This window comes from Coffea arabica, chromosome 1e (assembly GCF_036785885.1).
Source record: "Coffea arabica cultivar ET-39 chromosome 1e, Coffea Arabica ET-39 HiFi, whole genome shotgun sequence".
In the NCBI taxonomy this organism is placed as follows: Eukaryota; Viridiplantae; Streptophyta; class Magnoliopsida; order Gentianales; family Rubiaceae; genus Coffea; species Coffea arabica.
This window is the reverse complement of record NC_092311.1, coordinates 45198002-45313256: the sequence shown is the minus strand read 5'-3', so window position 1 is coordinate 45313256 and position 115255 is coordinate 45198002. Positions and strand designations below refer to the sequence as shown.

Here is a 115255-nt window from a genome sequence, read left to right as displayed (position 1 = left end):
GGTTATCTCCCTGCTACTGAACCATAGGCACGTTTTGCAAAAAGTCCAGGAAGAGATTGACTCTTCTGTTGGTAAAGAGAGATGGGTAGAAGAATCTGATATCAAGAATTTAGTCTACCTACAGGCCATTGTCAAAGAGACAATGCGACTACATCCACCAGCACCTGTACCTATGCCACGCCAAGCCGACGAAGACTGTAACGTAGCCTTGTCTTGGCGCCAGCTCTCAGTGAGCGCTCCAATTCGAGCTCGCATTTCCGGAATGCGAGCTCACTGAGCTCGCATTTTCGGAATGCGAAGACCCCTATTTGCAGAACACACTCCAAGAACCGCCCTCGTTGTGGAATTCTTTTTTTTTTCCATCATAAACTAAGAATTCACCCAAGAGGTGTCCTTGTATGAAAGAATTGATAGCCTCAGTTACTTAGCTGTTTTCTGCCTGGTTAGCATGGCTGTATATTTTCAGCTTCTGTCCAACTACCAAATGTCTGTCTTGGAAAAGCCTTCTTCAGCGTTGAACAGCAGACAACCGTACAATGGAGCACCGGAGTTAAGGACCAAGTCTCATCTAGAAGGGCTTTTTGGTGGACTCCCTAAATAGTACTCGTACATACTTTTCACGCCAATGATCCTAGGGTTTCCCACGATGCAAGGGCAGCATGACATGACTAATTAGTAGTTTTAGCAGAAATTTCTAAGATAGATCCTTTGGATAAAGTATTCTGCGGCAAAGGGACATGTAAAATAGTAAGGGAAATTTGAAGCATGATATTTGAATAAGCCAACCACGTTCCCATCATTATGGGCTTTGTCCCCCTGGCAGATTATCTATTACACTATTTTTCCTTGATCAGTAATTTCCGCACCGTTTTCTCTCAACAATTAAGAGGTGATTGGTCTCAAAAGTGATATTTATAAGTTCTAAAGGAAATTGCCCACCATCCACAAATTCCAAGTGTGTTATTAATAGAGAAGAAGTCAAAGCACAAAACATGAAGCCAAAGGATCCCACGCATATGCCACTATTCTTCTGAAACATTCAGAGGAGTAGAAATCTTGGCTGTATTTTGAGGTAAAAGATAACGAAGGATGCTGGAGGATTAAGCAGTGAAAAGAAACAATTGCTCGATTTCATAGGCATGCATGCAATATATTGATTTTACCGGAGGAGGAACTGGGAATATCGTAGAAGTCATTTGTGAAAAAAGCAAGGCAAATTGGCTAAAGGACATTAGTTTGTGGTCAAGTTTATAGAACCTGTGAAGCTACAATTCAGATAAGCACAGGACAGTAGTATTATCTCCCCATGTCTAAAATGTGTTACCGAATTATTGAACCATCAATTTCAAAGGTCGGCCCAAACCACCAAATTCATCCGTCCCCACTAGAGATGGTACTTTGATAAATTCAACATGGAGGGGCTTTTGATTTTAATGAGTCCACCTGACCACATACACTTGCCTTGCCTATGGACCATAATTGCATTGAAACTTCAGTTTTATGGTGGTAAACAAGGTGATTCTTGACTGCAATCTTAATATCCAGGCATTTTTCTTCTCATGTTGAGCGGCAGAGCCTCCAAGGAGTTTCCATATGACTTTCAGCCTTCAGGCTCTCAGCTTCATGTTGAATTTTAAAGCACCAGTACAGACGATGGCACTATATTGATCGTAGACTTTTTAGTACCTCTCTAAGTCTCAGCTCCAAAACCCTAACTTCAGTTTTCGACAGAAGTCATGAAAAATAGGTCATTGCTGCAGTCTTCTTCCAAACCTGCTGGTTTTTCCCAGCTACATGTCATACTTGAAGGCTTAACTATGTTGGCAATCGATACAGAAGGTGTTGATTTTTATGCATTTGTTTGACAAAGTAGCACAGCCTTAAAGATTATTCTATGTACATAATAATGGCCATGGCGGTGGAACTGCAGTCCTTTGAAGAATCATGAACCATTCATAGGATAATTAACAATCGAGATGATCAAAGATTAATTAAGCTAAACATGTTGTTACCTCATTATCAGCACTAACCTCGGAAGAGTAATCCCCATTGAAGCTTTAAACATTTGGAAAAGAAAATGCAAAAAAAAAAAAAATCTTTATTTTTTTTCTTGGTAGTAAGATCATGACCGACCAAATACAAAATAAATGTTATGGTAGACTATTCGTAATCTGCAGTCTTGGCGTAACGTATCAGCAAGAGAGTACGCTGGGACTGCAACAACATTTGGTCCTATTTTCTTGGATTAAGATTGATCATCTTCTTAGATTAAGATTGATGGCCTCAGATTCCGGACGTATTTACTCTAACGTTACGTGGGCTCAAATTATACGATACAATTCTTTAAATGGTCATCGGTAAGAAGCGGCCAAGCGCCTTGATGGCTAAGGATATCCACCACTGCTTGTGCTCTTTATACTTTGTAGTTTATACCAGCAGAAACCATTGATCCCACTGTCTAGGCATGTTCTATTTATGAAGTTTCATCAAAATCAATAGGGATAATTTCAGAAACCTCCCCTAAGGTTTCTGACAATTTCACTAAGCTTCCCTAAGGTTTGAAAAATTACACATACCGCCCTTGTCATTTAAAATAACAATACTACCCTTAAATATTTTAATGAATTCCCTTGTTTGGTATGCTTATACTTAGAATGTTTTTAAAATTATCTTTTCATTCTTTTTCCTTCTTATTCCTTTTTATTTTAATTTTTTGCCAATAAAATTGTAAAATTACCATTATTATTTCTAATTTCTATTGTAACCAAATGTCAAATTAATGATTTTTTTGATAAGTTAATTTTATACGTAATCTGATTTTTTTGCTAATCTTTGTTTTTTTTTATTTTTTGGTATTAAAATTAACAATAAATCAAAAAGAAATTGCCCAAAATCACTACTAAATTATGATAATCCCACTACTCAAAAAATTCATAAACACTGAATCAATTATTTTAATATTTTATTTTCTATCTTATAAATCTAAATCCATAAAAAAAAATCCTATCATAATGATAAAATTATTATTATAGTTGTTTATCAAATAGTAAGTATGAACATGAAAAATTCAGCATCTTTTCCTTAAAATTACATTAGATAATCTTATAATTCTATAGGGAAATAAATTGAAACTCATTACACAAGGGCATTTTTGGGTATTCATTTAAAAATTTGACCAAGTCAATATTATTTTAAGGTTTTACAACTAAAACTATCAAATCAAGGGAGATATGTGTAAACATTTTTGGGTATTCATTTAAAAATTTGACCAAGTCAATATTATTTTAAGGTTTTACAACTAAAACTATCAAATCAAGGGAGATATGTGTAATTTTTCGAACCTCACGGGAGCTCAGTGAAATTGTCAGAAACCTCATGGGAAGGTTTCTGAAATTATCCCAAATCAATATGCTTCTTTTATTCCATGTCCAGTTTTGTCAGTTTTCCTAACTAAGCACATAAAATCACAATTTTCGTCTTCGGCCTAACACATGCAAGACTGCCAAGGAGAAGTGGATGCAGCTGACTGAGAGAGGCCGAAAGAAGAGAAAGGGGGGTTGGAAGCAAATAGCCATATCTGTCGAATGTGCAGAGCTAGCTTGCACCTTGAAACTGATTAACTCAAAGTTCTTAGGTCATGACTCCGGAGACAAAACACTACGTCTTCGGCATTGTTTTTCTCTAGTGTACAAACAGGAAAGCTTCTCCACACTTAAGTTCTGATTAATTATTTAAAGTATTCCACAGTAGCAAGTGGAAGAGGTAAACTACACAATACAGATTCGATAACAGGGGAAGAAACAACAAAAACCTCGAATGAAATTTTATCTTCTCTTTTTTGTTGGACTTAACCACAAACTCCTCCAATTCAGCAGGGTACTCTCTTCTTGGGCCAACCTAAATGTATGTGCCACTAGTACTCATTTCCCCAAACAAGATAAACATAGGGATTTTTTCAAGGAAATCTAAAAAGAAGGCTAGTAGTACATAAGGTAAGTTGCATTGGAACCAACAAAAGAAAGGTAGTATTATATTAGAAAAATTAGAATACATATCCAAATATAATACAAACAAATTTGCATAGCATCAGTGTTATATTTCTTTATCAAACAAATCGTGTTGAATGATTTTCAATTAATTTATTTATAATACTGACTTCTGTCTTATCAAAATATGTGTGCCTAGCTCGAACAAGTCAACGATAAAAAAAACAAGGCCTTATTTGATTAATTTGATGACTCAATAAGCCTCTAATTTCTAAACAAATAATAAATCTCTTAGTAAGTTTGGGCCCATTAGCTTGATTGGGTCCAGTAGCAAAGCCACTCAAACTACGGACAAACTAAACATGGGTTTCTCAGATCTTGAACGACAGGCCCATTTCCAGTTCAACACCCGTCAGATCCGGCCGGCAGAAACAAACTTCGCCAATCTTCCACCCTTTCACTCATTTTAGTATTTTAGTCTTCGCCACAACGCAGCTGTCTAATCACTTCTCTACCCTCCCTCCCGGCCGGCGGCTGCTCCTCCCCTCCCTCGTCTTCACCGGAGTTTTCTACTTTCCCCACTTTCTCTCAAGTAAGCCCTTTTAAAAACCCCTTATTTCAATGCCTCAACTCATCGGATTTTCATTAATTTACCTTCTCATTTGTCTTTTAATTCTCCTTTCGCTGATCTGTTATTGCATCTTCCGATGACAAATTTTTCTCCCTGACTAATTGGTTGTTCTGCTTTTAGTTAAATGGATCTGGTTTTATAGTGAATACGATTATTATAGTTTTTATTTCCTGTTATTGAATTATAAATTTACATTCTCTGATATTGGTGCAGAATTTTTGTAGCTGTTGTAATAAGGTTCTATTTGTTTTCATCTAATTCTGTGAGAAATATTACTAATAAGCTTATTGAGGGATGATTTTAGTGAAATTGCATTTAGTGGACATCAATTAGTGCTTTTTTTTTTTGGGTAAGTGCTATTGATGATAACTGTAACGTCGGCAATACTGCCATCAGTCTACGGTTTCTCTTCATTCAACTATTTTGCTTGAAAATTTTGATTATCTCTGTCATATATGCAACCATTTTCTTCTTTATCTTCAATTTTGATAAGAACTCTTTGACCAAGCAGATACTGCCTACCAGTGTAGTGGATAAAGCTCAATCAAAATGTGTTGGGTGCCATCAAGGGAGTTTAAATTTTAAAAGTGAATAATCATATCTGCGTTTAGTAAGGATGCAAGCTTCTTTATCTTCTACCTGATGTCCACTCTTTAAAATAAGTTGCATTCCAAGGACATTGTAATTCTGTGTTAGTGTCCTTGTTTTGGTAGCCTGTGATTCTTCAAGGCAGGTTAATATTGAAGGTGCTTATCTCGTACAAGAATTTGATCAAGTGACAGAGAGCGTGCGACTAGAATTTATAGTGGATGGTACTTTGACCAATAGTTCTATGGAAGAATATTTTGTCTGTGTGGCACTATAGGTCGGGTAGGTGTACACTTAAGTTGATCCTCGGTTATCCCAACCTCAATTGTCAGAAGGTTAGGCTGTTACCTTTAAGCATAGAAGTTCAGAAAACTTCTTGACTCAAATACCTTAAAGCTAAATTTAGTTGAAAAAAATTCAAATAATATATATTAGGCAAATAATTCTAACAACATCAAGGCTGAAACTATTAGCCGGAAATAACTTTCACCTTAATGGCTATCTTGAGTATACTGTCCATTGGGTTGATTAGCATTGAAATATTTTCTTTTGTCCTTTGTTTGAGGAGATAAATTGGTCGCCTAGATATTTGGCATTTTTAACAATTAGAACGTTTAAGAATTTTGTATCATGACTAATGTAGGTAGCATTTGTTTGTTAATAATGGAGCAGGGGTGTATTCACCATGAATGATTCGACTAGTCTTTAAATTCAGTTCCAGGAATATCATAGGTGCATACACTTTGTGGCATCTAAATGAAACAGTGCGGTGTTGCTAAGGTTAGCAAGTTGGGCATAATTTGGGTGGTTGCCATGTCAGGCTATATGTAATCTGTTGTTTGAAGCGGCATATTCCAGTCATTTCTGACTTGGGAGATAAATGTTAACTTGGCAGGAAACATGTACTGGTGGTTTATATTGACATATTGGATGGGAAGATTCAATGTTTATAATACCCTTATGTCAGACCTGCTATGGTCAAGCATAAAAATCTGGTGAAAGCAATTTTACAGTTATGTGATCCCATTCATTTTGGATGATCTCTCAGTTGGAGATTTTCTGTCCTGAATTGTCACTGATGGTCCTTGTAACTTTCCAAATTGTTAAGGAAGTAGGTTGATCGAACTAAACCTTTGAGTGTCAGATTCACTGGCACATTAAATTTTGAACAGTTTTAAGATTTCATGGTCCAAGCTACAAAAAGATTTTCTGATGGCGGCTTGTTGATGTATGTCATAGTGGTTACTTGGGCTGTGCCTTTATTTTGCTCCTGTTATTTGTGTCGGAGAACTTGAATATGCAGATGACTTTGACAAGTTTCATCAAAATGTTATAGCATTGCATTACCAATATTGATCTATTTCCATGAGTACGTCATTGAACATTCCTTTCCACAGTTTTTCACTTGTCTACCTTATTTAATTATGCAGGATGAGTGAAGCACCTTTTAGGCCAAGAGAAAAGCTTATTGAGAAGCAAAAGTATTTCCAAAGTATTCACAAGCACACATATCTCAAACACCCTATGGATAAGATCACTTCTGTTGCCATTCCTCTCGCTTTGGCGGCGACCTGTTCATTTATGATTGTAAGTTAACTCTGTACCGCGAGATTTTTTTCCATTTTCTGGATTATGAGTACTAACAGGCCTTGCATTCCTTTCTCCTCCATGTGTTGTCCAGGCAAGAGGTATCTACAATATGTCTCATGGGATTGGAAAGAAGGAATAAACATGCCTCTTCTGATAATGGGCCCCTTATGATAGTGGCTGTCCTTCAAATTAAAACTTGAGTTGGACCTTGTTACTCGTTCTTGAAGTATTTAGCTTTCAAATGCTAATAATTTGTTGAGTTGCAAACTTGTTTGAGTGTATTTCTTCTTCTTTTAAAGATTCAGTGCAATTTTCTGTGGTTTTCTTTGAATACATGGTTAACTTTAAGTAATCAAGCTTGCTGTGGCATTCAGTTATGGCACTATTATATCACAGCATCGCAATGATACGGCTCATTTTTCTTATGAGGCCTATCACTCGTATCGTGCATGGCGAAATGCCAAACTCGTATTGCGTGACCCCTTCAGTAAAATCCTCAGCCTCAGGAGATACTGCAAGTGCAAATTATGCCTTGTCAGGTAAAGCGAGTGCCGGCTTGGTAATGCAAGGGCATGATAGTTTCCAATGAGGTTACTCATTTATCTTCTGGTAATTTTAGCTTGATGTGGTTGGTTGATAGATGCTTTTGTATAGCGGAGAGGAGCAAACTGCAAGCAATTCTCACTTTTCCGAAATAGGATGCTACCACATATTTGCCATTTTAGTTTTCATAAACTTGTAGCAAAATCTGAAAAAGATGTAGTGCAGTAACAGGGGCTGCTTCTTTTTTTCTTTTTTTTTTTGGGGTATATGGGAGGTCTTGAGTTCAGATCTCTTATTTTCAATCCCTCTCACCTTGTCGTTCAATTTAGTCCTTACCTGTAGTAGTAAGGGGGTTGTGTTCCTACCAAAGAGTAACGACAGACTTTGTTAATATTGGAGATCTGCAGGTCAATGCTAATGCTATGGGTGTAAAATTGTAAGATAAGCGGGATCATATTGAACAGAACAATAAGCTTCGTTTGAATTTGTTTTTGTTTTTGTCTTAACAAGCTGAAACGTTAATGGCACTTTATAATTTGTCAATTGCGCTTCTTGGGCCCGTTGATCATGTGAATTCGGGAGAAGGAGAGGGAAGGGAGAAGAGAGGAGGAGGGAGGGGTGGTGATGACGGGTGGAAGAAGATGATGTAGAATTTATTTTTTCTTAATTTTTTATATATTTATGAGTTGTTTTGGATATATTATGTGGATGAAATGTTTTTGAAGATGTTTTTATTTGTAATATTGTATTTGAAAAGTTAATTTTTTAAAAATATGTCAATCCAAACGGGGATTAAACTTAACAATCATCCTTCTTGTCGAAAGTGAGCCGTGGCAACGTTTTTATTCTTTCCTCCTGACATTTTCTTACGAAAGTAAGAAGTTCGACAAATAAACTTAGATTCCCGGGCAATTTTCAAAAGCCGGCAACTTTTGAAGACGCCTAGGGGACTTATCTACCCAAACCCATCCCCCCAAGACCGATGTGGGATTGAAGCCCCGACAAGGGCCAAGCCTCCACGGGCTGTTGCTGCTAAGAAGTAACTACCCCCACAAACCCAAGCTAGACGATCCCAGTGGTATGTTTTTTCTTGACATTTTCTTACGAAAGTAAGAAGTTCGGCAAATAAACCTAGATCCCGAGCAATCTTCAAAAGCCGGCAACGTTTTTATTCTTTCATTAAAGCAAAAACTGGGGGCAAATTTAACTTTTCTCAAGCGAATAAAAAGTGCAAGTACCGTCATTTACAAATAGGAGAGTAATATCCCAAGCTTAAATTTACCAACATTTTTAGCCAAATCAAATAAAGCTTGAACGGAAGCGCTTCGTTAGTGTCTTTAAGGCGGGATCAGGGTGTGGAGGCATCCCCTCAAACAGTTTGTGAGGCTGACACGCTTTTTTCACCCATTTGAAAAAAGGCGTGAGAAATCTGAGCTATCAAAGAAATTACTGCTGCTTTTACTACTAACTAATTCGACGGTCCCAGGAAGCTTCTTCAATGGCTGATAGCCTCGTGATGATGAAAACCTGCTGAGGAATAATCCTCTGTTTCTCCCCTCCTTCTCTCTCTCCGTCTCCGCCATCAAAATGCGCTCCAAGGACAGAATCTCCTACTTTTATGACGGTAAGAAAAAGATTCACCATAAACCCTAGCCTTCAGTATGCTTAGAAAGTTAGAGCACCCATTTTTATGCAAAAAGTTTTCATATTTTTCAGTATAATTTTTTGATACAGGGGATGTGGGAAACGTATACTTTGGGCCGAACCATCCGATGAAGCCGCATCGCTTATGTATGACCCATCATTTAGTTCTCGCCTATCAACTCCACAAGAAGATGGAAGTTTATGTTAGTTTTTTGTTTTTCCCCTTCTTCTTGTTCTTTTTTTTCCCTTTTTTTTGTTGATCTTTTGAATTAAGTTTATTTTTTTGGAGTGAAATGCAGAGGCCGCACAAAGCGTATCCTGTGGAGCTAGCGCAGTTTCATTCGGCTGATTATGTGGAGTTTCTGCATAGGATTACTCCCAGCACTGAGCATTTGTTCCCTAATGAATTGGCGAAGTGTAAGACTTGTGATGATTCACGCAAAATTTTGTAGGATTTTGTTTGCAAGTTCATATTTTTATGGATATTTGTGGTCTATAGTATGCTGGTGGAGTACCAAAATTGGAACTTTTTGGCTTTAATCTGAGGGTTTAGTGTTATTTGGGCTGAACTGCAGTTGATTGCTTGATCATAGTTTTGATTTTTTCCCCCTATAGGCTAATGAAAGGGCGATTATAGCTGTCCATTATCTTGTGCAATTGGTTAAAGCTTAAAACTTTTTCTATCTTTATAGGTCAACTGAAATTACAATTCTGATAGCTCTTCAGAGTGTTCAGATATGATTCTTTCTCATTTATTTGTTTCATGTACCATGTATTGTGTGAGGATTTTTATTTTACGAGGCTCATTTATTATTTGTTTCAGATAATCTCGGCGAAGATTGCCCTGTGTTCGAAAACTTGTTTGAGTTTTGCCAAATTTATGCTGGAGGAACAATAGGTAATCTGGTTATAATTTAGGATTGTTCCTTACTTGAGCTTAGTTGTTGTACAGTTGCTGACTCTAAATTATTGTTGATTTGCAGATGCAGCACACAGATTGAATAATGAGCTTTGTGACATTGCCATAAACTGGGCTGGTGGATTGCACCATGCCAAGAAGTGTGAGGCATCTGGATTTTGTTACATTAATGATCTAGTTCTTGGAATCTTGGAGCTTCTTAAGCATCATGCCAGAGTGCTGTACATTGATATTGATGTGCATCATGGGGATGGTGTAGAAGAGGCCTTTTACTTCACTAATAGGTAATAAAATTTTTTATTGTGTCTAAAGATTGTTATTTGCCTTCCCCTCTTTTGGAGCTCTGAGGAAAGTTTATATCTTATCTACTTCAGGAAGGAATTCAGCATAATACCATAGGAAGGTTTAGATATTTAGTTTTTCCATTTTGATATTTTGTTTGAGTGGGGGTTTTTTCTATTATTTTAATATGTATTAATTTGTTAATGAATTGGTTTAGTTAATGGTAATTAGATCAAATTAACTCTGAGAATCTACTATTAGGGTTGTTGCTGAATCCTATACATATGTCTTCAGGGGATAAAAATGAATTTCACTTTTCCCTGTTTTTGGATTGCTCAATATTATTCAGCTAATAAGAGCTAGTTGAATGCCCTATCCTTATTTGTTTGTACACATTCTATTACCAGAATGAGTCCTTGGATTTGGTTCTTGTGTCTATCTATCACTGAAACTGGCTGTGTTACCATGGACCAGAATGTAAGTTGCTATTGCAGTATATGTTGCAATGGATAAGATAGCATCTTACCTTCATCATCCATGTATAGTTTACTTCAGATTGCACTGCTAAGGGATAACATCTGTGTATTTCATATTATGATCTTAGGTATAGATATCTGCTACCTCTGCTGGTTGCCATTAGTTTCTGGAATTGTTGTCTACCCTTTAAGCCCACGATATCGGTTAACCTATACATTTGAATACACTTCGGTTTTGTAGAGAGATGGCTGCTAATGATGGAACATGTGACATGACTCATTACTTGTTTATTCAAGTGATTTAGAATACTTTTACTTGGCAGGGTTATGACTGTTAGTTTCCACAAGTATGGCGATATGTTTTTTCCTGGAACTGGTGATGTCAAGGTAATTGCTTTTAACTATCTTTTGCTTTTCAGGAACAGTTGATGAGCTATTAAAATTCATAGATTCATGTAACATCATTAGTTTCTATCTGTGAGCACGTTTTGGTTAACATGCAAAGGTTTTCTCTTAAACATGCACATCTCAGGAAAATCTTTTTCTGTAACCATTGAGTTCCTGCAATAAATCTAAGTCTTTACTATCATAGATGTTACATGTATTTTAGCTCTTGATTCTGGGGCCTTTGTGCGTTTAACCTTTATGTGGGTCTTCTTGTCTTTAGATAACTAAGAAATTAATGATGTAGCTGATAGATTGTTTTACTATGAGAAACTGGTTTTTTCCCCCTTTTCTGTATTGCTTTCTTCTACCTTGGGCACTGACGAGAAGAATAAATCCCATAAGAGGACAAAACCGACTTTTGAGAGAAGTAGTTCCTGAGATGGCAGATGCATGCAAGTATCCATTGTGTAATGTTCTTCTGTGACTGGTTTGCTTTACCTTGTCTGTGCATGACTTACTTCAGGACTTCCTCTGAAGGCAGAACCCCAGTCAGTATTTCAATCCACTTGTCTATAGCTATGGAGTGCTTATGTGCAGTTTAAGATGGAACTTTTCTGTATAAAAACATTAAGTCTATTAGCATTATACCAGTTTCTTCTTCTGGAAGAATTTTGGGGAATGACCTACCTTGTACTCGGGCACAATGAGAGATTTGTGCCATTCTGCTGTTCAGTTCTTTTAGATTGCTTTCTGTTCCTTTTTTAAAATAATGATTGTTTATTCATGCCTGAATCCTCCAATTTTAATATGCAAAGCTGTTCTAATTTCATGTACTTTCTTAACTTAATCTAATGTAGTGAACTCCTTGCAATTTGGTATAGTAGAATGGTTTTGGAGATCATGATACTGCATTCAAATAACTAGAAGATAGTTATAGTCATATATGTTCAAAATGTCAAGGTATTCCAATTTCATTTTATACTTTTAGCTGTCTTTTTGCTTGTCATCTATATAGTACCACCAGCTATGCCACTCTTTCATTAAATTTGACTTTCACCAATTTAAGTCTTGCTGTTTTATTTTGGATGGGCTTATTGGGTTTTTTTTTTACCAATTTATTTATCATTCATATATTTATTAATGAGTGATATTCACATTTTGCATGTATTCTGAAGGAAATTGGAGAAAGAGAAGGAAAATTTTATGCCATCAATGTCCCTCTCAAGGATGGAATAGATGATAACAGCTTTACTCGACTCTTCAAAACCGTGAGTGACGAAAATGTTGTATTTATACTTTCTTGTTGTTTCAATGACTCTGCACTGGTGGACTGCTTAAAAATTGTGATTTATTGTAATGACTCTGCATTGCTGGACTACTTCAAAATTGTGGTATATTGTTAAGATGGACCTCTCTCCTGCGCTATGTTCTGTAGATTATTTCGAAGGTTGTTGAAACATACTTACCTGGGGCAATTGTTCTCCAATGTGGGGCAGATTCTCTCGCAGGGGATCGTTTGGGCTGCTTCAACCTTTCTATAGATGGTGCTATTCTACTTGTAATTGAAATAGTTTTTTCCCTACCAGTCTTGTCTGCAGTTTAGAATCCTATTGCATCTTCTCTTTTTGTAAGCTAAGTGCTGCAATCTTAATTTTAGTATATCTATGCATGTAATAGGGCATGCTGAATGCGTTCGTTTTGTGAAGAAATTCAATTTGCCCCTTCTGGTAAGTTTGTCTCTGGATAGTTAAATTGAAATTAAATAATAATGCAGTCCCATAGACTACACTTATAGGGAGAAATCCTTCCTGCAGATAACTGGGGGTGGAGGATACACCAAAGAGAATGTTGCTAGATGCTGGGCTTTTGAAACTGGAGTTCTTTTAGACATGGAGCTTCCTAATGGTATGCGTGCAATTATGGTTTCCTCACAATTCTGCTAGTTTGTGCTGTTCCTTTGGCATTTATTCTGATTGGCTTATCCTAGAATTGGAAGACTTCTGATGCTATTTATTTATGACATGGTCCATCTACGGATTGGAATTTACTTTATTCTGGGGGTTTAGATTTCTTCTCTGGGGTAGCTATTCATATCCTCCAGCATACACTGGAGGTAGTGAGATTACTGATAGGGGAAGCACTCCTTATATTGCATGTTACCGCATGGCAAAGTGACTCGAATTTTCCCTATTCTTGCAGAGATCCCAGAAAATGATTACATCAAATTTTTTGAACCAGACTATTCGCTGAAGATTCCTGGTGGACACATAGTACGTGAAGTTTTTCATTGGTTGCTGGTGCCTGAGATTGGTTGTTGTTTAATGGGCATCTTTCCAATTGTTATTTGAAAAAGCCTAAGACTGTTTTCAGTCACATTTGACCTTCCGATTTGAAAGTTTGATTGATCAGTTTTACTGATTGATATGGTGCAGTTCACATTACAATTATTTGACAAGTGTTCCTCAATGGTCATTAATTTTTTTTTCCTATGTTCTTAATTGAGCAGGAAAACCTTAATAGCAAGTCCTATCTTGGCACAATAAAGATGAATGTACTGGAAAATCTTCGTTACATACAACATGCTCCTAGTGTACAGATGCAAGAGGTAACTTGATAGGACACTTCAAAATTTTGGATACCATCTTGTCAAGAAAATATGAGCCATTTGTGTTGTATATAAATGCTCGAGTTTATTGAAACAAGAATAGTGAGTAGGTAGTTATGCCTTTTGGGATTGATGGTTGAACCATAGATTGTACAAATACATTCTGTAGATCTATGGTTCCACAGACCCTTGAGGTTGTGGGTTCTGACTGCCATCTGATTGGTGATGTAAAGCTTTGATTGTAGTTTTTAATGATCTGTTACCTCCTTCACTCAATATAGTTGTTGGTTGATGAGAAAGACTGTACGCTGTATCCAGTACATGATTGTGCCATTGAAGGACGAAACTTGTCTTCCATTTTGCAGGTACCTCCAGATTTTTACCTGCCTGATTTTGATGAAGATGAGCAGAATCCTGATGAACGCATGGATCGTAAGTGGAACTGCCAAGCTAAACAAATCACTAAAGAATGCAATTACTTTTTATCTGCGCATGGTTTTGCGATCTCGTCTTAATAAAAGATGATTTTAACTCTGCTAGTTTTTCTATTGTACTTGCTTTGCAGAACATACCCAAGACAAGCAAATCCAGCGTGATGATGAATATTATGACGGTGACAATGACAATGATCATAACATGGAGGATATGTGATGTGTAAATTGTAGAATTAACTGTAGGAACTTTCTATTCTTTTGGGAGGATTAGGTGTCAGCTCGGGAAGAGGCATGCACAGAAGATAGATGTTAGGTTCCTCAGACGTGCTAGGGATGGTGGAGCATTCCACCTGTTCTTTTGTTTGTTCTGTGCGCAACGTTCTGTAAATTATCCATGCCTTTGTAATTCTTATGCTGCAAGTATTGACAGGTTTGAGATGGGTAGGTAATTCTCATGCCTTTGCTGTAATTGGAGGAAGCAGTTAATAGTGACACAATATGTTAATGCAGTAGTACTAAAGCTTGGTGATCTTGAACACAGAATGTGAATCTATATGTTGATGTCCATAAGACCAATATCTCTACAATATTTCATAATTTTGCCAAAGTGGTTAGACAACTCGAATGTGAGGATAATCGTCTTTTTTTTTTTTTTTATCAGATGGCAACATCTAGTCTAATTTACTTCTATTCTAGCTTACACTAGGGAGAGAGGTCCGACAGGACCTAGAGATTGAAATTTTATGTGAGGATAATCATCTGCCAAAATTTTATGTAGCGAAAATTTTAATCAAATCTGTAATTATTGGTGTAGGACTATAAACTTGCTTGTGAAAAACGCATGCTAATTTGACAGAGAATTAAACTTAAGGTAAAGCGCTAATAAGCAAACATATTTTATGCTTTATATACAAATTGATGAAACTTCGAGAAAAGCAAGCATGTTTAGGCTAATATATTAACTCGTTTTTTATATGTTTTTATTAGCACTTTGACTCTATGCTATGTACAGATTTAATAAAATATTTGTATAAAAATTATTTTTTTAGTATCAATTTATATCAAACCGTGTTATTATAAAATAAAAGAAAAGAAAAAATATAATTAAAAAATGTTATTTAAATCTAGGCTACATTTTTTTCCAATAAAAAAGAAGAAAAAGCTGTAGCCTAATTTTCTAAGGCCGATATATTCTAGGAATCTCCACCTTAATGTGGCTATATACCAAAAAACTGAAAAAGGAAATAAATGTGAATTCAAAGACAAGACGACAATGGGGATAGCTCAGAGCCTGCTGAATCAAGCAATTTAGCAGGCAATAAGTGCCTGCCGTGAATTCCACGGAAGAACAAATTAGACCCACAACTGCAAACACAAGCTCGACTCCATTAGTTGCTGTAGAATCTTCGCCTTGGCTTCTTTTTGGCCCCAGCGTACCGCCTACTGGCCCCTGGAGTTTTGTCTGAAAGAAACCCCATCAAACCATCATCCCCGCTGCTTAATCTACACCCTCACTTAAACCCTGAAATTATCTCCAGCAGAAGAGCATTCAGAACAGTGTCTGCTTATTCAAAAACTCGAACTTTTTGTATTCAAGTAAGTAAAGCCTTTCACTCCATTTACCAGTCCAGATTTTTGTTAAATAACCCTCTGTACTCATTTCTTGTTCTTCCCTTTTGACAATTTTGATATGTATAATGGGATTTACTCTGTTTTGCCACTGCGCTTGTGTACTGCTTCTTGTGTTTTTACTAAGTTGGCTGATTAGAGTAGGCTGATAATTTCTATTGCCTATTCCCAGACTTGTGCTTATGTCCAGAGGAACAATATTCTGAAATTGGTAGCGCAAATGGGAAGTTCGATACAGTTGGTCTTTGGGGCGGTGCCCTGCCACTATACTACTACAAAGTCATATTTTACAAGATCAAGTTCATATTTTTCAGTCAAGAACTATGTGAAAGGCAAATGGGATAAGGATATTCTGTGTGAACAGCTAAAGGGTCCTGTAGATTTTCAAGGATGCTTGAGGGTCCAAGGACGTGGTGCCATCAGCAGATTATACAGTGTGGGGAAACTTAATAGGCGTTTGGAGACTTTAAGTTGTAAATGCCAGAGGACTGAGAGTGTTAGTCAGGCAATCGTTGAGGTTGGAAGCGGGAAATCAGTGAATGGCATGTCGGAGCCTTCGAGTTTGCAAAGTTTGGAAGGGCCTAAACTGCTGAATAATGAGAAGACAGTGATTACTTCTGATGATGAAATTGCTGCAGCTTCGGAAATGAGTGACACGTTGCAGGGTTTTGGAATTAATTCTATTGAGGATGAAGCATGGAACTTGTTGCGAGCATCCATTGTGTATTATTGTGGTAATCCTATAGGAACAATTGCTGCAAATGATCCGAGTGCTGCTAACATTCTCAACTATGATCAGATATTTATCAGGGACTTCATACCTTCTGGGATGGCTTTTCTGCTTAAAGGAGAGTATGATATTGTTCGGAATTTCATTCTTCACACCCTTCAGTTGCAGGTAAACTACAAACACTTTGAGACTTCTCACACTTTATGTATCTGCACCAGTTAATGTATGAGATATTTTGAGCATGTAATTGTATTGGCGAAGTCAACAACGTGCATAGTCTATGAAGAACAGTTTCTCGACTCTCAGACTAACTGATGAGGAATATAGAATGAGAAAAGAGGGGAAAGTGTTGATTCTGATTGTTGAAAATTGCTCCTTTCTGTCTTGGAGGAATAAATTCTTAGGTACATGGTGATCCTTGAGCAATAGCACGTGTATGCCTTCCGTTTCTCATATCATCACTGCCTCTTCTCATGTTGCGAACTTAAGTATTTGATAGTACTCCTAGTGTTCTTCTTGCGAGCAAATTTTGTATGCATGTTCTTTTCCTTCGTTTGGCGTGATTTATAGAAGCCTATTATGATTGCCACTAGCATCGTTATGCATAAGACGATTTTGGTAGAAAACTGTACAATTTTACATAAAATGGTATCATGTATTTTTGGTGTAGTAGGAATAATGGCTGAGTTTGTGATAACAGAGGAGAAGTTCAATAGTGATTAATAAAGGTTTAAGAGGGAGAAGTCTTATGCACACCCTAAAAATCATATGAAATTGATATAGTTGGATATGTGAAGTTTGTTTCTTCATCTGCAAACACCTTTGCTAGGATGCTACAAGCTGAATTGGTTATGTTGGTTCTTCACAAAGTTTAGACTGGAATACAGCATCATGCTTTCAAAGTCTAAGCTGTTAACACATTGACTTATTGGCTGAGACCGTATCATGATAATAGTAGCTATTGTTCCTTGAATCGGTTGGCACTTTTTCTTGGGTTTGCATTATTGCTGTGGTTCTTGGTTATACATCAAGGTCTGCTTTGCCAAGGCTTCCACAGCTTTCATGTCACTGTTGGACAAGTGCTTTTACTTGCAAAACTAGGTCCCCTCATTCTCTAAAAGGTTTCTTGAATCAAAAAGTAACTCCAGGTCTAGCTGTACACAGCTTGCAACATCCTTCCTATTTTGGGGGTTTTTTGGAGGGGAGGGGAGGGGGGATGTGGGAAGCTTCAAATCTGGGATTTGCCACCATTTTTCAGCCAGCCCGATTGCGCATTTTTTTCAATGTCATTTACACAAGTACCTGAAATGAATATGGTGCCAGTCTATATGTTCTTTCTTAAGTCAGATCTTGGTACGTATTATTCGTGAAATAATATAGGTATAAAGCTAGAGGAATGATTATGAATCCAGTAGGTTAAAGAACTGTTTAAATTTTGTTATTATCTCTGACAGAGAAACTGTGTTTGACAATTTAAGTAACTTATCTCTCCTGTTATAAATAGAGTTGGGAGAAAACTATGGATTGTCATAGTCCAGGTCAAGGATTGATGCCTGCCAGCTTTAAAGTGCGTACTGTTCCACTTGATGGTGATGATTCTGCAACAGAAGAGGTCTTGGACCCAGATTTTGGAGAGGCAGCAATTGGTCGGGTAGCACCAGTTGACTCTGGTAACTAGTTTCTCTTGCATGACATGTAGAAAATAAAGATTCTTTTAGATTAAGTAATCTGTATTAACATTGATTTTCTTTTGTTTTCCTCTTTTGTCCCTGAAGGACTGTGGTGGATCATATTGCTACGAGCTTATGGGAAGTTTTCTGGTGATCTTTCAGTTCAGGAGCGAGTTGATGTTCAAACAGGGATTAAGATGATTTTGAAGCTATGTCTTGCAGATGGTTTTGACATGTTTCCTACTTTGTTAGTTACTGATGGTTCTTGCATGATAGATCGCCGCATGGGAATTCATGGCCATCCTCTGGAAATTCAGGTTTTCATTTTTATATCCATTTCTGGATCCACACTTATTGTCTTTATATCATCTGCAACACCTTTATCTACCGTCAGTCAGTTACAGTTGCTTATGAGTGCATTCTTTTGGGGTGTGATTATTGGTGTTAAGGAACGTAGATACTTGTGCGACTATTAAGCAATGTAGATACTTCTGAAACTATCACAAAAATTAGGACTCAACGTTGTTTTTCTTTTTTTATTTAAATCACTTTGTATGTAGTTGAATATCCTTCTTTCAGAGCTTTAGCATAATTCGACATGTGATATTTATTGATTTCTTCAGGCATTGTTCTATTCTGCCTTACTTTGTGCTCGTGAGATGCTTGTTCCTGAGGAAGCATCAGCTGACCTTATTAGAGCACTCAATAATCGTCTCGTAGCATTATCGTTTCACATCAGAGAGTATTATTGGATCGATATGAGGAAACTCAATGAAATATATCGCTATACGACTGAAGAATACTCTTATGATGCAGTTAACAAGTTCAACATATACCCTGATCAGATACCTCCATGGTTGGTGGAATGGATGCCCACCACAGGAGGCTATTTCATTGGAAACCTGCAGCCAGCTCACATGGATTTTCGTTTCTTCTCTCTTGGAAATTTGTGGTCTATTATTAGTAGTCTCGCCACCACTGACCAGTCGCATGCCATACTAGATCTTATTGAAGCCAAATGGGAAGATATTGTAGCTAATATGCCATTAAAGATATGTTACCCAGCTCTTGAGGGCGAGGAGTGGCAAATAATTACGGGCTATGATCCAAAGAACACGTAATTATCCATGTCGTTTGTGATACTATTTTCTTCTTTATTAATTGTCGAATTTTTCTCAAAGCAGAAATTTCTGATGCAGGCCTTGGTCTTACCACAATGCAGGCGCATGGCCGACACTGCTCTGGCAGGTTGGTATTATGTTCATTATTGTTTTAATACTCGTGCCACTTTTCTTCATACCACTTGTCCTGCAGCAGTCCACCAGTGCTTTTTTGTGTTCTGGAGCTTAATAAAATTAATTCATGATTTTGCCTCAAAGTTTGTCAGACATTAGATAGCATCTTGCTTGTCTTGAGATGCAGCTATATCAAATTTGAGTTAGTGTTGATGACACATGCATTTCCTACTTTTGAAAACAATCCACTCAGATTTGAGCTTTTCAGATGGATAAACCATTAAGAAGATGTAGCATTATGAAATTTGTGTCTTCTTAGGAGCTCTACATACTTGATTGATATTGAAGAGAGGTAAGATTCCTCTTCAATGGTACTGGAACCTTTTGGATGACAAGTCATGTGTTTATCTTTTACAAGGAATTGGAGAAAGGAAGGGGGTCTAAACAAGTTTGTTAGCTCAAGCTTGCAATATGCTGAGCAAGCTTAACCACGTACTACCGTGTATTTTCTCTATTAGTCATGCATTAGTTCAGAAACTTTCTTCAATTGATTTCAGTGGGACAAAGAGAGGGTTTTGGATTATGGTTTTCTCATTTAGCAGATGACAATGAATATCAGGAATCTCCTTGTACAAGTTTGTCGTTAGATGGATACCTTGTGCCCCTCACTAAAGGAAGAACTGCTGCTTTTTCTAAATCTCATGCCTCGTAGCATGTAATAGATGTTGGGTTGCCTGTCCAATAACGTTACTGATAGTTGAGTCGGCATTTGGCCATTTAACAATTGAATCTGGCATTTGAAGATTTTCTTAACCATCTCATCTCGAATGCTTTTCGTAATTTATATGTTGATGGCATGAAAATTACTGTTTTTTTTTTCAGTTGACCGTTGCATGCATAAAGATGAATCGGCCAGAGATTGCTGAAAATGCTATCAAAGTTGCCGAGAGACGGATAGCAAGAGACAAGTGGCCCGAATATTATGACACCAAGGGAGCAAGATTTATTGGTAAACAGGCACGACTCTTTCAAACCTGGTCCATTGCTGGATATCTCGTCGCAAAGCTCCTTATTTCCAATCCGAAGGCAGCAAAGAAGCTGATCAACGTAGAAGATTCGGAATTGGTAAATGCACTCTCAAATGCGCTTAGTGCTAATCCAAAGAAGCGTCCAAGGAGAAAATTGAAGCAGAGTTACATCATATGAATTAGCTCCCCAAGGACCATACAACTTCGTAATTTGAGAAGAGTTTTGATATGCCGAAAGCTTAGCCCCCTTTGGCGACAACGAATCTGTGGCACTCGAGCAAAGCTTTTATCCTGTGTTATTACGTATTCATGTACATAACAGTCTTAACAAGTAAAAATCACGGGTCTATTTGTCCCGCTTGTATATAGATCTCATCTTTGTGACCAAACCAGTTCAGTTGATGAAGTGTTTGCTGTATGACAGAAAAGAAGTCAGCTGATGCCACATTAGAGCCATCCCTACCACGAAGCATCCAATTCCCGCATCCATTAAGATGAGCCACATGAGATCATTTAAAGTGGATTCACAATTGCAGTTATTGTTATAGTTTCCTCATTTCTTTCTTGGCACAAATGCTTTCTGTGGCATTTCCCTGATACAGGTTGATTGGAATTCTACAGAAAATGACCAAGCATTGAAGCGTCGCCTTTGTTTCTTTCCTCTTTTACAGTCATTATTGAGGATTTAGGGGCTCAAATGTAGCATCCCTGTTTTGTAAAACCAAGAGGGGTACAAAGAACCCTTTTCATCAACAATCCAGCATCGTCAAACAGGAAGGTTCACCATCAAAAGTTTTACAATTCCAGAAATGTTTAAGCCAAGTAAAAGAAGAGCATCAGAGGGAAAAAACTTCCCATTCCAGACTGCAGCTTTCGATAATGTTGGTTTGGCTTGACAACCAACTTCATACACGCAAATTTATGAATTTACTTCATCAAGCTTTGACCGTAATCAGTGTCTCATCTACCCCGTGATGAAAGTAAGCAAATTTGTAATAAATAATTCATGTCGATTAGTTGGCGAAGCATCTTTGGACTAGCAATGATGCTCAGAAATCTCATCTTCTGACGAATCGGCTTGCAGTATGCATCTAAGAATCAGCTAATTCTGTATTTTCTGATAAAATGCTTTCCAACAGTGACTCACAGGCATCGTCAAGTAAATCCAAAACCTGCCATAAAAGAAGAAAATTAAAAAGAATCCGTTTTAGAAAAAATACACTCCGAAGTCTTATGCTTAATATTCAAGCATTTGCAGAAAGTAGCAAGAGGGCTGTATGTATGAGACACTGTGTCATCTCATAACTGGAGTGCCACAACCAAGATAGAGAAATGAAATCCAGAATCATCTAACAACTACTTAGGTAACTCAAAATCTCTTGAACTAATGATGGACTGCAATGACCAAAATATTCGTGGACAAAGATTAGGATGTGAGCAACTAGGACTACCACTAAACAACGTAAAGGAAGTACACATCTTTTTATAAAAAGAAAAAATAAATAAAAGGTATCCATATAGCAAAAAGAAAGACACTCAGAAGCATTAAGAGCGGGCACTACAAAAACAATGAGGAAAGCAGAATTCCCAAAAAGAACCTTTGGATGAGGCATTCAGAAAAGTCTAAACATACTCCTGATAAATGCATTCTACAGCAGCCGTAAAACAGGCGGATCCAGGTTCAGTTGTCCTAGCTTGTGAAACATCAATTACTCTTGCACTCAATAAAAGCAGCACGTCATACTTTATAAGGCCAGTTTAAATACAAGGGGTTATCAGCTAGTAATTCTCCAACGTCAGGCTTCATGAATGATTTATCAATAACAGGATTCAACCTAATGCATGTATAAAACACACAACATTTTTAATTTTCACTGCTTCTGGCTTTCCTCTCACTTTCATGATTCTCCAAAATCCAACCGAGACAGATACAAGGAAGCTAATTAGGAAAGTAGGAACCATAGATATCAATATGCTAGTAACCTCATTGTCAGCTTCCTACATTTCATCCATTAGGGAATGTAAAGATCCATGTGCCTTCAAGGACATCCTAGTGTTTACATGGCTGATTGTGTATTCATAGTGATTCGATTTGGTCCATCATACCAATGGGGATAAAGTGAAATTTGTATGAAGGTGTGACACTAGTCAACAGAAGTTGTAACAGTGTAGAAGTAGGTAATGAATATGTACCAATCTAGTACATAAAAGCTCTTATATGGCAACATCAAAATAGTATTGCAGCATCTGATCTCAGTTCACCTTTCAACAAAAACAAAAACACACAAAAATATTTAAAAAAATGACAACAATAACAAAGTCATCATTGCACCTTCAGCAAAAGATTTTATATCTATTACCTTCTCAAAACCCTGTGGTCCACCATAGTAGGGGTCTGGGACTTCATCTTCTTCATGCTTCTTACAATAAGAGCACATTAGTCGGACCTGCAGAATCAACCTAAATTATCAAATAATTACAAAACCCTTGTCTATTTTTTGAACACACGTCCTCAACCAACCTTCTTAGCAGCATCAGCAGGCAAAGGTTCTCTATGCCTCCACCTCTCAAATGCTGAAAGTATAGCCTCTACATATAATACAGCATAGATATCAGATAAACAAATTTCATTTCATATTAGCATAAGTGCAACCAGTTGTAAAGAATTTTCACAGGTTGACTGTACTCTACTAAATTCATTTCTTTTTTCTGCAGGATGTAGACTATATCATCAGCCTAAACCATGGGCATATTACCGAAGCACTGATGATCCAATAACTAAAATAAAAGAATGACAACAGATAAGTCATAGTGGTGTATATTAACCTCTATTTTCTCTGTCCATTGCCAAAATAAGATCAAATTCTATAAAATCAGAGGGCCTAATTGGCCTTGATATTGAAGTTATCTCAATTCCACGCCTTTTAGAGGCAGCCCTCATTCTTGGATCAGCTTGATCACCCTTAAAATACACAACAACAACAACAATTTCAACAATAGCACAAAAAAGAAATGCATTTATATAAGTTAAAAACAGAAAGGAGGAAAACACCAACCAACATCACTATATTAGACAAATATGAAAAGGGTAATTTTTTTCCCTACCTCATGGTAATTGATGGTGCCAGCAGAATCAATATTGAACTTAGAATCAAGACCTCTTTTTTTCACCAAGTCTCTGAAAACACCTTCAGCAGCTGGACTTCTGCATATGTTGCCAAGGCAAACAAAAAGAACTGAAAAAGGCTTCGTCCTTGAGTCAGTTGCTGCAGCTGACGGTGTGGAGGCCATTGTTGCTTTGATTATTAGATTCAAGGGTTTCTTCTTGTTTTGTACACTGTTTCTGGGGCTTTTAAGAAATGGGAATTTTTTTGGAACGGGTGGAAATAACTGGGATTTTGGTGGGGGCAGAAGAAGAGTGGGAGAGGAGTGGCAATATGGTAACTTTGGAGTTGTTGAAGCTGCAGCCAATGATGTGTAGTAGTACAAGGCCCTCATTAGCTTTTTCCTGTGATTTTGGAATGGTGAATTGGTGATGAGATTCTTGCTGTCCTTCTGTAGTTCTGTCTGGAGGGAGAGGCATTCAGTTTCTCTTTTTCTTGCTAGTAATTGTGGGCCATTTCAAGATTTGAAAATTTATTGAGGTCATGTCAAAAATTGCCAAAATTTTGAAAGAAAAATTGCCAATTGTCATATAAAAAGTACACAATGAAAGGAAGAGAGAGGACTAGAGAGAAAACCCAAAAAAGAAAGGGTTTAGCCATGCTAGATTTTTGGCAATGGGAGTTGATTTGGTTGGCTGAGAGCCTCCCATTAAAAGCTCTGGCACGTTTGAGATCAAGCTCTTGTTTCGATTGCCTTTATTTTTCAGAAAATTTTTATGAATAAATTTTTAAATCATCATTTTATCACACGTACATCAAATTGAGATAGTAAATTCTTTTTTACAATAGCAATTCAAATGGGCTCTTAGTATTTTTCTAATTCTATCTTTCTAAATGAATATATAATTTCAAGAAGGTCTCCTGAGGTGATTGCTTCCATGAGAATGCTTCAAGACAAGAAGACGTTTTGTCCTCTACCAAGAGCATTTATAACACAATCACAATTTTTGTAGCAACAGAAACACGGCAAAATGAAGGTATTGATCTTTTTGTTTGGATAGTGTGAATACAAGGTAGACTTCTGTTTTCCCCTCTGCATGTTTATACGAAGACAGAATTTATATGATGCTTGTGATGAAATTTATTTGCTTAAACGATCATTTATATGTTCCTGATCTTTAGCTTTAGTTAGGTAGTTCTCCAATTTAAAATCCAATAGAGATGGTACAAGAACCACAGGGACAACAGTTTTGGAAGATGTATCATACTTCAATATGCCTGAAAACAATCCTTTTGCATATGAATGTACAGTATATGCTATATGTCAGTTATAACAAAGATGAGAAAGCCCCGTTAAGAAGAAAAAACCATCGCTATTGCTTCCCAAACCTATAAATATGTATGTGCTAAAACATATCAAACACTATATCCTCTCCTATCGTCCTACATCCTTTTTCTTTCACAAACTTGCTAATCTCCTTATCATGTGATGCCATGTCAGGAGTCAAACTTCCGAACTCACAAAATTTTGGCACCTCAGGAGGTGTAGTACAGCGTATTAAAGCCCAGTTCAGGCCTTCAAAAAACGGATGCTGCTTTATCTCAGCTGCCCCTTTCTCAGAACCCAACCTGTTCTCCGGCTCCTTCTGTAATAGCCGTCTGATTAAATCTCTAGCATGATAACTGACCATGGGACCTGCTGGAAACTTGAGACACTCAGATACCACATTGGACAATGTTTCATCATTGCTTGCCCCTTTGAAAGGCGTCTTGCCATATAAAAGCTCATAAACAAAAATTCCTAAGGTCCACCAATCTACTGCACTCCCATGACCTTCACCCTTTATGATCTCTGGAGCCAAGTATTCATGTGTTCCAACAAAGGAGTTCGATCGTGCACTAGTAGGCTCCACTATGAGCTGTGGTAGAGGACTCACCTGGGCAGCTAGCTCAGATTTTAGCTTACGAGTTTTCGATGCAGCAGATAGAAATCTGGGATTGAAACAGGACATTTGCCAGGATGGATGAAGGCAGAAAGGATCTATGCAGCTGGATTCTGAGGGAGGACTTGGCATCCTCTTTGGAGGCTCCACAACAGGTGACGATGCTTTAAGCAATGTGAGATTTACTGCACATCTTAGCGATAAGTCAAAATCTGTGAGCATAATGTGACCATCTTCTCGGACCAAAACATTCTCAGGTTTCAAGTCACGGAACACAACTCCAAGCATGTGAAGATACTCCAATGCAAGAAGAACTTCAGCAATGTAAAACCTGCATCATGCACCACGAGAAAACTTACTGTTAAATAATATATGAAGCTTTTTGCATGTGCTTCTTTCTAAACGAGGACACCACACAAGGAGTAAAAGGAACAGTAAGACTTGATAAGATTTTAGTCATGTCCTTCAGAAGCTAAAATTTCCTGTAGGTTCATACTGAGAAGTGCATGTTAACTGCATCAGTTAGCCATTTTAAATCCTTCCCTTCTTTTGATTTTGAATTTAATGAAAATTGGAGCAGATCTCCAAAAATTAAGAAGCATATTGGTCTTATATTAAAATAATCATGCTCTATGTCAAAAAAGTCATGGTTTTTTTCAATAAAAGCTTACTACTAGCTAGTATCCCTAAATACTTCATGTAAACACAAGAAACAGCAAAATCATTCACATGGATGACAATTTAATGTATTTGTCGGGTTATCGAAGTTGGTAAACATCCTTTTCAAAGGTCCTGAGACAGCAAATATTGAGTATTTGTTGATTTTGGTACCACATAATCCATTGTGTCTATTGCTTCCTGAACATTTTGCTAATTCCTAATGAGGTACTCATACTTCTTTTGGTCATTATATCTCGAAAGGAAATCAATGGCTTAGTTAGTCCTCCACATTCCAGAAACTAATGCTCCCAAATTGATTTGGATGCAAAGTTAACATACTTGTAGGAGCATTACTCAGATTCATACAGTTTCATATCTTCCAGAGCTGAAAGAGACATAAGAATCAATGACTCCTGATCAAATCCTAAAGCTGTTAATCCCTGCAGTGAGATTGGTTGAATCACTGAGTGGAGAATTTTGAATGTTATCAAAAACAACTCGTCCCCCATATAATAGGCAAAAGTCTTCTTGGTAGTATTATTTTTCATCAACTAGATCCGACACAAAGTATACCAAACTTGATTCTGAAGCAAAATATTGCTGGAGACAAAGTTTCAAAACTGGCCTGTTAACACAGATTGCTCCATGACAAGTGAAATGACTTCATTTATCCCCATTCATGAGAATTATAAAGTGAGGGATATGGCTTGAAGTACGAATGGGGACGTAAACCAACATTTCAGAGCATCAAGTTAGTAAGCATTCAGCCAGGAAAACACTCTCAAAACCATGGTTCCCATTAACATATACACTTACAGTCAAAAAGTTATGTAGATTGACACAGTACCTGGCTGCTTGTTCAGCAAAACTCTTGCTGGATTGCTTTTGCCTGAGCACATGCAGATCTCCACCTGGACAGTACTCCATAACTAGGCAAGAGAATTTATCTGTTCTAAAATTGGCATAGAGGGAAGGGAGAAATGGGTGATCAAGCATTTGCAATATCTCTTTTTCAGTTTGAGCTCTATTCGTCTTCTTACGGCTGGCAAGAAAATCATTATCCATAACCTTCACAGCAAATAGGCAGTTTGTGCCAATTAGTTCAGAAAGGTAGACATTCCCAATGTCCCCCCCACCAAGCTTCTTCAGCAGCTTGAAATGTTTGAGGCCTAGGTATCCATGCTGCTTCTGAATACAATGAATAGCTTTCCATCTCAAGTCCTTTGACATGTGAGGCCGATAGCCACTTCGGCTTGATCTACTGAGATAGCTTTCTTCACTAGAGCTCGTGGTACTGCTGTAGTCTCCAATGCTACTTTTCGAGCTTTGTGATATCTCTCCCTTCTCCCTTGACCCTGATCTTTCATCAGCCTGCCTAAATTGACTTTTAGTTCTTTTAGTATTGTTTGGAGCGAGACCTGAATTTGTAGGATTGGAGTCCACGTACTTTGAGCTCACCTCTGCACTCGTACTACATATTTCTAGGGAAACCATATTTTCTTCAGGCCCATTTCTAAAGGCAGAGTCAGGGGTCCGGCAAACTTCTTCACTATTACATTGAGAGGAACCACTGGACAGAGTGGATGAGTTGGACATAAGTTTCTTCATAACAAAATTTTTGCCCCTAAAAAGTGGTTTAATTAAGCGTGGACTATTGGCTGCTGATTTGATTGCCTTGTTTGCGCTTGAAACTGATGAACAAGAAGCAGAGTGGAACTTTTCTTCCTGCTCCTTGTCTGGACAAAACGGTGCATCTGGAACTCCAATTGATACAGGAACAAGCTCATCAAGCATCTGAAGTTTTTTGTTACCAGAAGGGCCAATTGGTGAAGGCTCCACTTTCAATTTCTTATTCTCTTCTAATTCTGCATTAGAAAGGTCACTGCAAATTGACAAAGGAACCATCTCACCTTTAGCTGGTGTTTCAGTCGACTCTTCTTTTCGTCTCAATTCATCTGCTGAAAGAGTAGAGGAGCTAGCATGATAATTTGAAAGTTCAATATTGTTCATATGCTCAGATGTGTGTGCGTTGCCAACAAGATTCAATGATGTGCTGCTTTCTGGAACAAGAGATATCTCCACCAAATTTCCTCGACCCTGGTTAAGTGGATAACCAGATTCACCGGCCTCAACAACTACAGCCCTGTAAAGTCTCTTTATATTTCCTGCTTCTGAGTGCCTAGACATACCAGTTTTTGCCAGCCGTTTTTTCAAAGCAGCCATCTCTGATGCCTGAGAGATGCATAATCCTCTTAGTGCCTGCTTCAAACTTGTGGACTCCGAAATTCCAATACCAGATGCCTGAGCAGAACCAACTCGCATTGGTCTTTTCATGGCACTCTTATCTAATCCATCTCTAAAATGGCCTTCCGATTGACCTGAAGCCCTACGAGAATTCTTAATATCTATTGCCTCAAAAAGCTTGCTGATATCATCCTCTATAGAATACTTGTGCCCAGTTCTCAATACCTTGTCCTTAAAACCATTCTCATCTAATCTGTTTTCACAATCAACTTCTTCCACGGACTGAACAATTTCACTCGTGCCAGCCATCATACTTCTCACTCCTATCTCCTCCCAAACAAACTCAAGAAAGATATGGTGTCAAAAGTTAACATTAACCCATCTCAGACAAAGCATTCGAGAAAGGACCACCGCATTCAACCAGGTACGCTTCAAAGCCTCTGATGGAATCCTCAGCCATATTGAAGTCCAAATTCACTTATTGATCAAGATCTTCTACCAATGGCACAATCAGCAGAATCCAACTTCTGTACACAATCAATCCAAGGAAAATGCAAATGAAAAGCACTCAGGAAAGTAATTGCTCAGAAATATCATCAATCAAAATATTCTCCCCATTCCCAGATGTTTTCTTTAAGCATCATTTTATTTCCTGAATTGCTGCTAAAAGGTAAATATCAATGAGTGCTAATATGATGTGATCCTACACAACCACCGCATTAACTTAATTTTAAAGCCAGGTAACATCCAATTGGCTTTCGACAATGGAACAACTACCACTTTAACTTCGACAATCAATGACTAATTAACTTTTGTTGATGAACATAAACTCTATCTTATTTTACCATATTACAATTTCCAAACTACAATAACCCAATTTCATTTAAACTTCTACTATACACTGTATATCTACTTTACCTCTTCTTTTAAGGCAAAATAAATGATAATAACTGCACCTTATCAACGAGAACGGATATTCAAAAACTAATACTAAGAAAAGGATTGCAAAATTTTCAGGTAAGGAGAAACTACAACTATGTTTATTATCAGTGGATCTATAAACTAATTTCGAAAGAAGATATCATTCAACAAAAGAAGCAAAACAGATATTACTAATCAACAAAAAGGGGCATATGGGCTACGAAAACTAAAACAACAGGAAAGCTAGAAAAATAAGATCATAACAAAAAAGTAGTATCAAAGAAAATAACCAAAAACCCAACTATAAATTTTTTTTTTAACAGAAAACTAAACGATTTAAGAAAACACAATAAAAATTCTGTGGTGAGGGTGATTACTAAACTTAATAACAGAAAACAAAATAAGAACTCGATTGGAGAAAGAAAAGCAAACCTGATGAAAGTAGGCAGAGAAGTTATGTGGGATGAGAGCACTATTGAGCTAAAATATATTCAAAACTTGTTTGAAAGTACTCAAAACAACATAGGCAGGGGAAGGAGAAAATCAGAAAATGATGAAGAGGATGATTTTTTGACTAGTGAAAGTTGAAAAGGCGAAAATACTCTACAAAAGTACAAAGTATTCAGTACTACTGTATTTGAAATAAAAAGCAAGAGAAAAGTTTTGTGCTGGAAAACAGCTAAGTTATGGAGAAAAGAGATTTTCAGAGAACAAAAAGGACACAGGAGAAAGAAGAAATGGTTGTTGGGCTTGGTCTTCGCGAACTTATCCCATGTCTGGGTGGATATTGAATAGCCATTTTAGCTTGAGAATTGAATGCTGTGAAGGGGATTAAGATTTTTTTTTTTTTGCAGTTTTTCTCTCTTCTTCTACTATTGGTTTCTAGTTTCTACTACCAACTGGCGGAAACAGAGAAAAGAAGAAACTGGGTAGAGAGAGAGAGAGAGAGAGAGAGGGAGGGAAGGGGGCTGTAGCGTAGGGGGTTGCGGGGGAAGAACCCCGGGGGGGGGGGGGGGGTGGGGTGGCCGCTACAGTGTACACGCGAAACTTGAGAGGTCTTGGTGATTTGGTGGCTGGCCTGCCTGCATTGACTGCACTCTCTTTTCTTTTGTGAACATTGAATTGAATGACCAACATTTGACAAAAAAAAAAAAAAAAGAATTGAATGAACAACAACTTTCATCTATTTGATACGAGGATACAAGATGAATTCACCTATTTAATACTCGAATCCAACTTTCAATTAGTCGAACTGAATTTGAATAGCAATTTATATTGATAAATTCTTTAAATTTGATTTGAACTCGATTCGATTAGTATATCATTAAAATTTTTATATATAAAAATTCAATTTACTCGAGTTCGAGTTGAACTCGATAAAAGTTTGTTGGAACTCGGTTCCAGAATTGAAAAAGTCAAACACAAACCAAATTTCAAATTCGTCAAAATATTAGGGATATTCGATTTATTTAGGTTGTTTACACCTGTAATTTGATATATTTTTTTATATTATTTGATATGTAAAAAATATAATATTGTTGCATGGTTGAAAAAATTAGTGCATGTAAATATAATATGATTGTACGTCACATGCAGCACCAGATACAACAATAGGACAGAACGTAATTAACCAGACAAAATATACCCAAATTAAATAACACCATCCAATTCTAATATTTATCTTGCAGATATGTTCATGCATCATTTTTTATTCGGCTCCAAAGTAATTCTCATTTGCATTGCTATTTTTTGAAATGTTTGTCAATAGATATACTGTAGTAATTTGATATATTTGAAGTAAAAAAAATGACTAAAAAATATGTTCACCGAAAATGTAAATTTTTTGTTAAACTACAATCCAAACAAGGGTTTTACTTTACAAGAGTTAATCCTCTTTCCGTCTCTTTTTTTTTTTTTTTTTTTGACGTCTTCTTCAACCAGTATTAGATTTTGCATTTTGAAACGTTTTTAAGCACATTTGGAAGAAAGAGATAGCTAAAATAAGCATACAAGACAAAATAAATTGAATCTATAATAGTACGCCAATTCTTTTGATTGCAGGTTCTTTTCTTTTTTTTTTTTTTTAAAGCTAACATTCGGACAATCCAAGAGATGTGTAGTAGCGTAATATGAACACTTGAAAAATACATAATTACCAAAAATTATTTCTTGACATATCTGAGGATTCGTTGCCATGTTTTATTCTCTTAAAACGAATTTTAAATGGTTATGGGTGGATTAAAGCAATTACAAATTTAAGAGGGTCATGTGAAACCCGAGAGCAGTTGGAGTTGGCATTTCGAGTTTCTTATTGCATATTTTTCAAGGTATATTTCCCTTATATTTGTCAATTCATAATTCATTTGTTCAACATTCAATCTTTTCTTTCTTCTTACTATTCCTTTAGTACTTTGGTTAATTTTTTTTTTTTCTTTCTTCTTACTCTTCCTTATATTTTGTGTACATGTAATTTTTCCTCTTAAGATCATGGAATTGAAAAACCCAAATCAAGGTGATTTTCTTGGAAAATGAATATAAAATTTTCTCGTCACTGAACTTGTGAAATTTTTAAATCACCAATACTGAATACTCGCAAAATAAATCAGCTATTGATTTTCATGCTCATAAAACAAAGTATAGTAAATGTTGTCCAAGCATTAGAAGTCTTTTATTTCAAAATTTCCCTTAAACATTTTGAACTTTATTGTTTATTTATTTATTTGGAAGGAGGATTTGAGATTAGTTTGTTGCATACAAAGGCGTGAACATTTCATTAAAACTAGTTTATTTTTTAGTAAATTTTATATACACTGACAGTATATACACTATTATCGTTTGATTCATGACATGTGCATAAAAATTAAATTTTAAATTTAAATTTTGTATAATTATCATTCATACAATGCTAACAATATATACATTGTCTGAAAAGATTAATCATTTATTTTTTTAAGGTATATACTTCTCGACCACGAATGCAGGAAAGTCAAAAGGAGTCAAAAGTTTTTCGGCTAAGCTAAAAAGATAGACAGATTGGGTGCGGCCGTTCTTATCGGCATTCAACTAAACTAAACAAAAACGGGCCAAATTAATGGTAGATGTTGAATTGTCTACTTAGAATTCAGTAAACAATGAACCTTTTTTTTTTCGATGAAAACAAGATGAATTGCTCATTTGAATTTGTATGAATATATATTATACGTTACTTTGAGATTTTTTCTTCATTTATTTGCTTTTTCTCTTTCTCAAATATATGTGCATTTTATTTTAGCTATTGACTTTTATTAAACTAAAAGAGAAAAAACTAAAATAAGAAGTTACAAGAAACTTGCTTTTTTTTGAATAAGTAGAGAACATGCCACAAAGCTTTGACAAAGTTTGTGTGTATTTGGATACAAATATTTTCTCAAATATTATTTTTCTTATATCATAAACATATTTTTAAAGCATTTTTTTATATTTCAAGTTCTTTTTTTTATTTCACATACATCACATCATAAAAAGTGTAATAATAATTATTTCAAATAATATTACATTCAAACGCGTTGGAAATATGTAGACAATTGCAAAGTGAAACAATTAATGCAGTTTTTTAGGTAGATTTTAACTACTCTCTGTACTATCTCCTAAAAAAAATTGGGAAGTAACTCTAGCAATTTATTTTGGTACTTTTGTTGTATAAATAATAACTATTACTAAGATTTATGAAAACACAACCCTTAATAATATTGACCTAGCGAAGGTCATCGTTGCATGAAAAACAAAAAATTCAAAGTTTAACATTCCAAACCCAATAAAATTATATCTTAGGGAAAGGTATTTTTTTTTCAGCCTAGCCAAGGATCAAGTTCTCAATGCTACCATTCTCTTCTCCTTTGTCTTCCACTTCTCAAAAATGAATTAAGAAAAATATTGTGAATTATTTCATTATGAAAAGAACAAATAGCCAATCATGGATGTTTGATTTTTTTTAATAGATGACAAAAGGAGAGGAAAAAAAAAGGTCAGACCTACATAGCTTGAGCGTAAAGGTTTTCTTCTCACCGACAATAACAGGATTGCATGAAAAACATTACAGTAAAGCTTCGTACATGTACTTAAGACGGTTCATGTCCTGAATGTTTCTCTACATAGGGTTTCCTCCTCTCCTAAAGATAACAATACAGTCTAAAAAATGCCATTCTGTAACCATAAAACGTTCACACAAAAAACTATGGTTTGGTCGGACCTCGAATTCTAGACATTTGGTGCATGGCTGCGACGGTGTCAGCCTCAAGATAATAAACCCAAGTTAGACACAGAACGACAGCATGAACATGATCAAACGACAGCTCTTCATGCTGTCTCCCTCCCTCCCCATTATTCGAGATATGCAATATTGCAGCTCTTATGTCAAAACGAGTTGGTCGAAATGTTTCAAGTCTTTATTCTTTGTATGTATATTTCGGCTGTTCTCATTATTAATGGATTTGTTTGATTACCTAATTAAGCTGTTAACTGAAGCTCTTGGTACAAAAGAATGAAAACAAAAAAAAAAGTTGATGGTACCGTACGATGATAGAATTCAGTTTAATTGCTAGTATAGTCAATATAAATTGATTCAGTTGGTAAGAAACGAACCATCATCAAATTGGTGGGCGATTTGTATTCTCGGATGCATGTTTTAACCTATAATAGTCATTAGACCGGAGCTCATCCAAACTTTTTTCTTAAAAAAAAAAAGAACTCGCTAGTATTGGTCCATTGGAGACTGATCTTATTGCTTTCGATATTAAGGTTACTAACTGTGCCAGAAGCCATTCAAATTTTACATTTTCCAACTCTTCTATGGAAAAAAAAATGAAAATCATTTGCACAGAGATATCAGTCCATCAATGTAGGACCACTTTTTTTTCTCTCATGTGTCATAATGCAGAAAAGATTACCCTAGTTGGTCTTCTAGTCCCTAAACAGAACAAAATGTAATGATAGTTAAGCATTACAAGATGGTATTTACAGTCAAAAGAGACCAGTAAAAGAGTTCTTTTACTCTGGTTGTTGGAGCCCCTGTTGACTTTCTCATTGCATATACACTCTCCATTGTCACCTTTTGTCTTTTGGGAGGGGTCATACTATTTATGATGGACTTTAAACGCCCCCAAACAATTCAGTTGCAAAGTTGCAATTCACAAGTGTTTGTCTTTCAATCAGCAATATTCTAGTGTTAAAGATCACAAAGAAAGATTATGGCTCTAAGCACTATGGATCGATGACAAAATTAAAAAAAAATATATATATATAGTTTTATACTTCTCCTTAGTAAAAAGGATCTAGTAATTCTTTATTCTCTTTGTTTAGAATGTAAGAACAGGAGTAAAAGGTTGGGCTAGAAAAGGGGTAATTGGAAAGCTTGTCTACCTAAAAATATCAGCACTATTACTTTGCTCTATAGTTTGGTTTCTGTAGCTTATTATTATGATTGATCAAAGGAGAAAAGGCTAATGATTACAACTCCAGCAGAGCTTTCATGCATGAATACAAATAGTTTTCTTTTCCGATTCAAATTCAATTGGTTGCCCAGTAACAAATGCTCCTTTGGTGGTTTGAGTTTTGACCATAAAATGTTCTAATTCTTTGGCCTTAATTTGAGACGATTTGATGCTAATTTGGTTGCCACTGTCCTCTTCGAGGATTGCCATGATATGAATCTATGTATAATAACTGGCTGCCTGCCAATAAGTACCGCGTAGTTGAATGGTGGTGCATTCAGGCTAGACAGAAGCTCGAAAACGCAGAAAATTGTTGAAGTGGGAATACAAATCAGGAGAAAGAAATAAAGATCTGACGATTGATGAAGAATTTACTGTGCCAGTTTAGCAGATTATGATCATGTAAAGATTTGTTTCCCTATTTCTAATCATTCAATAGTCACGTGTAATATCCAAATTAAATTAAACATTCAATAATCGTTTGGATGATAAGGTGGGAGATATTACAAGTAAAATGTCCTAAATTCAAGACCTCCCACCTATACGAAAAAAAAAGCCTATGGACTTTACGGAAAGAGAATAAACAAAACCTATAGGTTAGTGCAGACTGGAGCACTAATTAATGTCGTTGTTGTTGATCTCTTTCTTAAGGTTATGCTTTTAAATTCTTAAGAGAAACGAGAGCCTCCTTTGCAGGTACTGTCTGTGGATCCCTAGTTACCAAAATTGTATATGGAATTTATAAGGCAAGTCATAAAATTATTATTAAGTCACATGTAATGGGATAATAGGACTTCTTCAACTTTTGCTAGCAGGCGTCCCAAAAGTGAAGTTAAAAGGAACTTATACAATCAATTGCTCTTGAGTACTTTATTTAAGGAAATAATGGATGTTTACTGTTGCATGAGGAGGATTAATTTTTAGTGCTTGTCAAACAAAAGACGCTAGGATTTGGAAGCAATCAAATCAGAGAAAAGAACTTTCATAGGGATCCCTCTTTTATTAGCAATAGTAAACTTTGAGAGTCTAAAGTTTAAGCTGGCAAGACTTTCTTGTCTATGCTTAGTTTATCCTTTTTGATAAAAACATCGTAATTTTATTAAAATTTGTATTAATGGGCGAAGTTATCTTGTTTCATATTTTTCTGGAAGGCCGAGGACAAAGAGAGCTTGGAATGCTAGAAGCCATTAGGGGTGTATTCAAGTCGAGTCGATATCAAATTGTGCACTGCTCGAGCTGGACTAGAGGTAAAATAACTAAACTCGAGTTCGAACTCGACTTCAGTTTATGTTACTCGATTTCGAGTTTAATTAAATCTAATCGAGTCAAAGTAAGTTCAATCGAGCCTATTCGAGTGTAATTGAACTTAATCGAGTCTATTCGAGTCAAATCAACCTCACGTAATAAAAATTAATATTATACATATAATTTTAAATAATGGACATAATTGATATTTCATAATAATAAATACAAAAATTTAAAAATATATTTATTATAAAAAGCTCGATTAGGCTCGTCGAGCCTTCTGAGTATAAAATATTGGGATTCAAGCTCAACTCGTGAGATCAAATGAGTGGAGCTCGAGCTCGATCAAAATGAGCTCAAGTCGAGCTGTTGACCGAGCAACTTACAAGATCGAGTCAAACTATTTGGTTCAGCATCACCCCTAGAAGCCATACCAACGATCCTTCATTCATTCTAAGATGGGATAAAAAGCCATACCAATTGGCTACATCTGGTCTTGAATATTTATCCTTCTCATTTTCTTGAATTGCAAAAAAAAAAAAAAAAAAATTTAAAGTGCCAACTTATTGTTATATCAACCAAAATTTTTTTCTTTGATAGAATTGCATGTCCTGCCTGCCATCATGAATTCTTGTTAATGCGTTCACATGTTTTCTCAACCATAAGCTATACAAGAGTTCGACTTTTTGTCCTAATGTCCTTGACAGATTGTATATTATACCACCACCTTCCAATTGCTTCAAGAAGCAAATCAAGTTCCTTGCAGGCCATAGGACAGCAATTTGTTTTACCTGTCTTGGGTTTTCTTGTCCAAACAGTGAAACAGATTAGACCATAAAGTACCATAAAGATCAATTACAAACGTTTTGGGCCAATATTGTGATAACTTGAACAGAGAAAAGAACATAGAAGTACTATCCGTGGCAAAAAAGCAATCAGTAGTATCTGTTGGCAAGTGCATGTTATCTATTTTGCTCCTCTCAACTGATGCAAGAAACTGTACTACACATCAACAAACTGTCTTTGTTCCAATGCAATATGTGATTGAAGAAATTTCAGCTGTTGGAACAAGAATGTTATTATACTGTTCAATTGGGCATTGCCAAAAATACCAATTAGCACTCACCACATCAGTGTTTCACCATTAAGGAACGTATAGTTATTGATAATTATCCCTTTTGGACACTCATTCTCCATATTTCATTAGTTTTTCAACATTGCAGTAAACTACTTGCCGACACTTGAAAAAATTGCCTTCAAACAATTTGCCATTGGTATGATTTTATCTCAGTTTTAAAACATGTTAACCATAACAGGAAAGATGTGTGTTGTCAATGAGAAAGAATCCCTTTTTTATGGATAAAATAAAAGCCGATATTATTAATAAATTAGTTGAAAATCATCCAACACGATGATTTGTTTGACAAAGAAAATTGTACTAATGACAGAAGATACATAGATCATGTCACATAATGAGAAAGGATCGTTCATATGCTCAAAAACAGTGGAGTATTCAATCCAAGTAAAATGCAGTTGAAGTCTCTAATGAAGTACTAGACATAGCAATAAAAGATTACTTGGTCCTCAAATATAACTTGACTGGAGATATAATTAAGAGTTATGACATGAGCATTTATAGTAGTAACTCAAAGCTTACGGTTAATTCAATAGAAAGGGTCCAGAGTAAATGAAGGCACCCTTCAAGTAATGCACTGACTAGAGTGGCAAATCCTTCTGCAATATCAGAATGCAATAACATTTTTGGTGAAACTCTATAAACTACACAGAATAATTATATTGGCAACAAGAAAGAAAGAAAGAATGCAGAACAAAGAGAGCAATTTTGTGTTGTTAGAAAGAAAAAGACAGTGGTTAAACCCCGTAACCACTCTAATATTCCTCAACTTGTCAGGTAATTTTGAGTGATTTCCCCCTTAGAACTCGTGAGATTTAATAGTTTCTATTGTTATTCTCGTTGTTCGTATGATGGTGTAGAATGAAGGACAAGAATGAAATAGGTTCTGACATTCGAGGAGGCAAGCTAGAGAAGGTAATAAATTGGGGCTCAAATAACATCAATTATGATTTGGAGGGCTATTGCAAAAAATCTAAAGTGCTCAACTCACTGACGGATAATTTTATCTCAATACAGAGCAACTATTAAGCATGTAGTTGTTCCAAAACCAATGAAAAGTTTTATATGAACATATGGGAATCACCGCTTGATTTCATTTAACATGTCAAATGAACTCCATTTAACTTATGAATTAGCAAATGAGGTCCTTATATATCCAAATGGAACTTTTTTATTGGTCTTAAATCAACTACTGGGCATGCCTAATAGTTGTTTCGCACTCTGACATAAAATTTGAAAGGGGAAATTGCAACTTGCCCAATGCATTTTGGATAGCACGATAACAGGGTTTATTGAGTCAAGGATCAGGGGAGAAATTTAAGCGAAAATTTCTAGAGTTCGAAATCTCTTACTTGTACTAAAAAAAAAAGAAAAATCAAGAATACAATATTGTCTAAAATCTTTTAGTTCATAACAAATGCATTGTATCAAAAACAAAAGTAAAATGCTTCTTTTTTTTATCTAAAAGAAAAAATCTTATTGTTCCCAATGCCATATTATTTACTTAACTTGTTAGATGAATGCAAAAAAATCTAGAACATGCATGAAAGTTTATGTAATTTATGGATAAATCATCAAGGAATATTTATTAAAATGTTTTTTTGAAACTTTTGGAAACATATATAGATCGTAATTTGGAAATTTTAAGACGCGTAGTCGATGGTTTATTTTTCTCCGTTCAACCAAATAAGATATGAATGATGAGTATTCGTGAAGCAATTATGCAAAATTAAAGTGACAATATAACCGCCCAATCAATATGACCTCAAATGCAAATTCAATAAGAAGACACATGCACACAACATACTCATATAACATGTATAATTACTTGCACATTAACAATCAAACGATTCAAATCTTAAAAACTTTTACATTTTTTTTTCCAAATCTCGGTTACTGCGTGTTTACAATCGGTCTTATACTAGGAAGAGAGAGGAAAAGAGATGGAGATGGACGCAACTAAATTATTGAGAATTCAAAAGGAAGTAAATTACCTCAAAAAATGTTCCAAAAATTTTTTGAATGGGAAATGCAAGCAAAGGGTTTCGAAATCCTTACCTACACCAAGGAGATACTTTTGTCCTTCCGAAAGCTTTCACGTGAAACAAACAGAATGCAAGAAAAAATGAAACACGATTTCCAAATGCTAGAGTCTTATTCTAAATTTTTTTTTCAGATAATCCTCTGTCCAAACAGACTCAGTAGTAATGGACATAGTAACACTACTACTTTTCCTCTTAACTTGTACCATCATTAAATTATTACCCATAGTAATTTTTCACATCAACTCGTTTTCAGTCTTCGTAATTTACATTATTGACAACATCCCAAGATCAAAAAATGTAGCAACACTTGGTCACATCCATCCACATTAAGGGCTTAATCTCAACACGTAAGCACCAAATTCCATCAATTTGATGAAACCATAAAGTTCAAGGGGGCAAACTACAATTTTTGTTCTCCCTCGCATAAAATAAAAACGAACCCAATTTTCCAAGCTAAGGACGCCCAGTCCCAGGTCCCATCCCAACATATAGATACACAAGAAGACGTCTAACTCGGGGCCCAATGAAGAGCCAATTTGTCCACTAAATCCGGTTCCCTAAAACCACGTCTTCCCTTCTCACTACATTTCATTGCCCAAAGTCCCCACATTTCCCGGCCCATTTAGAGCTCCTTGCCCCGATATCCAGCCCCCCATCGCCCCCTTCAAAATCCCCACAACCCCCATTTTCCACATCCACTCCCACCATTTCAGTGTTCTTCCACTGGAATAGCCAACTAGCGACCGGAAAAACTAACCAGCCAAGCCAAGCAATGGAGCCATGGCTTGACGACTTAGCCGACGACCTCCAAAGCATGAGTTTCAACTCCACCACTACAGCCACCACCACCACCACCACCGCCACCGACATCCACCGTTCCACGAGTTCCGGTTCGGAGACCACCTGGACTGCAACCTCCTCCTCTTCCTCCTCCGCCCACCACGTTTTCCCTCTTCCCCCTACAGCCCACCAAAAGCCTCACTCCTCCACTCCCTCCGGTGACCCTTGCTGGGACGCCATCCGTCGCGCCCGCTCCTCTTCCCCTTCCTCCACTCTCTCCCTCTCCGACCTCCGCTTCCTCCACCGCCTCGGCTCCGGCGACATCGGGTCCGTCTACCTCTCCGAGATCAAATCTCCCGAGCCCCCTCCTCCTCCTCCTCCTCCTGCTCAGCATTCTTCCTCTACTCAACCGGCGCTTTTCGCCGCTAAAGTAATGGACAAGAGAGAGCTGGCGGGCCGTAATAAAGAAGGAAGAGCGAGGACGGAGAAGGAAATTCTCGAAATGCTAGACCATCCATTTCTGCCCACGCTCTACTCCTCCATTGACTCTCCGAAATGGTCGTGTCTGTTAACGGAGTTCTGCCCCGGCGGCGACCTCCACGTCCTCCGCCAGCGCCAGCCGTTAAAACGATTCCCTGAATCCGCCGTCAGGTACGCAACATTCTGGGCTAATGAGTACATACTTTTTTTGGATTTTGAACATTTGAATATTGGATATGGTGATGATGACGGTGGTGATGACTCCACAAAAGAGAGAGCAGAGAAAGTGATGGATCATGAACAGGGGGTGGTGGTGCGGTCCCCACCACCTGGTCCTGGCGGAGGAGGTGATGGGGAGTCAGTTATATTATGAGGATCACCCCAACTAAATTTTACTGCTAGCAACAGTTGCAGTAGATAGTAAACTATTTCTGGTGTTTTTACCGGGGGCCGGTGATTCTGATGAAGTGGGAATTTTCGTTTTACCCACACTGGTTCAGAATTCAGAGTTCAGAGCTTTCTTTCTGTTCAGTGCAGTCATCAGTGGGGTTGTTTGCTTTTGGCTGCAAAAATTTTTTTTTCCCCTTTGTCTGTTTGTGGGTGAAATGGCTTTTTTTATTCTGATTTGATCAGAATAGCTTTTATTGTTCTTTGTTTTTTTTTTTATTTTGATAAAAAAAAATGTAGCTAAAAAGTTGTTTTATTCTAAATTATTACTAGTATATTTAATGATAGAAAGTTAAAATTTTAGGTAGCCATAGATTGTAGTAGAAACAAAAAGTTTAGAGAGCAGTAGTAGAGGGGTTTTTAATATTATGTTAGATACTATATGCAATAGTAACTGCTCTTTTAGCTAAAAATTTAAGAAATGTTTGGATTACAATTTTTCAAAAAAAATTGCTACGTTCTTTCTTTTTCGTGAACATATTTTTAAATTATCTTTTTCCGTCACATATATCCAATCACTACAATAATTTTTCTACCAAAAAAATCTAGAAAAATTCAATTCAAACAAAGCTAATTTTTCTGTGACAAAATTATCAAGATCAAGAACGTCCTTTGACAAACAAAAATGTTGGTTTAGCTCTAATTTTATTTTTTTGCATACTATCCAAATTATAATGGTTAGTCCGGATAATACTTGAAGCCATTTTTCCCTCTATGATCTAACAAGTATCTGAAAGGTATCCTGTTTTTTTTTTGTGCATATTTGGATCGTACAAAAGTACCAGTAGTAATTTAGGAACTTAATATGAAAATGAAAGTCCAGCTCAAAGAGACGGGGCTTTGTTAAATGCTGTATTTGGGATCACCGTTGGTTGGCTTTGATCACTGACACATGGAGTTGAGGTTGGGATGGAAGACAAAGAATACTTTAAAGTCTTTAGTTTGGGGGTTGGGGAGAAGAGGAAGGGCAGTGTTTATGGTTGACCTTGCTAAGGACATGTGACAGCGGAAGAGTTGGTCACGTGGGCCTCTTGTTCTTTCTAGTTCATTGATTTACTCTCAATTTTCTCACTTGGAAAATGACAAAGCTTCTTCGATCCCAGTTTTTATCTGAGTTAAAATTTTTCTCTTGGGAATTTTCTATTTTGTTTGCTATTGGTCAAGAACCCTAGAGGGTTAATCCAATTTTGTTTGTTCCCCTAGGACCCCCTGGCTTCTCAAATCTCAGCTACGTTAACTTCTCCGGAATTTCGGGGGCTTGAAAATTTTGGGGTTTTGAATGATATTTATTTACTGTGCTGGTCAATCAAGCATCCAGTTCTTACTAGGAATTGCATGTATAGTGTTCCTGATTTGCCTCTAATCTGTCTAGCTAAATTTGGAATACTGCTTGTGGGTTGTGATTGATTTAACACAAAGTTAGGAATATTTTTTGTAATTATTTTTTCTGATTTGACATTCCTCTGCAAGCTGCATGCATAATTGTTGTGGACAGTTATTTTGAATTTGCTATTTTTAATAGTTTTTATAAAAAAAATTACTGTAGCGATTTGACGTAGTATATGAGATAAAAAGATAATTGAAAAATGTATACATAAAAAATAGCGTAAAATTTTTTCTGTAAAAAACAGCACACCAAGCAAATTATATTTACGTTTTCTGTAAATATATTATCTAATCACCCTTTTACCAAATATACGTCAAGTCGCCACAATACATCTTTCTACAAAAACTCTAAAAAAATAGCAATCGAAACAGAAAACCTTACATTTTGATATTGATGATGTTTCTTTACTCTGTCTTTTACCGCAATTTTATATGACCTAATTCATTTGTTACCTTAGGCAGCAAGAAAGGCTGGTAAATTATATAGAAATCAAAGTCAAAAACACATTGCTGTTACATCATTGCTGTTACATCATCTCTATTTGATTAGGTGGAATTGCTTTTCAATTCAAGGTTGTTGTCATCATTTATTATATAGTTTTTGTATTATGTGGGTGCATTTATGCACAGCCGATGGAAAGCAAACAAAGATAGAGAACAAAAAGAAAGAAAAAAAATTTGATGCCTACAGGCCATAATACGGGGACCAAGTTGCTCAACTCCCCCTCCCTAAGTTGCTTCATTGCTTAGGAAAAGTATTTGAGTCTTACAGACATGACTTGCATTAAAGTCTTCCCACGAGGGAACATATTGGTCCCTATCCATATATATATATGATATATCACACACCACCCAATCCAGTAATTAGTTTCACAGACAGAATGAGATAATTATTGATTAAATATGATTAAAGCAAGATTAAAACTGTACCCTTTTCATGAGCTGGTTATGGTGTGATCAAAGAGCATATTTGCTGGATGTTTGTCTAAAATTTTACTGTAATTTACTATAGAGGTTGTAGAAAAAAATTTTGAAGTGTGTAAATTTTTGGATATTTTGAAGTGTATAATTTAAAATTTTTGAGAAGTTTTTGAGATTACTGCAGTTAAAGTTATTAAAAAACTTGTGTGCTTGCCAAACAAGTCCTATAATTGTCTTTGACTAAGTTTTAATGGTCTCATGTTTATGTTTCCAGGTTCTACGCATCAGAAGTGGTGGTGGCTTTAGAATACATCCACATGTTGGGAATCGTTTACCGTGATCTTAAGCCTGAGAATGTGTTGGTCCGATCCGACGGTCATATTATGCTGACAGATTTTGACTTATCCCTAAAGTGCGACACATCTACGTCAACACCGGCTCAAGTGATCTCCAAACAAAATCCACCCAATGCGCCTGCACCAAATGAGTACAGCATTGATCCACCAGCTTTTACCTCAACTTCATGCATTCTTCCCAGCTGCATTGTCCCTGCTGTTTCTTGCTTCCACCCTAAGCGTAAGCGAAAGAAGAAGCCAGGGCAACACAACAGGCCGGAGTTCGTGGCCGAGCCTATTGACGTCCGATCAATGTCGTTTGTCGGGACACACGAGTATCTGGCGCCGGAGATCGTCTCCGGGGAAGGTCATGGTAGTGCAGTGGATTGGTGGACGCTAGGGATATTCATTTTTGAGCTGTTCTATGGTGTGACGCCCTTTAGGGGAATGGACCATGAGCTCACACTGGCTAATATCGTAGCTCGAGCCCTTGAGTTCCCAAAAGAGCCGGGGATACCGGCCGGCGCGAAGGACTTGATATCACAGCTTCTCGTGAAGGATCCGGCGAGGCGGATGGGATCAACCATGGGTGCATCAGCCATCAAACACCATCCCTTCTTCCATGGAGTTAATTGGGCACTTTTAAGATGTACATCTCCACCTTTTGTTCCTCCTCCATTTAGTAGAGATGTAATATCGGATGAAAATTGTTCAGAAGACAATAATGCCCCCGTGGATTATTACTAATTACTATGAATAATGAGAAGAAAAAAATTTCTCTAATGCTCATTTCAAGGGCTATCCTCCTACCCCAACCCCCTCCCCCCGGGCCTCTCTCTCTCCCCGGGGGCCCCTTTAAAGCTATGTAAATTAGAGTCTCCACATGAATAAAAACTCTACTCTCATGTATAGATGGATATGTACAGAGATAGGATTGATTTCGCTCACGTAAAATGAAGCTTATATCACCTGGTAAATTTTCTTATGTTTGTGCAATATTAGAAGTTTGCTTTTGTGGAAATTTCACGTTTACCAATGCATTCCTATTGAAACTTTTTATCCCTTTTTTTTTCATATTCATCACGAGCCAGTAATTGTGAGCATACTAGAGAATATCATGTCATAAATCCCAATTCTTTAAGATTAATCTTTGCACAATGTTAAAAAAGAAATCCAACGTAACTCTGCTTCACACGTGCGCGCGCGTGTGCACACACATATATATATATATATAAGAAATTTAATGGTAGCCTTGCTTCACACGCGCACATATATATATATATATATGTAATATACATAGCTCTACTTCACACGCGTGCGCGCGCACATATATATATATATATATATATATATATATATATATATATATATATATATATATATAAGCAGAGCTACCATTAGAACACAAACATATACGCACACAACAAATGTCAAACAAATGAGATAATGTCATGTTCGTTCATACCCAAAGATTGAATCAAATTAGTTGTTTGTGGTATTGAGTGTTTTTCGGGATATTCATAAGATCCTGTCAACAGCATGAAAATGACGGTGAGACATCCTAATTGAGGTGATAATAGGACCATGTGCACAATTGTCTGTTCATTTACAATAATACAACTGCAAGCGACACAAGAAACTTCTTTTTCAGAGTTTTCTTCCAAGTGATAATAACTAAGCAAATTTCATTTTCTTCTCTTGTAAAGTCAATGCCGGTGTCGGAAGCACCGGCTCTCCATTCTCGACAACGTAAAAGAAAACAAATATGTATATATGCAAAGCAAAATCTATCATAGACGATAATCTGTGTTTGTAGTAACATATGAAGCCTATGGACAATATTTAGTACACCTGAAATATGTTCTCTATGGATTCTGATTTTTAGAAAGCTAAAATCAGAATTTAAAAAAAAGCTAGAGAGAAAATTATTGAACGTATAGCATAATTAATTTACAAAAATTATAAGCTAAAAACATGTCAAAAAATCGGTTGTCAACAAGCCCTGGCTGAAAGGAGTGCAAGCTACATTTTATGTAGAACATGGGCAATACTAAATCAATCTTTTTATCATTTACATTCTTACCATCATTTTTATTATATATTTTTTATTTATTAAATTATATGATATAACAAATAGTGAGAATGCGTGCAAATAACAATTTTCTAAATTCAAGTCATCATGATATCAGAAATATTGTGAAGGGGCCCTTCTGCATGGGAATGGCTTAATGAGATCATAAAGACTAAAGCATGTCCCCCACCCACATGGATTGTTTATTGCATGGATTGACTTGGTGTTTGGAGCCTTGTGCTGCAGGCACCAGCAACAAAAGAGCCCTTCTCGTTTTAGTTGTAGGATTTCTTTTTCTTGAGTAGATAAAAAGTTTGGATGACTTCGTCTTTAATCACAATTACGTGCGCACTTCAAATCACAAGTCATTTGTATTCTTACCGATCATCCATCAACATAGTTTTTTCACACAAATAACAAAATTGGAACACACAATCTTTTCTGAAAAAGTAATCTGTTCCAATTAATTGAGCCAACTTATGTTAACTTAGTGGTAGAAATATTATAATGGTCTAATTAGTTCAAAGTTTTGTGTGCTATTTGGTCTTTGAACTCAAAGTTAGTAGTGGGGTTTAAGTTGATATGAAACTTCAACAACTGCTTTTGTTATTTACGGGTTGTTTAATAGTGGTAATTATTATTAGAAGATTATGGTTGTGCTTTCTTGTCACCTAGATTGATTAGCTTCCTTTTGTTCTCTCCTTTTCCTTTTCAATCTTCTGTTTTAGTGGTTGAATGGATATGTTGCTTCATGGCAGGCTCTCCAATAGAGCTGTCCCCTAAAGGCTAAAGTTGACGTCTTCTTTGCTTTCTTCTCTTTGTGTGGTTTTCCATTTGGGGTTCAATTTTTTTCTTTTCTTTTTGGGATCGATTCTCCATGCATGAGTGGTCTCCATAGTTGGTACTTTAGCTTTTAGAACCATTTATGACACGACATGGTCACATCTTTGAAAAAAAAAATTATTTGCATTATTAATTTTGCTACATATTTTGTCCAACAATTTATTTGATAGTTGAAATTCAGCTGCTCGTATGACATGTTTTCGTAGTACACCAGTCCTTTGTACCCATGCATGTCAGACGTGATCCTCTGTCCATTATATCTGTCCATTTTTTCTGTCAAATGCAAAACTATGTAGTTTCACTTACTAATATTGTTGATGTGGCACATAACATTGAATGCATATTTAGGGGATGTTTGGTAAATGAGTTTTGAATTCAATTTTAGCATGGACGACCTACTTTTTGAATCAATACGACTGCATGCAACTGCAACTCTGACAAACTCAAGGATCTCGTCCTGTGAAAACTAGAAGGACTTCAACCTGTAACTATACTTGTTGAGTGGTGGTATTGGAATTTTCTATCACGAAAATTTTATATTTTTTGTGAACATATTTTTTATTTATTTTTTATCTCATATACATCAAATCGTTACAATATTTTTTTTAATAATAAATTTAAAAAATTGCAATCCAAACATGCTAGCAAAATAAGCATGAAAATCAGTACTAGTAGTGTTTGGATTTGAGTTTCCTATCAAAAAATATTTACATTTTCCGTAAATACATTTTCTAGTCATTTTTTTAATCTTTTTTTTTACTTCACTATCAACTAAATCAAACAATTTATCATGGGCCGATATTATAAACACAAAAAGGTCTGTTTTGGATAGGTATTTACTTTTGAGGCAAAACATGAAGTAAATAAAGCGTCGTACAAAATTGTTTAATAAAGAGAACCAGCTGTGTTTTCTAATTTATTGTTCAAAAGAAAATATAAAGAAGAAAGCGACCTATATTAACTTAGGCTGTTTAGGGGATTAAGATGCAGATTGGTTGTGGATGTTAGACAATGAAATGGGAAGCAACCAAAACAGAAAAGATTAAATTGAATGCCTCAGTACAGTATTTACTATTTAGCTACTTGGATGCTTTTCACATGAGATTAATACACTTTGGTCCATTGTGTAAAGTCACACAAAAATGTCACGGCTCAGTTTGGATGGGAGTGTTTTTTAAATATAATAAAAATTTTTAAAAAGTACTCTAAAAGATAATCTAAAAATTAGTTTAAATTTTTTTTAAAATTTTAAAAAATATCTCAAAATATATTATAGAAACTCTTCTACTCTTAAATATCCCAAAATATTTTCTGAAAATATCTCAAAATATAATCTAAAAACTCTGCTACAACAAATTTTTTCAAAAATACCCTCAAAAACAGCCAATCCAAATGGAGTCCACGGGGAATTGGCCCTCCCCGGGGAAAAAAGACATATGAACAAATGATATTTACATTCCAAAATAATTTTTGAAAAAAATGACAATCGGAATTGGCAATATTTTGCTTCAAAAAAGAACTTGAGGCATACCGATCGTGGAGTTTTCAAGATCTTTTTTTTTTTTTTGGGGTGTAATGGTAGGGTAATGCTACATAAATTCGGAAGAAACTAAACCCTCTTGTAAAAAATTGAGAGCAATGCTAAAACTGTATACCCGTTATTTATTGGCAAAAAAAAATTTGTTTAACGTAAATATTCTTTTTATACATTTTTTAATTACCTTTTTACAACTTCGCTACATCAAATTCTAAAAAGTGTTACATTTCTCAAAAAATCTTGAAAAATTACAATCCAAACAACCTAGTGTCAAGTTGTTCCATTTTTGGATTTCATATTAGTTCTGTGTTAATGTGCAACTTAAGCCCTTATAAGTTGAGTTGTATTACAAGCAATATTTGCAATCCGTGAAAAAAGAATCATCACATTTTTGTACCTGTGGTGCTAGGCACAGATACAGCTATATTCCCTATACTAGTTTCATTCGAATTGACAAATTAATGATTGTGAAAGAGTTGAGAATTGAGGTAAGGTTAGTCAATAATATTATTGAAAGAGTTATCCCTGCAGGCTCAAAGCATAAAGATTTGTACTTCTTATTATCATGAAATGCAGATTGCCAACCTTAATACTTTGTGTTGTAAATTAGCAAAAAAGTTTTGTTTGAGGTCATTAATCGTTTAGTGTTCTCACGGAGTTGAGATCAATCATCGATGACTACAAACTATTCAAATACGCACCTAGCTAACATTCTTGAGAATTATCAATCCTAAAAATATGAAAGAATAGGTTTGTCTAACTTGAGGCTTTTATGCAAAATATTTACTTGCAGTCTTACATCATAAACATATTATTTTCAATCTTTTTTTTTATTTTCTAAATTATCCTTTTATTTCATTTACATTAGATCATAAAAATGTGTTATTGTAATTATTTCAAATAATCTCCTCATATTCAAACACACTAAGCACTGTGAAAATGAAAATGGACAGTAGAACAAAAAATGCGAGTAACACCACACACAAATATATATATATATATATATAGATATGTATGTATATATGGTGGACACTCTATGCTGTTATTTTCACAAGTTAATTGTCTACTGTGATTTCACAATCTTTAAACCGCTTTTTGGATTTCAATAGTCCAAATAAATAATGTAAAAAAAGAGAGGAAAAAAAAAATTTTTGTAAGAGTTCTTGCTCAAATCGCATCAAGCTTAAATATAGTCTTAAAGTATTTCATTTTATTAGACAAAGTTTATAATGAACTGCACAATAATTTCCAAGTTTTAACAAGTTCACAACGTTGTTCTTAAAGTACTAGTGATAAATCAAATTGGCAAAAATCATTGATTTGGTGAAAATCAACACTGATTAAGATATAATTTATTCCATCAAGAAACTATTGCTTGTAAAATTAGCATTTTTTGTTCTAGTAAACCTAAAGGTAGAATGAGTTTAAACTTGCCATCTTCGATGTCTATTTTTAATATCCATATCAAACTAATGGCTCATTGGAAGAATCCAGATGGAATTTGAGTCTTATTAACGAGACGAGAGATTGTAACTTTGTTGGGGTCAAGTTATCTTAACCTTCAATTTTCAAGGGTAAAAAGTAAGATTTTAAAAATATCAGGGACTATAACACCAATTCTTCAAAATCAATGTACTCAAGCAGCATCAAAAACCTCCTAAACCCTTAAATTGAACTTTCCCCCGAATAAAGTGGAGAAAAGAAATGGAAGAAGCTGCAGGAGCTCAGAAGGATAATGGTAGCTCAGACACGCCGACACCGACGACGGCGGATGCCACCGCCGACGAGCCCATGGTCGGTCCTGGTCCGGCCCCACAACCACGACGCAAGCGCCCTCTTCAGTTCGAGAAGGCCTATCTCGACTCTCTGCCCTCCGCCAATATGTAAGCACCAAAACTGCAGAATATTCAATATTAGGGCTTGAGATTAATCATTTTTTCTTGAATTTCAGCTGTGTTAAGTTCGCAAAAATCGTAAATTGAGTTATTCTTGGTTACCTGTTTACTCAATTCGAGCTTGTCAGCAACTTATTATTCTGTTTTTTCCCCTTTCTGTTAAATATCTAATCTTTTACAGTTCTATGCAATTATTGATAACTGAACGTAGTTCACTCTGAAGTTAGTGATCAAATTTTTTGACTATTGATTTATGGGACTGATAGGTTTAGGAACTGTGTTACGTCGACCTAGTAATTCTTTCATGGAAATGCTTTAACAGAATGTATTTCATAGGTGTCGAAGATTAAGCATCTTCATACAAGTAGTCTATACAATGTCTCATGCTCAATGGATATGTCCTAATTTTTCTGAATTACAATAATCTTTCTTCTTGGACTTGTTTTGGTTTTTAATTACATAGCCAACATGCTAAGTTCTGGGCTAGAGTTAATTTAAAAAAAAAACAAATATTAAAGGTTGCATGTAATTCAAGAATGATTTCTTTAATCAAAATTTTCAGTCAAAGTGAGACTCTAGCACAACTAGGATTCGCCTGGCTAACATAATGGAAAAAAAATTTCATTAGAAGTATTTTATTTTCCACTTGCATGATTTTCTCTTACATGTGTAACAAATCAAGAATGAAAATTGGGGTGCTCTAATCCCAATAACCATATGCAGGTATGAAAAGAGTTATATGCATCGTGATGTGGTCACTCATGTTGCTGTCTCACCTGCTGAATTTTTCATCACTGGAAGTGCTGATGGTAAGATGAAAAACAAGTCCTTAGTGTGAAGTGTCCTTGCACATTTTGGTCTTAACATTTAACTAATTTTCTTGATAACCCTGCAATTTTCTGTTGATTCTTTTTTCAGATTAAGTAAGTGAGCATGACTAATATGGGATGTATTTCGCCATAATTTTCTTTTCTACTCTTTGCATTAGTTTCTTTTTCTTTTTCAATCTTCTCTGGGTCATTTTGTGGCGGTGGGTGACGAGTGGGTTGTGGTGCCATATGGGTTCTTTACTATGGAGATTAAGAAAATTATATTCACTTCCCGTTTAAGCTATGCCTTTTGTACTTTCCTGGTAGAAAGACTAAGTCGAAACAAATTGTGTTGTGTATGATTTTGACTTGTATAGAAAAGCATCTAATGGTAGTAAAGTTAAATGAATTGTTATGGGAACTTTTACTTTGATAAGTTTAAGTATTGTGAAAGATTTCTTTATAAGTTCAGCGGTTTAACAAATTAAAAAACATGAAAGGTGTTATGAAGGGAGCAATTGATTACATGTGAAAAGATTGGACAGATCAGAAAGAGCTGCTTTACTTGCCATTTCCTTTATCCATTATTGTAAGCAATGGCCTCTCATTTGACCTATGGAAGAAAAAAAATTAACCAGATGATGAATGTATCGACTTTTTATATTGGATATGGAATAAGGATTTCCATTTGACTTGTAAGAAGTATGTAGAGGTTAAGGTTGTTGTATATAAGGTTAAATGTGCCCTTACTAACCAATTGTTTATTCTCAGGTCACTTGAAGTTCTGGAAGAAAAAGCCTATTGGAATTGAGTTTGCCAAGCATTTCAGATCTCACCTTGGACCGATCGAAGGTCTAGCTGTGAGTTGTGCCTTTCATTTTTTCATGTATCTTGTGTACTTCTTGATTTCTTCATCATTAATAGTGTTTGACTTAAACCTTTCCATCTTCGATCATGCTTAGAATATGAGATTATGAGATCTAACAGTGTGAATGTATGCTGTAATATTGGAAACTTTAGCTTCACTTTCTTGTGGCTATCTGAAATTTGCTTCTTTCCTTCAAGGATCAGAAGTAAAAAAGCATTTAAGTTTGATTTGTTCCATCTTTATTTCACAATCTTCTGAACTTGTTTGATGATTACTTTTACCAAATCTTGGTAACTTTGTTTTTTGATGTTTGTCTTTGATATGCAGATTGCTTTGTTGGTTTATATATTCTTAGTAGTTTCATTTGTCATTGCATCTTGAAATTTCTATCCTTTAACCTGTTGAATCCAACTTATACTGTATTGAAGTTGTCTATTACATAAGAGAAGCTTTAATATCATTAACTCTATATTTTGGCTTGCTGTTGAGGTGGATTTCAAGTGTATTGAATGTTTGTCCGGTTAGACCTCTGTACTTTACTCAGAGGTTTGTCAACTTTATGTCATTATGCAAAATTTATCTACATGATATGTGTCCTTGCCTCCTCTTTTCCACCCTATGTTTTCTGCATTTACTACTGTTTATATTCTTATAATTACAAATTACATTTGTCACCTTGACCTGTTTCATCTTTGCAGGTTAGTGTGGATGGTATGCTTTGCTGTACAATCTCAAATGATCGGTCAGTTAAAATATATGATGTAGTCAATTATGACATGATGGCCATGGTACGCCTCCCTTTCATACCTGGTTGTGCCGAATGGGTTTACAAACAAGGGGATGTCAAGGCTAAGTTGGCTATCAGTGACCGTAATTCCTCATCTGTACATATATATGATGCCAGAGCCGGCACAAATGAGCCCATCATATCTAGAGAGGTGATTGGCTGATCCTATACTTTGACTTGAATTTTATGTTGCTATTCTTCTTCTAGACTCAAAAAGATTGGGAGAAATTATTGATGGTTTCTTTAACTTTTCCATCCAGATACACTTAGGGCCCATTAAAGTAATGAAGTTCAACCAGGTTTTTGACGCCGTCATCTCTGCAGATGATAAAGGAATTATTGAGTACTGGAATCCTGGCACACTAAAGTTCCCTGAGGATGGGTATGGTCTATGAGTATCAACATTTACAAATAAACGAATTTACACAACTCATCCACAATGTGATTGGACTCATGCCTTGGCCGGAATGTATTTGTCACGATTTTTTTTCCCAATTGAAATTTTTTTGTTTGGTCTTCCCAATTGAAATTCTGAAAGTTGTACATAGCCTTTCCTTTTGCTTGTTTTAGTTGAGAACCTCTTGTGCTTGACCTTGTGGACTGTCCTTGGTCTAAGGGATTGATTTCCTGATCATTTCAATGTGCACGTAATATTTTCTTCTTTCTTTTCTTATACGATGCAGGATTGGTTTTAGATTGAAAACTGATACAAATCTCTTTGAAATCGTGAAATGCAAGACTACAGTTTCTACTCTAGAGGTAATATTAAAATCTTATATATTTGAAAAGTTATTCATTTGTGTCAAAATTAAGATGATGTTCTTGTTGAATATGAATTTTTATGAGTAATTTCTCCTTTTTTTTTTTCAACTGAGACATCTCCAATTAATCAGAATTTAAGTTTCTTTAGTTGTAAATTGTGTTACTCCATATTTGAGATGCACACGCTGCATTATATAATTTTTCCAGGTGAGCCCTGATGGTATGCAGTTTTCCATTACATCACCTGATCGTAGGATCCGCGTGTTCTGGTTCAGAACAGGGAAACTACGACGAGTTTATGATGAATCTCTTGAGGTGACAAGTTAGCCTAAAGAACTTCTCATTGAATTTTTTATTTTCTTAATATCGATGTAATAACTTGATGTCTTACTCTTATTGCAGGTGGCCCAAGATCTCCAGAGGAGAGATGTCCCTCTTTACAGGCTAGAAGCTATTGATTTTGGCAGACGCATGGCTGTAGAAAAAGAATTTGAAAAAACAGAAAATGCACCTCAGCCTAATGCAGTTTTTGATGAAAGCTCAAATTTCCTTATTTTTGCGACACTTCTAGGGATTAAAGTAAGATTTCGAATTTTTGTATTATGGAGAACAAGAAGATAGATTAAGCATCTGTTATAGCATTTTTCTGTAATTTTTCATAGGCTTTTAGTTCATTCCTTGAATATCTCTGAATTTTTTTTTTTTTTTTTTTTTGCATTGTCAGATTATAAATCTACAAACAAATAAAGTTGCGAGAATCCTAGGGAAGGTGGAAAGTAATGACAGATTTTTGAGAATTGCCTTGTATCAAGGTGATCGAGGCAGTAAAAAAGTAAGGAAGATTCCTTCTGCTGCTGTAAATGCTAATGAAAGCAAGGACCCACTGACAGATCCCACTCTCCTATGCTGTGCTTTCAAGAAGTATAGAATCTATTTATTCAGGTAGTAAGATGTTTTGGCATGTCTAGAATGACTGCTTGTCTTTTGAGTTTTGTGTCTCTTTCGAATCAACTTTACTTCTGCCACTAGCAGTGCCATTCGAGAAGTTTGCCTTATTCACTTTGCTGATGACTAATTGTACACGTACCTAGAACTGCACAAAGTTCATCAACATGTCAGGATTAGGAAAAGTAGCTGAAGTACTATATTTGCGAACTGTTATTGAAACTACTTAAAACTCTTAATGCAAAATTATAATATATGGTAGGCATAGGCAAAGTTCTTTGAAGCTACCGAAACATGTTTGATAGTTGACTTCTATGTATTTGTGTATCTTTTGGTCATGAATATCTTTCCTGGACTTTTTCATGCAGAAATAATTTTATGCTTGTCTGAGTATGTACTATTTAGACTGGAAGTGGTAGATTCTAACTCTCTTGTATTTTCCATTTGTAAAACACATATTTATTTTGATTGTCTTTTTACAGTCGGAGAGAACCTGAGGAACCAGAAGATCCAACTAAGGGAAGAGATGTATTCAATGAAAAGCCACCTGCTGATGAACTTCTGGCTGTATCAGAGCTTGGAAAGGCAGTCACAACATCCCTCCCAGATAATGTGGTAAGCTCTTTCATCTTCATTCTTCCTCTGCTAAGCTGCCACTTGGTGAAGCCTGTTACTGCTTATAACTTCTATATACGGGGAATGTATGTTCCTAATGAATCTTTGTTAAATGAATGAAGAACCTTGTGAAGTCCAAACTGACTTCTATTCTCGTCATTATCTTACTGCTTGTAAAAGGATTACAGGTTTGTATAAGGAGGTGAACTGTTGTGTAGTAGTTTTTCCCCCCGATTGGACTATTTTTGGAGGTTTTGAACAAATTTGCCTCCTGTGAGAAACTCTTAGAAACTGATTTTTGAATAGCTCATTAGGTCTTTTTCCTTCAAGATTGAACTTAAAATTAATAGGGAAAAAAAGATTATGGAGGTTTCAGTTTTGATATCACTTGGTTTTGGCCAATGTTTGCTATTTGGTCCTTACTATTGCATGAAATTGTTGCATTATTGTCTGCAATATGAATGGATTTTCTCCTTGTAGCTTGCTCACTTTTTAATCTATGTCTATCTCTCAGATCCTTCACACCACTATGGGTGACATTCATATGAAGCTATACCCTGAAGAGTGTCCAAAGACTGTAGAGAATTTTACAACGCATTGCAGAAATGGCTATTACGATAATCTGATTTTTCACCGGGTTATTAAAGGTTTCATGGTACAGACTGGAGATCCATTGGGAGATGGTACTGGCGGGCAATCCATATGGGGAAGGGAGTTTGAGGATGAATTGCACAAAAGGTAAAGCTAGGGTTGCATTTTTTCCTATTTGTTGTACTCCAAAGTTCTTGGTGAGTTTTATCCAATCTCTGTGTGTGTGTACATACATATATATTATATTTATTTCCTTATACTTCTTTGCCAGTGTAATGCTGGATTGTGGATCATAACTTGTGAAGTTTAGTTCAATTGCCACAGTAAAACTGATCTTTTAACTAGCCAACTTATTAGAAACAAAAGCGTGCAGTTGATGGGGTTCTCCGAGTTTATGGATTACAGGCATGATTATGACTTTGTCAATGACCTGCCCTTGCATGGTTCGTATCCGGCTTGGTCTTTGTGTTAAGTATGTTTCTGTGAAACTCCATCGAAAGTTGAACGTGTGATTTTCAGGATTCCCAAAGAGATTGGTCTTGTGAATAGAACAAATGCTCATCTCAACAGTATATCCAGTTATTTCCCAGTTGTTACATAAGGCTCATCTTCTGTTTCCCGAAAAGGTCAACTGCTATAAGTAACTTTGTTGTGTTAGCATTAGCAAGCTTGAGCAAACAATTCAACTGTTCATGCAACCTGCAACAAAGCCACAGCAGCTGTCAAATATTATGCGAAAGCTTATTTTTCTACTGAAATATTTTCAATTTGCACTTTCATTTTCTTATTCTCTGCTTTTCTAAGTATCAACAGATTTTTCTCAATTTAGACAAAAGAAGTTGTTGGATGGCGTGAATTCTAAGTGTTTGTCATTGATGTTGATCAAGTATTGAATCAATGATGCACCTGTTGTGTGGTTGAATGTGGTCTTATAATTATTGTAAGCATTTACTGGTGGATTTGTTAGTTATGTCTTAATTAAAAAGTATTGTCTGTACCCATTTGCACCCACATCCAGACCGCTTTACATGCACTTGGGTATGTTAATTTGTTAACATTGCTGGATAACGTTTTCATGATGCCCATGACATTGTGAATGTCTGTTACTCTTGCATAAAACATCTATACATTTACTTTCATGCAGCTTGCGGCATGATAGGCCTTTTACAGTATCAATGGCTAATGCTGGGCCGAACACAAATGGTTCTCAATTTTTTATCACCACTGTTGCCACTCCATGGTTGGATAACAAACATACAGTTTTTGGCAGAGTTTTAAAAGGAATGGATGTTGTACAGGTATGCACTGCTTAATCATTCAGATGCATGGCACCTTGATAATTCATCATATTCTGTGGAAGTATCCTGGTAGTTGTGTAGATTTCAAGACATTGATTTTCAATTGTATAATTGAGATATCGGCTAAACTTCTATTCCTGGAGACTATGGAATAACAACTTTTCATAATTAACAGGCTATAGAGAAAGTAAAGACTGACAAGGCAGACAAGCCATACCAAGATGTAAAGATTTTGAATGTGACCGTTCCAAAGTCCTAGATTAGATTGGACAGTTCTTTTTCATAGACACTGTTGATGATCCTGGGTCCCTGTTCTCAGTACGAAGAACATTAATTCGTATAATCCCATGGTATGTTTCTCTGAGATGCTCATTTATACAGCTGGATTTTGACCTTTTCTTTTGAAATTTCGTATTGCTACATGCATCATAACACCATCAGCAACTTCAGAATGTTGATTAGGCACAAAAAGGAGGGGAAGCTATGCTCAATCTGGTTGTTCCAATGTGAAATTTTTGGCTGTCAGTTTCAAATAGTTGGTCGTAAAAATTCATTTAAAGCAGATTTCTCTCTGGACAAAATTACTGACTCGAAATTTTGATCAAATTGTACAAAATGGCACCACTAGTGTACTAGTAAGACTTCATTGACTATTGAGGATTAAACAAATACTGAAGTGGTGATCATCAAATACTTTACTTAGCAAGAGAAGTGAAGAAAAAGGAGGAAAAGTATTAGCAGAAGAAAACTAGGTAGACAATAGTACAGAGAACCCAGCTAGATATTATGACATTAAGACCTTTCTAGTGAGCTGGATGTTAAGCTCTGCAAGGTTCAAGATATAGATTTCTTGCACCTATACGTTTGTATGAAGAGTAATACTTGTGTAGTTTTTAGCAAATAGCAGTCTGCATCACATACTTTTTGAAATTTTATTGGGTGTTTCTGTTGGTGTTAAATGATATATTTTTATTCTTTGTTGTTTACATGCTCCACTCGTTTAGTATCCTAGTCCTGTAACATTAAGTTGGCATAGCTAATTTTTGGGGTCAACTCCTTCACATCCAAATTTGGCAGCTGAGAGGTAAATCGTCGCTGCATTACATGGTGTAATCAGCTTGTTGGCTTCTTTATGCCTCTCATCTTTGACTACCTCTGTTGACACATACTTTAATTTCCTCCCAACCCATCATCCATGTACCTCTTGTAACCTAGCTTGTTTATACTTATAAACTTCTGAGCCGATCTCGCCACTGTTGTTCCAGGCCTAAGTGTGGTGAATGTTGCACAAGAAGGGAAGAGGGGTGTTTCTTCCAGACATTTGATTTGTTCTGATTATTGATCAATTTCAACAACTAGCATGAGTTAAACTTTTTCAACTCTGGAAAAGATGGGAGGATGAGCAGATAGACGAAAATTTGAATTTTCAAACCCTTTACTTTGTATGCTGTGGAAAATCTGCAGTTTTCTTATGGCATGACTTAACAGTAGTGTTATACTTTCTCTTATTGAAGGGTTATATTTGAATATGTTATCAGTAGAATTATCTAATCTCTGGTTCTGCCAGGTACACTGTTTCTGCTTTCTGGGTGATTGTCAACTGAAACGATGGAGATGTAACCATCATGTTGTTTGTTGTAGTTCGGTTAAGGCTTTAATTTAGGTTAGACGCTGACTAAATTTGGGAATTTGACTAGATCCTGCATTCTTATGGTACTAGTTTGCTGGTGCATTGTTGCAAGGTTACATTTATTGTAATAGAACAATAAACTCAATACAAGGACATTGGAGACTTTGCCTGAGAGTCCACACCGTTATACAAGACCCATTTATAAATGGTCGTTATAAATTTGTAAGTTAATAGCTTTTTCATGTATTCACTAGATGGTAGGGCAAGAAAAAGTAAGTCAAAACAAACAACTAGGTTCGGTTGGTTTTGTGCAAAATTGTTTCACATCAGTTGGTTGGCTACAAAAATTATTTTTTAAGAAAGTATATATATATAGGGTAAGTTATCATGAAAAACTTTTTATAATTATTATGGGTATTTTTTTGTGCATATTACAATTTTTAGTACTACCACATCCCAAAAGACACTTTTCAGAGATTCAAATCACAATCTGGCCAAATATCTGGGGAAACAGAGAATGAATGCTCTTATACTAGTTTATAGGACATAGTTCTCCCCACACCGAATTTTTCCTCAATGCACCTTTAGACGAGGCACATGAAGTTGCTAGCTTCCACAGCTTGACCTAACATGGAATTGAAGCTTCTTTAGTTTCTAAAGCATGTTGCTCCAACCAGCTTGGAACAAGAAAAAAATCCCTGTTACAAATTCCTTTTGATTTTTGTTAAAAACTGTAAGCAAATTTTCTTAAGCCCATCAATCTCCACATGATGAAAAGTTGGATAATCCGATCATACTTGTCCAATCATCCATGAGCTGATGCTAGATGATTGATTGCACACTTCTGCAAGAAGATTGTTCTCCTCGTCTTCATTCATGATACACAAATACGTCTTGAGGCTTCCATCATTCAACTTATGCATAGGTTGGTCACGCTAAATTCTATGACAATTGAATCCATCAAAGTTCTCTTTTTCTTTAACTACCGCGATCTTAACACTTTAGGTTTCTTTTCAGTTGCTACCTACCTAAAGAAGTAACAACTAGTAGCTAGCATTCTCTGGTTTTGTTTAAGATATCAATGGCCAAGGAACCACATCCGCATGTGTCCTGGCTACTGTCAAATGCTAGCTTCAACTTGGACCCACTCTGATATATGTGGATCATTCATTCACGCAAACTCAGATCAATACCCAAGTTACTATTATATTAACCAAAATGTAGGAGCTTGAAGCAACAATAAGATGGAAAAAAGCATGTTTCAGAACAAGAATGTCGTATCTCTGTCACTCATTTCCTAAACAAAATCAGGGACACCAACTAACACTAAACAGAAACAAAAGCATAACGAAACTTCTAAATGAAAAAGACCAGCACTTTGATACTCCTTAGTCGAAAAGACTGAAGCCCATATCCTGCAAAAAATTCAGAAGTTTGTCAGATTACTTGCTATTGATACAAAAATAAAGGAGGATCACAGTATACAAGCAAGTAGGGGAGGCTTACGTCATCAGACTCCTCTTTCTCTTCTACTTTCTCCTCTTTCTTATCCTCAGCAGCAGGTGCAGCGGCAGCACCTCCAGCTGGAGCAGCGGCAGCAACTGCAACACCAGCACCACCACCAGCGGGTACTGAAGCCAACTTCTCCCTACCAGCTGCAATCAGCTCTGTGATATCCTTACCATCCACTTGAGATAAAAGCAAATCAATTTTTTCATCATCAGCATCAGCTCCAACTGTCAACAACCAACCAAAAAGACCATTAAGTGGGGACATCTAAATAGAATCCAAGTACAACAGAGGACAAATTTGACCCTAACTGTATAATGAAACTGAAAAACTACAACAATACTAATTGATTCAAATGCCCCCCACCTAAAATAGAATTAACCAAAACCTACTGCATTCAGGCTCAAGCACCAAGATCTTAAATTAATGTTTAACGTATATTCCTATATAAAAAGCTACAATTCATAAGCAATGTCTACGGTAACAAAACTAATTAGGCGAGTGGTACTTCAATTCCTTCACATTCTTCAAGAAATGAAAGGATAGTAGCACCCGTGCTCACACATACGCCAACCCTAATCAATTTCGAGATGGGTCAAGTATAACGAAAACTTTACTCACAGAAAAAGGAACCCATAATGAAATTCTTCCCCAAAACCAAAAACCAGAAATGTATCAAACAAGGAATTCACAATAATATAATCAAATACAAATCATATACAACCCTTAAGGTTGAAATTCTCAAGTAGAACCCAAAACCCAAGGTCAAACTACACTGGAATCACTCCCTCCAGTCTCCAAATAGACCATTGCTCACAAACAGTCTGCAATGGAAACTAACAACATATAGATATAGATAGAGAAAGTTCATAAATAAAAGAATCTATCTTTACTAGATAACTTTAAATCCCCATATAGGAATAAGCACCCCAATTAACATCAATAGCATGAGCTTCTCCATTAGAAACAAAATTTTAAACTAATTCTCAAGCACATGTTTTAAACAAAATTTAAAACACTTGCTCTGGTAACATCATAGGGGCAAAACTAGAACGGTAATGAAATAATTTCCAGAAAAAAACCAATAAGAAACAGGGGAAAGAAAGAAAAGTACCGGAAGCAAGGATGGCCTTAATATCCTTGGCAGAGGGACAGGTGTTTCCTCCCAACAAGGCCAACAAATATGCGGCGACCACCTTCATCTCTGAAATCGAGAAAAAAGCAAATAATAATAAGAACACTACTTCATTTATCAAGAAATTCACCCAAAACCCCATATAAAAAGGTGAGAAAAAAAGTTCAAATCGTGCATGCCAGTGGTTGTATCCAGATGGACAGAGAATAGATTACCTGAGATACAGTGGAAATCCGGAAGAATGGAGAGATTGATTGCTGATCGGCTGCGGCGCCCGAAGCTAGGGTTTTAACGCGAGGAAGGTGAAGAAGAACCCTGGGCTCGGCTTTAATATACATGGATCTCCACTTGGACTATTTATCACTAGGGTTTTTTGGGGTTTTGATTAAATCCTGGCCCTCCATTTTCTATAAGTTTCCGAAGGTACCCAGTCAAACACTCCTAAACGTGGGCTCCAATTTTATGGCCCAATAAATAACCCAACCTACACCTACGGTGAGGCCTGTTTGGTAACTTAATTCAGTACTTAAATTTAATATGTTCAGCCAAAATATCTTAATTAATTAAGTGACATTGAATTTTCTACGCAAAATTTGCTTCACAAAATAATCGATAAATTATTTTACTTGATATAATATATACTCAAATTTATTATATTTATAATTTAATGAATTTAAATTTTATATTTCAAATTTCAGTTTTATTAAACGTAACACCAAAATGTTGTGGTGTATTTGAAAAGGTTTCAACCTCGTTATCACCCTAGAATACCGGCCCAAAGAGCTCTATAGTCTGTGGCGAAGAACTGAGTTTGTTTGGATAGGAGTTTATTTGGATGATTTATTTCAGATAATTACTGTGGTATTTTTTGTGATATGATGTATGTGAAATAAAAGGGTGATTGAGAAAATAAAAAAAGTGATTGAAATTTGTAAAGTAAATTATTTTATTTGAAATCATCTCAATCCAAACAAACCCCCTTCTACAAATTGTACGCTAGTAAAAACTACTAAGGTGCTAAGTCTATAATCCAAGTGATAGTAAGTGCACGCTAACATGGGAGCACTATTGGCACTTGGCTAACAGAAATCTCTTCCTAGAGAGTTTACTCTAAAAAGAAAAATCAATCTGCTAGAAAGTTATAGTATTTCATTGCAATTTGCTAAAGATCAAAATCATTTATTTAACAAAATAATTGTGCTAATTCATTTTTGTGCTAGACAATTCCAAGCAAACAAAAAAGAGCTGTACGTATTTTTGTTGATTTGATTACTTTAGTTATCATTCTTGCCCTGTATAATTTTATCAATTAAAGCATCATCAATATGGAATTTATAAAGACATATCGAGAATTTAATTGTAGCATTATGCCTCACTTTACCCCTTTGTTTATAGTTAGTTTTGGAGTTCAAATTTGATAAGAAAAGAAAAGAAAATGAAACAAATGACTTTCTTGCTGCCGTTTGGACTCTAAGAGATATAGAAAAGAAAGGAAACCACATGATTTGGACGGATAATCTATAGTTGATAAAGTTTTCCACCCAAATGTGAGGAAGGAAAGTTGAGAAAGAACAAATTTTTATTGACATACACATCTCAGATCATCTCATTTTTTATCAAAACTTTCAAACAACGTTAGAATTTCTTTCCTTCTTTTCTTTCATATTGTAAACTCCCAAACTAACTATTAGTCAAAAATCGAGTTCAACTTTGTTTTGATTTTATGTAAACGCAAAGTAGAATTACCACAAACACCTCCAAGCAGAGGGGCAATTTCGTCACCCCAAACGTTTGTTAACGTTAAAACAAAAGCGCGGGAAACTCCCCCACCCACTGTCACAGTCCCGCCTCTTTCAACCCCATCTTCTTCACTCAAAAAAAGCCTAATTCTCAAGGCGGCTTTCTGTTTTCCTTTCTTGGCTTAGATCCACTAACTCGCTAACTCAGTAACTGAGTTACCGTCCTCTTCTTCTTCTTCCAATTTCTTCTAACTGCTAAATACAGAACCAGATTATAAAAAAAATGAACGGCAGCGATAACAGACGGCGAGATCGCAGAGATACAAGGATTTCCAAGAAGCAGAAGCTAATTCTCAGTGCTGAGGAGCAACTCGAGTCCAAACTCGGCTTCGATCTCTTTACCGAAGGCGATAAACGCCTTGGCTGGCTCCTCACTTTTGCCTCGGTATGGTATTTCATTTCCCTAATGCGCTTTTTTGCACGTTTGCCGTTTGACTCCGCATAACTGATGACGAATTTTTCGCTCTTTTCGTTGGAATTTTAGTCTTCTTGGGAGGATCAAGGGACTCGTAAAGTCTACAGTTGTGTCGACCTTTATTTCGTTTGCCAGGTAAAAAAGAAAAGAGACAAGTGAAATGTATTGAGCTTTAATTTATAAATTTGAGAAAAAGGATAAACTTTCTGGTTTTGAACTTGTTATCATTATGATTTAATGTAGGATGGTTCGACGTTTAAGGCAAAGTACAGGTACAGGCCATATTTTTATGCGGCCACCAAGGTGAGTGAGTTACTTCTCAAAATTTTTAGCATTAAACATTGTAAATTGAAACTTTCTTTGGGCCTTGTACTCTTTTTTTGATGTATTGGTGTTAATTCGATGTGATTATAGCCAAAAATGGAAATGGATGTGGAGGCATATTTGAGACGACGATACGAGGGTCAAATTGCAGAGATTGAAATTATAGAGAAAGAGGATCTCGATCTTGTAAGCTTGATAATTATCTCGTGTCTCACATTTTTATTTTTATAGTATTTGTGTAATTAATAAGGTACTTTGAGTATTACGTGCTGTAGCTACCCATTCGTATTTGATCATTTTGCATCATTGAACTCTTACGTGTGAATTTTTGCACGAGTAACTATTCGAAACTTTTGGTGACAAGGAAAGGTTTTATGCTACTAAATGAGTTGAACTTGATACTATGATTCAGAAGGTTAAAGATGGCTTGCATGTAAAACTGATATTTAGTGTTTTCAAAAAAAGAAAGAAAGAAAGAAAGAAAGAAAGAAAGAAAAGATATTAAACTGAAATTCGTTGTTAATTAAATCGATAGAGGTCTTGGTTTCTAGTCTCATTGAATGTGAGTTGTAGTCTATCCATCTGTTTGGTATTGTTCCCACCAACTGTGGGTTAGATTGTAATATTGCTGAATAGTTGAGTTGTAATCTATGGGTATTGATTGTAGTGTTGCTGAGATGTTGAGTCGTAATTCTGTCCCATCACTGTGGATTAATTGTAATTCGATTAAAGAAAAAGAAAAAAGCTAAAAGAGGTTCTGTTGACCGGTGGAAAAACCAAAAATTTGCTTAATATCATTTGTTTACATAGTAACGTCCCTAATTTTGATATCCTTTACTTGGAATTCTTGATTGTCTGGAATGGGAAACGTTGATGACTTGAATTTATTTTAATCAAGTTTATAATCATATCTCTGTTTCCTGTCAAAAGAGTGGACTGTATAATAAGCTAAACATGCTGGTCCATCTTTGAGCTTCGGTGTTACTGCTGAAGCAGTAAAATTCATCTGGTTCAGTGTTATCTTGTTAATAAACTGGAATGGGGAGAGCTCAGGAACTTCATGGACATATTACTTCACCTAATACTCTATGAGGATGTCTGAGAATGGTTTCAGCATTGAAGTTACTTTATGCTTCATGTCCTTAAAGTGAAAGTGAAAAACTGACAGGGCCAAGGGACTCTGATGTAGAATTCTCACAAGGGACCAAATTTTGCTAACTTTCCTTTATTTCCTTAAGATATAGACTTGCCCACTCCATGGAAATTAGGCTTGAAAAGTGTTCCTGATCTGTGAATTGCTAGTTCTACATGATTGACCTAAAGCTTGAAATTTTTCTTACGCGTTTATATGCCTTACAGAAAAATCACCTCTCTGGCTTATCCAAATCTTATCTGAAGATAGCTTTTGATACTGTTCAACAATTGATGAGTGTCAAGAATGACCTAATGCATATTGTAGAAAGAAACCAAGAAAAGCTTGATGCTAGCGAAGCTTATGAGTTCATCTTGACAGAAAAGAGGTAAAAAAATATCACGTATGGTTCTGCTCTTCTACCTTTATTGAACTTTGTATTTGTTTTTATAGAAGCTTTGTGCATATGTCTGTAGCTACACATTTGTAATTTTGCATTTATATGCGTTTGATCTCTTCCCAATCTTAGTGTATAGATAATCATTTTGTATTTGAGACATGCAGTAAACAAAGGCCTCAAGATTTTATAGATTGTATTACTGACCTCCGGGAGTATGATGTCCCCTATCACGTACGCTTTGCAATTGACAATGGTGATTCTTTTTTCTAGTTTCTGGACTTAAAGATGGTGTTATTTGTTCAACTGCACATTTATGAGCTATTCCTGTCTCATTCATGATTTTTGTGTTATTCAGATGTAAAAAGTGGGCAGTGGTATGATGTTACTGTATCCAGTTCAGGAATTGAACTCCAGAGGAGGACAGATCTCTTGCAACGTGCTGAAGTTCACGTTTGTGCTTTTGATATTGAAACAACAAAGCTGCCTTTGAAATTTCCAGATGCTGAATATGATTCAATAATGATGATCTCCTACATGGTTGATGGACAGGGTTATTTGATTATCAACAGAGAGGTGCTTATACCATAACAATCAAATTGTTCTTCGATTTTTCTTAGATTGAAATGCATGAAAGTTTTGTTTTCTGTGGCCTTTCAAGTTCCTTTTGTTCTTCTTGACTTTAGTAGTTCAAAGGTTCGTGGGAATATAGACTATCATGATGATGATAAGCATGTTTCTGAGACGAGTCCTTATACAATGCTCAGATTATCAATTAAATGCATTAGGCTGTTTCCTTTGGTTGTTAATTGGATTTCAAACTCTTAAAAACATTGTTTGGTATTCATGGAATAAATTGATTAATTAGTTGGTTTCTGACTGCTTTTGACTATAATAGTTGGAAATGATTGTTAATAAAAACAACTGGCTATATACTAATGAATTTTGAAGTACATGTTAGCCGCAAATATTCTGCTCAAAATTTTGTTTATCAAGATCATAGTAGGAATCTAGAGGTGAAAAGAAAGGAAAAACAAGCAGGGAAGAGAAGGGAGTGGAAAACAGTGGCAAGATTTTGTTTCATGAGCTCCTTTACACATGATATCCACATGTAAGATTCAAGCAGGATAGTTTGTAGCTAGCAACATGGTTGTTCAATTGAAAATCTTTATAATCAACAAATACATTACTTGGTCACCATGTAGTTCAGATAGCTATTGCAATGATAGCATCAGAAGAAATCAAGAGAAAATGAAACATGGAAGAGTACTAGCATCAAGCTCATGTGATTGAATTGGACAAAAGGTTGAAGTAAAATGCCTTAATAAAGGTAAAAAGTTAAGGCAGTTGAAATTTTGTGTTCATAAAGATCGTCAAGTTTGAGTCAATGAATTCCTCATTTACTGTCACACTAATTTCATCACTCTTTGATGTAATGATCTCCATTGCATTCTGCCCTGTCAATTTCTTATGTGTATCTCTGTGTTTTATTAGTCTAAAAATGAGAGGAGCTGTGAACAAATATAGATCTTCTGGGTTGGTCCATGAGTTAACCTGGTTGATTGAAACCTTTATTGTCCATCAATTCCACAATTGACAAGCATATATTACTTTTCCAGATTCATGACGGATTTTTGCATCTTAATATTCTTAGCTTAATCTGATAGAACATAGGCATTCGTGTCAATGGACCTTGGAAATGTTGTGCCTTAAAAGCCACTTGCTGTATTCCCTGGGAACCATGAATCTCCCTATCTACTTTACCTTCAACATTCCATTTAATGCCACTGTTTATAGGAAGTGAGACTTCCTTTTTAAGACTGGAATATCTCTGTTTGGACGTTTCTTCTGCTTTTTTATCCAGTACATCACCTTTGAGTTAAATATTTGTTTCTTGTATCTTCCAGTGTGTTGGGGAAGATATAGAGGACTTAGAGTACACCCCAAAACCAGAATTTGAGGGGTACTTTAAAGTTTCCAATGTGAAAAATGAGGTACTTGATGTGTTTTACTATGTAGCTCTGTTGGAATTCTCCTCCAATACTCTCTTAGCATCTGATGATTAGTTTTCTTTTACAGGAATGGCTTCTTAGAGAGTGGTTTGCACATATGAAAGAAGTGAAGCCGGGGATATATGTCACATACAATGGTGATTTTTTTGACTGGCCATTCTTGGAGAGCAGAGCAGCTCATCATGGTTTTAGAATGAATGATGTATGAATGGATACTGTCCTTTGGCCTTTTTTAGCACTTTGTCATGGTTTTATTTTTTATTTTTATTTTTGTTTGTATTGATTGCTTGACTAGGCAGTTTGGAAGCTGTGAATGTGCATTTTAATTTGCAATTTGAATAAAATTTTAAGGGGAAAGTTCGCGAAATTGAACTTTGTAGTCAACGTCCTCTTTCTCCCCCCTCCCTTGCAAAATGTTGGGTTGTTTGCTGAGTGGATTGAAATTGCAATTTTTAAATGGGTTACTAAATGCAAGGTGTTAAGCATACAAAACAGCTTTTCAAGTCAAATATTTTCAGTGGCACATTGAGTTTGTTCGGCTAACAAAGAGGAGTTTTGCTACCACTTGTTGGTTAGATGTGCTGATGAGTCTTCTTCATTTTAATTTTGCATTGCGCTGTATATCCCCGCAAGGCTAATTCTTCAACTTGTAAGATCAATAGTTAAATAAAGAGGATCTGTCTATTTGCTTGCATAAATAAGGATATTTCCCACCTTCTGCCATTGGGTGAGGCTTTGGATTTGCTCTTTAAAGAAGAGTTAAGACTCAAGAAATGAACTGGCTTGCAGAAAGTGGGGTTGGGGGGCTGGTTCTGGAGGAATCAACTACATGGTGTTAGACTTAGTTGAATTTAATTTTCTGAGCTTTATGGTTAATTTTGATTTGAGCGTTGGCTGCTGGCATGCTTCTGCTTTTTCCAAGTTGGCATACATATTTGCTGGCCTAGAATTTCAATGTGGTTTTTTTATATATGGTCCAATGTGCAAATTTACATATTGTTTGTCTTGTTTTATCTGGTCATTCCTTCTTTTTGTTTTGCAGGAGCTTGGGTTTCAGTGTGACAAGAATCAAGGCGAATGTCGTGCTAAATTTGCCTGTCATTTGGATTGCTTTGCTTGGGTAAAACGTGATAGTTATCTTCCTCAGGGAAGCCATGGCCTGAAGGTGAAATCCTTTGCCTTTGTTTCGTCAGTGCTCATTGGATAATTTTTATTTTTCTTATACCTTCTGTTGTTCAAATTGTGCGTTGAAAGTTACTAAACTCTTTTGCTACCTGTAAGAGTCCAGCTGATATTAGAACAAAACTTTGGGTAACTCAATCGTCAGAATTCCCTTTGATGGCACTTAAGTTCTGTTAATTGTGCAAAGTTAACTTGAAAATTAGAAGAATGCAGAAGAATCTCAGCATTTGGGTCTTACCTTGATTAATATGTTTGATAAGAAAAATATTTTTTTCCTTCCATTGGTGCTCAAGTACTGATTGCTTTTCTGAACTTACTGTTGAAAAGGGTGGAGATGGCCGCTTGATGCATTTTTTGTTAACTTAAAAACTGCAACTAATGTTTCCCCAGAGCCTTATGTTTCAAAATGAAACTTTTGTTGTACATTTATTATTTCAGTCCCACTATATTTACTTTTCAGTCCAACTTGGTTAACTTTGAAGGTGAGTCCAGATATTAAATTTTTCTCACAATTTCAGGCTGTTACAAAGGCCAAACTGGGTTATGACCCTTTGGAGGTAAATCCTGAGGACATGGTTCGCTTTGCAAAGGAAAGGCCCCAGGTACGAGTTGAGTCTATATGTTTCCGTTGCATTTAAAGCATTGCTGCAAATTGAAGAATAAAAAATCTATGCTTCAGCAGAATGCACTAGGTTGTGAAAAACTGTAGACAACCAAATAAAACCAGGATTGGACCATAGAGGATGCATTGAATAATTTAAAGGCCAGCTTATTGGTGTTTTACCTATATTTTCATGAAAACATTGCTATTGCTTTTGTAATGTATTTTGGTGTTCAGAAGTGTATCTTCTTTGTGCCTCGATCTCTTTTCTTAATTTGAACCAGTGATACTTAATTTAACTGTTTCACTGTCATCTCAAAGTCTGAGGGTTGGACTTATCTTTAGAGGGTTTTACTGCTTGTATCGTGATTGCATGAGAAACTTGCATCTTTGTTCATTTTCTTTGTGGTAATAGTTTTAATATAGTGCTTCTGTTTGTTGAAAATTTTCAGATGATGGCTTCCTATTCTGTTTCTGATGCTGTGGCAACCTATTATTTATATATGACCTATGTACATCCCTTCATTTTCTCTCTTGCAACCATTATACCCATGCCTCCAGATGAAGTATTGCGGAAAGGAAGTGGGACTTTATGTGAAATGCTTCTTATGGTCCAGGTGGGTGGTTATAGATTATTATTATTATTATTTTAAATTTATCTTGTAAAGGTCTTGTTAATAGCCTTAGATTAATTTTATTCATGTAGAGCTTACTTATGCCACTTTAGTCTTGTTAATAGCCTTAGATTGATTCCATTCATGGAGAACTTACCTATGCCACATTATCCATCTGTTGTTCTTGTTTTCCTCTTTTGCTTTCTCTATCTCCACTACAGCTTTTACTAAGTGCATGCCAATTTGATCACCAAATCTTATTCCTCAAAATTTGCAGGCTTACAAAGCAAATGTTATCTGTCCAAACAAACACCAATCTGATCCAGAGAAGTTTTACAATAATCAGCTCCTAGAGAGTGAGACATACATTGGTGGCCATGTCGAGTGCCTAGAAAGTGGTGTTTTTAGATCTGATCTTCCAACTAGCTTTAAACTTGATCCATCTGCTTATGAGGTAGTTTTCTTGGTATTCTTAGATGAGCATTTTCAAAAATTTTGATTTTAATTAGTCAACCAGTACCTTGGTTTGGTCATAGAGGCACAAAAGTCATTCCTGCTGATAAGCTTGTCCTATATCTTACCAAGTTGCTTAAATGTCTTTTAAATTGAAAATCAGATAGTTTCTGTTAGCTACCTATGTGCTTATATTTATGATCGAAAAGATGCTATGTGTTTGCTATTTCATGAACAGTTTGCTATCATCTTATATTGAAGAATAAATTTTAGCATACTCTCAGCGAGACATGTAAAAATTTTACCAAATCCACTTCACTATCACTTTAATCATAAGTTTCCTGCTCTACATCATTACTTGAGCATTATGTATTTGGTGTATTTTTATGAATAGTAGTTGATATTTTATTCATTTCATTCGCTAATAGCTTCCTGACTTTGATTTTGGGGGAACTGTATAGTGAGTGTGTCGGTTATCTTAAAAGGTCATGACAACTTCAGTAGAATTTATAATAAACAAGAAAGATGGTTGGGATCTATAAGACTGTCAGGATACAATGACAACTAATGCATTCCAACAAATAAGCTAAATGAGTTGTTCTTGTCTCACCTTTCATCCATGAAGTGATGGAAAAGGCAATATGAGTTTGACTGGATTTTCATAAGTGGGTTAAGGAATTGCTTCTATGATTCTTAATGTTTCATCAAGTTTTGCTACTGTTTTTTCTTTCTGGCCCACGGTTGCTCAGGGCCTAAAAATTTTGACCGAAGATTGACCTAGTTCTTACATGTCCAGCAACTAATTGACAACCTTGATCGTGATCTACAATATGCCATTAGTGTAGAGGGAAAGATGGATCTGGAATCAATCTCAAACTACTACGAAATAAAAGATGCCATCAGTGAAAAGGTAGCACTTTTTTGTCATCTTAGAAACTGAATTGTGGATGGAAAACTCGATGAGAAATGCATTCTGATATGTCTCCATCTGATCTTTTGTTTTGCTTCTCCCTTAACATGCAATGAATTGTCATCTACTGCAACTTTGTTACCTTCCTAACTAAAAAATTATTAACTTTTTACTGTTAAAGGCAAATGTAACATATAGTTTTGCTGTAATTTTACCAATGGTTTTCTTTCATGACTAGTTACCTGCATCTGGATTCTATTTCATATATAGTTCTTATTTACCTTTACCATATCTGCAGCTTATAAGGTTGCGAGATGACCCTGTACATGAAGAATGTCCTCTCATATATCATCTCGATGTGGCTGCTATGTATCCAAACATTATATTGACAAACAGGCTCCAGGTATGCAGATTATGCAACTTCAACTATTGCATCTTCTTGACAATCTTTGATTTACATAGAGTTGGAGAATCAGCAGAAGGGCCAAACTCTTTACATGCAGCTGGATACATCACAGCCTTTTTTAATCATTTTATCCTTTTGGTGCAGCCATATTATCTTCTTGGACACTGCTGGACTACTAAGAATAGCATTTGAATTTGCATTATTATCTTAGAATGTTTCCTTTTGCTGTTAGCTGATGCTTTGAAGGCATTAAGTATGAGTTAATCTGCTTAAGCATTTTTCTTTAGGACATAATTAGTGGCCATCCCATCCCCTTTATGTGAAAACATCATTCTCTTTATGTGCTCTGTTTTAATGACTTTGTATGCAAGATGTTTACATTGAGGGTGATTTAGTAGATTTTGACTAAATTACAATGATCGATATAATTAGTATTACTCCCTTGATTTATGTGCTTTGTCAAATGTGCCAATACAATCTTGGTTCAGTGCAGCTCCACCCTTTGGCTATTGATACTCTGTTGGATTCTTAGGTTTTTTAACAATCTCATGAGATTGCATTGCCCCTTATGCACCTTTTGACAGTCTCTCCTGTCTCAGGCTTCTTCGTTTCCTATCTCTTGCTCTCACCAGTTCTCAGTTTCCGTTTATATGAGCACTGTCATGAGCTTTTTTACTTCTCTCAAATGTCATGTTATGTTACTTTTAGCAAGTTATATGCAATTCTTTGATGCAACTTAGAAGTAGTTGATTTGTATATTATTGACTCGTGCTTGTTCTTTTGAATGCCAGCCACCATCAATTGTCACGGATGAAATTTGCACTGCATGTGACTTCAATCGCCCAGGAAAAAATTGTCTACGAAAACTTGAATGGGTCTGGCGAGGGGAGACCTACATGGCAAAGAGAAGGTTTATTTTTGCATTGTTCTTATCATTGGATAAACTCTTTACGATCTCGTCACTGATAGTTGCTGTTCACTTGCCTGAAATATCAGTGATTATCATCATCTAAAGAGGCAGCTTGAGTCGGAGCTTGTTGAAGGTGCGGATGGGCAATCAGCAAAAACTTTTCTTGAATTGCCGAAAGCAGAGCAACAATCAAAACTGAAAGACCGTCTTAGGAAATATTGCCAAAAGGTACATTTTTCCATTCTATGCCAGTTCAATACAGGTATTTGCCTCAGTCTAACGTTGAACAGCAAGATTTTCTACTTGAGCAGGCTTATAAAAGAGTACTTGACAAACCAGTTACTGAGCTTCGAGAAGCAGGGATCTGTATGCGTGAAAATTCCTTCTATGTTGACACTGTCCGTAGGTAAGCTCTAGTAGTTTTTATCATGTAAACATGCCATTTTTCCTTCGTCTTTGCTGGTTTTGACTCAGTTGTAGTAGGGCATTTCATTAATTTGTTAATGAGCAAAGACGTGAACTAATAATTGTCTTGTTTTAATTAGTTTTCGAGATAGAAGATATGAATACAAAGGTCTTAATAAAGTCTGGAAGGGAAAGTTGTCCGAAGCCAAAGCTAGTGGAAATCCTATGAGGATCCAGGAAGCACAAGTAATCTCTCTCTCTCTCTCTCTCACCCTCCCTCTCTGAAAAGCATTCATACACATATACACAGCTGCACGTGCCTGCCTTTATGCACCATGTGGGAGTTACTTCAATTACAATTAGTATGGAGCTGCTATCAGGCTTAACTAACTCTGCTGCCTCTTTTCCTACTTTGGCAGGACATGGTTGTTCTATATGATTCTTTACAACTTGCTCATAAGTGTATTCTCAACTCTTTCTATGGATATGTCATGCGAAAGTATGAATCAGACACATTCTTCTCATTTGACTTTAGATAATTCTTCCCAAGTTGGTATTTGTTCCCTTTGGATAGTCGTTACAACGTCCTAGTTCTTTTATAGGGGTGCCAGATGGTATTCTATGGAAATGGCTGGAGCTGTTACATATACAGGAGCAAAAATTATTCAGAATGCTCGGTTGCTGATTGAAAGAATTGGAAGACCACTTGAACTAGATACAGACGGAATCTGGTGTGCCTTGCCTGGGTCTTTTCCAGAGAACTTTACCTTTAAAACAAAGTATGCTTCTGATATGCAATGGGCTTAATCTTATTTTACAGAGTTTTCATTCTTCAATGCTTGATAAGCACATTGTTTCATTTTCCTTTAGGCAGTGGGGGTCTGCTTCTCAATTGTCAAAATTAATGCTTTTTTGCTGCATTATTTCTGGAGAAATTAATATGCTTCTGTGGAACACATTCAATTGCAGAGACCCAAAGAAGAAGCTGACAATCTCATACCCATGTGTTATGCTTAATGTCGATGTGGCAAGAAACAACACTAACGATCAATACCAGGTAAGAAGAAAACCTATGTTGTGTCTCTCAAAAAATTGTAAGTCTACTACAGCCATATGGCATACTGTAAACTGACAAAGAAACTGCAATTGTTTTTTCTCTTTTATATTCTTTTAAGCAGTAGTCCTTTTGAACAGATAGAACTGACTGTTAACTCAAATTACGTTCAGACTCTGAAAGATCCTATAACTAGGACCTATACAACGCACAGTGAATGCTCAATTGAGTTTGAAGTTGATGGACCCTATAAGGTGCAGTGCTTGATATCTCATTTGCAAGATGAAATGAAATGATGACTTCTATATGAGCTTGATTAGTATCTACCTTTTTATGTAGTCTGAATTCTTTTTTATTTTCCCCCCGGCATCTAGGCTATGATTCTTCCTGCTTCCAAGGAAGAAGGAATCTTGATAAAGAAGCGTTATGCAGTTTTTAATGATGATGGGACCCTGGCAGAGCTGAAAGGTTTTGAGATTAAACGGCGTGGAGAGCTAAAGCTCATCAAAGTTTTCCAGGTAATTTCCTCAAACAGTTAAATTGCCTACATCATTTAATTAAAGTAGGAGATCAACTAACAAGAGTTGTTTGATGTACAAATTCTGTTACTGATGCATGATGGATAGAAACATGCTTAGCATCATTTGCATTACCAATTTAATTAAACTAAGATCAATTTGAAAACATTTATGAACTTACATTTATGACCTTTAGGTTTCAATATCTAATTGTGTTAGTAGTTGGTTACCAAATCTATTTCACCATTGCGATTCTTTTTCCCTATCTTTTCCTATTTTATCTTTTAATCTTTTGTTACAATTTTTAAGAGTAGATTTAAGGACTCTGCTAATATGCAATGCTGCACCATGGAATAGCAGACAAAAAGTACGAACAATGTACTTTTTGTAGTTATTTGCTTGACATGCAGAAGTTGCTAATTTCTGTTCCAAGGAATACACAAAAGTAAACGTTTTGCAATGTTTGTTGTCCATGTTCTGAGTTAACTGTGGTTATTTTTGTACCCATTTAAGCAATAAATGATGGGCATGTTTGGTTGGTCGGTTCAAATTCCAGAAGTTGAACTTGTACAGAAGAAATGTATCTATAAATGGGGTGTAAAATCCTTTGCTTTATCAGGCTCCTAGCAAACGTCTCTCTCCAATAAAACTATCATGTCATGCAAGTATATGCATTATGAGAATGTTTCCTATGATTGCCTATCTTTCACTTGTGAAAGAAGATGCTCTATGGGGTACCCATGCTTTCCAAGTCTTCCGCTTCTCACTGTTACTCTCTTAATACGATAATATGTAACAAGAGAAAACCATCTCAAAATTCCGTGAAATAAAATCTTTCCTACTTTCTGAATCTTGCAGAAACTTAATTGCGAGTAGAGGGGCAATTAATTGGTTGAAAAATAAATTAATTTGTAAGCTAGAGCCTATTTCTATCCTTATGTATTCATCTTGATTTTGAATGAATGCTCATTCAGAACCTCATGTTATAAGTTTGGCGTACTTAAAAACCTTATAATTGCAGGCTGAACTTTTTGATAAATTTCTGCATGGGTGCACCTTAGAGGAGTGCTATTCAGCTGTTGCTTCTGTTGCAAATCGATGGCTTGATCTTCTCGATGTAAGTTGAACAGATTCTGATATCATTTGGAAGAAAAAGCTTGAAAGTTGCCATGGATCCCATAGTCATTAACTCTTTTGTAGATAGAAATCTTTTGGAATTCTTAAGCTAACATAATTTGCTGTATTGCATTAGCTAAAGATTCAGATTGTGATACTGTAAACTATTCTAATGCCCCAGAATCAAGGAAAAGACATTGCAGACAGTGAACTGCTTGATTACATATCAGAATCAAGCACAATGAGCAAGTCCTTAGCAGACTACGGTGAACAAAAGTCTTGCGCTGTTACCACAGCAAAGCGACTAGCTGATTTTTTGGGGGATACAATGGTTAAAGACAAAGGATTGCGTTGTCAATATATTGTTGCATGCGAACCAAAGGTATCCATATCTTTAGCTAGGCAAATGGAGATTCTGGCTTTTGACTTTTGCCTTGTCTGCTTGATTCAAATTATGGATAACTCTGAATACTAGATTATTGCTTTCTATATGCATTGAAATATTCTCCATCCTAGATACAATGTACAGAAAGTATCATGACAATCCAGTTTTCTAATTCACACTTGTGGATTTACGGTCTACTAGGCTGTAAATACTGGTCCTTCAGCTTGTGTTCATTATGCATAGAAATCAATGATAAGAAAGTGCTCAAATTTTGTAGACCCTAAACTTACCACACAGGCTGCTGATATGAGATCTCTTAGTGTCTCCCTTTTGTGATGTTGACTTTTTGCTGTTTGTTCCTATCCTTCTTTCATTCTTCTATTGTTTTTAAATTGCCTTTGAATGAGATCATCTCAAAGCTATGGACTGTCTTGAGCAGGGAACCCCTGTAAGTGAGCGTGCTGTGCCAGTTGCCATATTTGAAACTGAACCTGGTAAAAGTTTCCTTCACTTGGTTAATATGATGAACTTTTATTGATCAAATTGATGACTGCTTTTACGCTTTCTCATTTCAGAGATTATGAAGTTTTATGTAAGGAAGTGGTGCAAGATTTCATCAGATGGTGGCATACGTTCCATTATTGATTGGTCCTATTACAAGCAGCGTCTGAGTTCAGCTATCCAGAAAACAATTACCATTCCGGCTGCAATGCAGAAGGTACTGGATCGAATTGGTAATTGAATCTTCTTTCTTTTATCAAATGTCTAAAGTCAATTTGAAAATGTTTAAGGTGGCCAATCCTGTCCCAAGGGTAATTCATCCCGACTGGCTCCATAAGAAGGTTCGTGAGAAGGACGACAAATATCGCCAGAGGAAATTGGTTGATATCTTTGGTTCCCTGAGTAAAAATAATGGTTTAAAAGGAAGTAGTGATGTTATCAGTAACAAACAGGGAGTTGATGAACAAAATGCTGCAGATCTGGAGGATTTTGGGAAAATTAGTAGGACTTTTCGAGTTGGACCTAGACCTGTTGTTCATTGTTTTGATGCCAATGAAGTGCAGCAATTATCTAAAACAAGCTCTGAATTGGATTGTCCCCCACAACAAAGTATTCGTGATGGAGGCACTCCAAAACTATGGACATCTCCACAAGAAGCTGCTATTTCTAAGGAAAGTATTGACAGGAATGTAGATTATAGAGGATGGCTAGAATTAAAGAAAAGAAAATGGAGGGAGACACGGGAGAAAAGGAAGCGCCAGAGGTAACATTCTTCTTTGATTGGAATATAGGTTATATAATCTTGAAGGGGCAATACTGTTAAAGGCAAACTGTGATTTTATTGATGAAGATAAAATATGACTGTTTGCTCATGTTACTTTATCTTGGATCTCAAGTTATTCAAGTGTTCTGGACCGCAGAGATAGATTTAGCTTTGCAGTTTGAGAATTTAAGATACTATCAAACTGATATTGGAAGGTTTCCCAACTTCTTTTCACCCATCCAAAGCAGTGCAGGTCCTTTACACAACCACAACTGGTGCTATGGATTGAGCAATGCCTTCTGTCATGAAATATTTGATGTTGTTTTGAGTTTTTACTCTTGTTAAATTTCTTCTTTGAATTTTGCTATGATTCATGTATCCCTACCAGGATCTTCTGCTGCACTAGATGCTTGAAAATATGCTTTGACTTCAGCAATAAGGATTAATACCTGTATCCTAACTTTTCTAAGATGGCGCTGTGTTTTGAAGTTTGCTAATTTTTTAGGTGCTCTTTTGTGCTTTACATCAAGTTCTTATTCTTCTAATCCTGAAATATGTAGATCTCTTCAGTTAGATGTTAATGATTTTGAGTGCTAGAAACTCGCTTTTGACGAGTTTACCAACCATTTAGGTGTCTCAATTATAAAACTTCTAAATTAGCACGCATGCATGCCAGTAACTACATTGATGTGACTGTTGTAGGTTGGACGCTGCAAGGAAATCTAATAAACAGAATGGTATTGATGTACTTCCCGGTTTCATGTTCAAATATGGAAAAGCTAAAAGCCGAGTTGGGGTTAATTCTTATTTTGAGAATCATCAGATGGCACTCACCCGCAGCCATTGGCAGGTGATTCAGATCTCATGCTTTTAACAAAATGACATTTCAACATTAATGGTTTGCTTAGGTTTATCTATGTCCATTCAGATAATCCAGCTCATACCAAGTCCACAGCATGGACATTTTTTTGCCTGGGTAGTGATAGAAGGAGTCATGCGTAAGATTCCTATTACTGTTCCTAGGGTATTTTTCCTCAACTCTAAAGATCCAGTAACAGAAGAATTTCCTGGAAGGCGTGTGAATAAAGTTCTACCACATGGGCATACTAGCTACAATTTAATCGAGGTACAGAAGGTCCAATGAACAAAATGGTCCCAATATAGAAGTTTTGGGTTTTTGTAGTTTTTTTTAAAATTTATTTAATTGATGCCTCAAGGTCATAATTGAAGAAGAACAGTTCAAGGAAGAAAGCAAGAAGCTTGCAGCTCACCTTGCAGATCCTGAAGTGGAGGTCAGCCTACTAAAGATAAGCTTTAATTGTTTACACCTTGCTAAAATTGAGCCTATTGCTGTACAGGTTTTATGATTTTTTGGCTGGATTTTCTATTGAAGCCTTTTGACCTGAGTGATGCCATTGTTTATGAACCTTGGGTGACTGACTTACTTATTTGTGAACAGTGCAACTGATTATCATTGAAAATTCATTTTTCCTGGTATTTACAAATTCAGGTAGATACATAATTGCTAATGAATGGGAAGGTCATTTTGGAATATAATGATAAGAATATGATCCAAGTGTTTTCATCACTTCCATTTCGATTGCTACTAAGATTGCAACCTTTTAACTTCATCTAATGTTATGCTGATAAACAATTTATCTGCTCTTGTTACTAGTTTGTGGAACTTTGCTCATCCTTCAATTTGATATCTTTTGCTTTTGTGGTATGTAGAGGGAATGGAAAAGGTGTATAATAGTTTTAGAATCGCTTCTTCGTGCCATTAATGAACTTGTATGTTTCAGATACGATTACTATACAAGGTTATCTGCTATCTTATCTCATGGTTCTTTTCCTCGAAAAATGCCAAGCCAATGGAGTCAGATGTTCTTACTGACTATCAACATGTCTTGATCCTTATATTCTTCTTTTTTCTCCTTTCCCTGGGAGGTTTGCGGGGAGCATCTTTTTTGGTGTTTCTGCAATGTGACAGTGTCAAAGCAATTGGTCTAGCGACACAAATTAAGCCCAAGCTGGAACTAGCTCTTAGATTCTTTCCTCATTCTTGATCTGCTCATGTTCATAGGACCTATAATCAGTTTAATATCATTCTATACACTAACTCCAAATGGAATATGTAACAGGGAATATATGAAACAAATGTGCCTTTGGAGTTTAACGCTATCCTTCAGCTTGGCTGTGTCTGTAAAGTAGATAAGAAAGCCAAAAGGCGAAATGGTCAAGATAGCTGGAGTATGAGTGAACTGCACATGAAAACAACAACTGAGTGCTCATATCTAGAACAATCACTGTCTTTCTTCTACTTGTATCACAGGTAATTGCTATACACTAACATGTTTTGCTGCTCTACTCTAAAGTATATATCTGAAGGTCATACTATTGTAGTATGAACATGGAGTTGTACTTTCAGAAATGCATAGGTTGCTTATATAAATATATCAAGTCCAAAGACATGTCTGTTGCACTTAACCTGCTGCAATGGCTTAATTTTGTAGTAAAAGCTGGTGTAGTAAAAGTATTTGTCAATGGTTTCTTCTTGTATGTGCACAGGGAATTTTGTTTGTCTGCTTCAATATTTTCTGAAGGACAAAGAATATTGCAAACATGAGAAAGCTGATAATTGATCTAGCTGTCTGTTAGTAGCAATAGTTGCTTGAAAAAGGCAGTCAATTTGAAGAAGCCAAATATGACTATGATTTTAGGACTTAGTCTTTTATAGGGAGAAAAAAAATCTTATGGTTGTTTGTTTGCCTTTAACTTGAAGAGCATGATAGATATCAAATGATAATTTCTGGTCATTGTTGTGGTTGCTTTGCATCTTAAAGGAATACATGATGCATTTCCTCTTGTATTTCATATGTGTTGTTATCTGTGCACTACCTCTATATTATAATATTCACACAATTTATTTGATATCGTGTTTCAGTATTTCTGAGGCAAGAGCAATATACGTTGGGTATTTTCCTGCATCTAGATTAATATCAGTACTGGTGGTTAATCCCTTTCAGAACAAAGAACTATCACCTCAAATTCTTGAAAGACTATTTCGAGAAGCTTGCCAGGCATTATCTTTTCAACACCCTAACTCAGCAGAAAGAATGAGTTTCAAGGTGAACTTCTTTTCTGCCCATATGATAATCTTTCTCTGCATCTGACTATTATCATCATTGAATGTGTGCTCTCATTCAGGTAGAGTATGTTGGACATGTCAAGGATGCTGAGAAGAACATGCAAAGAATGATAAATGACTACAGGTTTCTTTTTATTATTTATTATTTTTCCTCTTTCTGTTTTAATTCTGTTCATTGTCCCACTAATCCTTAGTGTCTTGTTTACTCAATCTTCTAATTCTAGCACCTTCTTGCGTGTAGGTTGTTCTGTAAACTCAGAGTACTTTTTGCAACTTTATATGTTTGAGTTGTTTTGGAAAATTCAAGCTAGTAAAATTGATTCTTTCACAAAAAACTAGATACTGACTAGTGTTGGATGGAAGTTTAAAAGTTGATAGTGATTGCTGTCTGGGAGGAGCTATTCTGAGTACCTTCTGTAATGTGTATAAAATTGTTTCTGGTGATGCATCATAAAAAGTTTCTGTTTTCTTTAGACCTTTTATGAGGTTTAATAATAGTCCGTTATAGAAGGAAGAGCATTAATACTGAAAACCATTTTGCATCATAACATGTGGAGGTTCCTAGAAAAAGATTAATTGCTGTGTCATTTAGATAAAATGTTATGGAGATCTAAGCTACAAAAACTATGCTGTATCGATGTTATCTATTATTTGAATCATTTTATTTTGCATAACAATTTGAATCTGAAATGAATATCCTGTTAATTTAGCATGGTAACTTATGTCCATATTCAGAGTATAACTTAGCCTGTAACATGGTGTGTGGAACATGAAACAAAGAATTAGAAGAATTTTTTTTTTTTCTTGTACTTCATCATTCTTCTCATCATCCAAGCCCCTATTCTATCCGCCCCCAACAACCAAAGCCCTTGAATGCCTTGGAATCTCGGTGGTTCTTTCTTTTGTTTGGAGTCATAGTTTTAAGTTGGCTGACCTCCATCTAGTTTAATTCTAGTACACTACATAAGTTTTAAAACAAAATCAACTAGGCAAATTAGAGCTTCATTAATCTTGGTTTTAGAAAATTGCTGCTGGTTTGTCCACAATTTTATAAACTGGATTAGTACATTTTAGTCTCTGGCATTGTTGCTAGATAAACTACTTAGCAGATCCATTGTAGTGTAAAAGATCCAAGCTACTCAAGTTTCCCCTTCTTTGACTGATTGCTCAATACTTGATCAGGATAGTCCTAAAGAAGATGCCTACTTGAGATCAGTTATGTATCTCATTGAGAAATTAGACTATGCTTGTTCAAAGCCATATGCTTAAAAGTTGTCAAAAGGGTAAGAACATGCATCCAGGCCCCAAGATGCACTTGAAGTGCCTCTGGATGTGGTATTACATAATTTGGTAATGGTGCATACATCTGTGCATAAGCCTGGCACAGGAGGCGCTTATGTTGCACCCACCCATTTTAAATTCCTAAAATGTTTTCTTCTGAGTTTGTTGCTTGTAACTAGTATTGTAACCTGGTAGATGCTTATATGGAGTCACTACTTGATTGGTCTAATGAGCTGAATTATTTCCCTAACATGCACATGTGTTGCATTTGATAAAGCAAACACGAGACATTAAAAAGTACTTCACCATCCTTCAGTGCTATGACACTTGCTCTATGGTCCTTGGACGCTTACGGCTAATAAAATATGAGCAGACGGATCCGAAGAATAGAATTGGTCCTTTGGAAAGCCTTCTACTTTCATGCTGGTGGACTTAATAAAGTCATGTCTACATATGCCATCTTTTCATCTGCCTATGGTTGTCTATCTGTTGATTTAGCAGTTCATTTCTCTTTTCTGGATGGTTTTAAATTACTGCTGCAAATGCTTTAACTATTTGGTTCGTGTTTTGAAACTAATTGGTAGAGATCGACATCATGGGCCTGTAATTGCTGTGATTGAGTGCCCTAATTCTGATTTGCTGAAGTCTAATATACAAGCATTAGATGATTTTCCTTGTGTGAACATTCCTTCCAATGCTCGTGATAGTCAATATCAGGTAACACAGTGAGTTGTTGCTTCAGTAGACATTTCTTGGTGACTTTATTGCTAGAATTCAATTAACAAAGAATGTTTGATGCTTTTCTCTTTAGGCTCTTGGGTGGCAAATTGTTGCTGCAAAAATTGGGATGCATCGATGTGCAGCATCTTCTCAGTGGTTGAATGAGAGAATCACTCTTTCACGTTATGCTCATGTAAAGTGTCTTTACCATTTAGCATTTATACTGTGTTCATCTGTATAGAAGTGCTTAAAAGTCACATTTAGCAGGTACCACTTGGAAACTTGGAAGTGGATTGGCTCCTACATACAGCAGATATCTTCTTCTCAAGAGCTTTACGTGATCAGCAGCAGGTTTTCCTTGATTTACATAATTCTTTGATTCTGTGCCTGATTCGATACTTTTAGTTCTTATCATGATATTTTTGTAGTTAATGTTTCTTAAAATTGAGAACATGTAACCTTTGCCACATTGTGTTTCAAGTACTGGGTGTCAATAGTACTTGGTTGAATTTAAGCTACCTAAGCTGTTTGTGTTCCTGTTTATCTTCTAGGTTCTTTGGATATCTGATAACGGCATCCCAGACCTTGGAGGCGTGAATGAAGAAATGTCAAGCTTCATTGATGAAGTTAGTTTGCAATAAAAAGTCTATTCTTCTCTTCCTTTCAATTCCTTTTCCAAGGGTTTTCTGGGGGTGGGGGTGGGGACTTTTACCACCATTTTTAATGTCACTGCAAAGTTGTGAAGTTCCTTCCAGTGCTTTCGTCTGCTAAATACTACTACTTGAAAAATAGGTGAATCAACCAATTCTCAACTACCCTGGCGCGTATAGGAAAGTTTCTGTGGAGCTTAAGGTCCATAAGATCTCTGTTTATACTCTCTGTTCTATTTTCTTTCTTTTTTTGTTGTCACGCTCTTATATGTTGTTTTAACTATTACTGCTTTTCAGATTCATCACCTGGCTGTTAATGCTCTTCTGAAGAGCAACCAGATAAATGAAATAGAAGGAGGTACTCTGTTTGGACTGGACCAAGACCTGAATCCTGCTACTAAATTTCCAGATGAGCAATATTGCTTTGATGAGGTGACTTCATGTGCACCTGCATTTCGTGTCCTCAAACAGTTGATTCAAAGATGTCTGGCAGATGCAGTTACATCTGGAAATGTATTTGCTGATGCAATGCTGCAACATTTATACAGATGGCTTTGCAGGTATATACTTGTTGCAATTGGGCCATTCCTTTTTGCCCTTTTTCGCTTTTACGGTTTCATAAAACCTTGTTCATTTACACTGCAGCCCAAAGTCTAAACTACATGACCCAGCTATCTATCGCATGCTACATAAGGTAATCACTGGTACAGAAATATATTTGAATTCTTTAGAGGTGCGATCGAAGGAGTCCATTATTCAACAATTCTTTTGCACCAGAAATTCATTTACTATTGCCCCCCCCCTCCCCGGCCCCCTTTTTGCAATTGTCTTTCCATTTCTCTAAGCTTATCCCCCATAAGTTGTATTAAAACTAAGCTTCAGGTCTAAGAAACATATTTCTTATCAAAGCCTAAGTTGCTGATGAGGAAAGTTAATTTCTTATGCATTTCAGGTTATGCAAAAGGTTTTTGCATTACTAGTGGCTGAGTTTCGCAAACTGGGTGCAACAATTGTGTTTGCTAGTTTCTCCAAAGTCATTATTGATACAGGAAAGTTTGATCTATTAGCAGCAAAAGCTTATTGTGATAGTTTGCTCAAGACTCTGCAGACTAGGTTGGTTGGTCTTAGACTCTTGCATGTCATTCGCATTCCAAATTGATGTTGGCTATCTGCTTATTCTTGTACCTCTCTTGGATTTCTATGTACAGAGACTTATTTGAGTGGATAGAGTTTGAGCCTTTGCAGTTCTGGCACTCCTTCCTTTTCATGGATCAGGTAGCTTCCCTACTCTGGATCTTCCCCCAGACTGTCATCATGATTGTCATTGTTGCTGTTGCCTTTTTGAATTGTCTACTGTTTTTGTATGCATATCATTTTCCTTAAAAGTGGGAACAAAGTTTCATAGTCTTAAGAGAGTTTCAAGATGAGAACCATGTGAATTCACTGCTTGCTGATCTATAAGGGAAGATGAAAAAGAGAGTTTGTCCTGATACCAAGTAGTGATAAGGGATTTATGGGACATAATTGGTAAAGATTATCCAAAAACAAAGGAAGAGTATTGATAGCACTAAAACATATGTTGTCAAGGGAAGATTTCATTCGAACTTGCTGCTGAGTTTCTTTTCACTTTCTTTTTTCTGTTTGTTCACTGTGCTGTCATAGTACAATTATGGCGGAATTCAAGCTAGTTTTCAAGATGAGTCGTCTAATGACAAAGCAAGACCAAGTGATGTTAGCATACAAAAGGAATCTGAGGTGGAGATTGTGTCAAGTTGGAATATTGCTGAAAACTTGCCGAAGTTGACTCAGGTAGGTTTGTTTTCGTCTAAAGTTGACTGCAGCTTTAATTATTCTAGCAGTACTGGTCCAAAATTTTGTAATGCTGTTAAACTTTTCAGTGCATACAGTATCATCTCCTGATATTCTATGCTGTTATACATTATATTCCCTTTTTTTTTGGCAGGACCATTTCATCTTGATTGTTTCTGAATTTATGTATATGCCATGGAAATTTGCACAAGAGCAAGCTGCTAAACGAGCATGTCTGGTGGATGGTGACTTGTGCACTCCATCAATCACAGCTGCTGCTGCTGAAACTTTTGACTTACAGATGACAGAAGATCTAAAGAACAAGGTATAACTTTTTCAATCAGTCTTACTGGTGGTGAAATTTTGTGGTTCAATGTCCAAAAAGATATCAGATTGACTTTAGTTATTTGTATATCTTGCAGATTAGATCTTACTTCACGGACAAGCTTCTAAAAATTGTTTGTGATCCCAGTCTTCTCATGAAAAGAAAGTCTCACGATCAACAGAACATCATGAATACAAATACACAACCTTTGGAGAGTTGCCATCTGGGCGATCCTGCATTAGAGTTCATTAAGTATGTTTCCACAGTTTTGGCTCTTGACCAGAGTGTTCAGCATGAGGTTCTGGTAATGCATATCTTTCAATTATCCAATCTTGCAGTAATCATCACAAATCTTACTGTTTATGTTTACTAAGTCTATTTTCTGCTCGAAAGATGGAAAGCTTCCATGTTTTTTTTGAAGTATTAGTTAATTTATCCATGACTATTGAAATTATTGGGTTTAGGCATTAGATATTGTTGTTGATTTCATTCATGCACAAGTGATCTTTTCAAATTGTAGTGTGCTATCTGGCACCAGCTATTTTCCCACTATTTTCTGCTCCCTGATGTTCTCAATAGTAAGAGCCTTTTTCTGACGAATCTTGTAATCACTGTTGAGCAGATCATGAGGAAGAATCTGCTTAAATTTGTCCGTGTGCGAGAATTTGCACCAGAGGCTGAATTTTACAATCAATCTCCATCTTTCACTCTACCAAATGTCATTTGCAGGTATAAACAGTAAGAGTATCTATATACTAGTCATCGGTCATGGGGCTGAATAGAAAATTTCTGTGAACTTTTTGGCATGTGTGGCGATAGACCAGTCTCTGTTGAAAGCATTGATTTGCAAGGTTAACATAAACAAACAATTCAGTTGTAAAGAACTTATCTGTTCGTTTTTTTTTTACTTTATTTGTTAATGTTGGTTTATGTGCTATTTTCTGTGCAATCTTTTCTCATTTGAATTATATATACGTTTCTCATTTCTCTACCAATATTGCCAGCTATTGCAACGAGTGCAGAGACTTAGATTTATGCCGTGACAGAGCTTTACTAGGTCAGGAATGGCGTTGTGCCGTGCCTCAATGTGGGCAACCTTATGATCGCGAGCTAATGGAGAATGCTCTTCTACAGATCGTAAGGCAGAGAGAGCGACTCTACCATCTGCAGGACTTGGTATGCCTCAAGTGCAACCAGATTAAAGCTGCACACTTAGCTGAGCATTGCTCATGTGCTGGGTCATTTAGGTGCAAGGAAGATGTCTCAGAGTTCCGTAACAAGATGCAAGTTTTTCTAAACATCGCACAGGATCAGAAATTTCAGCTACTTCAAGAGTGTACTTCCTGGATCTTGGAAGTCAGTCAGTTTTGGTGATGAGATGTACCTTATCCTGTGAAACAAACTTGGGATGCAAAGCAACTGTCGAATACGTGTGAAACCTGCGAGATTTACAAGGAAATTGCTGGTTTCTGGGACATGCAATCTTTCATGCAACAGGAGCAGCGCCCAAGGATGACATGCTATGGGGTGGCTTGGCTGTGGTATCGGGTTTCCACCAAAAGTCAGAGACTGGGCGGCACCCATGGCGTGCAGAGGTTTGCTCTGAAATAAATTAAATTCCGTGCTCGGCTTACTTGGCTCCTACCAGTGTTATTTATGCACCTTTTGTAGCATTGCATTTTACAGCAGATTATTGCTGGTAAAGCCAAATGCCCGGAAGTCAGAGAGACCATTGAGATGTGGGTATTGAAGGGCCAGCCAGGGATGGAGGAGAGGAATCGAATGTAAATAATTTCTCAGATCTCCCATGTATATGGAAGAATTAATATACATCCACCCATATGCTACATATACGCTTTTGATTTGGCAACTCGAGTAAAGCATCAATTAATGCATCTCTCAACAATGAACTGGATACAAGAGTAATAGCACCACTCATTTGCTAATAAATTCCTCACCCTATGACTACCCTACAAAGCTGCTCACTTTTAACTAAAAATTGATTCGAGAAAATAAGGCCTTCCTTCCAGAGTATGAATAACGAGTTAACGACGCCAGTTTACACAGCTACAACTAAGTTAATGCCTACGGAAAAGATCACCGAGGCTAGGACGGGTCCCCCAGAATACTTCCCACGCACAGGTTCTAAAAGCAAGTTAAGCCCGTGCAAGAGATTGTTCTGTTTTGATTTTGATGCTCACAGCAATTGGATCCTTCTATTCTCAAGGAAGTCAAATTCCACATTCATGTCCACATTCAAAGCAAATGCACAATATTTGCTTTGAATTTCACCAGAAAAACCATCTTCTCTTGGTGTTTGAATCAGGAACTATTTCGTTCTTGTTCTGGTTTTCCATTCCTTGCTTCAGTGCCTCAAGCCTTTTCCTGCAATCAATTTAGAAAAAGTTTACAGGTCACTCAACAGAAAAGATCAGACAAAACTATGTGCTTTAGCTCCTCAAAAAAAGTCAGTATGACCCCGGAGAGAAGAAAACAATAGCAGGCAAATGACTGGAAACAATAAAGCAAAAGGCCAAAGTCATTCTTAAACCCAAATAAAGAAAGAACATAACATCAGGCCACAAGCTACAGGGGATGATGGGTAACAAATCTAATCCATAGATGAAGCAGATGAGGAACCATCCCAAACCTGTGATATAATTCACCTATCAGCACATGCATCTGGAAGAAGTTCAGGGACGTAGTTTCCAGTTTGATTTTACTTCCATCCCCACAATCTCATGGTGCTAGTTAACAGTAGCCACACTATTAAAACAAAATTTTGGTACAAGGCTAGTGCTAGCTTACAGTTGGCACAATATTGTTTTATTTAGAAAAAATACACATACAAGGCTAGGTAAGTTATTGGGCACCTCTAATAGTGCCTTAACCAATATCTACATTCCACCTGACTCCTGTATTAAGAATTGGTGGCGTTTTACAGACTCTCCCTCTCTAAGACACACGGACACATTAAGAAACACATACACACACCCGGGAAAAGCATACACACATGCATGCACACACACATGTAGCATGTGCCAGCACAAATGAAGTGAAGAATCTACCAACTCAGAAGCACTACATAAGCAGTTAAAGCATCTGAAATGAAGTATGCACCCTAAGGAAGAACCACATACAAAATGCTCAAATAACAGAAACCACAAAATACGTCATAAGAATGACGAGTTTGCAGTTTAAAAGAATTGATGTCATAAAAACGCAGTTCTTATATAATGAAATCGACATTTAGTGGTGCTCGGGCTAGTCTAACCCTCATCCAAACATGCAAGTCCACTTAGTAACTATAAAGATCCCAGAAGACAAATAACTGTGGTCTTGTCATTCAATTAAGTGGTTTAGACCTCTACCAAAAAAAAAAAAGAAAAAAGAAAAAGATACCATGCTTCAATGTAAAGTCCAAAAGCAAGTATAATGCTCTAAATTACTTGATCCGTGCAAATGGAAAAGTAATTCTCATTACTTGGTATCAGTAAGGCGACCATGTAGACTCCATCTCTCACGAAACCCTTCCACGCCTTCTGTTCCACTTGCCAAAATCAGTCGTCTAAAAAACAAGGAAACAATAATAAGGATCTACAAGTAATTCTTTGACAAGACAATGTGTAAAAGTTGTAAAAAAGCCAGGCTTCTGCTGATTTCATTTTCTTTCCCGTTGTATTCTTATTCTCATTTTCCTCAGAGCTATAAGTGATAAGTCCATTCCTTGAAAACAATATGGTGGATGAGCAAGTCAATCAATTAAAGACAATAGAAGGCATGCAGAAGAAGTTACAGATGGTAAACAACTATAGACAAGGTAGTGTGGAAAATAGCTAAATTTTGACAGGTGCTAATCAATTTCATAATGGCTCTTTTCTTTATAAAATTCTGATCCAAGTCAAAGGTGAATCACATCTATATAATTGTGAGTCCAAAAGCTAGTTTGACAACAAACACGAGTCTAATTGAAACGCATTCTCCCAAAACAAATTTAGACTTCAAATTTGTGGCCTCATATTTAACTGAGAAGGCTACATTCTTTCCCACATCCCTGTTCAATATTAGACCAAAACACAATCTATTACTCAATACTAGACTTCATAATTATGTACAGAGTATCACCATCCTTGGTAAAAGAACAATACTTCAGTCCTGCCCCCATCAGTTGCCAAAAGACCATGGAGACATCAGAAAATTTACAGAATAATACGAACTTCTGATGTTTTGATAAAATTTAAAAAATTCCATTACCAAAGGAACAAGTTACAAAGATGTTCTTCGCTATAACCAAACCATTCGCTGCTAGATGTATATTACCTCTCCAACAATGTCACTTCTGATTCCAGCTGGGTAGATCTTTCCTTAGCTTCTTGTAAGGGCATTGACATCCCTAACTTACGCTCACTATCTTGAAGCCGTTGTCTCAGTTCCTTGTCCTGCAAAAAGAAACCTCAATCGAAGCAGTTCATAAATATATTACAGGCAGAACACCTCAGACATTTATTTCTAATAGACTAACACTATACCATGCAGGAAGCAACAAAATCAAGCACATAGTCAAATATACTCACCCTTTTCTCTGCACATTGCCGGTAGAGAGCAATCTCATCCTGACAGAAAGGTTCAATATCATTGATCTGCAAGCCTATAGCATAAAATCAAATGATAGAGGATAAACATCATTGAACATGCCCAAATGCCTAAAAGAAAGGCCAAGGACGAAACTTACACAAGAATAAGTTCCTCAAAATTCCATCACATAAATCCACACCTTCGAGCACGTGAGATGCGATTTCTGGGGGAATGAATGGTGATGGTGGCCCCATCATCAAGTCATCCCCAACCAGAATGGTCTCCTCCATAGTTGGCTGTGCATCGACTAGAAGCCCCACAGAGAAAGTCAATCAGCAGAGGCATTACTCCATTTCATTTACATTACAGTCAAACATGCAACGCATTGATCAGAATGCTCAAAGTAACAGCACGTTGCCATCAGAAGATAAAAGGCCCCAGCCAAAGTCTTATGAACTCCGATACTTCTACCACTTAAAACCAAAAAAGAAAAAGAAAGAGTATGCAATGATAATAATGATTAGCATCATAACTATTATCACCAAAACTAGCTTTCCACTTGAAGTTTCAAGTCCTATATACATAAGAAAAAGGGATATATTCCCATTTCTATACTCTATTGTCTAATTATCTGTCAAATTAAGTTGATTGGCACATTCAAAATACCAGCATTGTTCCTTTCCCTGCAACCAGTTTAAACCAAAATAAAAAAAGAAAGAGAAAAATAATCAACTAGATAGCTCTTTTTTAAACGAACTCGCACAATCACAAGTAAAAGATGGCTTAGCTAAGTGCATTTCTCCTTCCTTCCTCAGCCAACTGAAACAACAGGCAACCCTCCAAAGCCGACAATGAATAGTACACAGATACATCTAATATACAGAAATGGATAGTAACAGCAAATAACAACACTGAACCTTTCCCCAAAGCCTCGTAACCCTCGAACACCTACAAAAAGTTGAACAGAAGTGCATACATGCATGCTACAACGGAGGCTAAGTTTAAATTCTCTCCACAACGAACTTAACTATTTTCACTCAACAGAACTTGTATCAGTATCACCATCGTCTCATCATCCATACTCTCCAATAGAATTACTATTTTTTTCTAGATTGAACATTGCAAACCACTGTGTCTGTAGTTTAATTTCAAAACAAAGATATCAAGTTGCTAATGTAAAGAGGGCTCAGGGACAAACCATCCATGATATGGGTTTCTTTCTTTCTTTCTTTCTTAGCTTTTTCAGCTGGGTTGATTGATTCTTGAAACTCCGACGAGGAGTTTTAGTGATATTCTTGAATGCCTAGAAAGTTCTGAGGCATAGCAAATTAGAACTAAAATGACAAAAATAAATGGTATGAAGTCACCAAAAAGAGAGATATTTGAAAAGGCTGGGCTGTGTTCGTGGTCAATTTGGCAGGAGGTTGGCCTTGCCGGCAGTGGCTGGGAGAGAGAAAGACGGCTGCTTGGGGTGGCCGTCGGTTTATATGTTTTGACAATGTCCTACCATTAGGGAATGGCACACCTATATGTGGTAAATCCGAAAGAAAAAAATTAAAAAAAAATATTAATTGTTAAAATTTTTAGTAGTTATTGGAGGTTTTGTCTTAGAAATATGGATGGAAGAATGCGTTTGGATTAGCCCTTTTTTGAGGTATTTTTAAAAAAGTTTACTGTACTAGAGTTTTTATAGTATATTTTAGAATTATTTTAAAAAATATTTTGGAATATTTAAGAGTAGAAAAGTTTTCAAAATATATTTTGGGATATTTTTTAAATATTAAAAAAATTTAGATTACTTTTTAGAGTACCTTTTAGAGTATTTTTTTAAAATTTTAATAGTATTTAAAAAACTAATTTTTGAAAAACTCAGCGATGGCAATTATTGCCTCGTTAAAAGTTTTGTTAGGCTAATAAAGTGGGGGGTATGTGTGTGTTTGTGCATCTTTATTGTAGTGATAGTTACGTAGAGATAGTTTAATAGATAAGATGTGGATAGATAATAATGAATATTGGAAGTGCATATTTGGTAAACTAATTAATAACATTATTTTTTTACACCAAATTCTACTCAAACTTATATATGGAAAGATACTAGGAAAATTTTATGTACTAAATTGAATTCCAAAACTCTCAATCGAATTAAGTTTTATTACTAAATTGTACAAGTATTAAATTGATTTAAAATTACTTGAATTTAAAAAAAATTGACGAGGAGAGATGGGATTTAAACTCAAAACCTCTAATTTCTTATAATCTCAATCTTGAACATTTGAGTTATTTTAAAACTACTTGAGTTATTTTTGTGTTTATAGTTAAATTAAATTCAATTTCTAAACGGAACTCCTTAATAGAAATATGCATTCTGACTCTTGATTTTCTAAACAAACCGCTTTCAATATTGCACCCCTTTTGGTATAGCAGCTAAGGATTTGCTGATCCAAGTTGGATCAATTAATAAGAACGGACACCTCTTCACAAAATACTGTATGCTCGATTCGCGCTGCGGATGTGAAAATTTTGTTAGTGAATGATTTGTAAAAACTTTATAATTTCGAGAGCATGCCTTCACCCGCACTGATGATTGAAGTTGAATTCACCTAAACTTCAACTTATATATATATATATATATATATATATATATCTACCAACTAGATAAGAGAACAATTGAAGTTCTCCATTGAATGCCAAGTGTCACTATATTGTTAGAGAAAGGAGTTTGTTTTCTGGTTTTTTTTGGTTTTTTTCTACCAAAAAGTGAGAAATGTCTATTTCAGGCATGGTCTTCAAATTCAAAGTCTTAATAGTTCCTTACTATTTAGGGGCTAATTGGTAACAATGGTTTAATTATTTGCATTTGTTCCTTTTGTTTGGTTTTTAATTGATGTGAAAGGTCAATTGAATCCTTTTATGAAAACTAGCTCATTAAATAGTTGCTAACTATTTAAGATTATTTTTGTATATTTGAAAATATTTCTTTTATAATTTTCTGATCAAGTGCAAGTAATTATAGACTATTTGTGGGCCCTTTTATCACATGGGCTGTTTTGAATTAGATTATATGATTAATTATATAATTATATAAATTAATGGAGTTATGTCCGTTAGAAGTAATGTGCTTGCCCGTTAGTATATGACTGATGACTGATGATGAAGTTAGTCAACACCACCTTAATGGTCTTATTAGTCATTGAACTTCCTTCTTCTTGATTTAGCCAGAATTCCCTTCTCCTTCTTTTCTGTCGAATAGCCTTTTTCGTTCTCTCGATTGAATAGGTCGCTATACTATATCGGCCTGCAAAACTTTCAGTTTCTCACCAATTCCTTCAACAACTAAATTGTCCTTCACTTTGATTGCAACCCAGAAAATCCTCCACAAGCACGTGAAGTTTTGTCCTGCCCCAAAAATTAGGTCAGTAAAATTTCTTTTCCCCAAAATCTACGACCCTGCAAAATCTTCGATTTTCTGTCAATTCCTCGAGCAACTAATTGTACTTCCTTTCGATTGCCTCTTAAAAAGTCGCCCAATTCGCGTCAATTCTTTTTTTGCCCCAAAAAACAGCTCACTGAAATCTCTTTTTCCCCAAAATCAGCTCATTTTAGGGATGGCTGCTCTACCGACTTATGCTATGATACAGCTTTCAAAATCTACTATTCCCAGCCCTATATATACTTTTGTTTCTCAGTTTTGCCGGTCTTCAGCAGACGAGTGAAGAAAATCTAGGTATTTTCTATTCTGTGTCTTTTTATTTTGACCTGCAATTTTTTAGTTTGATGAATGTTCTTACCTTCTGTTTATTTATTGCCTTCCGTTAATTAAAGACTGCCATGTCTTTTATATTATGCATAAAAGAATAATTATGATGCTAATTTTTCGATTAGCTTACGTTTACTTTTTCCTCTATTTTTATATTAATTTCAAATGGTGCCGGACTTTTGCCAACATTCAGGCGAGCAAAGAAAATATAGGTATGTTTCTATTTTCTTGCCTTCTGATTTGAACTGCAATTTTTTTCCCACTGTTGTTGCCTCTGTTTATTGCTTTCTCTTAATTATAAGAAACGCGATGTGTTTGATGTTATGCTATGATGGTTTACTTTTCCCTCTGTTTTTAATTTCAAATGTTGCATGATGTTGTTAGCTGTTTATCTATTCAATAATTACATCATTTAGTATCATTGTACTTCGGGTTAGCTGTTTGATCTTAAGGTTGTCATTTTATATATATTAGTTAGTTTTAGCTATTCTAAGATGCTTTGATTCTGTCATTTTGTGTGCCTTTGGTTTAGTATCTTGCTTTGTTTATAGTAAAATTAGATTTTGATGTTCTGTGTTTCAAAATGAAGAAAAAAAGAAAATTTAGTACAGGTTTTAGATTGATAGATGAGATGTTTGATGATTCCCTTGATCTAACAATGTTGGAAAGAAACAAAAAGACAAACTTAAATATGGTGACTGAGCATATGAAGTTTACTCTTGATTCTTCTGTTTCTCAACCATATTCTCCTTTTGTAATCAACTGTGAGAATGACATGCGTGAAAAGCACTCTGTTGAAACATGTGCTTCACAAAATCACATCGATAGGAATGCAATTCTGCCAAATGACTGCAGAGGTAAAAATGTTTACTTTCCTCCAAAAAATACTGGAGAAGTTCAGTATACCTCTGATTCTACTGACAAGCATTGTTTGCCTACAATGAATTCATCTTTAATCAACCTCTGTGATGTTGAACCTGCTGGTTCGTCACAAGTGAACTGCAATGAGGAACCATTTGTTATAGAAAATCAGTTTCAGAGTGAACAAGTTGCAAACGTTAAAGGAAAAATTAGTTATTCTGAAATATCAAATCTAGATATGGAACTAGCTAATTATATTCCTGCCCTTTCTGTGAATAGGCATATACCTATAATAGGTAGTACATCTGTTATATCTTATGATAAGAGACCTCTTGAATATTCTGAAATATATCATGAAGAGGTGATAAATAAGAAAGAATATAGGAGACAGGCCTACTTTAGATGGAAACAGAAAAAATTGAGAGGAAAATCTAGATCAATTGGTTCTTATGATAAGAGCCCTCTTGAATATTCTGAAATATATCATGGAGAGGTAATAAATAAGAAAGAATATAGGAGACTGGCCTATTTTAGATGGAAAAACAAAAGATTGAGAGCAAAATCTAAATCTATTGCTTCTACAAATATAATTGAAAATCGAAGAAGCATCACGATTGTGAATGAGTGTTCTTCAGTTGTTGATGTTCAGCGTACTTCTCGATCTCGTTCGAAACATCGCAGATCATCTCTGAAAAAAACTCAGCCAGGTCTATAGTTAATACTTTTAAGTTTTCTAATATCTGTTTTTAAACTAGCATTAAAATCAATTGAATGATTTGACTACTAAGTGCTCTAAAATAATTATATTTTAGGAAGAGGGTGCAAAACAGGAAGAGCTTTGTTGGATATAATTCCTGACAAAGCTGATATCCTACCACGCCAACTAGATTGTCCTCATTGTGGAGCGAAGAAGTTTTTTTCTGAGACAGCATATTTTTGTTGCCAAGATGGTGAAGTTGTTCTAGCTCAAAATAAAATTCCAGATATCTTTAAGGAGCTATTGACTTCATCTTCACAAGAGGCACAATCTTTTAGAACTCTTATTAGAACGTATAATAATCATTTTGGATTTACTTCCTTCGGTGTTAAAGCTGATTTGACTCTCTCAAAAAGGAATAAAGGAATTTACACTTTTAGAATTCAAGGACAAATATATCATTTTCTGAATGATTTCAATTCAAGCAATGGCCATAGTAATAATTTACAGTTATATTTCAATGATTTTGAAGCTGAAGTAAGCAATCGATTAGCAGCTTGTCCTAGATTATCTGAAAATGTGATTAGAAAAATTATGCAAGTTCTTGAGTGTAATCCATATGCAATTTTTTTTAGAAATTTGAGAGAGGTACCTAATTTAGATAACTACTACATTGTGTTAAAAACTCTGCCCGGTGTTGATCAAAGAGTTTATAATCGACCAACAACTTCACAAGTTGCTGGTTTATGGGTTGAGGGGCAATAAAATGGAGAAACCGGCGGACGTGATATTAGAGTTCATACCCATAGTGGTGCTTCAAAAAATATACAGTACTATTATGGATGTTATGATCCACTCCAATATCCAATACTTTTTCCTTTTGGTGATCTTGGCTGGCACCAAGGAATACCAAAGGAAGGAGCAAAAGTATATGGAAGAAAGAGGAAAAAAAAACAACCTGTAGCAGATTTGATTTCCCCTGCAAATGCTGCTACAGCAGAACAATTAATCCAAAATGAAGAATATGGTTAGTATAATAACTATATACCATGATATTTCATTTTACATATTTAATATTTATAATGATTAGACATTTAATGATGTACTATTATTATTTGTACAGCAATGGAAAGCATACATGAAGATCCAAATTTTGTGTCCCTTCGAGAATATTATTGTTATAAACTTCAGATTAGGGACAATGATGAATCTTGGTTATTACATTTTGCTCGACTTCTACAACAATATATTGTTGATCAATATGTGAAGCTTGAGACACAAAGACTTGACTTCTATAGATTACAATAAGAGGAAATTAGGAGAGAGTTCTTGAAAGGCATAATAGATGCTTTAGGATCAGGTGAGAGTCAAGCATGTAATGTTGGCAGCGTATCATATTACCACCATCCTTTATTGGAGGGCCAAGAAATATGAGACGTAAATACATGGATGCAATGACATTAGTACAAAAGTATGGTAAACCAGATATATTTCTGACCATGACTTGCAATCCTAATTGGCCAGAAATAAAAGAACAGTTAATAGACAAAGAAGAGGCACAAAACAGACCAGATTTGCTTGCTAGAGTATTTCATGCTAAGTTAGAGCAGCTTAAAGATGAACTTTTGAAAAAATGCATCTTTGGTGAAGTGGCAGCTTACACTTATGTCATTGAATACCAAAAACGTGGACTGCCACATGCACATTTCTTGCTAATTTTAAAGTCAAAATTCAAGATGTATACCCCTGAAGAATATGATAAAATTGTCTGTGCCGAGATACCAAATAAAGAGAAAAATGAACATCTATATAATTTGGTCATTAAACATATGCTTCATGGACCATGTGGTTCACTTGATCCAACAAATGTATGCATGAGAAAAAATGGAACTTGCAAGAATAATTTTCCTAAAAATTTCTGTGAGGAAACTATCCAAACTCTTAATGCATATCCTGAATATCGAAGGAGAGATGATGGAGTTCAAATTAAGATTAAATCAGCTCTTTTAGATAACAGATGGGTTGTACCATACAATCCATATCTTTTGGCTAAATTTGATTGCCATCTTAATGTTGAAATATGCTCTACAATTAAGGCAGTCAAATACATTTATAAGTATATCTATAAAGGTCATGATAGAACTAGCTTCTCTGTAGTAAATAATAAATCTGATTCAGAAATTGATGAAATTAAACAATATGTATCAGCTAGGTGGGTTTCTCCACCTGAGGCAGCATGGAGAATTTTTAGATTCTGTATGAGTGAAATAAAGCCACCTATTATTCATTTACAATTACATTTGGAGAATTATCAGCCAATGACTTTCAAAAAAACGGCTAATCTTCAAAATGTTGTCAATAACTATCATTTGAAGAAAACAATGCTCACTGAATTTTTTTACATGAATAGGACAGATAAAGCAGCTCAGGATCTAAATTGTACTTATGTAGAATTTCCTGATCATTTTGTCTGGTTACCTAAGCAAAAATACTGGAAATTGAGAGAAAGAGGTGAATCAATAGGTCGAATAATGACTGCTCATCCTTCTGAAGGAGAACGATACTACTTGAGATTACTCTTATCAAAGGTTCGATGTCCAATTTCATTTGATGACCTAAGAACCTTTAATGGAGTTCAAGTAGAAACGTTCCAAGAAGCAGCATTAATTCGAGGCTTGTTACAAAATGATAACAGCCAAGAAATTTGTTTACAAGAAGCCTCACTTTTTCATATGCCCTACGAAATGAGGAGACTTTTTGCAACACTTTTGGTTTATTCTTGCTCTAATGACCCAAAGGCATTGTGGCAAAATTTTGAATCTTCTATGTCAGAAGATTTTGCCAAATGTTCAGCAATGACATCTGCACAAGTAAAAAGAAATGTCTTACAACAAATTGATGGATTTTTGCAATCGATGGGAAAAGGTATACATTCGTATAATTTGATTCCCACTGGATTCTCTTATGAAAATATAGAGAATGAAACTCGAGAATTAAGAGCAGAAAGAAACATTATCATTTCAGAAATTGACTTAAATTCAATTGAGCTACTCAATGAAAAACAGAAAAAAGCATTTGTAGTCATATCTGAGAGAATTTACTCAGATAGACCTGGTGTTTTTTTCATTGATGGCCCATGTGGTACTGGAAAAACATTTCTGTATAGAGCTTTGTTAGCTGATGTTAGATCTAAAGGCTATCTTGCTCTTGCTACAGCTACATCAGGAATTGCAGCTTCCATTTTACCAGGTGGAAGGACTGCACATTCCAGATTTAAAATTCCAATAGATATCTTTGATGGTGCAACATGTCGGGTCAGTAAACAAACTTCTTTAGCTGCAATGATCAAAGAAGCAAAACTCATAATCTGGGATGAAGCACCAATGGCTAAAAAGGCAGCAATTGAAGCTTTAGATGATCTCTTAAGAGATTTAATGAATTCAGAAGAAATATTTGGGGGAAAGGTAGTTGTACTTGGTGGAGATTTTAGACAAACATTGCCAGTTATTAGAAAGGGAACAAAAACTGAAATGATAAATGCATGTTTGATAAATTCTCCATTATGGCACAAACTAGAGAAATTGCAATTAACAGAGAACATGAGAGCAAAATTAGATCCTTCATTCACGCAGTTTCTTTTAAAAATTGGAGATGGAACACAAGAAACAGATAAGAATGCCATAGTAAAACTTCCATCTTCAATTATAGTTAACTATAATAATGAGACTGATGCAATTGAAAAGCTAATCAATATTGTGTATCCTGAATTTAAAGATCCTTCAAAGAAACTGCATTGCTCACAAAATAGAGCAATTCTAACTGCAAAAAATAACTTTGTAGATGAAATAAATGATCAATTGATCAAAAAATTTCCAGGAGATTTGACTGAGTACCTAAGCTATGATGAAACACTGAATGAAAATCATCAATCTGAATATATTGATCTTCTGAATACTCTTACACCTAGCAATTTACCTCCACATAGGCTATTGTTAAAATCCAATGCCCCAATAATTCTTTTAAGAAATCTTGATCCTACTGAAGGATTATGCAATGGAACTAGACTGATAATAAAGAGTTTGACCAAGAATGTTATTTGTGCTAAAATTGCAGTTGGTGATTTTTGTGGCAAAGAAGTTTTTATACATAGAATTTCCTTGCAGCCACCAAGTGATGAACAATATCCAGTTCCATATAAGAGAACACAATTTTCAATTCGTTTGTGCTTTGCAATGACAATAAATAAAGCACAAGGCCAAACTTTAGATTTTGTTGGTATTTATTTGAAAGAACCTGTGTTTTCATATGGTCAATTATATGTTGCACTTTCAAGAGCCAAAACAGCTTCGGCTGTAAAAGTACTTATTAGGCCAGCTTATTTTGATGAATCATGCACTGATCATACTAAAAATATAGTATATAAAGAAGTTCTTGAAACTTCCCAGATTACATTATCAGGTTTTAATATTCATGGCCTGTTTTGTTTTCAACTTTATTATTTTGTTTAATTCACTATCTAATTTCTCTACGAATACAGGCCATCATGCCTAGGCATATATCTTCAGTACTAGACATTCAGAAAGGAGCAGAAAAGTGGACTGTTCTAGCCCAAGTTGTTCACAGAGGCCATGGTCAATTCACTCGTGAAGTTCCACTTAGGCGAATTATGCGCTTTCTGCTCACAGATTCTGAGGTCAGCAAGTACTTTCCTATTTCTCTGCTCATTAATTAAATTCATAGATGAGAACATTTTAGATTCTGTATACGAACATTTCATGATTTGCCTCTTCATTACCACATGGTTGATACTTTCTGAAGCTGAGAATAGGGATGATTAGCACCACTTTTGACATAGTAATCAATGAATTTAGAGCTCTGATATCTTACTTATATCAGCCTGCTCCTGAAGGGAATCTTGTTGTTCATTAAATTTTTCTATCCAGCTAGCAAGTAGGCTTTGTTGGTCCAGAAGAAAAAGAAGAATGTTCTCAATCTGTGACACCAAAAAAAAAAAGAGTGAATGAGAAGTCAATTTTCAAACTTATACCAAAAAATTTTACCTTATACTGAAGTTATTCTTGCATTACAAACCTTTGTTATGAGTATATCACAAACATATATATATGGAATTCCAGTTTACCCTGTTACATTATTGCTTATTACATCTCATAAAAGACACACACACTAAAGAGATAATGGAATTGTAAAAGCTTAAGGGGAGAAAAAATGAATATTTCTGCTGGTCATCAAGACAGGCTGTAGTAGACAGCATGTGGGAGTGTAATATGTTAATTCTCTAAATTTACACAGGACTAATGAACTGTAACAATTGACATACTTATGGCAGTGAACCTTTTCATCTATACAAACCATAGTTTCATCTGCTGATATCAGAACTATAGTTTCATTACAAGTAAATACTCGCCTAACTATTAAAGTATTCATTCCTATAATTTTAATTTCTGTGTCATAAATATAATGTTAGCCATCAACATGATAGTTATAGCTATAACTCATAATATATATAAAATTAACTTTTCCTAATCCTAATCAGGGAACAAAAGTTTGCCTGCTGATTACATTTGCTTAAGAAAAAATCCTTAGTATTCATGTAAGTTTCTAATATAAAACATGCCTGGCTTCCTCTTATGAGTTTAAAGCAAACACATTATTGTGCTTGCTAGAAAAGACCAAAGCCTGGTCAATGATCATAATTTCTTGGTGAATTGTTTTGTTTCTCTCCCTATTGAATAGATAGGTTATGTCTTCATCTGCAAATGATCTGCAGGTAGTTGAACATGAATGACTTTGAATCAATAAGATTGGTGTTGTTGAATCTTTGTTCTATAGCACTTGCTATAGTGTTCAATATACTATGTTGCTCTATCTGCATATCCACAAATACAACTTATAAGCCAGGGATCCATTTCATTTGGAGGATGACCATCATCATAGTCATACAAATGAAATTCCATAAGAATGATAATAAAAATCCAATTAGTGTTAAATAGTTCTATAAGAATAAAAATAAAAATTCAGAATTATGCTTGAAGCTTGAAGAGATTATTTATGAACATCTCTGAAAAGGGGTCGGATAATGCAGTACCAGTAATTCCACAATAGCATAAAATTAGAAGATTGACTTGGGATCTTGCCATTCATGATTTGTTTCTCAACAGTTTCAATAACCTTCTGCTTACTTTGTGCATGAAATAGGTAATTAATTCTTATCTGAGTTTAGATGATATTTGTTACAACCAAAGTTACTGGGAACTAACTTAGTGAGCATACATACTATCATAGCACAACTATAGCTTCATTGTCAGTGTAATACATACAAAACTGACTTTTTGTAATCCTAATCAGGGAACAAAAGTTTCTGTTGTCACCTATGAACAACACATCAAAGTCTTCAGTAAATTTCTCCAGCCTTATCAAAGGTATTATGTTTCCAATGCCATTGTCGTTCCTGCTGACCCAACATACAGAGTTGGGACTTATGAATGCTCCTGGATTTTGAACTACAAGACTTTGATTGAAAACTATGCTGAACCTGTGCCACCTATGTTGCCTTGCATATTTGAGCTGGCAAACTTCTCTGATCTGCACAAATGTGCTGATTCAGATAATCTTTGCAGTAATTTTTCTTACATTATTTTTCTCTTTACTTCACAATCATTTGATATTTTATTGATTCCTTACATTCATATCAATACTTTTATTTCAGATATTAGAGGCTTTGTGATTCAGGCATTACCAGTAAAACAGATAGATCCAGATTCTTCTTCTAGAGACATTATAGTAGTCAATGAAGAGTAAATCAAATCTGAAAACTATCTTCTTATTAAGTCATTTTAGATTAATGATAGTAGTTACAGCTTTTTGTTATACCTGACAGGAAGAAACTGATGCTTATGACTCTCTGGAATGAATTTGAATATCATGAAGGGAGCAAAATAGCAGACATGATTAGCACTGCCCCTCTAATCATAGCTCTACGTGTTAAAGTGACCACATTCAATAGCAAATTTTTCATTATGCATTATGATTTCTTTACTGTGTGTCTTTTAAGTACTTGATGTGTTCTACTACTAAAACATTTCATCATTTTTACAGCTTTGTCATTCACTACTAGGTACTCATCTGGAATTCTGATAAATCCTCCACTCCCAGATGACCTGTCTTTCAGGGAATGGTAAGTATAGTTTTCTTTTTAGTTTTTTCCATAAATTATCAAGTTATTTTACTGATAAATTTTTTATTTGTGTTTCAAACATAATCATTCAGGTTCAGCTTGAACAAGGAAGAAATCAGGAATTTGCTTGATGCTAAAACATACAATGATGCAAGCTGTTTACTTCCTCCTCCAAATGAAGAAGATATCAAAGCAATCAGCAATTTTCAGGCATCATTTCCAGTTGTAAGTGCCATATTATTATTCTAAAATTTTGCTTAAATATAACTATTTTGTGTCTAATTCACATTCAAATACCATTCATGGTTGCCTGCCTCAGCAAAAGGCAGCTTGGGTGCAAGGAACTGTCAAACTTGCATATGGATTCACCAAATATTGGACTACAGCTTGTGCGAATTGTCACAAAATTGTGAATGCTGACATTGACTGGATCATCCACTGTCCTTCATGCAAACAGCAAAGTGAAGTTGAACTCAGGTTAGATCATTAACTTATGCTTCTAAATTAAACATTATTCGCATTTGTTACCATATATTAATCTTAATTCCTCCACTCAATTAAAGGGCTCGCATTCCAATTATTATAACTGATGCTTCGAGCTCAATACATTGCATTATATCTGGAGAAGATGCTGAAAAATTGATTGAGTTCACTCCATTGCAGCTTAAGCAAGCACAAGAAGATGTAAGTATGAATTTTCTGTCTTATATTCAGCCATAAATACAAATATACATAGAAAGGAATTCACTGAACCTAACTAAAAAAATTTTTTGGTGCAGGGCTTTCAAATAGATACTGAACTTAATGATGCCTTGAAAAAGTACACAGTGATCTGTTTTCTGAAATCCTATGAGACTCCTTTCCAAGGTCAACTGCAGAGAAAGAATACTGTCATTAAGGCTTATACTGCAGCTGAACTATCACATCGTCCCCTTCCACTGGAACTTCCAGAAAACACTCAAGTTTCTTCTGCATTTGGCAGCTCATCAGCAAGGCATGCAGAAACATCATCAAAGGATCAATTGTTCACACCAAGCACAAAATTGGTACTTGAAGAAATTGCTGGAGCCAGTTCTTACAAAGACAGCCAGACATCTGCAACCAGTGGAGCAAAAAGAAGCCTTGAGTTTGCAGAAGATTTACCAGCAGACACACATGCTAAACAACCAATAAAGGCTCCTGAAGAGTTTGCCAAAGAACCTGCAAAACCGTATGGTCCACCTGCAAATATCAAAGACAGTCCAGCCAAGAAAGCTAAAGCAAAGGAAGACTGATATGGCCTATTTCTGTACTTTTGTTAAATCTTTTGTTCATTGCCTTCATCCTTGCCTCCATTGCTGAGACAATATCTTTTGAATTATATTATGATCCATTATTCTTTTGACTTAAAAAGTAATGGATCCTAATATACCTATTAATAGTTTAACCACTAATGCTGTACTTTAATAGGCAATGAAGTTTATTTAAGCCTCCTAATATGTAATTGTGGCTAGCACCCAAGTATCTATTCTACTAAGCCATGAATGATTGAGTTTATGTAATGTATTATTGTGATTTGCATAGTATTTACCTCTTCAGCCTATATATACATTATGATCTTTTAGGAAATTATACTCATTAGTCATACCAGTGGGTAGGCTGTGACAGCCCCACGTTCCCCTAAGGCGAACCAAAGAGGTTAGCGGACTGCCTGCCCAGCTCTCGCCAGGACTAACGGTGCAGTATAGAGCGATCTATCACGTTTCAGAACTTATAACGCGCGTAAACAAGCCAAAAAGGGCAAAATAATCCAAAATAAAAGAAACAAAATCCGGAGTCGGCCATGAATAGTAACCGACCCGTCCGAACCCAACCAAACATCGAAATACATAAACAATAGCATTTACAAGCCAAAATGACATTTAAAAGTGATACAAAAGTCACTACATATGTGGTTTGCCAAAACAAAAGTGAAAACGGCCCTAATGATACATTTAGGGTCCCATTTTATATACAATACAAAAGAGTCATTCATCTAGTTCATTCGGCAACCATTTATCAAAATTCATTCCAAAAGAGTCATAATCCTGTAAGGAAAACAAAAGGAACGGGGTGAGCTAAATGCCCAGTGAGAATACAACTCAAGCAACTAAGTTCATAGATGCATCAAGCTTAACAGTCCAATGTACCAAAAATAAGTAAAGCCACACATTAATAATGAGGATAAAAGGATACGGGTGGCTCTCAAGAGCCCTTTTCCTCGTTTGAATTCTTGATCAGGTCTCATTGACTCTCCGTCAATATTTGAAAAGTAACCACCCGTAGACTTCACTTAACTTCCATTCCTTCCACCTCACATTCCCCAACCGGGCCCGAAATCCAAACACATGCATTGTGGTATTACTCGAGTAAACCGGAATCAAGAGTCTCTCATACTACAAGATTCCATATAATGTTGCCCCAAGGTACATTAATTGGCACGACCAAGCTCTCGCCGGCTCGATTCAATCAATTACCAATGGGGTTGAGCTCATGGATAATATTTGAAGTCGTGGAGACTCGTCCAAACGACATCAAGTCATGTATTTCATCTCATATAACATTTCATATAACATGCGAAGCAATAAGTGAAAGTGATAAAGTACACTCTCACTTCAAGCAATTGACATTCAAAGCACCAAGTTCAAGTATCAAAGTCATATAATAACACATAAGTGAGTAGTACACTCACCACGCTTGCAAATGTAGTTTCAAGCACTTTAGTCAAAAGAACGTTGGGCACCACCGTCACGCCCTAAAAACATGCAAACAAATACAATGAGACTCGATAACGAGTCATAAACCAAGGCCAAACATGACCCCAATAAGGTTCCATAAACATTTACAAACAATAGAGGAAACCAGAAATTTCGGAAATGTAACTAGCTTTGGCCCAAAAAAAAACAGTTTTGACGTCATTTTGCGGTAAGGGCACCAATTTCACTATGATTATCGGATGAGGGTGTAAGACCCGCCATCTCGAAGCTAAAAGACAGGGCTACAACATCACAGAAGGTCACTCAACCCAGTTTTGAGTGCAAACAGGTCAAAAATGCAAGATACTTCATCAACAACGTAAAACAGATTCACCAAAACGCATTCTAGCGGTAACATCATAACTCAGGCTCTACATGTCCAAATCCAGAAATTCCAAAACCAAATGAAAGCTAAGAATCAGGTCTAAATTTCATCAGAAGGCCTCAACAACCAATTCGGAAGCAATCCAGACCAAAACAACCAATTACAGTCGGAAATCCCAATTTCGGGTAAAACAGAACAGCAATAGTAATTTCGATTTATCTCATTCTACACAACTCCGATTGACCTGAAATTTTGTAGACACCTATAAAATGTCATTCCCTACAACTTTCATGTTTGAGCTAAGGCCAATTCGGCCTCTATCTAGTACCTAAAATTTTGGACAGAATGCACCCTTAAGAACCCTAGATTTTCCAATTTTCTTCCAAAACAGAAATTAGTTGCAATTAATCACTTTTCTCACCTCCTTAAGTCATTATAGAACATTTCCAAACATCATAGATAGCCACACCATCATGCTTATATTAAAACAGAAAATTCCCCAAAATAATAAAAATTCATCATTTCAACCACAAATCAAGAATTAATCCATAAACTTGCATCTTCTACTTCCACTAAGCATGATTTGAGCATCAATTAAAGGAGGAGGGTGGTTCTTCACAACTTACCTTCAAAACAAGAGAGAGAGAACTATGGACCACCTTAACTTTCCAAATAACTTCACCAATCACCTCAAAATCACTAAGTGAAGGAGTTTTATGGAGCAATTGGAAGATTAATCGGTTGATTTGAGGGATTGAGCAAGATTGTAGACCAAAATTGTGGAGAGTTTTCTTCCTTGCTTAGAGCAAGAAAGTCGGCCAAGAGAGCTTGAAATAAGAGCTTATTTTGGTCAATTTTGATATTAATTTGGTAAAGGCATGAATAGTGGTCAAATGGCAAGACTAACTCTTATGGTGACACTTGTCACCTTTTATTAAATGCTCAACTACCTTGTCTCCCTTATATCAATCCACTTAACACTCTCTACTTATCTCTTAACACCCGATAAATTAATTCCAGTATTCAAAACTTAATCTAGTTGGCCGAATTTTTCCGAACTTTTCGCACTAGTGGGTCCCACGTCCGGTATCTGCTCTTAATTTCTCAAAATCCATTCGATACTAGAAAAATCATCTAAAAATTATATCTGCTCCTTAAAATTATCTAGAAAAATTTCTAATCACGAAGATGCAGAAAACAAGTCATGAAAAATAATAAAACCTAGAAAATGAAATTTACGGGTTCTCACATAGGCCGCTGCATAGCGCGGCCAGACCCATGCTAGTATATATATATATAAAAGATGCTAAGGATCTCCTGACAGACTCACCACTGCATGATCAATGCCAGTCCCAAATGGGACTAATGCATCTCTCTCCAAAGCTCGGACTGCAATGCTCAGGGCAATGGATGAGAACTAGACCTCAATCCTAATTTATTCGGAATGGAAGGCGTTAATTGACAGAATTAGTCATGGATGCATTGGTCTCTTCTTTACATCTGGTAATAGATGATATTAAACTTTTGAATAAATTTGTTATTGTTTCTTCCCTTCGCTTCTCATGATGAAAGGAAACTCAAAATTTATAGCCATGGTTTGCTAAAGTTTGCCGTTTAACTTTGTTAATAATGTCAGATGAAATGATTATTTTCTTGTCTGGCTTGTTAAAGAGGCACATAATATTTCTATAGTAGTTGTATATAATTACTCTTGTAATTAACCTTTTACTGAAATATATAATAAAGATGACTTTGACAAAAAAAAAAATAAAAATCACTAGATATTTTTTTTTGGACAAAATACAATTTACCTCCCTGTGATTTAGCAATTTTTCACATAATCCCCTTATAGTTTCAAAAGCTATATATAACCCATCATAGTTTGGATTAAAGTGTCAAAGTGACGGAAATAGAACCCATAAAAATATCAAAATTGCCCTTGTTTAAAAATTAAAATTGCTGAAATGACCAAAATATATAAACATAATATGCATCACACTTTAACTCCATATGATTTTATGTTTCACCGTATAACCCTCTTATAGTTTAGTGTTTTACCATATAACTCTTTAATGGTTTTCAAAATATATACATATAACCCCCTGTGATTAATAATTTTTAACTTTATATAGGGGTACTTTTGACATCTTTGTTAATTCAATTATGGAATGCAAATTCCGTCATTTTGATACTTTAATCCAAATCATAAGGAAATTATGTATAGTTTTTGAAAGTATAGGGCTATGTGAAAAAGTGCTAAATTACAGGGAGTAAAGTATATTTTGTCCAAAAAAAGGATATCTAGTGAACAAAATCAACATAAGTGCTCTTATAACTTAAACATTTTACTCATAGGAACTACAGATTTCATTAAGAGCAATATAACTTAACCTTTCTTTTGTTACAAGATGTATGCACATATACCATAGGGATAGACCATAATTATCAACAGTTGTGCATACTTCTTTTTAAATCACCATGTAATTCATTTTTTCTTCTGAACCTAACTCTTAGGATCTCCAATCAGTAGGTTGGGTATCCTTACATGTAATTTATAATTTATAAACTTTTATCACATCATTCTCATGGTCTATCATATCTTTGCCTCAATCTTGAATTATTTACTATTTTCACAAAACCATAAATAAAGATATGATTTCACAGTCGAGTCAAAATATTTCATCAAGTAGCACAATAATGCAGTGATAATACTAATATTTTGTGAGAATATTTCTCACATAATTGCCATACACGCAATTATATTCACTTCAAGTGAAGGCTCAATGTTTTTCAATTTTTTTCCATCCTAGTAGCCAGTAGTCTCACTAGAAATTTATCAATATAGATGACCATTAGTTTGCTACTAGAAGCTACTTTATTTCTTAAAAATTCTCAATTTCATCTAGTAGACCAGTAGTCCATAAATTTACTAGGAACCATTTTTGCCATCTCCATGAAATTTTTATAGAACTTCATTTTAGAAGAATATGAAATACTCAATTCAAGTATCTTCACATTATATTCACATTTTTGAGTGTGTATCCATTTGCACAAACTCAAAGAAAGAAATAAGAAATCCAAAACCATGATACTCAATGTCATTTAACATTGCACTTAATTGCAACTTTAAAATTCATACTCACAAGTTGAAAAAATAACATAGTATCACATGAGATTTGTAAATTTTTTTTTTGTTATTCACAATAAAAATCCATGTTACTGAGAATCTTCAATAATGTATCAGATTCTTTGCATTAATTTTTAGCAAAGAAAAAAAATCCCACTATTTTAGTGGTTTAATCATACACAACTAAACGCATATCCTCGCATTCAAAGAACAAGTCCTATGCATAGTAGCATAGGAAATTACTATGAACCCCCACTGTTTGTCACAACTTTATAACATGCAATAGAGTATATATCTATTGTAATTAAAGTAAATAACTCAATTAATCATACCCCTTGGAAGTTCATTTTTAATTGTTAAGAAGGCACCTTTAAAATTTCTTCTGAAACACATGATGGCAACTTGTCTAGTGCAGCAACAAGTTGTAATTGTTCAATAATTCAAACTCTCTCGAATCTACTTCTCTGCACGCCATATTTTCCAATTAAGCATTCCAAAATTTTGGTATTAGGATAGGAAGTTTCATAAAAACTATAAAAGTCATTATAATACTAGTAATGGAATTCAACAACTTCCATTTTTCCTAAATTTTTCTTCACAAGCATTCTTTTATACTTCATATATCTCATTGGTTGAGATCATCTCATTTTTTTCGGTCCATAGGTAGACTATTCAAGTCACTTGAGTTGATTGTAAGGACTTGTAAGTTAAACTCCATCTTGATCTGAATCACCCTTAAAATTGTTGTTCCGTTAGAACAAAAATCAAATGTTAAATATCAAAATCAACAATAGTTGTAACAATAATTTGTAACAATTATAAAATTAAATATAATAAAATAGTTAAAGTGATAATATAATAATATACAATTGTGTAGAGTTGAGACAGGGATATCTAAGGTGATTCAAATCTCTACAAAACAACCAACTCCAGTACAGCAAATTCTCCGACTTGTCACCCTCAAAATACTACAGTCCAGTCACATGTGCTTTTACTCTCATTAGTATGCACAACTAAAAAAGTATAACTCCATTAACATTGATTTTTCTTGCCAAATTATGAGATAGAAAAATAATAGAAGAGTAGGTAGTTTTTCTTTTATGAATTGTAATTCACAAAATATAAGTTGTTATATCATTTTTTTCTATCTCAACTATACATATTTATAGGTGAAAAAAATTAGTCAAACATAACCTACACTACAGTAATAATATGCTAAGTAAATATTGAAAGTTATTGGCTATTCGAGACACATCCCAATTGAATTGTAGGTTATAAAATTTATTGTAATTGAAAAGTCATAATTTCATATAATAAATCTTTGGTAAAAAATTATTCAAACACCAATAATTTTTTTTTTAAAATAATTTATTCTTCTTGTAACTTACACATTTAATTGAGAATTTAACTATTTTATTGAAATACTCCAACATGTACTATTTAGAGGAAAGTACATATACTCTTACTTAAAACAGTACTTGACTACATTCAGCACATGCCCCCGCGTGAATGGTCCAGCGGCAGCACCTCTCACCAGTGACCCTTGAGGTTACAAGTTCGAGTCTCCGCTACGCTGGATTCCTCTGCGCACTTAACGTGTTCGGGCCGGGTTGGGGCGCCGGGTCCGGGCCGCAGGGGATTAGTCGGGCCCCGTAAGGATTGACCCGGACACCCCTGTGTCGACAAAAAAAAAAAAAGACTACATTCAGCACATCACTAGCAATAATTTCCCAACTCCCTTTGAAAAAGTCAGCAGTAAAGCCATCAGGCCTAGTCGCTTTACCAGCTTTCATCTCAAAAATAATAATAACATTTCTTATTTCTTCATCTGTTATACGTTTTTGTATCAGACACCTCTCTTCTTCAGACAAAAAGGTAGTGATTATCGACTCTAGCTTACTAGCTTTTGACAAACTATAACACTGTTGTTTACTGAATAAATTCTGATAAGATTGAACTTCTATATTCTTGATCTGATTGTAGTCCTCCACCTTTTCTCTTTATTCAGTAGTTAAAGATAGAATTTATTTTCTAGCATTATGCCCCTGGACTTTTCTATGAAAGGAAGCCATGTTTCTATCACCTTCCTTTAACGGTTTAGTCCTGGACTTATTCTTAAAAGAACATTCCTCTGCTATAAGTAATGCTGTATATATTCACCAGTGGCATATTTACTGTTAGAAAATTGGTTTACTTTCTTTTAGATAACTTTTTTGTTTTGTATGAAAGTAATTAGTTTTCTAATTGATTTTAATTACTTGAAATAGTAATCAAGAAATTTTCTATTTCGTTTAAGATTTAAAAGTTATTTCCTATTCTGTACAATCTAAGAATTAGCACTGATTTTCTGTTATTATTTAGGTTTTGATCAAATAATACTCTCTATAATTAGGTGGGTTGGCATACTACACAAAAGACACACAAGGAGCACATAAGAGCAATATGTAGCCTTATACATGGGGATGAGAAATGGTTCTTGAGAGATGAGAGATTGTAAACAAGGGTTGGATTTGGATTCAAATTGTATTCTTATATATGATTTTCTTCTCATAATAAAGAACGAATTTCTCTTCATAAACGTAGATTCAATAATAGAGTCGAACCACATTAAATATTGTGTGTCGTTTATCTTTTATATTTGTGGCTTATTTATTATTAAATTGTTGTGCACTTGATGTCTTAATAGTTGTGTGTTCAATGATTGGATCCCAATAAACTGGCATCAGAGTCAAATTGTGAGACTGACCTGCTCACAAGCACTTGGATCCCAATAAACTGAATGATTAGATCAAGAGTTTGGTTGTTCATAGTTGGATCCTGGTTAATTATTGAGATCAAGTGGGTTGGTGACTGTTACCAATTAAACAATTTAATGAGTGATATCTTTGTTTCAATGGTTTAGTAAAAAGTATTGATGGTAAATGATGAAAAGTAAAAAAATCATGGAGACATTTGACGGTGAATCTAGATAGGTGAATTAAGGGTCAAGGAAAAAGTAAAGTTCAACGTTGATTTTGGACGTGAATCGATGAAGACTTTCTCATAACTCTAACGGTTGATACTTCATCCCGGTAGCTTTTAGATCTCTGTTATATTCTTTGGATGGTGTGGCACGTGTCCTAAAAAAAATAAAGAGATCTAATTTTCATGTGTTGGAAAATTCTGATTCTAACAGTTATGAATTTTTTATTTTAGGTGGAGTTTTGGAAACCACACGTGGCGCGACAGTCATCAGAATGGAAAAAAATATGGTGATTTTACTACTTAGTTGCTTTACTGATTAGGGTTAGAATTCATAAAAGGGGATCTCGAGTTGTAAGTGGTGGTGAGAAAAAATCCTGCAAAAGGAGACGGTGAATTGAGGCAACTTCTCGCGAGTCAACAGGAGATTAGATTCGAAGTAATTATACATGTTCATTTGTCGATCGAATCAATTTGGTATCAGAATTATATTAATTCGGGTGTGTAGTTCGGTATCATGTAGTGAAGGCAAATAATTGCTAAAAGAAATATTTGCCAAGGTGACGATTTGTTAGGAAATTAACTTAATTTTTTTTAAACAGATTTTTTATTTTGTGTGAAAATAATTAGTTTCCTAATTGGTTTTAATTATTTGAAATAGTAATCAAGAAATTTTCTATTTCATTTAGAATTTAGAAGTTATTTTCTATTCTCTACAAATTTAGAAATTAGCACTGATTTCCTGTTGTTATTTGGGTTTTGACCAAATAATATTCTCCATAAATAGGTGAGTTGATATACTACATAAGGGACACACAAGGGGCATACAAGGATAACATGTAACCTTATACATGGAGATGAAATAGGGATCTTGGAAGATAAGAAATGGTATACAAGAGCTGGATTTGGATTCAAATTGTATTCTTGTATAGAGTTTTCCTTTCATAATAAAGAACGGATTTCTCTCCGTGGACGTAGATTCAATGTTACAATCGAACCACGTTTGTATGTCGTTTATCTTTCATACTTATGGTTTATTTATCATTAAATTGTTGTGCATTTGATGTATCAATAGTTATGTGTTCTGCATTTGGATTCCAACATTTACAGCTTGCCCAACTCAATGTTACAAGGATCAGCTTGCAATAGTGTTTGCAAAGTAATTATTTGGTCTTTCTTCTGCCTGACACTGTCACAAATATTTCCACACTGTTTCTTATTCAATGTTTTCAAGCCTTTCTCCACATTTCAAAGTCGAAAATCACTAGATTTGACGAACCTTATGCCAAAGAATGCTACAAAATTTCAGGTTGACCATGCTACTTCTAAGTGTTTACGGGCATGTTTTGGCATACCTGAACCCATATTTTCTTTTATTTCCCGTTCCTTTTTTAACGCCTCTCTTTTGATATCTGTTCACAAAGATCGTGGTTCATTTGTAAAAGGTAATAAACAATTTGTTTCATCCACACTCTCGTTGTACAATCCATTATCCAGAAAGAACAATAGAAGGTAAATTGACAATACATCCTACAAAACTCTCTACTACTGATCAGAAACAGCAATAATAAACAAAATAGCCACAATGATGATGATGATGATGATGATGATGGAATCACAATGTAGGCAAATTTGTTAATCTTATCCAAATTGGCGCTGGTAAGTTAGTACAGACATGATGGTCTGTGTAAAACTAAGAACAATGATGAGGAAGGCAGAAAAAGCGGAAATAAATGACCATGGACTTCTGAAATAAGTCCTCATCATGGTTGCCCAATAGCTATTGAAGTATGCATCCAGCTCTTTGAACTCCTTGTAGAGGTAACAACTATGGACGTTGATCACAACATTTTTCCCAAGATTGTTGAAAAAATCAGCCACATACATGTCATCTTGTGAGAATCTTGTGATAATCCCATCTAGACACAGTAATGCTACATCTCTTGGCCGATGGATGAGACAATTCATGAAAGAAATATAGTCTGTGAAGTATGTTGGTTTATCTTCTTGGCATTGTTCCCAGGCAACACAGTTCAGGAGAAGGGTCCTAGTGAAATCATTCACAGTTATTGCTGGGATTTCTAGGACTCGGTTGTGGAACTTGATGTCCAAGAAACTGTCGGCTTTTCGCGGCTTCAACTTGATCCCTGATGGCCTTAACTCTGTTACACTTTGTATTGATTGACTTGATGGACGATATGCATCAAGATGTTTCGGTTTTGTCTCTTGATTTGAGGGTAAGAGACTCAAGTAGAACAAATCAAGTAAATGCAATGGTTTGAAAGCAGCCATGCACTCAAAGAAGATATCAGACGGCAGTGGAAAGAACAGGTCGAAAACTGTCAAGGCAAGACAAGGGAGTGAGCGAGTTTTATCTTCTGGAAGCCATGACGGGAGAAACAGTTCCTCCAGGACGAAAAAAGGCAGTTGGTTCTCCAATTTAAGAAGATCCCTGATGAGAATTGGTATTATCCATGGCTTGGTGAAAATTGGATCATCTTCATCAACCGAATCTTCACTAGAACCAAGATGGCGAAGGAGACCGACAACAAAGCAGGCATCTAATAACATCATTTCAACAAAATCATGGCTAGACATGAGCAATTTATCAGAGTAACAAGCTCTCGCCCTGGCTTCTAAGTCCCTCATGCATCTAAGGTAAGTGCTTAGACCACTAAAATGATTATTGTGATTTCTAGAGAGAATCTTGTCTAGAAAGTACCATTTGTGCTCTTCAAACTTGAGTAGATGATTTTTGCCGCGGTGATAAGGACCTATTGACACAAGCTCAGGCTCTTCAGCCTTCTCATTTGTACCTGTTAGGCCACATGGAAGTCTGAATATGCATATGGATGAGGTATTGCCTTCTTCTCTTGCCACTTGACGCCATTTCTCCAGGCCTCCTTCTATGAGATTTAGGGAATACTCAACTGAAGCTTGATCTTCTGTTTCAAAGTGAGCTTGATCTTGCTGCTGCCGGCTTGTTAGTCCTTCAGAATCTGCATATTCATGATAGCGCCATGACCTTGATTCAGGTTCATGAGTTGATCTTCCTTCAAGGGTATTATCATCCTTGTGGTCTGCCGCCTTTATCTCGTTTGAACTATTTCCATTGGGCAGTGATATTGCCCTCTTACCTTTTTTATCTTCATCTAACTTTTTCTCCTGCTCAGACTCATCTATATTAATAGCTTGATACTCCATGGTTTCTTGGTTTTCTGCCTCTCACTTCCGCAAAACATTTCTCAGTTTATCCATAGTTGGAAGCTAGAACTCAAGAAAGGAATTGGAGTACAAAATTTGGTGAACTTGCAAATCTGAAACTATGAGATTCCTACTTAACAGCATATATATTCAAGGTATGAGCGAAGATAGATGCAATTTTCAAGCAGTTCCCGGGGGGGCTTCTCTTGAATTTCCTGGAAAATTAGCTACTATCTCCTTTATACTTCTAGGCTACTGATTTGAGGTATATTGGAGTAGGAAAACAGCTACACCGTGGCTCAGTCCCTATCAAGGGACCTGCATGTCAATCACTTAGTGCATTTGTATTACCATGGGCGAACCAATTATTGATTGGACAAAGTAAAATTATTGCGGCAGTAAAAAGTTGCAAAATTTACAGTAGGCGATGATGTTATTGGCACTCTATTGTCTCTTAATGGCATTCCATTCTCTTCATGTCTTTTGCAAATATTACAAAAGAGACATATTTCATTAATAACTAGAATGTCTCGTACTAAAGTTTTGTTTGGACTGCATTTTTCTGGACTTTTTATAAAAAATTACTATAGCGATTTGATATATATGAATTAAAAAAATGATTAGAAAATATGTCTACGAAAAACGTTGTAGCAATCCAAACACACCCTAAAGAAACACGAACGTACAAATATACTTGAATATAGTTTCTTGCATGCTAAGGAGGCAATTGGGTTAGTTTTGGATTCAAGGTGGCTGTGCAATCTCATTACAACTGATCCATTATCAATCCTAACAAATCTTATGGAAGTTTGTCTCGAACTAATGTCGGATTAACAAATTTTTACTCATGAACCTAATAAATATTATGGAAGTTTGTCTCGTGTCTTTCTTCCTTTGTATTAGGTAAAAAAAACTTGTTGCTTTCTTGAGCATCCATGCTCTGAATTGAACTTGGAAGACAGCTTTTGCTTTGTTGGATAGCATCAAGCTTTATTTTCGAGGTAGTTGCTTCGCAGTTAGGCGTATATGGACTCAAAGATCCTTCTTGACGTGGTCAGTCGCGTTTACTCTGCACTTTTGGACTATGCATCACATCTTATTCAAACTTCAAAGACTACAATTGGACAGACCTTTTGCCTCTCACCATGCCTTTAGGAAAGCAA

General features: G+C 35.7%; 13 protein-coding genes across 19 annotated transcripts; 8 read left to right on the top strand and 5 right to left on the bottom strand.

The window, feature by feature from the left end:
* The first annotated feature begins 4438 nt into the window (after window positions 1-4438).
* LOC113706349 (uncharacterized) lies at window positions 4439-7172 on the top strand. Its single transcript, XM_027228240.2, has 3 exons — window positions 4439-4578; window positions 6636-6792; window positions 6887-7172. Exons 2-3 carry the CDS (start codon window positions 6637-6639, stop codon window positions 6932-6934), a joined length of 204 nt encoding a protein of 67 aa, XP_027084041.1. The 5' UTR covers window positions 4439-4578; window position 6636; the 3' UTR covers window positions 6935-7172.
* A 1614-nt stretch (window positions 7173-8786) lies between these two features.
* Window positions 8787-14655, top strand: LOC113706314 (histone deacetylase 9). 5 transcript variants are annotated; one of them, XM_027228191.2, is made up of 14 exons: window positions 8788-8962; window positions 9073-9185; window positions 9282-9399; window positions 9806-9880; window positions 9966-10185; window positions 10983-11046; window positions 12222-12314; window positions 12482-12590; window positions 12724-12773; window positions 12861-12951; window positions 13246-13316; window positions 13553-13651; window positions 14017-14083; window positions 14217-14655. In XM_027228191.2, the coding sequence occupies exons 1-14, from the start codon at window positions 8926-8928 to the stop codon at window positions 14300-14302; spliced, it is 1293 nt and encodes a 430-aa protein (XP_027083992.1). In that variant the 5' UTR covers window positions 8788-8925; the 3' UTR covers window positions 14303-14655. The 5 variants fall into 5 exon arrangements, with proteins under 5 accessions (XP_071913899.1, XP_027083992.1, XP_027084001.1 ...); XM_072057798.1 differs by lacking the exon at window positions 13553-13651 and having other exon boundaries at window positions 8787-8962; window positions 14217-14554; XM_027228200.2 differs by lacking the exon at window positions 8788-8962 and having other exon boundaries at window positions 9272-9399.
* Window positions 14656-15304: 649 nt separating this feature from the next.
* On the top strand, window positions 15305-20766 carry LOC113706295 (neutral/alkaline invertase 3, chloroplastic). The gene is made up of 7 exons (XM_027228171.2): window positions 15305-15681; window positions 15887-16612; window positions 17949-18114; window positions 18220-18431; window positions 18738-19231; window positions 19314-19362; window positions 20232-20766. The coding sequence occupies exons 2-7, from the start codon at window positions 15935-15937 to the stop codon at window positions 20553-20555; spliced, it is 1923 nt and encodes a 640-aa protein (XP_027083972.1). The 5' UTR covers window positions 15305-15681; window positions 15887-15934; the 3' UTR covers window positions 20556-20766.
* Window positions 20767-21088: 322 nt separating this feature from the next.
* On the bottom strand, window positions 21089-23996 carry LOC113706304 (uncharacterized). Its single transcript, XM_027228180.2, has 5 exons — window positions 23483-23996; window positions 23204-23339; window positions 22899-22966; window positions 22738-22824; window positions 21089-21549 (listed from the first exon to the last, which is right to left on the bottom strand). The coding sequence occupies exons 1-5, from the start codon at window positions 23873-23875 to the stop codon at window positions 21469-21471; spliced, it is 765 nt and encodes a 254-aa protein (XP_027083981.1). The 5' UTR covers window positions 23876-23996; the 3' UTR covers window positions 21089-21468.
* Window positions 23997-24729: 733 nt separating this feature from the next.
* LOC113706287 (serine/threonine-protein kinase D6PK) lies at window positions 24730-30151 on the bottom strand. The gene is made up of 3 exons (XM_027228161.2): window positions 29682-30151; window positions 26932-28855; window positions 24730-25755 (listed from the first exon to the last, which is right to left on the bottom strand). The coding sequence occupies exons 2-3, from the start codon at window positions 28638-28640 to the stop codon at window positions 24888-24890; spliced, it is 2577 nt and encodes an 858-aa protein (XP_027083962.1). The 5' UTR covers window positions 28641-28855; window positions 29682-30151; the 3' UTR covers window positions 24730-24887.
* Window positions 30152-39735: 9584 nt separating this feature from the next.
* Window positions 39736-44280, top strand: LOC113706267 (protein kinase G11A-like). The gene is made up of 2 exons (XM_027228142.2): window positions 39736-40573; window positions 43431-44280. The coding sequence occupies exons 1-2, from the start codon at window positions 39915-39917 to the stop codon at window positions 44236-44238; spliced, it is 1467 nt and encodes a 488-aa protein (XP_027083943.1). The 5' UTR covers window positions 39736-39914; the 3' UTR covers window positions 44239-44280.
* A 5327-nt stretch (window positions 44281-49607) lies between these two features.
* LOC113706257 (peptidyl-prolyl cis-trans isomerase CYP71) lies at window positions 49608-58348 on the top strand. Of its 2 annotated transcripts, none has more exons than XM_072057781.1 (14): window positions 49608-49825; window positions 50561-50646; window positions 51418-51506; window positions 52213-52452; window positions 52562-52683; window positions 52985-53060; window positions 53271-53378; window positions 53466-53642; window positions 53788-54005; window positions 54491-54623; window positions 55138-55361; window positions 56359-56512; window positions 56688-56862; window positions 58080-58348. In XM_072057781.1, the coding sequence occupies exons 1-13, from the start codon at window positions 49647-49649 to the stop codon at window positions 56769-56771; spliced, it is 1890 nt and encodes a 629-aa protein (XP_071913882.1). In that variant the 5' UTR covers window positions 49608-49646; the 3' UTR covers window positions 56772-56862; window positions 58080-58348. The 2 variants fall into 2 exon arrangements, with proteins under 2 accessions (XP_071913882.1, XP_027083935.2); XM_027228134.2 differs by lacking the exon at window positions 58080-58348 and adding an exon at window positions 57778-58063.
* A 984-nt stretch (window positions 58349-59332) lies between these two features.
* LOC113706278 (large ribosomal subunit protein P2-like) lies at window positions 59333-61140 on the bottom strand. Its single transcript, XM_027228150.2, has 4 exons — window positions 61002-61140; window positions 60766-60855; window positions 59649-59878; window positions 59333-59557 (listed from the first exon to the last, which is right to left on the bottom strand). Exons 2-4 carry the CDS (start codon window positions 60851-60853, stop codon window positions 59531-59533), a joined length of 345 nt encoding a protein of 114 aa, XP_027083951.1. The 5' UTR covers window positions 60854-60855; window positions 61002-61140; the 3' UTR covers window positions 59333-59530.
* A 1515-nt stretch (window positions 61141-62655) lies between these two features.
* On the top strand, window positions 62656-86526 carry LOC113706235 (DNA polymerase epsilon catalytic subunit A). Its single transcript, XM_027228121.2, has 49 exons — window positions 62656-62970; window positions 63070-63135; window positions 63244-63303; window positions 63415-63510; window positions 64684-64844; window positions 65021-65109; window positions 65212-65429; window positions 66761-66847; window positions 66933-67067; window positions 67908-68030; window positions 68566-68649; window positions 69101-69265; window positions 69540-69716; window positions 70512-70625; window positions 70924-71028; window positions 71823-71941; window positions 72028-72169; window positions 72253-72347; window positions 72487-72592; window positions 72766-72845; window positions 72949-73125; window positions 73316-73403; window positions 73574-73654; window positions 73775-73918; window positions 74940-75035; window positions 75216-75416; window positions 75859-75913; window positions 75995-76137; window positions 76211-76683; window positions 77386-77533; window positions 77612-77809; window positions 77901-77975; window positions 78825-79015; window positions 79628-79811; window positions 79891-79955; window positions 81697-81829; window positions 81924-82025; window positions 82100-82183; window positions 82384-82458; window positions 82625-82684; window positions 82780-83042; window positions 83128-83176; window positions 83435-83595; window positions 83691-83757; window positions 84145-84291; window positions 84446-84616; window positions 84714-84920; window positions 85239-85345; window positions 85621-86526. Exons 1-49 carry the CDS (start codon window positions 62809-62811, stop codon window positions 85988-85990), a joined length of 6699 nt encoding a protein of 2232 aa, XP_027083922.2. The 5' UTR covers window positions 62656-62808; the 3' UTR covers window positions 85991-86526.
* Window positions 86382-90697, bottom strand: LOC113706246 (uncharacterized). 2 transcript variants are annotated; one of them, XM_072057772.1, is made up of 6 exons: window positions 90390-90697; window positions 89391-89498; window positions 89191-89264; window positions 88937-89055; window positions 88101-88184; window positions 86382-87001 (listed from the first exon to the last, which is right to left on the bottom strand). In XM_072057772.1, exons 1-6 carry the CDS (start codon window positions 90394-90396, stop codon window positions 86905-86907), a joined length of 489 nt encoding a protein of 162 aa, XP_071913873.1. In that variant the 5' UTR covers window positions 90397-90697; the 3' UTR covers window positions 86382-86904. The 2 variants fall into 2 exon arrangements, with proteins under 2 accessions (XP_071913873.1, XP_027083928.1); XM_027228127.2 differs by having other exon boundaries at window positions 89349-89498; window positions 90390-90696.
* Window positions 90698-92372: 1675 nt separating this feature from the next.
* LOC113695205 (uncharacterized) lies at window positions 92373-103263 on the top strand. The gene is made up of 10 exons (XM_072072574.1): window positions 92373-92603; window positions 92785-92915; window positions 93142-93160; window positions 99044-99199; window positions 100873-101143; window positions 101623-101701; window positions 101794-101926; window positions 102021-102178; window positions 102265-102385; window positions 102481-103263. Exons 4-10 carry the CDS (start codon window positions 99050-99052, stop codon window positions 102973-102975), a joined length of 1407 nt encoding a protein of 468 aa, XP_071928675.1. The 5' UTR covers window positions 92373-92603; window positions 92785-92915; window positions 93142-93160; window positions 99044-99049; the 3' UTR covers window positions 102976-103263.
* On the top strand, window positions 95952-99014 carry LOC140018803 (uncharacterized). Its single transcript, XM_072071523.1, has one exon. The coding sequence runs from the start codon at window positions 95952-95954 to the stop codon at window positions 99012-99014; it is 3063 nt and encodes a 1020-aa protein (XP_071927624.1).
* Window positions 103264-112377: 9114 nt separating the features above from the next.
* On the bottom strand, window positions 112378-114188 carry LOC113689498 (UPF0481 protein At3g47200-like). The gene has a single exon (XM_027207272.2). It carries the CDS (start codon window positions 114090-114092, stop codon window positions 112530-112532), a length of 1563 nt encoding a protein of 520 aa, XP_027063073.2. The 5' UTR covers window positions 114093-114188; the 3' UTR covers window positions 112378-112529.
* Between the last annotated feature and the right edge of the window lie 1067 nt (window positions 114189-115255).

Coding starts and splice junctions, on each gene's coding strand:
- LOC113706349 (XM_027228240.2), top strand. CDS start 6,637: ATGAGTGAAGCACCTTTTAGGCCAAGAGAAAAGCTTATTGAGAAGCAA. Junction 6,793..6,886: donor CGACCTGTTCATTTATGATT/GTAAGTTAACTC, acceptor TGTGTTGTCCAG/GCAAGAGGTATCTACAATAT.
- LOC113706314 (XM_027228191.2), top strand. CDS start 8,926: ATGCGCTCCAAGGACAGAATCTCCTACTTTTATGACG. Junction 13,652..14,016: donor CTAGTGTACAGATGCAAGAG/GTAACTTGATAG, acceptor TCCATTTTGCAG/GTACCTCCAGATTTTTACCT. Junction 14,084..14,216: donor TCCTGATGAACGCATGGATC/GTAAGTGGAACT, acceptor CTTGCTTTGCAG/AACATACCCAAGACAAGCAA.
- LOC113706295 (XM_027228171.2), top strand. CDS start 15,935: ATGGGAAGTTCGATACAGTTGGTCTTTGGGGCGGTGCCCTGCCACTAT. Junction 18,432..18,737: donor GCCATCCTCTGGAAATTCAG/GTTTTCATTTTT, acceptor TGATTTCTTCAG/GCATTGTTCTATTCTGCCTT. Junction 19,363..20,231: donor GGCCGACACTGCTCTGGCAG/GTTGGTATTATG, acceptor TTTTTTTTTCAG/TTGACCGTTGCATGCATAAA.
- LOC113706304 (XM_027228180.2), bottom strand. CDS start 23,875: ATGAGGGCCTTGTACTACTACACATCATTGGCTGCAGCTTCAACAACT. Junction 22,967..23,203: donor AATGGACAGAGAAAATAGAG/GTTAATATACAC, acceptor TATTATATGTAG/AGGCTATACTTTCAGCATTT. Junction 22,825..22,898: donor CTGCTGATGCTGCTAAGAAG/GTTGGTTGAGGA, acceptor TTGATTCTGCAG/GTCCGACTAATGTGCTCTTA.
- LOC113706287 (XM_027228161.2), bottom strand. CDS start 28,640: ATGATGGCTGGCACGAGTGAAATTGTTCAGTCCGTGGAAGAAGTTGAT. Junction 25,756..26,931: donor TTTGCTGAACAAGCAGCCAG/GTACTGTGTCAA, acceptor TGCATGATGCAG/GTTTTACATTGCTGAAGTTC.
- LOC113706267 (XM_027228142.2), top strand. CDS start 39,915: ATGGAGCCATGGCTTGACGACTTAGCCGACGACCTCCAAAGCATGAGT. Junction 40,574..43,430: donor TTCCCTGAATCCGCCGTCAG/GTACGCAACATT, acceptor TTATGTTTCCAG/GTTCTACGCATCAGAAGTGG.
- LOC113706257 (XM_072057781.1), top strand. CDS start 49,647: ATGGAAGAAGCTGCAGGAGCTCAGAAGGATAATGGTAGCTCAGACACG. Junction 52,684..52,984: donor CTAAAGTTCCCTGAGGATGG/GTATGGTCTATG, acceptor TATACGATGCAG/GATTGGTTTTAGATTGAAAA. Junction 54,624..55,137: donor CATCCCTCCCAGATAATGTG/GTAAGCTCTTTC, acceptor TCTATCTCTCAG/ATCCTTCACACCACTATGGG.
- LOC113706278 (XM_027228150.2), bottom strand. CDS start 60,853: ATGAAGGTGGTCGCCGCATATTTGTTGGCCTTGTTGGGAGGAAACACC. Junction 59,879..60,765: donor TAAGGCCATCCTTGCTTCCG/GTACTTTTCTTT, acceptor GGTTGTTGACAG/TTGGAGCTGATGCTGATGAT. Junction 59,558..59,648: donor AGAAAGAGGAGTCTGATGAC/GTAAGCCTCCCC, acceptor AATTTTTTGCAG/GATATGGGCTTCAGTCTTTT.
- LOC113706235 (XM_027228121.2), top strand. CDS start 62,809: ATGAACGGCAGCGATAACAGACGGCGAGATCGCAGAGATACAAGGATT. Junction 71,029..71,822: donor TATTGACAAACAGGCTCCAG/GTATGCAGATTA, acceptor TTTGAATGCCAG/CCACCATCAATTGTCACGGA. Junction 79,956..81,696: donor AGAATGATAAATGACTACAG/GTTTCTTTTTAT, acceptor ACTAATTGGTAG/AGATCGACATCATGGGCCTG.
- LOC113706246 (XM_027228127.2), bottom strand. Junction 88,185..88,936: donor GAAGTGACATTGTTGGAGAG/GTAATATACATC, acceptor CTTGTTTTTTAG/ACGACTGATTTTGGCAAGTG. Junction 87,002..88,100: donor GGTCGCCTTACTGATACCAA/GTAATGAGAATT, acceptor AATTGATTGCAG/GAAAAGGCTTGAGGCACTGA.
- LOC140018803 (XM_072071523.1), top strand. CDS start 95,952: ATGGATGCAATGACATTAGTACAAAAGTATGGTAAACCAGATATATTT.
- LOC113695205 (XM_072072574.1), top strand. CDS start 99,050: ATGCCTAGGCATATATCTTCAGTACTAGACATTCAGAAAGGAGCAGAA. Junction 102,179..102,264: donor CAAAGTGAAGTTGAACTCAG/GTTAGATCATTA, acceptor ACTCAATTAAAG/GGCTCGCATTCCAATTATTA. Junction 102,386..102,480: donor TTAAGCAAGCACAAGAAGAT/GTAAGTATGAAT, acceptor TTTTTGGTGCAG/GGCTTTCAAATAGATACTGA.
- LOC113689498 (XM_027207272.2), bottom strand. CDS start 114,092: ATGGAGTATCAAGCTATTAATATAGATGAGTCTGAGCAGGAGAAAAAG.